The sequence below is a fragment of the Ricinus communis genome, chromosome 9 (genome assembly GCF_019578655.1).
Source record: "Ricinus communis isolate WT05 ecotype wild-type chromosome 9, ASM1957865v1, whole genome shotgun sequence".
NCBI classification, from domain to species: domain Eukaryota; kingdom Viridiplantae; phylum Streptophyta; class Magnoliopsida; order Malpighiales; family Euphorbiaceae; genus Ricinus; species Ricinus communis.
Genome location: NC_063264.1, coordinates 11,872,634 through 12,004,628, shown reverse-complemented (window position 1 = coordinate 12,004,628; position 131,995 = coordinate 11,872,634). Strand labels below are relative to the sequence as shown.

Sequence of the window (131,995 nt, the reverse complement as noted above, 5' to 3'; positions counted from 1 at the left end):
ATTGTTGAAATAAAATTATTGTGAGTTTATTCTTGCTTGGTTATTTGGAAGAACTTCAAAATTATCAAGAACTTGTCCTTGTGGCATTCAAACAAAGACTTATCACTCACCTTCTACCTTTGTTAAGTGTGGCGTCAACCGTTATTCTTATATCAAGGTTCGAGATACAAGTTATCTTTGGGTCAATGTCATCAAAGATAATATTTAGCTTTCTTGGGATTCTAATTTTGATTCCGGATGTTGGGTCTTTTCAAAAGTTGCCAAGGTTCATATTAGTTGAATGAAATCATGTGGAAGTAGTAGTCACAAGCACTGATCCAATGCTTGGACAAAAGTGAAGAAAAAAAATTAGTTGATCGAGTACAAGCACTGTTGGGGTCTCCATATTCCTTGTTCCTTTAGGCACGAGGACTCTAGATGACACAAGGATTGGCGTAAGAAATCATGGGAACTGACCTGTGGCATTGAGGCGTGACTTGATAATCAAGCATGATGAGACGCAAATCCACACGCTTAAGGGAGATTTCATGTTGCTTCCGATTAATTCAAGTGGGAATGCACGTGTTTAATGTTTGGCATGCATATAATAAAGTAGTTTGGGTGGAGGTGTTATAAGGTATGCCCATATAAATTTTCCTTTGTTTTTGTTAAGCTAGCTTGTAAGATTTTGGACTAAGAGAGAATAAAGAACTTGATTATTACACTTAGGCATATCGAAGAGAATAGCGAACTTGTAATTTCTTTCCTTATCGGATCCATAATCCTATATATATTCTCATTTTGTTCGATTCTTTTATGCGTCTTTTTCGGAGGAAAGAGGAAACGACATGAATCAATGCACAATGAAATATCTCGATTCAGGATTTGTAGCATTAGGGTCTCCATCATTTCTTATTCCTCAAGGCACGAGGACTGCTGATGACATAAGGATTGGCATAAGGAATCATGGGAATGCAATTCAAAAGCTTAACTAGGGCATTAAGGCATAACTTGATGATCAAGCAAGAGGAGACGTAAATCCACACACAAGTTTGACATTTGGGACACATATAATGAAGTAATTTTTGCTAAAAGGTTATGAGGTAGGCCTGATATGCATAGTTTTACACATATTTGCTTGCATATTATTCTGCATTTTCTTAGCATTTATTGTGTTTTTATTCCAAGATCACTCGTGTTTTGTGTCCTTTCGTATTCGAGGAGATTTTAGATTAATTTTAGGAAAAACTGGATGGATTTAAAAGCGTTTGACTTGAGGTTGAGTTTTGGGAAGTCAACACAGCCTGTGCTGGAGCCCGTGCAAAAAATTCTAGGCTGTGTAGCTTAAGCACTTTGAAGCAGCACATTTTCCAAGGGTACCACGCCCTAGAACACTATCGTTTAGCTAACACAAGAACACTACCGCAGTTGGTAACACAAGTGCCAACACGGCCTTGCTCATCAGCCGCCATTCATTCTCATTTAGGCCAACACTACCTTGAAGGACACAGCCGGAACACACCCAGATTTGCATAATGTATAAATGAGCCAAAAGAGGAGAGGGAGTTCGATTTGGAGTTTGATGATTCTAACTCTTCATCTTCCTTCCTTGATTGATGATTCTGGGATTTCGGATTGAAGATTAAAGAGGAGTATTGGAGCTAATCAAGAGGCAATTTTGGAGATCAACTGCAGTATAGATCAAGGCTTTGAACTGTTCATCCATTTCTAGAAAAAGGGTGTCTATGTTTCTATTTCTTTACTCTTTCATTATAATTGAATTTCTATTTTTTTATACGTGAACATATGTAGCTAGATTGATTGAACCCATTGGGGTTCCTTACTATATTGGCTTAGTACTGAATTGTTAGGATTGTTTGAGTTCCTTTCTATATTCTTTTTGCAATTAATAATTAAATTCAATTTTCTTTACATTGAATGTGTTAATTACTGTTCATAGAATTCTTTTAGCAATTGAGAAATTCTATTTGAGTTTGGAAATTGAATTGCAAGATCAGGTTAATTTTCATTTAGAGATAAGGTTAATTAATTTACCGGATTAAGAATTAACAAAGCCTAATAGAGGCGGATTAAATCTTAAGGCTAACTTAATAATCAATCGTTAGGAAGAGATTCCAACTTTAGGTTCTTAGGTTTAGGAATTCGGTTGTCTCCAGAGGGAAACCGAATTCAGTTAAAAATCAGTCCATGGGTAGCATAATTAGACTCAACAATCTGTTATTTTTTGTTTGATTGCCAACTAGTCTAGGTCCCCTTTGGGTTTGCTTTCTTGTCTTGATTGTTCTATTTACTCATTCATTCTCGCATTCCATTTAGAACTTAGCTTTTAGTCATTAGTAAATCTAGAAACCATCTATCATTAATTCTAGACTAGATAACAAAGAACGAAGTAGTAACTCTAGGATTTCACTTTCTCGAGGGATACAATATTTTAATACTTGCCGTTGTGCTAGACTACATCGATAGGTTTACTGCCTTAATTGTAGTTGCATATGAAGTGCACTAAGGTCCACACAAATTTTCCCTTGTTTTCATTAGGCTGGCTCATAAAATTTGGAACTACGAATGTTATTGACCAGTCAACTTCTCTCTAATTCTTGATTTATCTTTCTTTATTTCTTTATTCATATTTAGCTTGTAGTTTCTTCTTCTTATGGAATGAGAGCCTTTGCACTATGAAAACGCATGCAACTAAATATTTGAGGCTATTAAGCATACTATTTTAGTCTTTTACAATTCAAAAAATCAAGGTATGGGTTCTATCAATAACTTTATAGACTAATGAAGACTTGCGCTAGCGAACCTATACTTATCGCCTATGTCCTTTCTTTCTTTTGTGTTCTTTATCAACCATTGTCTTTAAATCATTTTGATTCGATCCTTATGTATGCCATATGGAAGAGAATAAAGAACTAGTGATTTCTTTCATTATCAGATCTGAAATCCTAGCTATGTTTTCATTCTGTTTGTTTCTTTTTTTATCTCTTTCGAACATAAATTCCTACGGGTAAGGGAGTAATCATATTATTTTCAATTAATCCAAGCATAATATAAATAAGAATGCAAGTGCTTTGATGTTTGGGATGGATATAACAAAGTAATTTGGATTGGAGTGTTATTAGGTAGGCCAATGCGAATTTCTCTTCATTTTTGTTAAGCTGTCTCATAAAATTTTGGTCTACGAGAGTTGTTGACTAGTCAACTCCTCTCTCGTTCTTGATTTGGCTTCAGTTTATTCATCTCTCTTTATTTATTTATTTTTTTATATTTAGCTTCTAGTTTCTTCTTCTTATGGAATGAAGGCTTCCACACTATAAGAACTGCATGCAATCGAATACTTGATGCTACTGAGTATATTATTTCAATTTTCTACCTTGTGGGAAATCAAGTTATGGATTCTTTCAAGAACTTTGCAGACTTATCAAGACTTGCTCAAATCCTTTCTTTCTTTTGTGTTCTTTATCTACCTTTGTGTTTATAAACATTCTATTTTATCCTTACGCTTAGCCGTATCGAAGAGAATAAAAAACTTGTGATTTCTTTCCTTATCAAATCTGAAATCTTACCTATGTTCTCATTTTGTTTGTTTCATTTGTACCTCAATGTCTAGTATGATGGTTTGGTCTTATTTGGAATGAATAAATACGGTTGTTGAGTGAAAGCGGGTGGAAGCGGCAATTATAGACACTGATCTAATGCTTAGATGAATGCAAAGAAAGAAAATTAGTTAATCAATTATTGATATCATTCTCTAAATGATCGCAAACGAATCTTTTGGAGGAAAGAGGGAACAATGAGAATCGAGGCACGAGCAAATATTCTGATTTAGGATTTGCACCATTAGGATCTCCATTATTCCTTATTCCTTTAGCCATAACGACACATGATGACACAAGGATTGGCATAAGAAGTCATGGAAACTCAATTGATAAGCTTGATCGGTGGCATTAGGGCTTAGCTTTAAGTTCAAGCAAGATGAGACTTAAATCCAAGCACGCAAGGGAAAAATCATAATATTACCAATGAATGCAAGTGATATGCCATTTACGTAGCTACAATCTAAGGCAGTGAACCTATCGATACAGACTAGCACAAATGGTGAGTATCAAGGTCATATTCTCGGGAAAGGGTGAACCTAGACCTACTGTAGAGTATTAGGTTATCTAACCTAAAGAAATCAATGAAGTGTTGTTCTATGATTAATTAGAAACAAACAAGTAATTAAGTGTCAAATTATTTAAAAGGATTTAGGAAGACTCTCGAAGGAAAAGCAAACCCTAGGGGACCTAAGTTAATTGGATTTTTGTAGAGATAGAGATTAAATTGATTATCAATTGCAATTACCCGTCGACGAAGTCCTAACTGAATTCGGTCTCCCTCTCGAGATAACCGAATTCCTAAACCTAATAACCTAAAGTTGGAATCTCTTCCTAATGATCAATTACTTGATTAGCATTAAGGTCTAACTGTCCTCTATTAAGCTTTGTTAATTCTTAATCCGGCTAGTCAATTACCCTTATCTCTAAGTGATTATTAACCAGTCTTGCTATTCAATTTTCTGATTACTAAACGAATTTCTCAATTACATAAAGAAATTTAAATTCCACAATTCACAACATCTCATGAATAATGTAACTTCTCATTAATAATAATCAATAATTGACAATCAAAATCTCATAACATTAAGATCAATCCACAAACATAGGAACCCTAATTTGTTTCAACAATTTAGCTACTCATACTAATAAGCATCACAAAATAAGAATTAGAATCAGAAAAGTAAATTAAAGGCATGTAAATCCTTCTCTTTCAAGTTGGATGAGAAACCCCAATTTTCCAATTCAAAATATCAAACCCTAATTTGCCTCTTGAATGCTCTAAAATCTTGTCTTGATCTTCAAATCGATGTTGAAATAAGTGTAATCCTCCCTTCAATTGATGAAATTGATCTCCCAACGTCGACAATTGAGGTATAGAAACAAATGAATTGAGTGTGTATAATAGAAATCAAGTTAGAAAATCGAATCTCATTCACCAAATCGATTTTGCCTATATAGTCTCTTCAACATGGTCAAGCCTCAGGTCTCACAAGAAGTTGTATTGACCTCTTCAGGGTGTTGAGCCACCACGGGCTATGGTGGAGGCCGTGGTAGCTACGGAAATCGTGCCAAAATGGCACTTCTCGGATCAGCTTCTTGACAATTCAGCATGGCCGGAGTCCAGGCCGTGCTCAACCCTCGGAATGCTAGTCCTTGCTCAATTTGATGGATTCTGGTCCGTAATTACACGTATTTTCCTCGATTACTGACAATGTCCTTCGATAATAACCTGAAACGGGAAATGAACCAAAAGACAGGTGATTCTAGCATAAAATGAGATAATTATGCACAAGAATGTAAACAATTAGGCATGTAAATATGTGTAATATGATGCCTATCAGCAAGCGTAATATAATTAGGAATGCGAGCTTTTTGATCCTTGGGATGCATATAATTATGTAATTTAGTTTGGAGTGTTATTAGGTAGGCCATATGAATTTCCCATTGCTTTCGTTAAGCTAGTTCATAAAATTTGGGATCTCCATCGTTCCTTGTTCCTCAAGGCACAAGGACTCCTAACAACACAAGGATTACTGTAAAGACTGGCTAACCACTCTCGTAGTCCCAAATTTTAAGAGCCAGCTTAACTAAAACAAGGAAAGTGGGTCTACCTAATAACACTATGATCTAAATTAGTTCATAATATGCATCCTAAATATCAGAATGCTCGAATTCCCGCTTGTATTACGCTTGTATCACAATTTCTTTGCTCTCTTCTATACAGCTAAGCGTAAGGATCAAATCGAATTGATTTAAACACAAGGGTAGACAAAGAAAACAAGAGAAACAAAGGGCGTAAGGGATAAGTCTATGCTCACCAGCACGAGTGTTGATAATTCCATAAAGTTCTTGAAAGAACCCATAATTTGATTTTCCGCGAGGTAGAAGACTGAAATAATATGGTCATTAGCCTCAAGTATTCTGTAGCATGCAGTTTTTATAGTGCGAAAGTCCTTATTCCATAAGAAGAAGAAACTACAATCTAAATCTAAATAAATATATAAAGATATAAAGAAAAGTCAAATCAAGAACCGGAGAGGAGTTGACTGGTCAACGACTCTTGTAGTCCTAGATTTTATGAGTCAGCTTAATGAAAATAAGGAAAAATTTGGATGGGCCTCCCTAATAAGTCGCCAACCCAAATTACTTTATTATATGTGTCCCAAACATCAAAACGCACATATTCCCACTTGGATTAATCGAAAGCAACATAGTTTCTCCCTTACGCTCGTGGATTTGGGTCTTATCATGCTTGATCATCAAATCACCACCCAATGCCACAAGTTAAGCTTGTCAATTGCGTTCCCATGATTCCTTACCCCAATCCGTGTGTCATCAGATGTCCTAATGCCTAGAAGAACAAGGAGTGATGGAGATCCCAATGGTGCAAATCCTGAGTTAAAATATTTAGTCGTGCTCGATTGATGAGAACCCATGTAGCACAAGGAATTCTACTCCAACAAGAAATCCTAAGGATGCAAATCCTACTTCCTCAAAGAATCCTATTTCAACAAGGAGTCGTAATTCCACTAGGAATCCTAGTCCAATAAGGAGTTCTGATGCTATTAAGAGTTCAAGCGACGAAACAAATCTTATTTCCACTAGGAATCCTAATTCAACTAGGAGTCCTAGTCAGATTCAAAATCCAAGTAAGATTAGGCTTAATCAAAACAATGGGCCTCAAGATACTCTTATCAACTTAATCCAACATATAGAGGCATAAACAAGTCAAGATAAGCCTAAAATAAACAAGTCAAGCTATTTGGAGTCCAATACTCAAGAATGGGTTGTATATCACATGTTACTTAAATCCAATTGTCATGTTTAGGTATGCCCACACGATTCTTTCCTTGTTTTTGTTATTCTAGCTCAGAAAATTTAGGATTGCGAGAGTTGTTGACCAGTCAATTCCTTTTTGTCTAGTATGATGGTTTGATTTTACTTAGGGAGCATAAACACCACTATTAAGAAAAAGAGCATGGAAGCAGCAATTGTAGGCACTGATCCAATGCTTGGATGAATGCGAAGAAAGAAAATTAGTTGATCCGATGTTGATTTCATTCTCCAAATTATCATAGACGAATATTCTAGAGGAAAGAGGGAACGACGAGAATCAAAACACACCCTAATATTCCGATGACACAAGGATTGGCATAAGGAATCATGGAAAAGCAATTGACAAGCTTGACCAATAACATTGGGGCTGACTTGATAATCTAACTAGATGATACGCAAGTCCACATGCGTAAAGTAGAAATCATGTTGCTTTTGATTAATCCAAGCGAGAATGTGCATGTTACAATGTTTGGGATGCATATAGTGATGTAATTTGGGCCGAAGTGTTATTAGATATGCCCATCAAATTATTCCTTGATATCGTTAAGCTGGATCATAAAATTTGGGTCTATGAGAGTTATTGATCAATCAACTCCTCTTTGGTTCTTGATTTGACTAGAGTTTATTCATCACTCTTTATTTGTTCATTAATATTTAGCTTCTAATTTCTTCTTCTTATGGAATAAGGGCTTACGACTATAAAAACCGCATGCAACTGAATACTTGAGGCTAGTGAGCCTATTATTTTAATTTTCTACCTTTTAGAAAATCAAGTTAAGGTTTCTTTCAAGAACTGTTGCAGAATTATTAAGACTCGTGTTAGTGAACATAAACTTAACTCTCATGTCCTTCCTTTCTTTTTTGTTCTTCATATACCCTTTTGTTTAAAACAATTCAATTTGATCCTCTCGATTAGCCGTATAAAAGAGAATAAAGCACTTATGATTTCTTTCCTTATCGGGATCGAATCCTACATATGTTCTCATTTTGTTCGTTTCTTTTGTGCCACTCTTTCTAATCTATGTCTAGTTTGATGGTTTAGTTTTATTTGGTAAGCATACACAAGTGTTGAACTAAGTTTGTAAAATACCAAGCCTTCACTTGATAAATTCACCAAAGTTCATAGAGAAAAAAAGAAGAGAATTAACTCAAAAATAAGCAATATTTAACAACTCCTTTTACATAGCTTATATAGGCCTTAAAAAACTTAGTTCTATAATAATAAAACTAGGAATAAAACTCCTAAACTAAAAGGATAACTTAAAAATAAGACTCCTAACTATTAAAAGACTTCTTTAAACAAACAAAAACTGCTAAAATTCGTCCAACCCAAGCCCATATAATAAACATGACAATTAGGCTTAAATAACATGTGATATGTGGACCATTCTTGAGTATTGGACTCCAAATAGCTTGACTTGTTTATTTTAGACTTATCTTGACTTGTTCATGCTTCCATATGTTAAATTAAGTTGATAAGAGTATCTTGAGGCCCATTGTTTTGTTTAAGCCCAATCTCACTTGGACTTTGAATCTGACTAGGATTCCTAGTTGGATTAGAATTCCTAGTGGAAATAAGATTCCTTTTGTCGACTGAACTCCTAATTTCTAAGCTTTTTTCTTCCCGATACAGTGGCACTCCTTTCATCTTTGGATCACTTTAAAGGATCTAATTATGAAAAAAGTAGTGCCTAGCTACTTTGTCGAGTGGCTTCATGAATGACTGGGGATTGGCAATAGAGGAAAGAACTAATTGCAACTACTTCTTTATCAGGACTTCTTCCTGGATTAGGATTCCTAGTGGAATTAGTATTTCTTATTAAAACAGGATTCCTTGAGCAAGTAGGATTTCCATCATTAGGATTCCTTATTGAAGTAGGATTCCTTGTACTACATGGGTTCTTATCAATAAGCACCAATCTAATGCTTGTACAAACGTCAAAAAAGACAATTACTTGATCGAGTATTAGTATTACTCTTCTAATGATCATGGATGAATCTTTTATAGCAAAGAAGGAACAACAACAGTTGAGGCACACACAAATATTCTGATTCAAGATTTGCACCATTAGGATCTCCATCATTTCTTATTACTCTGGGACCAATAACTGTTGATGATACAAGGATTGGCATAATGAATCATCGGAACGCAATTGACAAGCTTGACCGGTAGCATTAGGGATTAGCTTCATGATCAAGTAGGGTGAGATGTAAATCCACACTCGTGCACTCCAAAAGAAGATGATCAATCTGCTTGAATATTTTTTAAGCCTGCATTCTACACAAGAACACAAAGACAAAAGCAAAACAACTTTTAGGTTTAACAACCAATTATCATTCAAATTCAACTTAATTCTATACATTAAAATTTGTACTAGCCTTATATAGGTCTTAACTAATAAGGATTTATATCCCATCTAGGATAAAGGTAACCTTCCCAAGTAAAAGAGATAACTAAAACAAAGTCCTAATTAGGTTAAAGTACTTATCACTCATACACTCATATCCTTCCTTTCTTTTGTGTTCTTTGTCTACCCTTGTGATTAAATCAATTGAATTTGATCCTTAAGCTTAGTCACATGGAATAGAACAAAGAACTTGTGATTTCTTTCCTTAACGAATTGATCAATATGAATATCGAGAGTGGATGGTTGACTGCCCCCCCTTATCTTGGAGTGGTCTTTCTTTCTTCTCAAGTAGTGTAGCTGAGCTAACCTTTTCGGAACTGGTTAGGAATGTCATATCATAATTACTCCCTTGAGAGTAAGATATATTCGATATGCAAGTGGTCTATGGAATCATATCAATTTCTAAAGAGATTCTGGAAAGCCAAGACATGCACGACCTCATAAAAGAATAAGAGTTGTTGAGAGGTTCCATATTGCCGAGCCAGCAAAAGCAAACCTGAGAGTTTGGTGGCACGAGATCAAAATCCTATATATGTTCTTGTTTTATTCATATCTTATGTGCCTCTTTTTCTAACCTCTGTCTAGTATGATGGTTTGGTTTTATTTGGGGAGCATAAATACGAGTGTTGAGTGAAAGCGCGTGGTAGCAACAATCATATGCACTGATCCAATGCTTAGCCAAATGCAAAGAAAGAAGATTAGTTGATCATGTATTGATATCATTCTTTGAATGATCGCAAATGAATCTTCTAGAGGCAAGAGGGAACAATAAGAATCGAGGCATGCCTAATATTCCAATTCAGGATTTGCACCATTGGAATCTCTATCATTCCTTGTTCCTCTAGGCATGAGGACATTTGATGACACAAGGATTGGCGTAAGGAATCATGGGAACTCAATTGACAAGCTTCACCGGTGGCATTGGGGCTTAGCTTGATGATCAAGCAGGAAGAGACATAAATCCACTCGCATAAGGGAGAAATCATGTTATTTTTTTATTAATTCAAGCGTAATACAAGCGGCAATGCGAGCATTTTGATGTTTGGGATGCAATAATGAAGTAATTTGGGTTGGAGTATTATTAGATAGGCCCACACAAATTTCCCTTTGTTTTTGTTAAGTTGGCTCATAGAATTTGGGACTATAAGAATTGTTGACCAGTCAACTACTCTCTTGTACTATAAAACTCGCATGCAACTAAATACTTTAGGGTAGTGAGCATATTATTTGAGTTTTCTACCTTGCAGAAAATCAAGATATAGGTTCTTTCAGTAACTTTGCTGACTTATCAAGACTCATTCTAGCAAAAATAAACTTATCGCTAACGTCCTTCCTTTCTTTTATATTCTTTGTCGACCCTTGCATTTAAGTCAATTGGATTTGATCATTTCGCGCTTAGCCTTGTGGAAGAGAATAAAGAACTTGTGGTTTCTTTCCTTATCAGATCTGAAATCCCACTTATGTTCTCATTTTGTTCGCTTCTGTTTTTCCACTCTATCTAATCTTTGTCTAGTTTGATGGTTTGGTTTTATTTGGTGAGCATAAATGCGAGTGTTAATTGAGAGCGCATGGAAGTGGCAATCATAGGCATCGATATAGTGCTTGGACAAATGTGAAGGAAGAAACTAGTTTATCGAGTATTGATAGCATTCTCAAAATGAGTGAGGAAAAATCTTTTGGAGGAAAGAGTTAACGCAGAGGATCGAGGCACGCCCCAATATTCCAAATTAGGATTTGCACCATTGGAATCTCCATCGATCCATGTTCCTCTAGGTACGAGGACTCCTGGTGACAGAAGGTGATATGACCCTAGACAATCTATTGAATAGAACTAATATCAATCCATTTTAAAGATCTATCAAGAACAAGATAAAAGATACGCAACTAAGAATTCACAACAATCTATTGAAGAAACCCTTAGCTGTCAATGAACAATCACCAAAGTTGCAATGTCCAAAATAATTAGTATTTGCAAGAACTTAGAAAGAGAACACTCTCAAGCATCAAATTGTAATCAAAGTTAAAGTTTTACAAGATTATAACCTTTAAGTATTTATAATGAATACTTAGAGTTTAAACAAATTAATGAATGTTGTGTCAAATGCAAGGGGCGGCCCAGACTTAAAATTAATCTATTAAACATAACTAGAGGCCCAAACTAAACAAGTAATGGAAAAGGCCCAAAGAAATAGAGTTTTAAGGTAATAAAGCACTCAAGGGATAAAATACATAAGAAGTTAAATAACGAGTAATTTTGGTGCAAAGGGAAATTAATAAGGAGTCAAGCTTCTTGAAGCCTATTCTCATTAACTTGATTCATCAAGACACAATCTAGCTCATTGGGCTTGTTTGAGGCTTGTTCTTCCATAATGTGAGTTGTCACCAAGGCTTGAGAAAATAAGGTCATTGCATCCTTAATCTTCTTAGCTCCTACTCTTGTGATTGGACCACTCCCCACATATAGAGGATCTTGCTCAGATGGGTTTGTAGGAGCACTATGATTTCCATCGTTCCTTCCTTTCACAAGTGAATTTGTCCTCAAACTAGCACCTTTAAAATTAAAAGAAGATAAAATTAGAAACATTAAAGGTTTCACTAACATTATACTTTCTTCGAAGGTCAAGTTTGTAAGCATTATTGCTAATCTTAGCAACCACTTGGAAGGGTCCATCTCCTCTTGCTTGCAACTTAAATGCCTTTGAAGAGGAAACCTATCATAAAATTTAAGACTACGAGAGTGGTTAACCAGTCCTCACAGTAATCCTTGTGTCATTAGGAGTACTCATGCCTTGAGGAACAAGAATGATAGAGATCCCAAATTTTATGAACCAATAGAACAAAAACAAAGGGAAATTCATGTGGGCCTACCTAATGACACTCCAAATCAAATTACTTAATTATATGTATCCAAAGATAAAAAAATCTCGCAATCCTTATTATATTACGCTTGGATTCATTGATAATATTATGATTTCTCCCTTACGCAAGTGGATTTACATCTTGTCCTACTTGATATAAAAGTTAAGCTGCAATTGCCACTAGTCAAGTTTATCAATTGTATTTCCATGATTCCTTATGCCAATCCCTATTTCATCATGTGTCGTCTTGCTTAAAGGAATAAGGAACGATGAAGATCCTAATGGTGCAAATCCTAATTCAGAATATTTGTTCGTGACTCGATTCTCATCGTTCTCTCTTTTCTCCAAAAGATTCATCTATGATCATTCGGAGAATGATATCAACACTCAATCAACTAATTTTCTTTCTTCATATTTCGCTAAACATTGGATTGGTGCCTATAATTGCCACTTCCACGCGCTTTCACTCAACACTTATGTTTAAGCTCCCCATATAAAACCAAACCAACATATTAAATAGAGATTAGAAAGAGAGACATAAAAGAAATAAACAAAATGAGAATATGGGTAGGATTTCAAATCCAATAAGGAAAACAATCATAAGCCTAATATATTTGGTTGCATGCGGTTTCCATAGTGCGAAAGCCTTATTCCATAAGAAGAAGTAGAAGCTAAATATGAGTAAATAAATAAAGAAAGATGAATAAACTAGAATCAAATTAAGAACTAAAGAGGAGTTGACTGGTCAACAATTATCACAGTCCCAAATTTTATGAGCCAGCTTAATGAAAACAAGAGAAATTTGCATTGGGCTACCTAATAAGACTCCCATCCAAAGTACTTCATTATATGCATCCCAAACATCAAAATGCTCGCATTCCTACTTGTATTACGCTTGGATTTATTGAAAACAATGTGATTTCTCCCTCAAGCGCGTGGATTTACGTCTCGCCTGCTTGATTATCAACCGAAGCCCTAATGCCACCAGTCAAACTCGTTAGTTGCATTCCCATGATTCCTTATGCCAATCCTTGTGTCATTAAGAGTCCTCGTCCTAAGAGAGATAAGGAATGATGAAGATCCTAATAGTGCAAATCCTGAATCAGGATATTTGAGCGTGCCTCAATTCTCAGCATTCCTCTTTTCTCTAAAAGATTCGTCTGTGATCAGTACTGGATCAACTAAATTTCTTTTATCACATTGGTCCAAGCATTGGATCAGTGCTTATGATTTTCGCTTCCATGCCCTTTAACTCAACATTCTTGTTTATGCTTGCCAAATAAAACTACACCATCATACAAGACATAAAATAAAAAGAGAGGAATAAATGAAACGAACAAATGAGAACATAGTTTGGATTTCATATTCGATAAGGAAAGAAATCTCAAGTTCTTTATTCTCTTCCATGCCTAAGTGTAAGGATCAAATAGAATTGATATAAACACAAGGGTAGACAAAGAACACAAAGAAAGGAAGGACATGAGCAATAAGTCTAGGTTCGCAAGTATGGGTCTTCATAAGTCTGCAAAGTTCTTAAAAGAACCTGTAAAGATAGATGAATAAACTGAAGTCAAATCAAGAACTAGAGAGGAATTGACTGGTCAATATCATTTTTGTAGAGAATTAAGTTACATGTTCTTCAAGAACTTTGCAGACTTATGAAGACATGCACTAGCGAACCTAGACGTATTGCTCATGTTATTCCTTTCTTCTTTTTCTTTGTCGACATTTATGTTTAAATCAATTCTATTTGATCCTTACGTTTAGCCATGGAAGAGAATAAAGAACTTGTGATTTCTTTCCTTATCAGATCTGAAATCCTACGTATGTTCGCCTTTTTTCTTCTCTTTTGTTCGTCTCTTTCTAATCTATGTCTTGTATGATAGTTTGGTTTTATTTGATGAGCATAAATAGCAATTTTGAGTTAAAGCATGTTGAAGCGATAATCATAGGCACTGATCCACTGCTTGAAAAAATGCGAAGGAAGAAAATCAATTGATCAAGTATTGATATCATTCTTAAAATGATCGCGGACGAATCTTTTGCAGGAAAGAGAGAACACCGAGATTCAAGGCACGCCTAAATATTCTAATTTAGGATTTGCACCATTGGAATCTCCATCATTCCTTGTTTCTCTAGACATGAGGACTCCTTATGACATAAAGATTCATAAGAATGCAATTAACAAGCTTGATTGGTGGCATTAGGGCTTAGCTTGATGATCATGCAGGATGAGACATAAATTCATGTACGTAAGAAGAAATCATGTTGCTTTCAATAAATCTAAATGTAATATAAGCGAGAATATGAGGTTTTGATGTTTAGGACGCATATAATGAAGTAATTTCAGTGACATGTTGTTCATAGCTGGTGTGGTGAGTCCTTGAAGAGGCATTAGATGGCAGAAAGAACTCAAACCCTTTGAGATAAAGCTTACTCTCATCCAAAGTCTCATTAACATGTGTCATCTGCTCTCGCCTGGCTTGAAGAGTATCCTAGCAAACATTTAAAGAAAAAGTGGAATGCTAATATAAAATAGAGATAACTGATAAGATGTAGATTATTTTAAAAAATAGAATTAGCCTACATGAACAGATATGGACTTCTGATCAATGAAAGTATGACCATCTTTATTCTTAGTATATAGGTGAACAAATAACTTTGCAGTAGTAGGTAGTTGACCTAGTTATGTAGTCTAAAAGAACAGTACATATTATTTAAATACTACATTGATGTCGTAAAATATATAAGAATTTATAAAGTTACTTAAACTAACTTTAATAAAATTCTTACAGGTCGTCTCCTATACTCGTAATAGGTAGTAGTGCCTCCAATGTGAGTGGATGGCTTGGATCTATCACTAAACTGCGACATCCTATTCTTTGCATACAACTGTGAGATCTGTTTCAGTTTTGGCTTGTTCCAAAGATGCTACCATTTCTCCCATAATTCTGGCTCTAAAAGATCAGGCTTCTTCCCACCCTTCTTAATCTTGCAAATGATATCCCAATACCATGTTGAAGCTTTAATCTTCCTTGGGAGAAAGAGATATCAATGTAACTTTTCTCCCTTCCATCATAAAAATATACCTATCATGTCCCGGAATATTTTTTTTCCTACTTGTAGTATACGAACGATGTATTCGTTATGAATATGAAATTGAAATTAATATAGTGTGTAAAAAATAAAACATTACACTGTCTAAATATCAAATTAAACATAAATATATAAAAAAATTGATAGAAATAAAAGATATTTTTCAACTAAAACCACTAGCTTTGCTCTTACTAAACTTTTGGTGTTCAAAAATTCAAATTCCAATCGTAACTTTATCTTTTTAATCTTATACAATCTTATCATTTTTTTCTATTTATTATGACACTTCCAATACCTAATGCACCAAGTAGTGATTTGGCTCGATCTAACGCACAACCCTTATTTATTTTTACAATTCTTATAATTTATAAAAATAAATTATATATTAATAAAAATCTAGAAAAGAAAGAGTATTATTAATTTTGCCACCTCTATTTATCCTCCTGCAATCCATAATTCATCATCTATTTATCTAGAAAATATAAATAAATAAAATTTAAGACATCTTTAATTTGATTTGCCACCTCTAATATTAATAAATATTAATTGTGTGCACGATTGTTGCTATTATTTTGATTAAAAATATTATTAATTTATTAAATTTAAATATAAAATTTTACTTAGAAAATATTTATATACATAAAAGTTAACTAATACTATTAATTAAATAAATATAATAAAATAAGAAAATATAATTGATAATATATCATACAAAATTTATTAATTTATTAATTAATATATCAACTATATTTGTATGAACTAATATTAAAGCATAATTAATATATCTTAGGATTAAAAATCGTTTAATTATAAAAGTAATGCATTAGTTAACATACTATTTTTTAAATTAGAACCATTGTGTAAGTATAGTAGTTACATATTAGTTAATATATAAATATAATAATTCAAATAAAAAATAATGAATTAAAAATAAAAAATATCATATCAGCATAATGTCTATACATGTTAAAAATAATTTATATTACGGGATTTATATATATAGATTTTGCTTGATCAATTCAACTTGACCTTAGCATTGATATATCCCATCAAGAAAAAAAAAAGAAAAAAAGGAAACGAAGAAAGAATTTCTTTTTCTTTCAAAAGGAAGGAAAAAATTAGAACTTCGCAGGAAATGGATGCTTCATTATCTTCTGCATTTTGAACTCAAAACACTAATTACTATTCTAACAACTTTAGGATTTTTATTCAACTTTGGTAAATTTTTTTGTTAGAAAATAAAGGCTTTCATTAATGAGAATTAGAAGCTATATCCAAACTAAGAACAGTAGCAAGAAAAGCACACTCTTAAACATATTATCAAACAACTTATATGTATTTTTGAAATGCTCTTAGATCAAGATATTGTTTTTCCTTCTCCTATTTTTACAACGAATACAAATAAATCCAAGCACAAGCACTAGCACAATGGCATAAATAATAGAACTCCATCAATAGTACACCTAATTATAAGCTCTGTTAGAAAATAAGATTTTAAAAGAGTAACAACAATAGTAGCAGCAAGAGCAACCGTGGAAGAATCCATAAGATTCGCTCTTTTATGTCCATTGATGCTTGTCCGTAGTCAAAAATACTCAAAAAGAATTTCATTATTGTCATTTTTTCTTAGCCATGTTTTTAAACAACAAAATCTTTAATGTGTAACCAGTGGTTGAGAAGATTAAAATAATTTCATATATTACTTACATCTAAACTTTCTGTAAATCTTGCTAACTTTAATGATCTTCTCTCTTTTTGAATCAACAACAAATGACTAATTGATCTTTCTCCATCTTTATTATAACTACCTTATTTTGCATCGTTATTTCTCATCCAAACATCTCTTGACAGCATTATAAGAAACATAGCAACATCTTTTTCAGGAAAAGTATCAAATATAGAACTTACCGATTCTGGGTCCCCCGATACCAGTGGCGGAAACTCAAACTCAACAACCGATGAACTTGAATTCTTAAACTTAAGTTTCTTGACGTCAAGCTTAGCTTTTGATTATCAAGAAAATTTAATTTTTGAGTTATTTTTACTCGTCTATGAGTTGAGTTTCTTGACTCACTTTTACTTTATCTATCTTGAATAATAACAAAATCATCATTAACAACGAAAGAAAACTCTGCTGAAATCTTAGTTTTTAGGGACTATATTTTTTATTTTTAATTTTAATTTCAAAATAACTAGCTAAAATTATTAAAAAGTTAAACAGTTATGATTTAATTGATAAGTAGACCAAATAGTTGAAAAAGAGATAAAATTCCACATCATTAGTAGATTGTGGTGAAAAACACTTCCAACAGTTTATAGGTTTCAAAAATAGAGAAAATATTACCAGTTGATAAGGTAGAAAGTTTTTTAATCTAAAGGCTAGGATTAAAAGTTTTCTAGTAGCTGAAATTCTCTAGATGCATAGAACACCTAAGTACACTAAAGAATGACTCTACTTTTATTTAAGAATATTGATGAACTTTATATACACAGACAATGAACATTGATGAATAACATATCAAATAAAATGAACGTGAATATTATATATACAGACAATGAACATTGATAAATAATACATCAAACAAAATGAACATGAATATTAACCATAATGAATATTAAGTTCACCGATAATGAATATTTTAATATAAAGAATAATTATTATAGAATATTACATCTAATGGATATTATACATATAGATAATGAATATTTTAGTACATACAAATGAACAAAAAAATATTAATATGAACATGGTCTGATAAATTTTTTTTGACATGTGTTAATATATTCTGATACATATAATTTTTAATTTTAATACATGTACTTATTATTGACACGTAGAATTCAAGTTTATGCATAATTTTTGATATAATATTAATTTCTATAAATTTATTTTATTATAATTTTAAAAGATTTTAGAAATAATGAAGAATTATATACTTTAGAAGTAGAATGCATTATACATCTTAGAAAGAAAATACACCACACGTGTGTTATGGACTCCGGTCAATATAGACTCATGGACCGGGGTCCATGTTATAACAATTAGGATTTGTATGTAAATTATAAGATGTACCCCTGTCCATGTAGTTTTATGAACTTAGGGTCCATCCAGCATCATTTTACTTCTACAAAAATCTGTGTTTTAAGTCTTACACGTGCGTTAGACATTGACGCGCGTCAGATGCTGATGTAATTTATAAAAAAAATTTATATTCATTATTTGTTAATTTAATTTTGTTGAAAATGTTAAATGTTCATTATTTGCTAACTTAATTTTGTTGAAAAAATATGTATACCACAATATAAATATTTGTAGTATAACTTTAGTCTGACGTATTTTTGTTTACCAATTGTGTAAGGACAATTTATATTATGTATATATTATATAGATTCATTTAAATGAATTAATGGGTATAATTTTCATCAATGACAAATATCCATTGAAAAAGTAATAAATATTATGCCTATAGATGATGAATGTTTATATAAATTATAAAATATTTTCAATATACATTATGAAAATAATAAAAAATTTCATAAATAGTCAATATTTTTATTTGAAAATATTTATGAATATTATATATACAGATAATGAACATTGCAGTACTAGATAATGAACATTAATATTAACACTGATGGATAATATATTAAACAAAATGAATACGAACATTAACCGTAATGAATATTAAGTTCATAGATAATGAATATTTAAATAGAAAGAGAATCAATTATTATAAAATATTACATCTAATAGATATTATACATATAGAAAATGAACATTTTAGTGTATGTAAATGAACCAAAAAAATTAGAATTTATCTAGTTTAATAAAAATATTTTGACATGTGTTACTATATTCTAATACATATGATTTTTAATTGACACATGTACTTATTATTGACATGTAGAATTTAATTTTATATATAATTTTATATTTTTCTATTAATCTATTTATAATTTTTATATTTTTATATTGATAAAATCTTAAAATATAAAAAAAAACTAACAAAGACATTAAAATATTTAATTTATTATTATTTTAAAATATTTTAGTTAATTATAAAATATTAAAAGATATATTTAATTTTATATATAAATTTAATTTATATTATTATTTATAATTAAAATAATTACGACTACACAAAGAAATGTAAACGACTAGCTTTCATAAATATATAAAAAGATATATTTAAAGTATTATTTTTAATATAATATTAATTTTGCATTCATTTTATTACAATTAAAAAAATAAAAATCTAATGTCTTAAAAATAAATACCATGTCAAAATAAAAATATTTCAAATAATGACCGTAAAATAATTATAACAGTCATTTAACACATAAATAAATGACTAATTCTTATAAATATATAAAAATTTCAGTCAATATATAATTTTTAATGTAATATTAATTTTTATAAATATTAATTTTATTATAATTTAAAAAGAATAAAACGGTATAATATTAATAAAAATATAAAGAAGCGAAGACTTTTGCAATTTGAAAAGAAGAAAAAAGCTATTATACTCTCTCCTTATCCACGCACACACACGTGCTGCTTCTAAACTTCGGTCCATATAGAATCATGGATCGGGTTTCATGTTATAAGCATTGTAGAAGAAAAGATTCACCTAAGACTAGTGTTATCACTAATATTGTATTACTTTCTCACTCACTTGTAACTCACATTTTTGGCATAGCTTTTCACAATAAAATTTATGATTCTTTTTTTTAGCTATTTCAAATTATAAAAATAATTTTAAGAAAAATTTAAAATTACTAATTTTTTTTTAAAAAACAAATTCTGAAAGATAAATTTTAAAAACTAGAAAAACTAGAAGCAATTTGAAAATTTTATGCCAATTGGACTGCATTCAATCAATCTCCCTTCTGAATTTTCGTTATTAAGATATTAGTTTTATACAATTACATTTTCTTCTTTTTGATGTCCGATCTAATTTCTGCACCAAGGCCTTTTATTTTTCCTTCTATTTATTTATTTATATTTTTAAAAATATAAGAGTATACTGAAGTTACAAAATAAGAACACTTCAAATGAAAAGGTATAGAGAAAATGAAGCCAGGTCAAAAGAAAAGAGTAAATTTTCTTCCATTTCCATTTCTGAAAAATTAATGTACAAAATCAGAGAAATAGAGGACCTAGTTATGTAATAGAAAAATTACAAGAAAACTGAATTTGGATCTTTCAGTCTAACTCTTTTTGGATAGAAATCAGTCCAATTCACTTTACTTACTTAATTAGTCACATGTTATAATAAAATAAAAATCCGCTACAATTTAAGTAGCCTACTATAGTAAGTTAAAGTTTACCTGATGTTTACCTTTAATAGCATGTCAATTTCTAGGTGGACACTACACCTAGGTGTACTGTAGAAAAATTCATAAGAATATTGATTATTTTTGAAAGCTTTTATTGTTTTTGTGATGCATATTAGAAAAAACTTATGTTTGATATAAACATTCATCATTTATAGGTATAATATTTGTAATACCCGAAATTTATCTTTTTAGTAATAATAATAATAATAATAATAATAATAATAATAACTAATAAGGATTGTGATGATGATAATAATAAAACTAGAAGTTTTAAAATTTATTGAATGTGATTAGAGTAAAGAATTTTATTTTTTAAATTGGATAAATTATGGCAGATTATTGATGAGATTCTATTCTAAAAAGGACTTTAAATATTAAATAAAAATTTAAGAAATTATTAACCCATATTTAATATGTTTAATTAAATAAGAACTTGCAAAGTGAATTATATAAAATGTGATTTACTTCTTGTAAGTATCACCCTTGTTATTTAGTATGTATAAGTATAACTAAATTTGCCTAATTGGAGGCTATAAAAATAATTATTTTATTAGGGAAAAGGTAAATTTTAATTAGCAAGATGGTATTGAATTTAATTGAAAGTAGTAAATAAAATAATTAATAAATTGATTGAGGGTTTAAGAAGAACTTTCAAGGATTAATAATCTTTAACTAAAGAATGTATGGACTAAATGGCGATAAGAAAAGAAAACGAAAGAAAAAAAGGAAAGGAGAAAGAGGAGACGAGGAAGAGAAAGAGGGAAATTTGAGATGCCTTTGATGGCAAATGGTGGAGGACCTCGCCTGAGGTGCGTTGAAGCTGGATGTCGAAGCAACTGAGTTGACGAGCATGGCAGCAGCACTGACGGCAGTGAACGACGGTGTCAAGTAGCAAAAAAAATGGAAGAATTGGTAGCAGCTTCTTTGATGCTGTCTATGGCTTTTCCGGTGACAGCAACAGCTGCATCTAGTGGCAATCAAGTCGCCTGAGAGTGGGCTTCCATTTGGGGGTAGCCGCAGTAGTAATGGTAGCCGAAGGAGTGAGATCCAACGAAGGAAGGTTTGTATAGGCAGTTGGGATGTTGGACTTTTCTGGCCATCTCTGGCGAGTTATGGCTGATCGGAGTTTATGTCACAAGCTTTTCCAATAGCACTAATTTTACAGTGATCGGATTCCGTTAGGAAATTAATGGTTAAAACTGTTTGGAATGTATCGAAATGATCGAGGACTAGATCGGAGAATCAGATGCTAGCATCATTTTCTACGCCCTGTCTCGAGTCCAAAGGCGCGCTTAGATCGTCGATCAGACTCCGGCGACTGAAGGCGAGTTGACCGATTTAACAATTGTCTCGATAATCTATAGTTTCAGCCTGCTCCACCCGAGGCTTAGGAGCAGAGCAAAGGGGTTAACAGAACTGTGAGTTAAATTCATATATCTAGTATAGTTGTGTCATTCCAAAATTTTATATTACAATTTCAATTAATTGATTTATAGATTTAAATTATTTATTTATTTATTATTCATCTAAATAACCATTTTATAGAATCAATAATCTATTTACTATTTTTATATCATTTCCCACATTATTAATATTATGATTGCATATTGACTCGGGATGAGATGGCAGTAGAACATGCTACCTGATGGATTGCATCAGGACCACGTGCATACCGGTATAGATTTGAGAAAGGTAGTAAAAGAATATTTTTGAGACTTGTCCTAGTTGAGTTCAACTCTCTAGGCTGTGAAGTTTGGATTGCCAGATTAAATGTCCCTGATCGAGCGTTTGTGACAGCCTGACCTAGAGAAGTGATCCGGCGACGGTGGGAAGTGGATGCTGGGGCAAAGATAAGATGCCTGGACAATGAGCAACTTCTGGTAGGATTCTAGGATGGTAGCACTCTAAGGAATTAGAGTACATGAATGAATCGAATTGCATATTAAAATGGGGTAGAAATGATTAATAACATATATATAAAGTGTTGGAACTAATCACATGAGGCGCCTTTTGGTTGTTTGGTTATGGAGTTGTAGGAACTCCAAAATTAAATATGCTTGGTTTAAAGAAATTCCAAGATGGGTGACCTCCTAGGAAGTTCTCAAACCCACCAAAGGGATAAAACCCTGAGGCTAGTGGGGGGCTAAAGCAAACAATATCTAATATGATATGGTTCTAGGTCGTTATAAATGGTACCAGAGCAGGATCCCTCTAGTAGATGTGTGATTCGAGGACGAACCAGGCCGAAGCTGGTGGACATGTGACAGCCTGACCTGGAGAAGCTGTCCGACAAGGCGGGAAGTGGACGCCGGGGCAAAGATAAGATGCCTGGACAAGGAGCGGCTTCTGGCAAGCTTCTAGGATGACAGCACTCTAGGGTACGAGGGTACATGAATGAATCGAATAGCATGTCGAAATGGGGCGGAATAGTTGATAACATATATGTAAAGAGTTGGAACTAATCATATGATGCGCTTTTTGGTTGTTTGGCTGTGGAGTTGTAGGAACTCCAAAGTTAAACGTGCTTGGTTCAGAGAAATTCCAGGTGGGAAGTTATTGAACCCGCCAAAGGGACAAAACCGTGAAGCCAATAGGGGGCCAAAGCGGACAATATCTCATGTAATATGGTTCCGGATCATTACAGTGTTTATCTCTAGGTGCCGACTTTCCAATGGCACTAGGCAGTTGGGATGTTGGACTTTTCCGGCCATCTCCGGCGAGTTATGGCTGATTGGAGTTCATGGATGAACTCCCCTTGTCATAAGCTTTTCAATGGCACTAATATTGCAACGATCGGACTCCATTGGGAAATCGACTGCTGAAAGTGTGTGTGATGTATCGGAATGATCAAAGACTAGATCAGAGAATTAGATGCTAGAATCATTATCTGCGCGTTGTCTTGAGTTTGTAGGCACGCACGGATCGTCGATCGGACTTTGGTGGCTGAAGACGAGTCGATCGATTTATCAAGCGTCTTGATAATCCATCGTTTTGACCCACTCCACCCGAGGCTTAGGAGCAGAGCAAGGGGGTCATCAGAACTGTGAGTTAAAGTCATATATTTGGTATACTTGTGTCATGCCAAAATTTTATATAGCAATTTTGATTAATTGATTTATAGATTTAAATTATTTATTTATTATTCATTTAAATAACTGTTTTATGAAATTATTTATCTATTTACTATTTATATGTCATTTTCCACATCATTAATATTATGATTGCATATTGACTCGAGATGAGATGGTGATAGAACATGCTACCTGATGGATTGCATCAAAACTGCGTGCGCACCGGTATAGATCTGAGAAAAGTAGTAAAAGAATGTTTTTGAGACTTGCCCTGGTCGAGTTTAACTCTCTAGGCTATGAAGTTTGGATTGCCGAATTAAAGGTCCCTGGTCGAGCGTTGCTCTATGGCCGCCGGCTTTATTGGGAATCAAGTGACCAGACTGGATTCAAAGACCCTGGTCATGCTCCGCTCTCTCGGCGCTAGTCCTATTAGAGTGAGAGAACCGAAAGACTGTTAGTGTTAGGGTTAGGATTTTGCTGAGGTACTCATCCCACAACGTCTAAATTGTATTTTACTGAATCATGGAATGATACGCGTTTTAATATGATATAATATTTTATTCTGATTAAATAAATATTTTATTGAGATGGTTGTATGTAGGTTTTTTGGATTATATGATTTTAACTCACTCTCGAGACTGACAGTCTCAAATTTAATTATTTTTCTAGTGTTTGTTAGTTTTCCCGCAGTTGTTCTCCCTTGGCAGCCTGACTTCCTTCATCTTCGAGTTTAATGTAACTAATTTTATTTGTATGTTTGATTTTTTTAGAATTCTATATTCTCCACAGTAGTGGTTTCAAAAGTTAATATTTTATTTTGGCATGTTAAACCAGGTATTGCCTAATTTGTGCTGACATACTAAATTAAATATGTAGTATTTGGATGGTTGAAAGTTGGTTATGCAAATTTTTTTATAATGGATAGAAATTGAATTATACTTTGATTAAGTTAGTGAATTCTTAGGCTTGCTACGGGTTTTAGTGGCCTTACGCCAACCTATTCCCTAGCGCCGGTCACGGGCCCACAGATTAGGTCGTGACAATATTCATTAGTTTGTCAATAGATATTCATCATTAATGAAAATCATACCACTAATTCATTCAAATGAACATAAGTAATATAGACATAACATAAATCGTCCTTACAAAGATGGTAAACAAAAAAGATATCAAGCTAAAATTATACTATAGATATTTGTATTTATATTTAACAAGAAAAAATTTACTTATTATGTCTCACATGGACACATAAGCGACTCTAGAAAGAAGAGTCACTAGAAGGAGCTGCAGAAGCATAAGTAGATGGCCCTACTGACTGTCTTTTCATCAAAAGAGGTAGATGTAATGATGGAGAAGGCGAAAATGAAAGCAAAGGCAAAGGCAAAGGCGAAGGCGAAAGTGAAGGAAAAGGCAACGGGGATAGCGATGGATATGGTGATGGTGCTAGAGGTGGCGCCATCGAATGTGAAATCAAAGGAGTTTGTGGCCGTGGAGCACAACCTGATGTCGATCTACACCTGTAAATGTCTCATTTTCTACTCGACATGTCTACAAAAAAATATACCAAATAATAAAAGCATAAAAAATAAATAGAGAATGTTAAATGTGGCACATAGGTAAATAATAAATATCAAAATACCTGTTTACAAAGTACAATACTGAAAACAAATACAATTATATTAATTACTATCGCTAGTATCCACATTTTCTTCACTTTCATCTTCATCTAGAACTTCAAATTTTGACTCAAGTACTGATGTGTGCTACTTGTGTTAGCTACAATCTAAGGCAGTGAACCTATCGATGCAGTCTAGCACTAATGGCGAGTATCAAGGTCGTATTCCTCGGGAAAGTGAAAGCCCAGAGTTACTCCTTTGTTCTTTGTTATATTAACCTAAAATGAGTGATGAATAATTTCTAAACTAACTAATAGCTACAAGCTAAATTCTAAGAGAGATGCAGAGTAATTGATAACTAAAATAACCAAGATAAGAAGGCAAACCTAAAGGGGATCTAAACTAGTTGGCAATCAAACAAAAGATAAAGGATTGGTAAGTCTAATTATGCTACCTGTGGATGAATTCTTAACCGAATTCGGTTTCTCTCTCGAGATAACCGAATTCCTAAACCGAATAGCCTAAATTTGGAATCTCTTCCTAACAATTGATTCTTAAATTAGCATTAAGCTTTAATCCGCCTCTATTAAGCTTTGTTAATTCTTAATCCGGCTAGTTAATTATCCTTATCTCTAAGCGATTATTAACCAGTTCTTGCTATTCAAGATTCCAATTGCCAAATGGACTTTTCAATCACACAAAGCAATCTAAACACACAATTCACAACATCTCATGAATAATGCATTATCTTATTAATACTAAAAGCAAGAAGAATACAAAACTAACCCAAATAATCCAACAATATAATACTAAGCCAACATAGTAAAGAAATCTCAATGGATTTAATCAACCTCGCTAATCATGTTCATTATCAAAATCCACAAGAATACAATTACAACAAAGAGTAAAGTTAGAGAAACCCGATTACACCCTTGGATGAGAGTAAACAGCCCCAATTCCTCTTGCTCGAATTGAATTGATTCTTGTTCCTCTTGCTCGATTTGAAAACCAATCAACGAACCTCGGCCAATCTTCAATCTCTGAAGGGAATCCGATTGAAACCTTGATCCAAGTCTCCTTTTCCCTTGGTTCCAACTCATAAAACCTTTAGAGAGAGAAATATTAGGGTTTTGGGACGTTCTTCCCCCGCTCTCCTTTCTTTCTTTCCTTTCTTCTTTTTTTTAATTAATTCCCTCTATTGCCGCCAACACGGCCGTGTTTCTGCCCGTGTTCCTAACACGGGCTGGTGTTTATGGCCGTGTTACTCTCTATGGCCGTGCTCCCTAAGAACTTCTTTTTCTTTGATGTTTGCTGCACTAAACACGACTGTGTTGGTGCCCATGTTGGGAACACGGCCAGTGTTGAAATCAACACGGCCGTGTTCAGCTTCCTCATGCACATACTTAGCTTGTTCCACCAGCTTTGACGTCTAATTATGCTCCAATTCTTCCCTTTTATCATTCTTTGACTTCTTTTGGACCTAATGCACACAAACAGACGCATAGGGTGAGTGTTGGGACCAATTCACATCCAAATGTCCATAAAATCAATCTTAAAAACCCTATTTAGATGTGTGTTTTTACGCACATCAAGTACCATATCATCTGAATCTCAGCTTCGTCATCATCTAAATCAACAGATTCACCATGTAAAATGTGTATTGGAATAACTTGCTCTTGAATAGGTAGTTGGAGATTAGCAGGCTTGTCTTCTTGGAATATCATGATAGTGACAACTTGTTCCTCAACAGCTTCAGGTACATTCATAGTGGGCCTCGCTTTAACTTTGGAAACCGCCCACTACTCGCACTTATCTTTTCTCAAACTAGAATAAGGTACATAATATACCTGTGCAGCTTGCATTGCAAGAATGGATGATTCATACTTGTTGAGCTTGCGCCTATGGTTCACATCCACTAGGTTTATTAACCCTCATCTCAACATTTTTTTATTGGTTCAAACCATTCACACTTGAATAGAACAATGGCTTAATTGGTAGGCTTGTGTTTTCCAATCATAGAACCTCTGTTAAGCGTCTATAGTAGTCACTCTAAATCTTGTTATAATTAGTGCCCTGTATACATACTTCACTTTTCATTGTGGACATCATCGAACCATGTAATTCAACATGAAATTTATAGCCATTAATTAAATAAATAGGAAATGATCCTATGGTATATAGAGGGCCTTTAGCAAAATCCTTGATGAACTCATTATCAATGTTATGACGCGCCTAATAATGAAAGCAACGTAAAGGCATCAGGAATTTAATACTTCATTTGCACAATTAATTATTTTCATAAACAATAATTCACCTACATAATTCTCAAACCATCCCACAAAGTTTAGTGACTCTCCTAAGTCCTAAATCACCTAGCTCTTGCAAGATTTGATCACTTGTCCTTATAGGTGGTGCCGGTGATATCTCCTTTTTGTTTTTTAGGAACCAATTTTTATTCCATCTGAAAGGAAGATCAAGGGAGGAGAAACTTACGATGATTGTCAAACCAAGATGTCTTTCAACCATTGCTCAAATTGAATGCTTGTAAATGTCCTATACAATAAGGATAAGCACGTTTCCCAGCCATGCTGCAGCACGACAACATTGAGTATGCAGGAAAATTAATGATGGTCCACAAAAGAGCTGCTCTCATTTAAAAATTATGCTTTCTAGACACATCATATGTTTGGACATCCACATCCCAAAGATACTTCAATTCATCAATTAAATCTTAAAGAAAAACATCTAAAATGTGTATATTTATGAACTTGAGAAAACAACAGCATAATAGTGCTAATAATTTAGTATGAGAAAATGACCCTGTAAAAGTGGTATATTTATCAATATAAGAAAATAACCCTAGTAAAAAATGTGTATATTTATGAATCTGAGAAAACAATCCCGTAAAAGTAGTGTAATTGCGAGTTTAAGAAAACAACCTCGTACAACGGGTAAATTTTTTAATATGAGAAGACAGCCTCGTAGGATAGGTAAATTCTTTAATATATGAAAACAACCCTATAATACGTGGATATTTATGAATCTGAGGAAATAACTTCGTAATTGTGGTATATTTGTGAGTATAAGAAAACAACCATTTAAATAGGTTAATTTTATAATATGAGAAAACAACCCCATGAAAGGGGTATATTTGTCGATATAAGAAAATAACTCTGTAAAATGCGTATATTTATGAATTTGACAAAACAAGCCCACAATGATAATGGACTATTCTTAGGATGTTAGGACCTAGGTTTTTCATGACATTCAAGTTTAGTTTATTCTTTCGTAATTAATGACTTAATTCACACACTAGTACTTGATTGTCCCTCTCTATCTTTTGTTCTTGAAATCAATTTCACTATATTCAATATATCAATTTGGCCGGGTTAAATCGGCATTACTTGAGTTCCTTGCAAATTTACAACCTTTGATTGTGAACTTTGATTATGTCAATCTCGTATTAAATTTATATGATGATTCAATTGATAAGTCTGGGAACCAATTGTAAATTTTAGCCACTTCGTGAGTTTTTGAACCAAAATTGAGCATCCATTGCACATTATGCTCATGACCTTTCTTGTTTGAGTGTGCGCTGTACTTACTTTCATTTCTAGAACTTGCTCTGTTATGCTTGTTGAGGTTACATGAATTTTTGAATACCATTAGATGATTTGGGCAACTTAGGATTTCACCACATCTGGCCAAAAGCATACCCTCTGTTTCCATTAGTCAGCCAGTTTGAGCCTTAATCTTTTCTTCATAATTTACACCTAATCATTATGCATACACCGTTCTATACACATGTCTTTCCTTTCACCTTGTATACTGAGTAATTATGTCTTATGTTTCTTCATTTATGGAATTATAGTGCCTAACGTTGTTCTTAATTCACTTAGTCTTTTTAGTTATTCTTTGATGCTCCCTTCAATCCAAATTGGATAACTATTCTTATTATTTATGTCCCTAACCACAGCAACCCTATATAAGCTGCTGTAATATATATACATAGTATATATCAAAAAAAAAGAAAGAAAAGAATTTATGACTTACTTCATAGCTCTTAGCTCTTCTGAATTTAATTCTTGTGAGCATCCTTTACTTCAAATAAGGCTTAGTGAGTATTTTTGTTGTTTTAGCACTCAGTTCCTGAAACATTCATTTCAAATAAGTGCATGATTTTTTAGTATACTTTACACTTCTATCCAAATATTCTTACCTTTACCTTAGCCACATTTCAACCCTTGAAAAGACCATTTGATTTTGGTATTCAATTATTCGCAGTAGCGAAGATGAGATTTATGAGCAAGCTTATGGTAAACAAGTTTAGTGCAGCTGCATTGAGGGAATTTTCTTATTTACCTGTAAACACTGTGAGTGATTTGAGAGATTCCTGTGAGGCAATGGTTCTTAGTCTTTAATGCTAAATTGTTATATAAGTTGTGCTTTGAGATGGTATTATTATAGTTCTTCCTTAAATTTGTATAACTTGTTAGTTACTTGAGTTTCATTCCTTATATGTTGAATAAGGTTGAGTTGTGAACTTTAGCATGGATTTTGAGGAGTGATTGTTGCTTGTGCATGTATTGAGTTATTGATTGCTTGAGGACAAGCAAAAGCTTAAGTGTGGGGTGATTTGATATGCATCATTTTATACATATTTACATGCCCAATTGTTTACATTTTTATGCATAGTTATCTCGTTTTATGCCAGAATCACTTGTCTTTTAGTTCTTTTAACGTTTTAGGTCATTATCGAGGGACATTATCAATAATCGAGGGAAATACGCACAATTACGGACTAGAATCCATCAAATTGAGCAAGGACTAGCATTCCAAGGTTGAGCACGGCCTAGACTCTAGCCGTGCTGAACCATTAAATAGTTGCTCTTCAAGAGTGCCATTTTGGCACGGTTTTTGAAGCTGCAATGGCCTCCACCACGGCCCGTGGTGGCTCAGTACCGGCTACGGCACGGCTTGGAAGAAGTCATGAGTTGCGGAATATGGAGGTCCAGCACGGCCTGGACTCCGCCTGTGCTAATCATCACGGGCTTGACCACGGCCATGCTGAAAGATTTATATAGGCAAAAATGATTTACTAAACTAGGGTTTGATTTTCTAACTTGATTTCACATATACAAGCTTAAACCATCTTATTCCAGACTTCAATACTCAACCTTAGAAGATCATTTCATCTATTGAAGGAAGTATTACAATTGTTTAAACATCAAATTGAAGATCAAGACAAGATTTGGGAGCATTCAAGAGCCAAATTAGGGTTTACCATTCTGAATTGGGAATTTAGGATTTTTCATCCAACTTGAAGAAGAAGGATGTACATGCCTTCAATTTACTTTTATGAATCTATTCTTTACTTTGTGTTGCTTAGCATGGGTTTTGAAGGGTGATTATTGCTTGTATATGTATTGAGTTATTGATTGCTTGAGGTCAAGCAAAAGCTTAAGTGTGGGGTGATTGGTTATGCATCATTTTATACATATTTATATGCCTAATTACTTACATTTTTGTGCATACTTATCTTATTTTATGCCAAAATCACCAGTGTTTTGGTTCCTTTCATGTTTTAGGTAATTATCGATAGACATTATTGATGTAGATGATTCTATGCATGTTTATTAACTGTTTATCAGTTGTTTATTCACGTATTTGAGTCATATTTATTCCTGTTTGATCGCACTGTGGTATGTTTATGAACTTTTCAGGTTTTCGGACTCCTCGATAGAGATTGATTGATTTACGGGCAGAAACCAAGCTATTTGGATGATTTACGCGTATTAGATGCTTATCGGAGTCGATTCCTTGCTAGCGCGTAGTTTTGAGGCTTTTGCACGACCTCCTCTGGACAATTTCAGAAATCTTGCATTTCATGGAGGTTGGTGCCCGTTGCACGGCCCATGGCATGGGTCGTGCATATATGCATGGACCGTGGCAAGGGCCCTTGCACAGCAAAGGCAGTTCTGTCTATAAATAGGCGCATGCAAAACGAGACGGGGTTCCGCTTCTGATTTCTGGACTTCTCTATGCGCGCAACCCTCACTTCTGCACCTTTGTTCTTGACATTTTGGGAGACCAACGTCAGTTCAAAAGATTGATTTGGAGGATTCAATCAAAGATTGAAGTTTGTAGACGATTGACCGAGACATCCGAGATCCATACTTGAGGCTGGTTTCAGAATTGGCACTTGTGACATTCCCACTCCAATTCGATAGAAGAGCGGTTATATGTTTCATTCTCTTTTCTGTTATTTATTTCCTTTTGTATTTGTTTCTTTCATTATGAGTAGCTAGGATTGCCGAACCCATTGGGCTTCATCTTTGTTGATGGTTTGTGTTTAAATATTGGATTTCTTTTATCTGCCATTTTTGTAATCTTCTTACTGTTTAGTAATAAAATTTGATTCAATTAATTTGAGACGTTAAATTAATTGTCTTTTGGGTTGTTTCTTGACATTGAGAAATGCTTTTTACAACTGGAAATTAAATAGTAAGAACTGGTACTTAACACTTAGAGATAAGGTTAATTCACTCGCCGGATTAAGAATTAACAACTCTTAATAGTTCTAAATCATGCTTAATGCTAATCTGTAATAATCTGATAGGAAGAGATTCCATTAGGTTAGTGCAGATTTAGGAACTCAGTGAGCTCGAGAGAGGAGCGGAGTTTGATTCAGGATTTAGGCACGGGTAGTAAGATTAGCAGATTATAAAATCAACCTTAGAATTCCATCACTTAGGTTCCTTTTAGGTTTGCTTCTTTGTTACGGTTGTTTTTCGATTGTCAGTTGTTGTTATTCCTTTATTTGCATTCATAAGCATTAGTTAATTAATTTAGACTTCTCACACCTTATTTCAGATTAAATAACATAACGAACAGTAGTAACTTTAGGTTTACCCGATCTCTAGGGATACGACCTTGATACTCACTAGTGCTAGACCGCATCGATAGGTTCACTGCCTTAAGTGTAAGTTGCATAAGTATCCTATCAAGTTTTTGGCGCCGTTGCCGGGGAACAGTAACGGTAAACTAGAGCAAATTATTTCTATGTTAATTTAGTCATTATTTGTTTAGTCATTTATTCTTTATTATTTTTTTTGGTTTCTTTTATTTATTTTATTATTTTTGATTGATTGGTGGTTGTTTGATTGTCGGTTTCAGGTAGTATATGACCCGGAGCTCTAACCCTGATCCCATAGCACCTTATCCAACCCGGAGCGCTCTCTCAGATTATTGAGATGACGTTTGCAGCTAGTTGAGGAGGAGGACGGAGTTACAGTTCAGGTTCAAGGAACTGACGTGATGGAGAACCTCAACCCCCAGGCCGATGAGGATCAGAGGACGATGTATGAATTTGCTCGACCATCTTTGGATGGGAATAAAACAAGTATAGTCAGACCTGCTGTAGCGACCAACAATTTTGAAATAAAAGCCAATGTGTTCCAGATGATCCAGCAGAGCGAGCAGTTTGGAGGATTGCCCAGCGAGGATCCCAATGCACATATCTCTAATTTTTTGGAGATTCATGACACATTCAAGATAAATGGAACAATTGATGATGCCATTCGGCTGAGATTGTTTCCATTTTCCTTGAGGGACAGAGCTAAGAGATGGTTGCAATCCCTTCCATAATAATCGATTACTACCTGGAGGGCGTTGGCTGAAAAAATTTTATATAAGTATTTTCCTCCTGCTAAAACTGCTAAACTTAGAAATAGCATATCTTCTTTTGTGCAGATTGATGATGAAAGCATGTACGATGCATGGGAGAGGTTTAAAGATCTTTTGAGATGCTACCCACATCACAGTTGCGGTGTGGATGCAGTTCGGACCTTCTACAATGGGTTGAACCTTGCAACGAGGCGATGGTGGATGCCGCAATGTGGGGCGCTAAACGAAGACGCCCGAGCGTGCTCGAGAACTGATAGAGGAAATGGCCATGAACAACTATCAGTGGCAATTCTCTAGGAGCCGACCAGGAAGACAGGGAGTGGTCAACCAAGTGGACTCTACAGCAGCCTTGGTAGCTCAAGTGGAGCTTCTAGCCAAGAAGATTGACTAACTCCAGATGCCGGTTCATGCAGTGAATGTTGGCTGTGAGATTTGTAGTGGCCCGCATTACAGTGCGAACTGTACTACGGGAGGTATGTTTGCTTCATCCTCTACTACTTTTCCATCTAATTATGCTATGTCTTCTGATGTTGAGCAGGTTGACTATATAGGGAATGCCCCAAGGTAGCAGAACGATCCTTACAGCAAAACATACAACCCTGGGTGGCGCAATCATCCCAACTTCAGTTGGAGGAACAATAATCCTCAGGGTCCACCTGGTTTTCAGAGACTTCATCAACAGCCGCAGCAACAGTCAGCTGGGCCTGCACAAGCTCCTCCTTTACCAGAAAAGAAGTCAAATTTAGAGGAGCTTATGATGAAGTTTGTGACGTCTACAGAGATGAGATTCTAGCAAACTGATAGTGCACTTAGGAACCAGCAGGCCTCGATTCAAAACTTGGAGACCTAGATTGGCCAAATCTCTAAGATGTTGTTTGAGAGGCAACAAGGAGCGCTCCCGAGCACCACTGAGTCTAACCCGAGGGAGCACGTGAACGCCATCACTTTGCATTCAGGTAAGTTAGTTTCAGCTCCTTCTAAGCCTGTTTTTATGACGCCACTATTGATGTGCAGGTTGAGGCGAGCAGCAAGGATAGGGAACCTGAGGGACAAAAGGTGAAATCAATTCCAGTAAGGGAATATCAACCTAAGATTCCTTATCTTGCTAGAGCTAAACAAGCAAAGGCAAAAGAGCAGTTTAGTAAGTTTTTAGATATTTTTAGACAACTGCATATTAACTTGCCTTTTATTGATGTATTGGAGCAGATGTCAAAGTATGCTAAGTTCTTAAAGGACATACTTAGTAGAAAAAGGAAGTTGGAGGAGGTCGCCTATGTTCAGCTTAACGAGGAGTGCTCAACGATGTTTCAGAGCAAGTTGCCAGAGAAACGTCATGATCTAGGGAGTTTCACTATTCCCTGCACTTTAGGTAATTTGTGTGTTGATGATGCATTAGCTGATTTGGGGGCTAGCATAAATGTCATGCCCACTAGTTTGTTTAATAAACTAGGTTTGGGGGAGGCAAAATCCACTAGGATGTGCATTCAATTAGTTGACCGTTTTGTTAAGCTCCCTAGGGGAATTATGGAAAATGTGCTAGTTAGGGTAGATAAGTTCATATTTCCTGTGGACTTTGTGGTTTTGGATATGGACAATGAGCATGGTGTACCATTAATTTTGGGGAGACCTTTCTTTGCCACAGCTAGAGCTAAAATAGATGTATTTGAGGGGAAGTTAGAACTTCATGTAGGGGATGACTGTGTCACTTTTAGTTTACCCTCATTTGATAGTTCTTCCACTGACCATGTTCATGCCATTTGTAGTATTGATGGAATTGATCTTGCATGTAATACACAACCACAAGATGTACAAATGGATGATGCTATACATGTTCCTTCCCCTATTAGTATGTGTTATTCATCTGAAAAAAAGAACTTGTATCAATATGAGACTTTGTGCTATGATAGACCTGAGAAGGGTACTTGCAAGTTTGTTTTTGACAGGTCACTTAGCCGAAATTCGGAGTGGATGAATGGACATCCCAAATCGGTCCAGAGAGTGCCTCCTTAGTCATCTACCGCACACATCGGACCTTCTCATTGCGCTTATATGCCTCGAGCCCCAACTTACATTGAGCCTACCTTCTTAATTTGCCCGCGATGTAGGAATGCTGATGCAGAGTCTAGCTAGACGACTCGAATAAAAAGAAGCGCCTTCGGGAGGCATTCCCGAATCTATTTTTGCTTTCTGAATTTTTGGACATTTTTTTTTAATTTTATGTAGTTATTTGTAGTTAGATATTTCAGTCTGTTTTTAGTGAGTTTGATTTTGAGGAGATGCTATCTTATTGAACTTTTTACTAGATGTTGCTTAGGATGTGTTTATTCTTGAGTTTTGCAGGAGTTAGCCTACTTGATGCTCGTATGTAATTTTGAGGACTAACGTATTTTGAAGTGTTAAAGTACACATCAAGGGCAGTATCTAGTAGACTTTCTAGTTTTTATCTCTTTTTGTCGTCTTGTTTTTCTCTTAGTTTTCCAATTTCTTTTATGGACTCCCATAATTAGCTTCATTTTACGTATTTTATTTCTTTTATTTTGGAGTGCCTACCTTGTTCATACTGAGGATAGTGTTTTTCACAAGTGTGGGGTAGGTACCGTAGATTTGTGCAGGTACCAATTTTATCTTTGCTGTTTTTATCTTGTTTTAATTTCCCTTATTGATTGAGTCCATTCATTATTACTGTCCTTATCTTGAGTTTTATTTTAATCGAGTAGTTAATGATTTTATTTCTTTTGAATGGACCCTTATTGCTTGTATCGAATCTTTGTGGGAAGAAGGCAATGAACGAATCTCTTAGTTTCAATCAAGCCAGGTAAAACTGGTGTTTTTCCTTAATCCTTTCATTTCATTTTATCTTGGATATAGAACACTGTTAATTTTGATGCTTATTAGATTATTTAATTGTTTAAACTCTAGTTTGAGAATTCATGGAATTTTATCCCATTCAATGGTGAGGCTTTATGCTCCATTCTTTTTTGATTAGTGAGCATTGTGCAGAATTTTTGTTTCTAGAACTTGCTTTGTGATGACTTTTAAGATTACATGAATTGTTGATAGTCATGAGATGATTTGGGCACTTAGGTATTACACAATTTGGCCAAAAGCCTAACCCGGTTTTTTTTTTCCCTTAGTGAACCCATTTTGAGCCTTAGCCGTTTTCTTTCATTATAAATTAAATCTGACACTCATTTTACCACTTCTATTCATTCCACCATTCTTTCTACCATTATTGCTGGAAATAATGTACGTTTATGCTGCATTTTATTTTGGATCAATTTGCATATATTCATTAAGTTACTTGATTTTTCATAGATGCTCTCTTTAATCCAAATGATACATAGCATTTTACTACTTTCATTGAGCATTATATTACTTCATCCTGTGTTTTGTTGTTACGGGAGAGAAAAAAAAATTTTAAGAATAAGGGTTTAGTTCGAGCATCATCTTATTATTAGAACAACTTAGTGTTTAAATTTGGTACAGTGTTTGATCCTTGGCCATATTCTTGCATTACCTGCATAATTTTCCAGCAACTTTCAGCTTACTTTCCATAATTCTTCGTACCCTACCATTAACCCTATTACAACCTGGCTCAAGACCCTTTGATCATGTTTATTGACTATTTCACAGTAGTAGAGATCGGATCTATAAGCAAGCCTATGGTAAGCACTTTGTTCTGTACTTTTGCGCTGAGAGCTTGGCAATATTCTTCTTCCCTGTATACACTTGTGTGTTTTGAGTGACATCTTGTAAGGCATGGTTCTCAAACTCTCAGTTTAGATAGTTTATCATTTTAATTTTAGCAGCTTTATTAACTTTGTCCTTTGTCTCAAGGATTTAGTGATTTAGGGGTTTTAGGGAAATTCGTCACGGAGTTTCGAGACTTGTTTTGAGTTAACCTTCTCCAATGTATTTGATTGAGTCATTTGGTTTCTATTTTGAGGAGAGAGTTGTTGAATGCTTGAGGACAAGCAAACTCTCAAGTGTGGGGTAGCTTGATGTAGATGATTTTATGCATGTTTATTGACTGTTTATCAGTCGTTTATTCGCGTATTTGAGTCATATTTATTCCTGTTTGATCGCACTGTGGTATGTTTATGAATTTTTCAGGTTTTCGGACTCCTCGATAGAGATTGATTGATTTACGGGTAGAAACCAAGCTATTTGGATGACTTCCGCGTATTAGATGCTTATCGGAGTCGATTCCTTGTTAGCGCGCAGTTTTGAGGCTTTTGCACGACCTCCTCTGGACAATTTCAGAAATTTTGCATTTCATAGAGGTTGGTGCCCGTTGCACGGCCCGTAACGGGCCGTGCATATATGCACGTACCATGGCACGAGCCATGGCACGACGAAGGCAGTTCTGTCTATAAATAGGCGTATGCAAAATGAGACGGGGTTCCGTTTCTGATTTCTGGACTTCTCTATGCGCGCGACCCTCACTTCTGCACCTCTGTTCTTGACATTTTGGGAGACCAACATCAGTTCAAAGGATTGATTTGGAGGATTCAAGCAAAGATTGAAGTTTCTAGACGATTGACCGAGACATCCGAGATCCATAGTTGAGGCTAGTTTCAGAATTGGCACTTGCGACATTCCCACTCCGATTCGATAGAAGAGCGGTTATATGTTTCATTTTCTTTTCTGTTATTTATTTCCTTTTGGATTTGTTTCTTTCATTGTGAGTAGCTAGGATTGCCGAACCTATTGGGGTTCATCTTTGTTGATGGTTTGTGTTTAAATATTGGATTTTTTTTATCTGCCATTTTTGTAATCTTCTTACTGTTTAGTAATAAACTTTGATTCAATTAATTTGAGACGTTAAATTAATTGTCTTTTGGGTTGTTTCTTGACATTCAGAAATGCTTTTCACAACTGGAAATTAAATAGTAAGAACTGGTAATTAACACTTAGAGATAAGGTTAATTCACTCGCCAGATTAAGAATTAACAACTCTTAATAGTTCTAAATCACGCTTAGCCTATCAATTATCAATAGTCGAGGGAAATACGCGCAATTACAAACCAGAATCCATCAAAATTGAGCAAGGACTAGCATTCCAAGGTTGAGCATGGCCTCGACTCTTATCGTGCTGAACCATCAACACTTCACCCTCAAGAGTGCCATTTTGGCATAGTTTTCGAGGCCACTATGGCCTATGGTGGCTCAGCACTGGTGAGGGTACAGCCAGGAAGAAGCCTTAATTTGTAGGACGCGGAGGTCCAGCACGGCCTAGACTCCGCCCATGCTTATCAGTACGGGCTTGATCACGGCCGTGCTGAGAGATTTATATAGGCAAATGCGATTTATTGAGGAAGGGTTCGATTTTCTAACTTGATTTCACACATACATGCCTCAGCCATCTTTTCCAGATTTCAATATTCGACTTTAGCAGACTATTTCATCTATTGAAGGAAGGATTACATTGGTTTTAACATCAAATTGAAGATCAAGAGTGGATTTGGAGGCATTCAAGAGACAATTTAAGGTTCATCATTCAGAATCAGGAATTTAGGGTTTTTCATCCAACTTGAAGAAGAAGGGTATACATGCTTTCAAATTACTTTTTTGAATTTTTTCTTTACTTTGTGTTGCTTATTAATATGAGTAGCTAGAATTGTTAAACCCATTGGGGTTCCTATGTTGTTGGATTGCTTTTGATGTTTATGAGACTTTGATTATCAATGCTTGTTTCTTCTTGCTTTCATTATTAATGAGAAATCACATTATTCATGAGACATTGTGAGTTGTTGTATTTAGATTGCTTTATGTAATTAAGAAGTTCATTTAGTAATTAGAAATTTGAATAGCAAGAACTTGTTAATGATCACTTAGAGATAAGGGTAATTGACTAGCCCAATTGGGAATTAACAAAAGCTTAATAGAGGCAGATTAAAACTTAATGACAATTTAATAATCGATCGTTAGGAAGAGGTTCCAACTTTAGGTTCTTATGTTTAGGAATTCGATTATCTCGAGAGGGAAACTAAATTCAGTTAAGAATTCATCCACGAGTAATCGCAATTGGTAATCAATATAATCTCTACCTTCACTAAAATCCAACTAACTTAGGTCCCCTTAGGTTTGCCTTTTCTTTTGATTATTTCACAAAATCCTTTTAGTCTGTCTGACACTTAGTTAATCACTTGCTTACATTTAATCATAGAATAGCAACTTCATTGATTTTGTTAGGGTTAGATATCATAGACGCTGTAGTAGGTCTAGGATCACCCTTTCCCGAGAATATGACCTTGATACTCACCGTTAGTGCTAGTCTGCACCGATAGGTTCACTGCCTTAGATTGTAGCTACACAAATTACCCTATCAGTGGTTGAGCTAGTAAGTGTGATTAAAGGCGAGAGTAAGGTTAGCCAGCATTTCTCGTCTGAGGAGTCATATAAATACTCATAGTAAGTTGTATATAAATCTTCATCCTTGTTTCATACCATGGTGGTTATGTACATGTAAGAGGCTATGTTATAAAGTTTTGGTTTAAAAGCAAACTTTGTATATTAACTTATTTAATAATGTTTAATAAAGACATTTCTAGTTATAGTCGTTGTAATGAAACATCATATAAAAAAATTTATCTATTTTTCATTATTATGATTTCAAATACATTATTACATATACATATATAAGTATGTTATAATTCAACTAAACTAAAAAGATTTTAGAAAGCATTTGGTTTTAAATATACATGTCGAGCTACGTGAGATGAGGTGTGACTTTTACGTAATCCCAAATACCACCACTCAAGCTTGTCAATTGTGCTTCTATGATTCCTTATGTCAATCCTTGTGTAATCAGGAGTCCTTGTCCTCAGAGGAGCAAGGAATGATGGAGATCCCAATGGTGCATCTCATGAATAAGAATATCAAAGCATGCCTCGATTCTCGTTGTTTCCTCTTTCTTATAAAAGATTCGCCTACGATAATTCGGAAAATGATATGAATACTTGATCAACTAATATTCTTTTTTTGCATCTGTCCATGCATTCGATCGGTGCCTATGATTGTCGCTTTTATGTGCTTTAACTCAACATTCATGTTTATGCTCGCCATGTAAAACTAAACCATCATATTATATAGAAATTAGAAAGAGTGACACAAAAGAAATAAACAAAATGAGAACATAGGTAGCCTTTCGAATCCGATATGGAAAGAAATCACAAATTCTATATTCTCTTGGAAGGATCCATCTCCTCTTACTTACAACTTAGAACGCCTTTAAAGAGGAAACCTCTGCTTATGCATATGCAACCACACCCTAACACTAGGTTCAAACACAACTTGTTTTCGACCTTTGTTGTGATAACGCACGACTTGCTCATTTCTCTTCTCTATTTGTTGCCTTACCTTGTCATGAAGTTGTCTAACATATTCGGCCTTCTTAGAACAAGCCAAGTTAGCACGCTCTTGTAATGGGAAAGGTAATAAATCCAAAGGAGTTAGTGGATTAAAACCATAGCAACTTCAAAAGGGCTACAATAAATAGATGAATGCACACTCCTAATATATGCAAACTCTATATGAGGTAAGCAATCTTCCCAAGATTTGATATTCTTTTTATAATAGCACGCAATAATTGTCCTAAGACCCTATTCACCACTTTGGTTTGACCATCCATTTGAGGGTGAAAAGTAGTAGAAAATAACAGTTTAGTACCTAACTTAGTCCACAACGTCTTCTAAGAATAGGACAAAAGTTTTGCATCCCTATCCCTAACAATAGCCTTAGGCATGCCATGCAAACATAGTACTTCTCTAAGGAATAAATCAGTAATATCTGATGCATCATCGGCTTTATGACATGCAATAAAGTGTGCCATTTTACAAAATCTATCAACTACTACATAAATACTATCATTGCCATGCCTAGACCTTGACAATACTAAGATAAAATCCATAAAAACATCAATCCAAGGTGAAATAGAAATAGGCAATGACATATATAATCCATGGGGCTTGCTTTTAGACTTAGCACGTAAACAAACAACGCAGTTGGCACAATATTTCACAACATCAACATGCCCTTTTTACCAATAAAAGTGCTCATGCAATATATCTAAAGTCTTAGCAACACCAAAATGCCCTATCAATCCTCCCTCATACGATTCTTTTAAAAATAATCTACGTATAGAACAATTAGGCACATATAAGCGATTATCCTTAAACAAGTAGCCATCATGCCCATAGTATTTATCAAAAGCTCCATGCTCGCATGCATCATATACATTTTCAAAATTCGGATCATCAAGATAATGTTCTTTAAGCAATTCAAATCCAATCAATTTAGAATGAAGTGTGTTGCTCAATGCATATCTCCTAGAGAGTGCATCATCCACCACATTATCCTTTCCCTTCTTATATTTGATCACATAAGGAAAGGTCTCTATAAATGAACTTCAAGTTGCATGCCTTTTGTTCAATTTATATTAACCCTTCAAATGCTTTAAGCTCTCATCATCTGTATGAATTACGAACTCCTTGGGCAACAAACAATGTTGCCATGTCTCCAACGCCTGCACCAATGCAAACATCTCCTTATCATAGATGGGATAGTATAAGCTTGCACCACTAAGCTTTTCATTAAAATAGGCAATTGGCCTACCTTTTCACATCAATACAACTCCAATTCCAACATTATAAGCATCACATTCAATCTCAAAAGTAGAATCAAAATTAGGTAAAGCAAGTAAAGGAGCATTAATCAATTTATCTTTCAAAACCTGAAATGCCCTATCTTATGCCTCTCCCCATTTAAAACCTACATGCTTCTTAATAACCTCAGTTAAAGGGGTGGCAAGGGTAGAAAAATCCCTAACAAATTCCCTACAAAAGCTAGCTAGGCCATGAATAGATCTCACCTCACTCATGCTCTTAGGTGTCGGCAAAAAGCCAATAGCCTTTACCTTTTCTTTATCTACCTAAATCCTATTAGCACTAACAACATATCTAAGAAAAACTACCTTAGGACTACAAAAGCCACACTTGCCAAGATTAGCATAAAGCTTTTCTCTTTGCAAGACATCAAATAAAGTCCTAAAATGCTCTAAATGCTCATGCATGGAATTGCTATAGACTAATATGTCATCAAAATACAAAATAATAAACTTGCCGATAAAAGGATGCAAAATGGTTCATAAGTCTCATAAAGGTACTAGGGGCATTAGTTGGCATAAAAGGCATCACTAGCAACTCATACAAACCATACTTAGTGTTAAAGGCAGTTGATATGGACCAACCACCATCGCATGGATTTCATGAAGATGGACTTGATGAAGATGAGCAAGAGCATGGAGGAGTTCGGCCAAAGTTTGAAGCCCAAGATCAAAGTCAAGCTATTGAGGCTAGATGCAATACAATTGCCTCAAGGCCTAATAACTAGATCAAGATCCAATAAGTATCAACAAGCCTTAATTCAACACATGCAAGGCCTTGTGAATTCCACCTAAGAGGAATTACAAGGAGTTCAAGGCTTTAGTTTAAGTGAAGGCCCAAATCAACTTAATGTATTATAAGTGCAAGTGTTTAATGGGCTTACTTAATCTTTTATTTGGGCTCAAAAAGACTAAAGCTGCTGAATTGGAGTATATGAAGACTTTGGATCTAACTTAGCTTATGTTTTAAGGCCTATTTTAGGGTTGCTTTACTTAAGTTGGGTGGCTGCACATGTTATTTACCCTAGTTAGGCCTTTGTTTAAGTTATCTCTTTTAGTTAGGATGGTTATCTTTATCCTATACGAGATGTAAATCCTTATTAGTGAAGATTTAGGGTTTTCTAAGGCCTATATAAGGCTAGTATGAAATCTGGGAATTAAGTTAAAAGTTGAATGATAATTGGTATTTTACCTTAATGCTTGTTTGTGTTGTCTTTGTGTTCTTATGTAGAATGCATGCTTAAGAAACATTCAAGTAGATTGATCCTCTTCTTGTGGAGTATTTCGAAATTGGGATTTAGGAAAAGGTTTTCTAAATTCTAATTCTTGATTATCTGTCTAAGTAATCTGTTTTCTAACCTTTCTTAGGGGTTCAACTGAATTGGCTCTTAGGGTTTTCATATTAATGTGTTGGGGGTTCGCAATTCAAAAGGGGTCTTAGGCTTTTTCATGGAGGTTCCATATCATTTGGTATGAGAGCTCTGGCTCTAGATCAAGTTTTATCCTTTCATATTTTCATTAGTCAATTCTGATTTCTTATGTTTCTTTGTTCTTTTTTTTTTTTAATTTGGTTCATGTTATTAGTTCTTTGTTTAAGTCAATTGTTAGAGTTCTAAAATTAAAAAAATAATATCATTTTGTTATTTTAATTATGTCCTTTTTGTTATTCATCCATTAAGGTTAGTTTTTGTCCATTACATCTTGTTCTTACATTTTCTTTATTGTGTTCTGGCTTAATCGTGTTCATTAAGTCTAGTTCTATGTTCTACTTGTTGTGTCATTTTAATTTTGATTTGTTTTGATTGTTAAACATGTGAGTCATGTGTGAGAGATGTACTATCAAAAAGATTGCCATGAGCAACAAAGGGACAACTTGTTTTACATAAGATTTCATGTACAAGGCAAGGCGTGTAATGTGATTATTGATAGTGGGAGTTGTACTAATGTTGTAAGTACTCTCTTGATTAAAAGATTGGGGCTCCCTACCATACCACACCCACATCCATATAAGCTTTAGTGGGTTAATGATTATGGTGAGGTTAAGGTGATGATAATGATGACAAGGCGGCCTTAGATGATGACACACAAGAAGAAATAGGGAATGATATGAACCAAAATAGCACAATGAATCCTACTCCAACAAGGAGTCTTGATGATGCAAATCCTACTAGCTCAAGGATTTCTAATACAATAAGGAGTCCTGACTCAACTACGAATCCTAATCCTGCAAGGAGTCCTGATGATATTAGGAGTTCAAGCAATGAAAAGAATCCTAATTCAACTAGGAGTCCTAGTTCAATTCAAATTGCAAGTCAATGAGCTTATCCAAGACATTTGGACTAAGGATACATCAAGGCTTGAAGAATTGGATTTAAGTTAAAGGCTTATTAATCTAATTTAGTTTATTGCGCTTGAATGAATTTAATTGGGCTTAAAATGACCAAAGAAGCTGAATTGGAGCATATAAAGACTTTGGGCCTAACCTGGATTATGTTATGAGGCCCATCTATATGACTTACGTAAATTATGATTTTATGGCTAAGTCTAAATTGCAACCCCATGTGTTAAATACTCCTTTGCCTATTCTTGATGTTCCTTGGACAAATTTATCTATGGATTTTGTACTTGGATTGCCTAGACTAGGAAGGGCCGAGATAGTATATTTGTGATTGTGGATCGATTTAGTAAAATGGCTCATTTTATACTATGCCATAAAATCGATGATGATACTTATATTGCTAAATTATTTCTTAGGAAAGTTGTGCGATTGCATGGAGGTTCCATAACATTTGGTATCAGAGCCAAAGCTCTGATACCAAATGTTAAAGAGCCTCCAAGAATAGAACCCACGAACTCTAATCCTTATGAACTCGTGAATCAAAAACTTGAACACTCAAAGAACAACTTGAAATCAAACCCTAGGATCATCCAATCAGATGGTAAGATGATCAAGAATTAGAACCTAAGGAAAACTAAGGCCCTTTGACCTCAGTTCCAAGTATGCCATAGGGATAGATAAACTCCTTAATAAGTAAGATTTGGATTCAAAAGAATACAAAGACAAAGCAGACAAGCTTTAAGGTAAAAATACCAATTATCATTCAACTTCAACTTAACTTTACTTTAAAATTCGTACTAGCCTTATATAAGCCTTAGAAAATTCTAAATCTTAACTAATAAGGATTTAGATCTCATATAGGATAAAGATAACCTTCCTAACTAAAAGAGATAACTTAAAAAAAGTCATAATTAGGTTAAAATACATGTGTAGCAGCCCATAATAAGCCATAAAATCCTAATTTACATAAGTCATATAGACGGGCCTCATAACATAAGCCAAGTTAGGCCTAAAGTCTTCATATGCTCCAATTCCGCTTCTTTAGTCTTTACAAGCCCAATTAGATTCATTCAAGCCCAATAAACTAAAATTAGTGAACCTTGAACTTAAATTTAATTATGTGTCCTTAGTCCAAATGTCTTAGATAAACTCACTGACTTATAATTTGAATCGGACTAGGCGTCCTAGTTGAATTAGGATTTCTTTTGTTGCTTGAACTCCTAATATTATCAAGACTCCTTGCTGTATTAGGATTCCTAATTGAGTCAGGACTCCTTATTGGATTAGGATTCCTTGAGCTAGTAGGATTTGCATCATCAGGACTCCTTGTCGGAGTAGGATTTATTGTGCTTGTTTGGTTTATATCAAAGCTAAATATGAATAAATAAATAATTAAATAAAGATTAATAAACTAAAGTCAAAATAAGAACCAGGGAGGAGTTGATTGGGAACAACTCTTGTAGTCCTAAATTTTATGAGCAAGCTTAATAAAAATAAGGATAAATTCGGGTGGGCCTACCTAAAAACACTCATACCCGAATTACTTATGCATTTTCAAATGCCCTCAAATTTCAGCTTGTATTACACTTGGATTAATCGAAAACAACCTGATTTCTCCCTTATGCACGTGGATTTACGTCTTTCCTACTTGATCATCAAGCTAAGCTCTAATGGCACCGGTCAAGCTTATTAATTGTGTTCCCATGATTCCTTATGCCCAACCTTGCATCATTAGGAGTCCTCTTGCTTAGAGGAAGAAGGAAGGATGGAGATCCCCTGAGTCAGAATATTTGGGCATGCCTCGATTCTCGGCATTCCTTCTTTCATCTAAAAGATTCCTTCGTGATCATTCAGAAAATGATAACAATACACGATCAACTAATTTTCTTTCTTCGTACTCGTTGCAGCATTAGATTGGTGCCTGTGATTATTGCTTCCGCGCGCATTCATAGCACTCGTGTTTATGCTCCCCATATAAGACCAAACCAATATACTAGATAGAGAATAGAAAGAGAGACACAAAAGAAGAAGAAAAAATGAGAATATAGGTAGGACTTCAAATTCGAATAAGGGCAAGAAATCACATGTTCTTTGTTCTATTCCATACAGTTGAGTGTAAGGATCAAATCGAATTGATTTAAACACAAGCATAGACAAAGAACACAAGAGAAAGGAAGGACGTGAGGCATAAGTCTATACTCACTAGCATGAGTGTTGAACCCATAATTTGATTTTCTACAAGGTAGAAAACTGAAATAATATGCACACTAGCTTCAAGTATTCGGTTGTGTGCGATTTTTATAGTGCGAAAGCTCTCATTCCATAAAAGAAGAGACTCGAAGCTAAATATGAATAAATAAATAAAGAAAGATTAATAAACTAAAGTCAAATTAATAACCAGAGAGGAGTTGACTAGGCAAAAACTCTTGTAGTCTAAAATTTTATGAGCTACCTTAATAAAAATAAGAGTAAATTCGAGTGGGCCTACCTAAAAACACTCATACCCAAATTACTTCATTATATGCATTTCAAACATCAAAGCGCTCGAATTCCGGCTTGTATTACGTTTGGATTAATCGAAAATAATATGATTTGTCCCATATACGATTGGTTTTACATCTGTCATACTTTATCATCAAGCTAAACCCTAATGCCCATGATTTCTTATGCCCAAACTTGCATCATTAGGAGTCTTCATGCCTAGAGGAACAAGGAAGGATGGAGATCCTAATACTGCAAATCCTGAATCAAAATATTTGGGTGTGCTGCGATTCTCGGCATTCCATCTTTCCTCTAAAAGATTCATCAATGATCATTTAGAGAATGATTGATACGGACCAAACTAGCACAATAAATCCTACTCCAACAAGGAGTCTTGATGATGCAAATCCTACTAGCTCAAGGAACCCTAATCAAATAAAGAGTCCTGGCTCAACTAGGAATCCTAATCCTATAAGGAGTCATAATGATATTAGGAGTTCAAGCAACAAAAGGAATCCTAATTCAACAAGGAATCCTAATTTAACTAGGAGTCTTAGTTCGATTCAAATTGCAAGTCAATGAGCTTATCCAAGACATTTGGGCTAAGGACACATCAAGGCTTGAAGAATTGGATTTAAGTTCTAGGCTTACTAATCTAATTTATATATTAGGCTTGAATGAGTCAAATTGGGCTTAAAAAGACCAAGAAAGCTGAATTGGAGCATATAAAGACTTTGGGCCTAACTTAGCTTATGTTTTGAGGCCTATTGATGTGACCTATGTAAACTAGGGTTTTATGGCTTATTTTGGGTGGCCACACATGTATTTTAACCTAATTAGGACTTTGTTTAAGTTATCTCTTTTATTTAGGAAGGTTATCTTTATCTTATATCAGATGTAAATTCTTATTAGTCAAGATTTAAGGTTTCTAAGGCCTATATAAGGCTAGTACGAATTTTGATGTAATGGATTAAAAAGTTGAAGTTGAAGTAGAAGTTAAAAATTGAATGATAATTGGTTATTAAACCTTAAAGCTGTTTGCTTTGTCTTTGTGTTCTTCTGTAGAATGTGTAACGCCTGCATTTTCTCATCATCCATGTTATGTGCATTTACATTTAATCATTGGGCATATGATGGTATATCAATGATATTTTTATTTTATGAGAACATATATATATTAATTATAAGTAGAGAATAAGAAGCATGATATTAGATTATTAATTTAGATAAGTTGATTAAGTACTTGGGTTATGTGTATTAAGCCTTAAGACTTAATTGAACCAATAGTTGAAGGTTGGGTAAATAGATTGGACTTAAAAGATACAATTAAAAGTTAGTACCTATATATGGTTAGTAAGAATTAACTTAGGGTGATAAAAATAGTTTAGTAGGTGGTGGCATTAAGAGAGGAATATTGGAAATTGGAACCATGAGTAAGCTCATTTTACCTCTTCATTTCTCTAAAATTCGTACATGGCCAAAAACACAAAATTTGGAATAAGAGAGAGGAGTGGAATACCTAGAAAAACTTAAGATTAAGATAGGATTTTGCCAACTATTGAAGGAGCCATGCTAAAGCTAAAGGATTTAAGCATATTAGCAACCCAAAAGCTGAAATTGGTAAATTGTTACTTGAGTGTTATTAATTTGTCATTAGGGTTCTTGATTACAAATTGGAAAAACTTCATTTGATGGTCTCATTGATTAATTAAAGGTCTGATTATCATGAATTAGTAGAGTATTGAATGATTGCATAAAGATTAAGCTTGATTTAAGTTTAAGTATGTTAAGATAGAAAACTGTCAAAATTCCAGCAACCTTGATGTTCTGTATTTTAGGCATAACATGGGTTATATAAGTCCAAATTAAGCTTAATTGGTGTCTATGGAAAGTTTAAAGAGTCCTCTATAACTTTGTAGTTTTGTGATTTTGCTATTTTTGCCGTTTTGGTTGCTTAAATTGAGCAAACAGATTGCTGCTCGGGTACAACTAGCTGTATGACCCTTGCTCAGTAATTTGAAAATAATTAAATCTATAGAAGTCGGAATTGAGTAATTCTTCTGGAGATGAAACTAGACACATAGACGGATATGTCTATTTAATATGAGATTTTTTTATTAAGCCAATTTTGCCCAGCAATAAATATACCTTGGTACTAAATTCTGTCTAGAAAATAGAAATGTTGGAGATTAGTTTTATGAAATTTATTGATGTTAATTTGAGTTAAATTGGTATTTAACTAGATGGGAAATGTTTATAGGATATTAAAACAGTAATTGAGAGTCTTAGAGGAAGAGTTAGACCTATGAATTAGAGAGGGGATGATCTTGTAATGCATTAGAACTCGCATTTACATGAATATTTGTAATATGCATGAAATGTGAATTGATGAATGTGTTGACAGTGCACTCAAAGGCCCTGGAAAGGAAGTTGTGGAGAAAGGAGGTTCTTATATGCTAAAGGAATAAGTATATTTTGAGTAAGTAAATAGTTAATATTTGCTATGTTCATATATTTAATCAAATGTTCCGCAAATGGTTGCGTTTGCTTAATATTGTTTATGTTTGAATGACTGAGATGGAAATGATTGGTGTTGAGTGGAACAATTATTATTGTTGAAATATGATATAAGTGAAATGATTGAATTGTGATGTTAAGTGCATATGTGCATGTGAATGGTGGATTCCCCTGTGAAAAAAATATATATATATATAAAGCCTTGGGAGGCTAAAGCCTAGAGAGGCTATAAAAGTGTATAATGTGAGATGAGGCGGAGCAGCTTACGTGTGTGATATGTGAGGATGAGGCGGAGCAGCACATTAAAGGGGATCCACAAGCTGTGAGAACTAACCATAATTGTTGAATTGTATTTCTTCTATGATGGTTGTACTGAATTGAGTAGAATGGTATGAATTTATACCTAAACTATGAATCATGGTAAGTTATGTGATTGGGTGGAAATTCTATTAAGTGTATGTGATATAGATTATGTTGATTATTTATTTACTGAGCTGGAGGCTCACCCCTCTCCAAAATTTTTCTTTTCAGGTTTGTAAATAGTAGTGCATCCGTTGGTTGTATCCAAGTCTAGCTTTTAGCGATTCACATCACGTTGGGCCAGTTTTGTGAAGTCTCCTCCCGATGCATTTTTGTATGCGCTATGTGATATATATGGAAGTATGCCTTATAAGGCATAAGAAGATGTTTGTAATACTTGTTAAATGATGTTTAAGTATAATCATATGTTTATATGTTAATAACCTTGTGTCTGGATTCCTAACAACCTACATATTGACCTATCTACCTGTAGTATATATTCTACGACGCTTGTATGTTTTCTGGCTAATGTCTATTGGTTAGCATGTAATGGGGGTGTTACAGGGTACTATCAGATTTGCATGAAAACTAAAGATTAGTGGACACCAGCTTTCAAGAAATATGGTCTATATGGGCGGTTAGTTATTCCATTTAGGTTAACAAATGCACCTAGTACATTCATGAGATTAATGAACCATGTATTGCGTGAATTTCTCGGTGAATTTGTAGTTGTATATTTTGATGACATCTTGATTTATTCTAAGAATCTTGATAATCATGTTTTTCATGTTAGATGGGTCTTATAAGTTCTTAGGAAGGAGAGGTTGTCTGCCAATCTTAAAGAATGTAGTTTTTGTTTAGATCGAGTCATTTTTCTTGGCTTTGTAGTACTTTCGCATGATTTAGAGGTTGCTAAAGAAAATGTTAAAGCTATCAAAGAATGACTGACACCTCAGCACATTAGCCAAGTTATATGTTTCCATGGTTTGGCTAGCTTTTATAGGCGGTTCATTAGGGACTTTAGTAGCTTAGACGCACCATTAAATGAGATAGTGAAAAAGAACGTTGGGTTTCATTAGGGTGATGCACAAGAACATGCATTTAATTTACTTAAAGATAAATTGTGTAATGCACCTTTATTGGTTTTACCTAACTTTGACAAGACCTTTGAGATTGAATATGATGCTAGTGGCAGTGGAGTTGGGGCTATTTGATGCAAGAGGGAAGGCCCATATGTTACTTTAGTGAGAAATTGAATAGGGCAGCATTAGGATACCCAACATTTGATAAGGAGCTATATGCATTGGTTCGTGCATTGCCAACTTGGCAACATTATTTATTGCTCAACGAGTTTGTAATACACATAGATCATGAATCTTTGAAGTATTTCAAAGGACGAGACAAGCTGAATCGAAGGCATGCAAAGTGGATGGAATTCATTGAGACCTTTCTATACGTGATCAAGTATAAGAAATGTAAGGAAAATATGGTTGTTGATGCTTTATCTCGAAGTTATGCACTTCTTAATACTCTTGATTCTAAGTTATTGGGATTTGAGTATATAAAAGAATTCTATGTTGATCATTTAGATTTCGGTAAAAGTGTATGATGTGTGTAATAATGGAGCTACCTTTGATGAGTTCTATGTGTTTGAAAGGTTTTTGTTTAAGAAAAACTCGTTGTGTGGGCTAAATTGCTCTTTGCGTATGTTATTGATTAAGGAGGCTCATGGTGGTGGATTAATGGGTCACTTTGAGATAAGTAAGACCTACGATATTATTTTGGAGCATTTCTTTTGGCTTGGCATGAAACAAGATGTACAAAGGGTTTGTAATAAATGTGTTGTTTGCATGCAGGCTAAATCCAAATTGAAATCCCATGGGTTATATGCACCTTTACCTGTTCTTGATATGCCTTGGAGTGATTTATGTATGGATTTTGTACTTGGTTTGCCTAGAATTAGGAAGGGTAGAGATAGCATATTTGTTATTGTGGATAGATTTAGTAAGATGGCTCATTTCATTCCTTGTCATAAAAAAATGATGCATGTCATATTGCTGAATTATTTTTTAAGGAAGTTGTATGTTTGCATGGTGTACCTAAGACCATTGTTACTGATAGGCATGTGAAATTTTTTAGTCCTTTTTAGCATGCGTTATGGGCTAAATTGGGCAATAACTTACTGTTTTCTACTACATGCCATCCATAAACAGATGGTCAAATTGAGGTAGTCAATAGAACCTTGGTGCAATTGCTTTATGCTTTAATTTCTAGGAATTTTAAGTCTTGGGAAGATTTATTCCATATGTGGAATTTCCTTATAATAGGGTTGTTCATAGCACTACATATACTTCACCATTTGAGATAGTGTATCGCTTTAATCTCTTATCTCCAATTGATTTAATTCATTTGCCTATTAATAAGCTTGTTAGTATTGAAGGTGTTTCCAAGGAAGATTTAGTGAAGAAGATGCACAAACAAGTGAAAGATAGGATTGAAAAGCAAAACGAAAGGATAGACGAAAGGGTAAGCAAAGGAAGAAAGAAAGTTGTGTTCAAGTCTAGTGATTAGATTCAGCTATATTTTTGAAAGGAAAGGTTTCCAAACCAAAGAAAGTCGAAATTGAGTCCAAGGGGTGCTAGTCTGTTTCAAGTTCTTGAGAAGATCAATTAAAATGCATACAAGATAGACTTATAAGTGGTACTTTTAATATTGTTGATCTAACTCCTCTTTTATGTAGATGATGAGCTTGAGTCATGGAAGAATCATTCAAAAGAAGGAGGGAATGCTATAGATGGGCTAGCACAACAAAAGCTTGAAGATGATGGGCTTGATGAGGAGCACGCAAGGAAAGTTAAGGATGCTAAAGATGGGCTAAGCTTACCATAAGGCCCAATAACTAGGTCTAGAGTCAAGAAGTTGCAACAAGCCTTAAATGATTATATACAAGATTGGGCTAGCAAGGAGAGTTCATTTAAAGGCTCAAGATCTATAACTATTAAGGAGCATCAAGATTGGGCTTTATTCAATTCTATTAAAGGCATAAGCCCATGAAGAACCAATTAAGGCTGAAATATGCTTGTCGACCTTGGTTTAGTTTTATTAACTTTATTTAGAGCAGAATAGTCTATTTAACTTGAACCAAGCCGTATGTTACATTAAGTTTTGATTATTAATGATATTTCATTATTCTAGCAAACTTTGCTTGAATTCTTGTATTCTTTTTTAATGCATTTAACAATTATCAAAGATTTGGTCTATCTTTGTGGCGTGCTAGGATTAGGGTTTAAAGGATTTAATTTTCTTTAGGTTCTAATTCTATTTATCAACTTTATAATCTAATCTAGAGTGATCCTACGATTTAATTCAATTTGTTAATGGGTTTCTAGGTTAGTGATATACGAGTTCATAACTATTAGAGTTTGTATATTCTATTCCTAAAGGTTCTTAACAATTCGCTAATGCAGGTCTTCATAAGTCCACAAAGTTCTTGAAAGAACCCATAAATTGATTGCCCATAAGGAGAAAACTAAAATAATATACTCACTAGCCTTAAATATTTGGATGCATGTAGTTTTATAGAGTGAAAGCCCTCTTTCCATAACAAGAAGAAACTAGAAGCTAAATTATAAATAAATAAATAAAGATGAATAAACTAAAGTCAAATCAAGAACGAGAGAGGAGTTGATTGGTCAACAACTCTCATGGTCCCAAATTTTATGAGCCAGCTTAATAAAAATAAGGAAACATTCGCGTGGGCATACCTAATAACACTCCAACCCAAATTACTTCATTATATGCATCCCACATATCAAAATGCTCACATTCTCACTTGTATTACACTTAGATTTATTGAAAACAACATGATTTCTCCTTTATATGCATGGATTTACGTCTCGTCCTACTTGATCATCAAGCTAAGCCCTAATACCACCAGTCAAGCTTGTCAATTGCATTACTATGATTCGTTATGCGAATTCTTGTGTCATCAGGAGTCCTCATGCATAGAGAAATAAGGAATGATGGAGATCCCAATGGTGCAAATCCTGAATTAGAATATTTGGGTGTTCCTCAATTCCTTGTGTTCCCTATTTCCTTCAAAAGATTTTTCTGCGATCATTTGAAGAATAATATCAATACTCGATCAATTAATTTTCTTTCTTCACATATGTCCAAGCCTTGGATCGGTGCCTATGATTATTACTTCCATGCAACAATCCTGTTTATGCTTGCCAAATAAAACTAAACCATCATATTCGATAGAAATTATAAAGAGACATAAAAAGACAAAAATAATGAGAATATAGGGTAGGATTTTGGATCCAATAAGGAAAAAAATTTATGAATTATTTGTTCTCTTCCATACGGCTAAGTGTAAGGATCAAGTTGAATTAATTTAAACACAAGGGTAGACAAAAAACAGAAAAGAAAGGAAGGACATTGATTTCTCGCAAAGTTCTTAAAAGAACACAACTTGATTTCTGAAATAATATTCTCATTAGCCTCAAGTAATCGATTCCATGGGGTTTTCTTGTTAATGTGTTGGGGGTCTGCAATTCAAAAAGGGTTCTCAAGCTTATTCATGGGGGACCACTCCTCTTTCTCAAGCTCTATATAGAATGGCTCCATGTAAGTTGAAAGAGTTGAAGGTACAATTGTAAGAATTACTTGATAAAGTCTACATTAGGCCTAGAGTATCGCCTTGGGGAGCATCAGTTATTTTTGTTAAAAAGAAAGACGGCACTATGAGATTGTGTATTGATTATAGACAATTGAATAAGGTGACAGTTTGCAACAAATATCCATTACCACAGATTAACGATTTATTTGATCAACTATAGGGAGCTCAAGGTATTTTCTGAGATTGATTTAAGATTCGAGTATCACCAATTGAAGATTAAGGAAGCAGATGTTCCTAAAATAACATTTAGAACTTGATACGGCCATTATGAATTTTTAGTGATGCCGTTTGGGTTAACTAATGCTCTCGCTGCATTCATGGACTTGATGAATGGGTTATTCAAGCCTTATTTAGGCAGTTTTATAATTGTGTTTATAGATGACATTCTGGTGTACTCACAAACAGAGGAGCAACATGCAATGCACTTGAGGATTGTATTACAAACATTGAGAGATAGGCAATTATATGCCATGTTGAGCAAGTGTGAGATTTGGCTAGAGAAAGTGGTATTTTTAGGGCATATCATTTCATCCAAGGGCGTATATGTTGATCCGAAGAAAATTGAAGCGATCGTTAGTTGGAAACAACCTACTAATGTGCATGAGATACGTAGTTTTTTAGGATTAGCAGGCTATTATAGGAGGTTTATGCAAAACTTCTCTAACGTGACAAATTTATTGAGGAAGAATGTGAAGTTGTCTGGAATAAGTGCCAAGGATATTTTAATGAAGTGAAGGCATGCTTAACTTTAGCACCAGTGTTGAGACTACCAATGATAAGGCAGGAATATGTTGTGTACAGTGATACGTCCAAAAATGGTTTCGGTTGCGTATTGATGCAATAAGGTAAGGTGATATCATATTCCTATCAGCAATTAAGACTACATGAGTTGAATTATCCTACACATGACCTTGAGTTAGCAGTAGTTATTTTTGCTTTGAAGATTTGGAGGCATTATTTGTATGGCGAGAAGTGCTAGATTTTCACAAACCACAAGAGTTTGAAATACCTATTAAGCCAAAATGAGTTGAATATGAGGCAAAGGAGATGGGTTGAGTTATTAAAGGATTACGATTGCACCATTATGTTTCTAAATTCACTTAGTCTTTTTAGTCATTCTTTGATGCTCCCTTCAATCCAAATCGGATAACTATTCTTATTGTTTATGTCACTAATCATGTGGCCCCTATATAAGCTGCTGTAATATATATACATAGTATATATCAAAAAAAAATCCGACTTACTTCATTAGCTCTTAGCTTTTCTAAATTTAATTCTTGTGAGCATCCTTTACTTCAAATAAGGCTTAGTGAGTATTTTTGTTATTTTGGCACTCAGTTCTTGATTTTGGTATTCATTTATTCACTGTAGCGAAGATGAGATTGATGAGCAAGCTTATAGTAAACAGGTTGTATGAAGCTGCGTTGAGGGAATTTTCTTGTTTACGTTTAAACATTGTCAGTGATTTGAGAGATTCCTGTGAGGCAATGGTTCTTAGTCTTTAATGCTGAATTGCTATATAAGTGTGCTTCAAGATGGTATTATTATAGTTTTTTCCTTAAAGGTGTATAACTTGTTAGTTACTTGAGTTTCATTCTTTTTATGTTGAATAAGGTTGAGTTGTGAACTTTAGCATGGATTTTAAGGGGTGATTGTTGCTTGTGCATCTATTGAGTTTTTTATTGCTTGAGGATAAGCAAAAGCTTAAGTGTGGGGTGATTTTATATGCATCATTTTATACATATTTACATGCCCAATTGTTTACATTTTTGTGCATAGTTATCTTGTTTTATGCCAAAATCACCTGTGTTTTAGTTCCTTTCACATTTCAGGTCAGTATCGAGGGACATTATCAGTAATCGAGGGAAATATGCATAATTACGGACCAGAATCCATCAAATTGAGTAAGGACTAGTATCCGAAGGTTGAGCACGGCTAGACTCCAGCCGTGTTAAACCATCAAATAGTTGCCCTTCAAGAGTGCCATTTTAGCACGGTTTCCGAAGCCACCATAGCCTCCAACATGGCCCGTGGTGGCTCAGCACCGGCTAGGGCATGGCCAGGAAGAAGTCGCGAGTTGTGGAACGTAGAGGTCCAGCACAGCCTGGACTTCACCCGTGCTGATCAGCACGGGCTTGACCACGGCCATCCTGAAAGATTTATATAGGCAAAAATGGTTTGCTGAATTAGGGTTCCATTTTCTGACTTGATTTCACATATACAAGCTTAAGCCATCTTCTTCCAAACTTCAATACTCGACCTTAGAAGATCATTTCATCTATTGAAGGAAGGATTACAATTGTTTTAATAACAAATTGCAGATCAAGACAAGATTTGGGAGCATTCAAGAGGCAAATTAGGTTTTATCATTCTGAATTGGGAATTTAGGGTTTTTATCCAATTTGAAGAAGAAGGGTGTACATGCCTTCAATTTACTTTTATGAATCTATTCTTTACTCTGTGTTGCTCATTAGTATGAGTAACTAAATTTATCAAACCTACTATGGTTCCTATGTTGTTGGATTGATTTTAATGGTTATGAGATTTTGATTATCAATGCTTGTCTCTTCTTGCTTTCATTATTAATGGGAAATCACTTTATTCATGAGATGTTGTGAGTTGTGGTATTCAGATGGCTTTATGTAATTGAGAAATTCATTTACTGATTAGATATTTGAATAGCAATAACTGGTTAATGATCACTTAGAGATAAGGGTAATTGACTAGCCCGATTAAGAATTAACAAAGCTTAATAGAGGTGGGTTAAAGCTTAATGCTAATCGAATAATCGATCGTTAGGAAGAGATTCCAACTTTAGGTTATTAGGCTTAGGAATTCGGTTATCTGGAGAGGGAGACCGAATTTAGTTAAGAATTCGTCCACGGGTAATTGCAATTGGTAATCAATATAATCTCTATCTTCACTAAAATCCAACTAGCTTAGGTCCCCTACGGTTTGCTTTTTCCTTCGATTGTTTTCCTAAATCCTTTCAGATTATTTGACACTTATTTAATCATTTGTTCATATTTAATCATAGCATAATAACTTCATCGATTTTATTAAGGTTAGATAACATAAGATGCTGCAGTAGGTCTAGGATCACCTTTTCCCGAGAATACGACCTTGATACTCACCATTTGTGCTAGTCTGTATCACTGCCTTAGATGTTAGCCACACAAATAGCCTATCAGCCAAGTCGTACAAAACTATTATTGGGGACCCGAAGAAGACTTTTATCTATTTCGAACCTTATATGACCAGGATTGCTTAGAGGATGGAGCTACTAGACATAGCTCTTATAGATGATTTGACACTTTTTAGCGAGATGACCCCTGCTGGCCTCTCTACTATGTAGCATATAACAATGGTCACCCGGAGGACAGAACTTCTTGGGCCAGAGTACAGACTTATTCATTCAATAGCCCGAGCAACTCGGGAGAAGTAGGAGGAGCACCCTAGACCTGCAGATATTCCTAGTCTTTCCCAACCTTCATCCTCATCAGCTCCTCAGTCATCTAGTGTGCAGATTGATGAGCTGACAGCGAGATTTGATTGGATCACCAACATGCAGCACAGGAAGTTAGAGCATAGCTCCAGCACTTTGACGCTCTACAGAGGTAGATTCTGGATTTGCTACAAAGGCAGTTGGCCCAAGGGGACAGGATAGTAGCTCAAGATGGATGATTTTGACTTCGGTGACTTCGGCGAGTATTTTCCATCCCCAACAGTCGATGATGCATCTCCTCCAGTACACCCACCACCACCACCAGCCGAGGCACCACCACCTCCATGACTGCCACCAGGGTAGCAGGATGAGTGGGGCAGTATCTCTTCTTATTTATCTCTTCTCTTTTTTATACTTATTATGTTACTTTCCAATTCCTTTACACACCATGGACACTGTGTCCTTCAAGTGTGGCCTAGGTAAGCCGTTCTTTTGGCTTTTCTTTTTTATGTTTTCTGATTTTTGTTTATTGTATTATTGATGATGTATCCATTTAGGATACTTAGGATGTTTATTAGCTTTCTGTTTATCTTCGAAAGATTAGTAGTTATGATTATGAGCATGTGATTTCCCTCCTTGTTGTTTGTTGCTTTTGAAATATTATTGAGCAATTTTTAAGTTTTTCATAATGACTAGGCTAAATCAGTGTTATTTGACCATTGTTTAAGTTAGTTATTTTGAATTTAATTAGTTGTTATATTTTGTATATGAATTGATTAAATGAGGATTTGATTAATGGTATTTGGACAGCTTATGCAAATCTACACACTTAAATTATGAGTTTCTGAATCTAATTGAGCGTACGTCATAAATGCTCCATTCTTCTTGTTTGATTGTGCATTGTTGATGTGCATAGTTTTACACATATTTGCTTGCATATCATTGTGTATTTTCTTAGCAATTATTGTGCTTCTATTCCAAGATCACCGTGCTTTGTGTTCTTTTGCATTTCAGGAGAATTTATAGGACCATCATCAGTGTTGGAGATATTATAGATCAATACATGCGAAAATGGATGCGAATTCATCAAAATTGGACAAGGGCTCTCATGTCAAACATTGAGCATGGCCTAGGTCAAGGTCGTGCTGATCAGCACGGCCTGGACTCTAGCCGTGACCAACCATTAGCCTTTGATCCTCAAATATGGCATTTTGGGCATGGTTTCTGAGGCTATCACGGCCTCCAGCACGACCCGTGGTGGCTCAGCATTGGCGGGGGCACGGCCAGGAAGAAAACCTAACTTGCAAGATCCGAAGGTTCAGTATGGCCTGGACTCTGGCCGTGCTGGGACTAACTTGGGAGACCCGAAGGTTCAGCATGTCCTGTACTCCGGCTGTGCTATGACCACGGCCGTGTTAGGAAAAGTATATAAGGAAAGTGATTTCTTGAGCCAGAAAAAAGAAGGAGGAGGAGAGTTTTGGCGGCTGGTTCCGCCTTTACGGAGTACTGAGTTTGGGAGAGAGTTGCAGAGAGCGAGAACCCTAGAATTGTAAGGTTCCGAGTGCAAAACAGTAGTAGAGCAAGTCGAGAGGCAATTGGGGAGATCAATTGTAATGCACATTCAGATTTGAAGCTATTCATCCAATTTGAGAGAAAAGGGTGTACATGTTTCATTTTCATTATTCTTTCATTGTAATTGATTTCCTAGTTGTTTTACACATGAACATGTGTAGCTAGATCGATTAAATCCATTGGGATTTCTTTACTATGTTGGCTTAGTATTAAATTATTGGATTGATTGAGTTTAGTTTTATATCCTTCTTGCTTTCAGTTTTAATAAGATAATGCATTATTCATGAGACATTATGAATTGTGGTGTTTAGATTGCTTTATGTGATTGAGAAGTCCATTTGGCAATTGGAATTTTAAATAGCAAGAACTGGTTAATAATCACTTAGAGATAAGGATAATTAACTAGCCGGATTAAGAATTAACAAAGCTTAATAGAGGCGGATTAAAGCTTAATGCTAATTTAAGAATCAATCGTTAAGAAGAGATTCCAACTTTAGGTTCTTGAGTTTAGGAATTCGGTTATCTCGAGAGGGAAACCGAATTCAATTAAGGATTCATCCACAGGTAGCATAATTGTACTCATCAATCTGTTATCTTTTATTGCCAACTAGTCTAGTTTCCCTTTAGGTTTGCTTTCTTGTCTTGGTTGTTTCATTTATCCATTCATTCCTACATCTCAGTTAGAACTCAGCTTGTAGTTATTAATAAATTTAGGAATTATTCATCATTTATTTCAGGCTAATATATCAGAGAACAAAGTAGTAACTCTAGGCTTTCACTTTCCCAAGGGATACGACCTTGATACTCGCCATTAGTGCTAGACTGCATCGATAGGTTCACTGCCTTAGATTGTAGCTGCATAAATAGCTTATCAATTGTATTCTTCTTATTTCTAGAACTTGCTCGGTAATGCTTGTTAAGGTCCCATGAACAATTAAATGTTATGAAATGATATGAGCACTCAGAATTCACTTAGGATTCAAAGGTTACGGGTTCTTTTAAGAACTTTGGAGACTTATCAAGACTCAATCTAGTGAACATAGACTTATTACTTACATCCTTCCTTTTCTGGTGTTCTTTATCGACCCTTGTATTTAAGTCAATTCAATTTGATCCTTTCGCTTAGGCGTATGGATGAGGACAAAGAACTTGTGATTTCTATTCTTATCAAATTTGAAATTCTACCTATATTCTTATTTTGTTTATTTCTTTTTTGCCACTCTTTCTAACCTTTGTCTAGCTTGATGGTTTGGTTTTATTTTCTGAGCATAAATATGAGTGTTGATTGAAAGCGCATGGAAGTGACAATCATAGGCATAGATGCAAATGCTTGGACATATGTGAAAAAAGAAAATTAGTTGATCAAGTATTGATATCATTCTCAAAATAAGTGCGGAAGAATCTTTTAGAGGAAAGAGGGAACGATGAGAATTGAGGTACGATGCGATATTCCAATTCAGGATTTGCACCATTGGGATCTCGATCATTCCATGTTCCTCCAAGCCGGAATGTGTGTGTTTTGATAGTTAGGACGCATATAATTATGTAATATGGGTCAGAGTGTTATTAAGTATGCCCACCTAAAATTTTTCATGGTCTTTTTATTCTGGCTCATTAAATTTGGGACTATAAGAGTTGTTGACCAGTCAACTCCTCTTTATCTAATATGATGGTTAGTTTTATTTGGAGAATACAAAAACCACTATTGAGAGAAAGCATGTGGAAGCAGTAATCATAGGCACAGATCCAATGCTTAGATGAATGCAAAGAAAGAAAATTAATAAATCGAGTATTAATATTATTCTCTAAACTATCGTAGAAGAAATTCTGGTGGAAATAGGGAAGGATGAGAATCGAGGCACACCCTAATATTCTGTTTCAAGATTTGCACCATTGGGATCTCCATCATTCTATGTTCCTCTAGGCACGAGGACTCCTCATGACACATGGATTGGCATAAGGAATCATGGGAATACAATTAACGAGCTTGACCGGTGGCATTGGGGCGTGACTTGATTATCTAGCAGGATGAGATGCAAATACACATGCGTATGGTAGAAGTCGTTTTGCTTTCGATTAATCCAAGCGGGAATCACATCTTATGATTTTTAGGACGCATATAGTGATGTAATTTGGGCGAGAGTGTTATTAGGTATGCCTACGTGAATTATTCCTTATTTTCGTTAAGCTGGCTCATAAAATTTAGAGCTACGAGAGTTGTTGACCAATCAACTCCTCTTTGGTTATTGATTTGAGTTTAGTTTATTCATCTCTCTTTATTTATTTATTTATTCATATTTAGCTTCTATTTTCTTCTTCTTATCGAATGAGGGCTTGCGCACTATAAAAACGCATGTAGCCGAAGAGGCTAGTGGCCATATTATTTTATTTTTCTACCTTGTGAAAGATCAAGTTATGGTTTCCTTCAAGAATTTTATGGAATTATCAAGAGTCGTGATAGCGCACATAGAATTATTGCTCATGTCCTTTCTTTCTTTTCTGTTCTTTGTACACCCTTGTACTTTAATCAATTTGATTTAATCCTTCGCTTAGCCGTATGGAAGAGAATAAAGAACTTATGATTTCTTTCCTTCTTGGAACTGAAATTCTACCTATATTCTCATTTTATTTAATTCTTTTGCATCATTCTTTTTAATCTCTCTATAGTTTGATGGTTTCATTTTATTTTCCAAGCATAAGCACGAGTGTTGATTGAAAGCGCCTCAAAGCAGCAATCATAGGCACCGATCCAGTGCTTGGACAAATACAAAGAAAGAAAATTAGTTGATAAAGTATTAATATCATTCTTAGAATGATTGAGGATGAGTCTTTTGGAGGAAAGAGGGAGCGACGAGAATCGAGGCACAGCCTAATATGCTGATTTAGGACTGCACCATTTGGATCTCCATCATTCCATGTTCCTCTAGCCACGAGGACTCCTGATAACACAAGGATTGGCGTAAGGAGTTATTGAAATGCAATTGACAAGATTAACTTATGGCATTAGGGTGTGACTTATTAACCTAGTAGGACGAGATGCAAATCCACTCACGTAAAGGAGAAATCATGTTGCTTTTGATTAATCTAACCATGAACAGGTGGACTATATGGGGAGTCAACCTAGACAGCAAAACAACTCGTATAGTAACACTTATAATCCAGGATGGAGAAATCATCTGAATTTTGGATGGAGAAACAACAATAACCAGGAGCCACCAGGGTTTCAGTGACTACATCAGCAACCACAACAATCTATTCTCCCACCTTAGTCTTCTCAGACTCAAGAGAAAAAGCCTAACTTAAAGGAGCTGATGATAAAGTTTGTGTTTACTTCAAAGACTAGATTCCAGCAGACGAATGCAGCTCTTAGAAATCAACAAGCCTCTATTTGGAACTTGAAGAATCAAATAGGCTAGATTTCTAAGATGTTGGCTAAGAGGTAGCCGTGGACTTTGCCTAGCAATATAGAGTCCAACCCGGGAGAGCACGTGAAGGCTATCACTTTGCAATCAAGTACGCAACTATCTATTTCTATTTCTATTCCTGATGATGATGATGATGTTGTGCAGGTAGATTCAGATAGGAAAGATGGAGATAGCAAGATGATGGAGCCAAAGAAGGTAAAGGGTAACAAGAAGAGTCCTTTGAGGGAATACTAGCCCCCAATCCCATATCCTGCCAGGTTGAAACATGAGAATGTTGATCAGTAGTTCGGTAAGTTTCTTGACTTGTTTAAATAACTACGAATTAACTTACCTTTTGTTGAAGCTATTTTGCAGATGCCTAGGTATGCGAAGTTCTTAAAGGAGATTCTTAGCAACAAGAGGAAGTGAGAGAACTTGGCGATCGTGACCCTAAATAAGGAGTGTTCGGCTATACTTGAGAATAAATTGCCAGAGAAGAAGCATAATCCAGGGATTTTTACTGTCCCTTGTATGATTGGTGATTTGACAATTAGTAATGCTTTAGCTGATTTAGGAGCTAGCATTAATTTTATGTCGTATAGTTTGTTTACCAAGTTAAGGTTGGGTGAGGCTAAACCCACTAGGATGAGCATACAGTTAGCTTATAGGACTATTGAGCATCCTAGGGGTATTGTAGGGTATGTACTTGTTAAGATTGACAAATTTATATTTCCTGTTGACTTTGTGATCATGGCTATTATAGATGTTTATGATGGACAGCTTGAACTTAGGGTATGGGATGAAATTGTCACTTTTGATTTGAATAGTTCTATGAGAATCCTTAGATCATGATGATACTGTGTTTTCTGTTGATGTACTTAATGATGTTATTAATACACAGTTGCAGGAGATATTACTTGTTGATCCTTTACAAGTTGCCTTGCAAGCAGAGGATGAGCATGAGCTATCCAATGAGAGTGTGTTGGAGCAGCTTGCATTTTTGTTAGCTAATGTACCAAGCAAGAATATTAATAAGTTTATTGAGATTGACAAGGTAGGTGTGCAGAAATTGAGGCTATCACTTGAGGAGCCATTAGTCCTTGATTTGAAAGAGCTCTCAAAGCATCTCAACTATGCATATTTAGATAAGGACAACAGGTTGCCTATCATTCTAGTAGCGGACTTGACACCCAAGGATAGGGAGATGACTTTGGCCACTCTTAAGAAGTAAATTCTGGGTTTCAGCACGACTTTGGCAGTTCAGCACGCCCCGTGAGCAAAACCGTGCTTATCAATATGGGCGTGTTGTGGGCAACCAAACCGTGTTAAGAGAAAAATCAGACTTCAGCATGTTTTCTAAGAGTGATAAGAGCTGTGATCACATTTGTGTCACATAACACACCCGTGTTGAGGGCACCCATACCGTGTTGAGAAAGACAAGAATTCAACATAATTTCCAAGGCTTACATTTACTGATCAGCATGGCCTAAAACCAAACCGTGTCAGTCAACACAGCCTGGAACACAGATGTGTTGACGTCAACGCCTTTATAAGCCGCAACATATCATAAGTTCAAAACATTTAGCTCTTTTCTCTCTTCACGCGTATAGTCTGATATGCTCTCCCACTTTTCCTTCAATTTTCAAGTGTTTTTCGACAAATAAAGTAAGTTTCTTCCTTAACTTGTTCAATACTCTATTTTGGTATGTGATTCTACTATTTTCTTTAATTTCTTCAGTTATTTTTGTAATTCTTGGTATTGTTTCTTATTTTCATCAATCTCCTTGTTAATTTTTCTATTTCGTTAAATTTGTCACTTTTGTTGAATTTTATTCACTATTTAATTGAATTTCTTGCTTTTCTTTTAATTTTGATTTGCTATAATTGCTTTATTCTGCTTTATTCATTACTATTACTTATATTTTTAATTTCTTCTTTTCTCCCTTTGAATTACCCTATTGCTGTTGTTTTATATGTTTGAACTTACTAGATTATGACCTGGTTTGGTGAATTAGTCATTATGCTGCTGAATTGGAAATTGACTAATGCAAGTGTGTTGAGAATGCATAATGCAAATTTTATGCTGGTGTGAAATTATGCTTTATCATTTTTGCCTTTTTGCTATGCTGAAATATGTTGAGGTTGCGTAATGTAGATGTACTTGTGATGTTAAATTACTATTAAACTACTGTTGTTATTGTAATGGTTGTCTGTTTGTTGCTGCAATTACTGTTTTGGCAAGAGTTTTGATTAATTTTCATGTAGGTACTATGGCTGGTCAGCAGGAGAGACCCCAGAATAGGGGTGTCTCCCAGAGAAGGAGTTCAGACGAGCCCTTTGACCCTAGAGCTCCAGCTCCGCCAGAAACCTCTAGACTTGTGGGACCACCTCGGCTTGTATAGCCTGCCCCCCCCGCACCTCGAGCACCTACCCCACCTACCCCTAGAGCTCCACCTTCACCTCCAGCTCACGAACGACATATAATTTTACAATTTCAGAGCCCCACTCATGAGGCTCTTACTAGCAGCTGCGGTACAGACAGTTAGGCTTTGGATAGATGTATAGATTGGCAGACATTCGAGACACTTTTTTTAGCATTATGGAGCCCACTTACAGAGAGCTCACACTTGAGTTTGCCTCCACTTTCTTCCTTCAAATGCAAATCAAGGATTGGTCCGAGCTAGAAGCCATTTCGTTTCGATTAGGAGGATGGATTTACATGATGAGTATTCCCCAGTTTGGTATTGCACTTGGCCTCTATGACAAGGTGACCATAGATTCAGATGATTTCAGAGGTTCATTATACAACCCATGAGTTTCTTTTAATATGACTTGGAAGACCATCTCAGAGGTGGATGAGCCTTACTACTCGAGCAAGTCCAAGGTGTCCAGCCTCTCTGATATCCATCGATATCTTCACTTCCTACTAGCATATACAATAACAGGTCGAGGGGACAGTTCTGGAGTGGTCAGCCAGCCTGATGTATTCTATTTATGGGCCCTGCATTAGAGGAGGAGGGAGGACATAGTTTATGTGTTAGCCGAGCATTGCAAAACTGTTATTGGGGACCCGAAGAGGACTTTTATCTATTTCGAACCTTGTGTGACTAGGATTGCTAGGAGGATGGAGCTACCGGACATAGCTCTTATAGATGAGTTTACACTTGTTAGTGAGATGACCCCTGCTGGCCTCTCTACCATGCAGCATATGAGGATGGTCACCGGAGGACAAGACCCCTAGGGCTAGACTACAGGCTTATTCATTCAATAGCCCGGGCAACTCTGGAGATGTAGGGGGAGCACCCTAGATCTGCAGATATTCCTGGTCTCTCCCAACCTTTATCCTCATCAGCTCCTCGGCCATCTAGTGTGCACATTGATGAGCTGACTGTGAGATTTGATCGGATCACCGACATGCAGTGACAACACACAGATAGGCTTGACAGGTTCGAGCTGGAAGTTAGAGCGCAGCTCCAACGATTTGATACTATGCAGAGGTAGATTCTGGATTTGATATAGAGGTAGTTGGCCCTGGGGGACAGGATAGAGGCAGCCTTGGAGCAGCACAGGATGGATGATTTTGACTTCGCTGACTTCGTCGAGTATTTTCCACCCCCAACAACTGATGATGCATCTTTTCCAGTACACCCACCACCACCACCAGCCGAGGCACCACCACCTCTGCCACTGCCACCAGGCCAGCAGGATGAGTAGGGCAGTATCTCTTCTTATTTATATCTTTTCTTTTTTATACTTATTATGTTGCGTCCCACTTCCTTTACACACCATGGACACTGTGTCCTTCAAGTGTGGCATGGGTAAGCCATTGTTTTGGCTTTTCTTTTATTTCTTTTTTATGTTTTCCGATTGTTGTTTATTGTATTATTGATGATGTATCTATTTAGGATACTTAGGATGTTTTTTAGCTTTCTGTTTATCTTCGAAAGATTAATAGTTATGATTATGATCATGTGATTTTCCTCCTTGTTGTTTGTTGCTTTTGAAATATTATTTAGCAATTTTTAAGTTTATCATAATGACTAAGCTAAACAAGTGTTATTTGACCATTGTTTAAGTTAGTTAATTTGAATTTAATTAGTTGTTGTATTTTGTATATGAATTGATGAAATGAGGATTTGATTGATGGTATTTTGACAGCTTATGCAAATTTACACACTTAAAGTATACCCACCTAAAATTTTTCATGGTCTTTTTATTTTGGCTCGTTAAATTGTGGACTACAAGAGTTGTTGACCAATCAACTCCTCTTTATCTAATATAATGGTTTAGTTATATTTGGAGAGTACAAACACCACTATTGAGAGAAGGCATGTGGAAGCAGTAATTATAGGCACAGATCCAATGCTTGGATGAATGTAAACAAAGAAAATTAATTAATTGAGTATTAATATTATTCTCAGAATGATCGCAGAAGAAATTCTAGTGGAAAGAGGGAACGATGACAATCGAGGCACACCCTAATATTATGTTTCAAGATTTGCACTATTAGGATCTCTATCATTCTATGTTCCTTTAGGCACGAGGACACCTCATGACACATGGATTGGCATAAGGAATCATGGGAATACAATTAACGAGCTTGGCCAGTGACATTGGGGCGTGACTTGATTATCTAGCAAGACGAGACGCAAATACACATGCGTAAGGTAGAAGTCGTTTTGCTTTCGATTAATCCAAGCGGGAATCGCATCTTATGATGTTTAGGATGCATATAATGATGGAATCGCATCTTATGATGTTCACATCCTTTCTTTGTTTTGTGTCCTTTGTACACCCTTGTACTTTAATCAATTTGATTTAATCCTTCGCTTAGCCCTATGGAAGAGAATAAAGAACTTGTGATTTCTTTCCTTCTTAGAACTGAAATCCTACCTATATTCTCATTTTATTTAATTCTTGTATCATTCTTTCTAATCTCTCTATAGTTTGATGGTTTCATTTTATTTTCCAAGCATAAACACGAGTGTTGATTGGAAGCGCCTCAAAGCAGCAATCATAGGCACAGCCTCAAAGAAAGAAAATTAGTTGATCAAGTATTAATATCATTCTTAGAATGATCGTGAATGAATCTTTTGGAGGAAAGAGGGAACGACGAGAATCGAGGCACAACCTAATATGCTGATTTAGGACTGCACCATTGGGATCTTTATCATTACGTGTTCCTCTAGCCACGAGGACTCCTGATAACACAAGGATTGGCGTAAGGAGTTATTGAAATGCAATTGACAAGATTAACTTGTGGCATTTTGGTGTGACTTGATGACCTAGTAGGATGAGATGCAAATCCACTCGTGTAAAGGAGAAATCATGTTGCTTTTGATTAATTTAAGCGGCTGAGTAATCCTAACTCAAATTAATCAAAACTCTTATAATACTTACCAAATAAATCTTTAAAGCCTTTATAGATAAAGACTATGGCCAACAAAGTGCTTAAACCTTGAAATTCCTCTTGGAAAAAGATTAGACCATGTTGTTTAATGGAGAAATTCTCTTAATTCCTCTCTTTTCTTTTCTTATATTAAGTGTGTGCATCTGTGAATATAATTGAAGTGAAACGGTTTTTGCCTATTATAGACATGAATATCTAGAAGTATACAAAATATGAGCCTTAAATACCTCATATGTAATTCCCAATATTTCAAAGTTGGCCCCAAAATCTGCCTTATCATGGTTATTGAGATAGGAATGTAAGATTGAGTTTGAAAGCATAATTTGCATATCATTTGGGGGCTGCATGATGGGAGAGCATAAAGGCTTATTATTTTATTGAATTCTAAGTGAAGTTTATGAATTAGGTGTTGAAAAAGACAAGAAAAGTGCAAGTGCAAGGTAGATATTATGTGGAGTTGGTTGGGTATAACTAAAGGTCACTTTCGATGAGTAGATATCAAGCCCTTGCGAAGTTGATTTCTTTGATTTGAAAGCTGAATATTGAACTTGGAGAAAAGGAAAACTAAAGTTGTTATTTTAAACTTATTAAATTTCAAATTGGTACTTATTTCAAAATATATTATATTGGTTTTACAAATTTGAAGTATAATTAACAAAACTAGGTTGTTTATGTTGGATTTTACATATGATGATTTTGCAATTCAACAATAAGAATATTTTATCTTTTTGTTCGCCTAATTAATTAATATATAATATTAATTAAAGGTCTTGATTTTTCCTTGATGAGCACAAACATTGATAGCCTTAATTTTGTTGATTATACATTGCTTATATTTCACAATTACGGGGCAGTCTTTTATAGTTTCATTTTAATATTAAAAAGAGCATTCGTCGAATGCCTTTGAGCAAGTGAAAGTATACTTTATTTTCAAGAAATGTATCCTCACATTGATGTGTTTGGAATGTGCTGAGATTGATAAATGCACATGTGATTTATTTATGGTTGTTAATGCGCATTAGACAATGGGGCACTTGATTGCAGGCCGGTGAAGGGAGAACGATCGGACTGTGCTAATATAGAGGAAGGGTTAGTCATCAGGTATGCCTAGAGTGAGATTTCGAATAATGGTTGATTGGTAATAATTGTTATGAGAATGGTTAAAATCTATGAGACTTTTTATACCATTTAAAGTATATGATATTGATAATTAGTATTGTTATTTTGTCTAAGCGTTAGAATAGTTTTTGTAGTGGTGTATTCTTTCTTGACAAAGATTAATTGCCTTAAGAATTTGATTCACAATGTTATATATTTCGTATAATTATGTCATTTTCTTCTCCTTACAGTTATCTAAATTTTTTTCTACTTGTATATCTATTCACTAAGTATTTTTATATTAATTATACTCTTTTCACAAATTTTATTCAGGAAGTAAAGCTTGATAGTGGGTGCTTGAGCTAGTAAGTGTATTTAAAGGCAAGAATAAGGTTGGCCAGTATTTCTCGTATGAGGAGTCATATACATACTCATTGTAACTTGTACATAAATGTTCATCCTTATTTCATACCATGGTGGTTATGTACATGTAGAAAGTTATATTATAAAGTTAATATTTAAAGGCAAACTTTGTATACTAACTTATTTAATAATATTTAATAAAGGCATTTCTAGTTATAGTCGTTCTAATAAAACATTATATTAAAGAAAAAATTATCTATTTTTCATATATATATATATATGTAAGTATGTTATAATTCAACTAAACTAAATATATCTTGGTAATTATTTGGTTTTAAATATCCATCTCGCCCTACGTGAGAAGAGATGTGATAATTTTAGTATCAAAGCTTATTACACGATTCGTTAAATTATGTTTCTTGTGGAACTTGTATTTCTTGCTGTTGTCATGAAACGTTTGTTTTATTTTCATTTTTTTAATAGTATGCCACTAAGAAGGAATCGTACTAAGGCTCCACTACAAGAGAGAGCTGGCCAACTAGGTAATGATCGGGCAGAGTCTAGGGGTAGTACTAATCCTGAATTAGAGTCAGAAGCTACGACCCCCATCATTGAACAACCCCCACCTCTTGCACCCTCTATTGTATTTTTTTTGCAGCTTGATCCGAGGGTTCTTACAAAGACTATAATTGCTACTTTAGCAGCACAAGAACAAAGAAGAAAGCCTGGGGATATCATTGAGCATGAAAAGAAGTGTGGGGCATTTGATTTTCATGGTTCTATTGATTCTAGAGAGGCGGACAGGTGGTTGAAAGCAACAGAGAAAGCATTCAACACACTTGATCTGAAAAAAGCACAAAAGGTCAGTAATGTATATGGTTTACTACATGACACCTCAAATTCTTAGTTTGCTCGAGTAAAGATTCTACATAGGGATCAGTTGAATTGGCAAATGTTCAAGACAGAACTTTGTAGAGAATATTTAATAGATGCATTTAAGGTAAAGAGACAAAATGAGTTCATTACCTTAAAACAAGGGAATATGATGGTATAAGAGTATATTGATAAATTTGAAGATCTATACAAGTATGCTTCTAACATAGAGTAAATCAAAGAGAAAGAGAGTAAATCAAAGATTCCAGTCTGGACAGTGAAACGAAAAGGATTTAGTAAGGGACCCGATACATCACAGTAGAGGTCAGAGACAGTAAGGTTCAGAGGTAGTAGAGGACCTTTGTCATGGCTAGGTATTTATAGACCATAACCTCAAGTTAGTCAGAGTTTAGTGAGACAACCAATGGTTAGTGCAACTAGTGCAATTAGGAGGTCTATACCTTATGCTAATTATGGCCGAATTCACGAGGTAGGAGATTGTAAGAAGAGATCCATTCAGTGTTTTGACTGTGGTGGATGGGGACACATTAGAAGGGATTATCCTAACATTGTACAATTTGGTATTAATGTTGGTAGGGAAGCTGGTTAGCAAAGGAGGTAGGGCTCTTGGCATTAGTAGAGCCTCAAGTAGAGGTTCTAGAGCTAGTGCTAGTAGAGAGAGTGGTGCATCCAGATTGACACATCTTATTCAACACACACAAATAAAGAGGCCTTTGGTACAACCTAGAGTAGTTGCAATGACACAACATGAGGTAGCATCATCCCTTGATGTAATTTCTGGTAAGTTAACAATCTTTGGTAAGAATGCATAAGTTCATATTGATCTGGGTGCAACTCATTCATTCATTGCTTTATCATTTATGTCATATATACTAAAGGAAAAGAGGGTGCTGGAACAAGGTTTTGATATGGACCAACCACTATCACATGGTTTTTATGAAGATGGACTTGATGAAGATAACCAAGAGCATGGAGGAGTTCGACCAAAGCTTCAAGCCTAGATCAAAGTCAAGATATTAAGGGCAAAGATCTAATACAATTGCCTCCAGGCCAAATAACTATATCAAGATCCAAGAAGTATCAACAAGCTTCAATTTAACACATGTAAAGCCTTGTGAATTTGGCCTAAGAGGATTTAGAAGGAGTTCAAGGCTTTAGTTTAAGTGAATGCCCAACTGGGCCAAAAATATTACAGGTCCAAGTGTTCAATAGGCTCACTTATCTTTTATTTAGGCTCAAAAAGACCAAAACTGTTGATTTAGAGCATATAAAGACTTCAGGTCTAACTTAGCTTATATTTTAAGGCCCAAATGCATGACTGAAGTAAATTAGGATTTTTTTACTTAAGTTTGGCGACTACAAATGTTATTTACCCTAGTTAGAACTTTGTTTTACTTATCTCTTTTTATTAAGAAGGTTATCTTTATCTTAGATGAGATGTAAATCCTTATAAGTTAAGATTTAGGATTTTCTAAGGCCTATGAAAGGCTAGTACGAATTTGATGTGGGAATTAAGTTCAAAAGTTGAATGATAATTAGTATTTTTACCTTAAAGCTTGTTTGTTTTGTCTTTCTGTTCTTGTGTAGAATGCATGCTTAAGAAACATTCAAGTAGATTGATCATTTGCTTGTGGAGTGTTTCGAAATTAGGTTTTAGGAATAAGTTTTCTAAATTCTAATTCTTGATCATCTTTCTAAGTAATCTATTTTCTAATCTTTCTTAGGGGTTGAACCGAATTGGTTCTTGGGGTTTTTATGTTAATATGTTGGGGGTCCGCAATTCAAAAGGGGTTCTCAAGCTTATTCATGGGGGACCACTCCTCTTTGTCAAGCTCCATATAGAATGGCTCCAGCTGAGTTGGAAGAGCTGAAGGTACAATTGCAAAAATTACTTGATAAAGGCTACGTTAGGCCTAGAGTATCACTTAGGGAGCATTGGTTTTGTTTGTTAAAAAAAAAGGACGGCAATATGAGATTGTATATTGATTATAGACAATTAAATAAGGTGAAAGTTTGTAACAAATATCCATTACCATAGATTGACAATTTATTTGATCAACTAATAGGAGCTTAGGTATTTTCTAAGATTGATTTAAGATCCGAGTATCACCAATTGAAGATTAAGGAAGCAAATTTTCCTAAAACAACATTTAGAACTCGATACACCCATTATGAATTTTTAGTGATGCCATTAGGGTTAACTAATGCTCCAACTGCATTCATGGACTTAATGAATGGGGTATTCAAGCCTTATTTAGACATTGTAAATGTGTTTATAGATGACATTCTGGTGTATTCATGAACAGAGGAGTAACATGCAAAGCACTTGACGATTGTATTACAAATATTAGAGATAGGCAATTGTATGCCAAGTTAAGCAAGTGTGAGTTTTGGCTGGAGAAAGTAATATTTTTAGGGCATATCATTTCATCCAAGGGAGTATATGTTGATCCGAAGAAAATTAAAGCGATCGTTAGTTGGAAACAACCTACCAATGTGCATGAGGTATGTAGTCTTTTAGGATTAGCAGGCTATTATAGGAGGTTTGTGCAAAACTTCTCTATCATTGCTTCACATTTGACAAATTTATTGAGGAAGAATGTGAAGTTTGTCTAGAATAAATGCCAAGTCAGTTTTAATGAACTGAATGCATGCTTTACTTCAACACCATTGTTAACGTTATCAATGACAAGGCATGAATATGCTGTGTACAATTATGCATCCAAAAATGGTTTGGGTTGTGTATTAATGCAACAAGGTAAGGTTATAGCATATGCCTCTCAGCAATTAAGACCACATGAGTTGAATTATCCTACACATGACCTTGAGTTAGCAGTAGTTGTATTTGCTTTTAAAATTTGGAGGCATTATTTGTAATGGCGAGAAATGCTAGCTTTCATAGACTACAAGAGTTTGAAATACCTATTAAGCTAAAAGGAGTTGAATTTGAGGCAAAGGAGATGGGTTAAGTTATTAAAGGATTACGATTGCACCATTAAGTATCACCAAGGGAAAGCTAATGTAGTAGCAGATACACTTTGTAGGAAGTCCTCAAGTAACTTATCTTATATTCGTACTGTGAGAATTCTATTGTTAATTGAGTTGAGGGCAATATATATAGAGTTAGCTCAAGGCGAGAATTGAGCATTGCTAGCCACTTTGAAACTTCGGCTAGTGCTAATCGATAGAATCAAAGAGGCAAAGGGTCAAGATGAGCGAATTGATGAAAATCAAGTAACAAGTTCAACAAGGTAACCTGGTAGACTTTATAATCTCAGAGAATGGTATTCTGCGTTATAAGGTAGATTGTGTGTACCCAATGTTAAAGTTCTTAAAAGGGAGATAATGGAGGAAGCGCACAATTCAGCATATGCCATGCATCCGAGGAGCACTATAATGTACCACACCTTGAAGGATAATTATTGGTGGCCAGGGATGAAGAAGAATATTGTAGAGTTTTTTAATAAATGTTTGGTGTGCCAACAATTTAAGGCAGAACACCAGCATTCGGTAGGAACATTGCAACCTCTTCCTATTCCTAAATGGAAGTGGGAGCATATTACTATAGATTTTGTGATAGATTGCCTAGGACCTAATAGGGACATGATGCTGTGTGGGTGATTATGGATAGATTGACTAAGTCAGCTCACTTTTTGCTTGTAAAGGTGAATTACTCACCTAAAATGAGTGATGAATAATTTCTAAACTAACTAATAACTACAATCTAAGTTCTAAGGGAGATGCAGGAGTAATTGATAACTAAAATAACCAAGACAAGAAAGCAAAACCCAAAGGGAACCTAAACTAGTTGGCAATCAAACAAAAGATAAAGGATTGGTGAGTCTAATTATGCTACCCGTGGACGAATTCTTAACCGAATTCGGTTTCTCTCTCGAGATAACCGAATTCTTAAATCTAATAACCTAAAGTTCGAATCTCTTCCTAACGATTGATTCTTAAATTAGCATTAAGCTTTAATCCACCTCTGTTAAGCTTTGTTAATTCTTAATCCGGCTAGTTAATTATCCTTATCTCTAAGCGATTATTAACCAGTTCTTGCTATTCAAAATTCCAATTGCCAAATGGACTTCTCAATCACACAAAGCAATCTAAACACACAATTCACAATGTCTCATGAATAATGCATTATCTTATTAATACTGAAAGCAAGAAGAATACAAAACTAATCCAAACAATCCAACAATATAATACTAAGCCAACATAGTAAAGAAATCCTAATGGATTTAATCAATCTAGCTAATCATGTTCATTATCAAAATACACAAGAATTCAATTACAACAATGAGTAAAGGTAAAGAAAACCCGATTACACCCTTGGATGAGAGTAAACAGCCCCAAATCCTTTTGCTCGAATTGAATCGATTCTTGTTCCTCTTGCTCGATTTGAAAACCAATCAACGAACCTCGCCCAATCTTCAATCTTTGAAGGGAATCCACTTGAAACCTTGATCCAAGTCTCATTTTCCCTTGGTTTCAGCTCATAAAACCCTTAGGGAGAGAAAAATTAGAGTTTGGGACGTTCTCCTCTGCTCTCTTTTCTTTCTTTCCTCTCTACTTTCTTTTAATTAATTCCCCCTGTCACCGCCAACACGGCTATGTTGGTGGCCGTGTTCCCAACACGGTGTGGTGTTCCTGGCCGTGTTACTCTCTATGGCCGTGCTCCCTAAGAACTTATTTTTCTTTTATGTTTGATGACACCCAACACGGCCGTGTTTGTGCCCGTGTTGGGAACACAGCTAGTGTTGAAACCAATATGGCCAGGTTCAGCTTCCTCATGCTCGTACTTAGCTTATTTTGGCAGCTTCGGCATCCAATTATGCTCAAATTCTTCCCTTTATCATCCTTTGACTTCTTTTGGACCTAATGCACACAAACAGACGCATAGGGTGAGTGTTGGGACCAATTCACATCCAAATGTCCATAAAATCAATTTTAAAAACCCTATTTGGATGTGTGTATTTTACGCATATCAAATAACCCCACACTTAGCTCATTGCTTATCCTCAAGCGATCAAAAGTAAAATAAGGAATATAAACCACTAAGGAACAATACTTAAACTGACAGACAAGCTGGAAAGTTCCTGCCTTAACAAGCGTAAGTCAAACAAAAAGAGACAAAGCAATCAATTCAAGTATCACAACCAAGATGCCAATAATTCGCAAAATATTGTTTCAACAAAATTATTCAGAACCAACTCCTCACCAGATTCACTCTAAATCACTCAAAGTGTTTAAAGGGTAGTGTTTAATCGCTCAATGCATCAACTACTGCCTTACTTACTATATGCTTGCTCTTAAATCCTACTCCTACCACTTATGGAGAGTCAACAACTATGTCAAGAGGTCTTTATAAGGGTTGTAATGGGGATTAGGTAGGGGTAGGTAAATTTGGTCAGAGTTGGACCTATGGTGTTCTGCAATGAAATACATGACCTGCACACAAGTCACAATGATCACAAGGGCTAAACAGTGGATAATAGTCTAAGGTGGGAAACAGGAATCAAGTCAAAATGTATACTCCGAAAAGCAATTAAACAATGAGCTCACTTACTTCCTTTCTTTTCATCACCCTTCCTTCGATTCTTCTTTTTTTTTCTTTTTTTTTTTCTCTTTTAACATTCACATAATAGAGTGAATTTCTTTTGGATTGAAGAAAGCTGCTACAAGATTCCAAAGCTATTCCCAAGACAAATTCCTAATAAAAACAACTCATGTGCAAAATCATAACCCAAAGCAGAATAAAACTAAATGGTAATGGAATATGATAAAAAAATGGTGAAAGAAGGGGTTATCTACAGAATCAATAAACGAATGAAGGCTATTTGGCTAGAATGAAAAACCTAAGTGCCTCTATCATACCAAAGTGTTAAACTCTCCTTGTGGCCCTCACGAGCATTACCGAGCAAGTTTTAAAGATAAAGAAAGTAATTGGCACTCTCAACAAGAAATAAATACAAGCATATAAAGTGTATGCTTACAATTTTGGCTCAATTTCTCACAAGTGTGCTTTTGAGTAGGTTTTAAACAAAAATCATCAAAACATAATTAAATAAACCAAAGCAACTTAGTGCAAAACTCAAACTAATTATCTTACATTCTTCCGCAAGACTCAACACTATCGGTTTTACCCGATCACATGGACATAAACAGGATTTCCAAAAGCAAGTCAACAGTAAAAGCATCGAAACAAAGTGAAAAATTTTCAAAATTTTACAAAAAAAATTGCATAAAGAATAAACAAATAACTGAGATGGGATAAATGAAATGCAATATATACACTAGAAAAGGATCTGAATTTCATATATAAAATAATAAAAACATGAAAACAAGTGTATATAAATATCACCACCCCACACTTGAAGGACACACTGTCCCCGGTGTACAAAATATAAGAAATGAAAAGGAAAAGAACTAATACCGCCTGACTATAGCTCCGGAGTGAAAAGAGGTGCATCGCCAGTATACTGCATACCGGCCGGTCTGTGGTGGAGGAGTGGCCGCTCTCGGAGGATCGGAAGTAGTGTCACATGCGAGAGCCGGTGGATCAGCAGGAGCGGCCAATAAGAGGCTCGTCAGTCAGCTGTGTTGAAGGGTGCTCAGTCGGAGAGGGCCACCGGATCATCCGCTAGAGGGATGTCAAATGGCTCGCCTCTGGAACCCGGCTCGTGGACAGGCAGTGCAAAATCATAGCAAAAATATCATCAAACATGTCATTGGCCATAGAGGCCTCTAACCTACCTCCCTGCTCAATTAGGGCCTGAAGCATAGCCCTCTGCCTCTGAAATTGAGCCATCATCTGGCTCTGAAACTCAACCTGACGCTGTAAAAGGTCTTGCTGAAAAGCCTCTTGTCGAATGAAATGCTGCTGCTGCTCCTCTGCCAACCTCTGCACTATAAGCTGCAGCTCTCTAAACTCAACTGGAGAGACTCCTAAAACAGCTGATGAAGAACCAGAAGGAGCTGAAGTAGATGGTCTGGAGGAAGACTTCGGAATATCAGAAAAAGGTAGGACATCCTGTGTACCATGGGCTCGTGGGGCAGGTTGCTCCTCTTTGAGTGCTGCCAAGAGAGCATTCCTCAGTCTATACTCTAGTCCTAGCGGACCCTACCTACGAGTCACCATCCCCATACTAACCAATTGGGGAAGTCCCAACGTCTCCATCACCACCAGCTCTGTCAGATGTGGTATCGCCTCCTCCAAAACTCCTAAGCTCCTAGCCAGTAGAGTAATGTAAGTCCCAAAACAGAAAAATACCTTCTTTGAGTTGCAGAAGGCACTAATCTGTCTGGCCAACAGGTATCCCATGTCGACGGACTGGTGCTGGTGCATGCTGTAAAGTATAAATAGGTCCAGCTGGGTAACTACACCACCGCTATCTCCCCTGCCAGTGATGGTCCTAGCCAGCAATGCATGCAAGTACCACAGTCCCTCAGGCAAGTTAGACGCCTTGGACTGGCTGGCACCAGGCGTGTTTATACAGCAACTATAAACCTCCTCAGCTGCATCCTCGTCAGACCACAAGCCCAAGTGTACCCCAAACTGTTGCACACTCATCGTGAAACTCTGCTCTGCTAGTCTGAAACTGATCGCATCCAGTTGTTGGAAGTCCCGCAACTGGCTCTGCAGAAAGAAAGTGCTGGCAAACTCCACAGTAAACTCCCTATATGTTGGTTCAACTATCTCAAAGAAATGTTGAAATGGGGGCGTCTCAAGATATCGGCGGACTGTAGCTGCAAGTCCGACGATCTCCAGTGCTGGCCAGTCTATCCTACGCCCCTTTCCCAAATCTTTGTGCCTCATTGATTGATATCTCTGCTCAAATGTGGGCTGGCCTTGGAAAAGTAGGAATCGATGGCGCTGCGGTGGTCTAATTTGGCCTAAACTAGTCGGCGCAGCGCCTGACGATCGAGAGGAAGAGGAACTATTGGTCCGCCTCCTCTTGTAAACTCTTGATCCTCGTCTGATGGACATGGTACCTGAAAAAGAAATTTTTAGTACTAAGGATCAACGAAATTCTAGCAGCATAACGGCATAAAATGGACAAATCGAACGATTTAACTTGATAAAATTAAACCGCTCAATGTCCAGCAAAGAAAATTCAATCCACAATACTACCAACCAATTCTAACCAATTAAATTTTCAATTTATCCACATGGAGTTTAACTTCGCCATCACAAGGCAAACCAACATGCTAATATAAAACAGATACAACAGAGTCGACTATATATGACAGAGCCTATTGTTTAGGGGCCAACAATAATAATAAAGAGAAAAATAAAGAATTAATCACAATCATGAATAATGGTAGAAAAGAAAAACAAAAAATATGAGCAAGTTAAGTATATAAACTAAATTAAAGAAAACAAAAGAAAATTAAGCATAAACATGAATGTAAATGCATGCACCAAATAATAAAATAAGTAAATAAACTAAAAAGAAAAATTGAAACACAAATTCGAACACAAAGAAAACATAAATTTGAACTAATATTAAAATAAAATAACATAAAATGAAGTTGGAGGGTACTTGCTTGATAAACGCAATATCCAAAGCCTTCGAGATGAGAAATAAAAAGTGAGAGAGTAAGAGAGGAGAGAATTGCTAAAACTAAAAGGAGAGCAAAATTTTTGGCCATTTCGAAATGAAGTGATATATATAGGCAGTGTACGGAACACGCCCGTGTTCACCAACCGGGACCGTGTTCACGTACACGGTCTGGATATTGAGCCGTGTTAAGCGAATTAAAACATGCTGACTTACCAACTTCTGAGAACACGCCCGTGTTTATGGAACACGGGGACGTGTTAGGGACACGGTCGGGCATAAATGCCCATCTGGCCTACTGTGAACGTGTTCATCTTAATTTGATTTTCTTCAATTAGAAAACGGTCCGTGTTAATGAACACGGTCTTGAACACGCCCGTGTTAATCTCCAGAAATTACAAAAGTTGCGATTCCCAACACTTTCTTACTCTTTCTCACTTGCAAAACCAATAAGTCCTCAACTCATACACTCAACATAAATAAAATTTACCAAAAACAAACTGTAAAATCTAATCAAACTAAGTTCACAATAAAGGGTAAATTATTAAAATTGAAAAATAGAATTTGGGGTGCCTCCCAAAAGCGCTTCTTTTTTATGTGATGAGGCTTCTTAGCTGGACTCATTGTGAAAAGCAAACGGTGGGGATTGATGACCATCCATCCTTCTTCCAAGCAAATGTCTTCAAGTATCCGCTTAGAGGGATAATCGTCAGTTTCCTCTTCCCAACTATCAAGCAAGCTACCAGTATGATGGGCAAAACTCGCTCCTCGTATAATTGAACGTAGTCATGATGCTCTAGGGGCTCTTCCAATTTGAAAACTGGAGTTTCAATAATTGGAAGGATCGATGGTTGGGCAATTTCTTCAGGAGTGTAGATGGTTTTCTTCAGTCCTTGGCTTGGTTCACTTGCTAGAAGAAACTCGAGTTCCTCCAAGACTTCTTCATTGGATAACTCATGCTCATCTTCCGTTATCGAAGGGACTTTTGGAAAATCCACCAAAAATTCCTCTAACTGCAACTCAGCTTCATCGACTGTACGTTCTTGTTGGTAGTCTTTCAGAGGGATCATGTTTGCCTCTTCCTTTTCTGGTTCTATCTCCATGTTCAAAGAGTCGTCCTGCACAGAAGCATCATCGTTAAACATAATAGCTAAACCATAAAAATTCTCACCTGAACGCAAAGTGACGGCGCTCAAGTGTTCCTCGGATTCAGTAGCGTTTGATGGAGTTCCCAATTGCTCTTCTGCTAGTAACTTGAAGATTAAGCCTACTTCATGCTCTATGTTCTTAATCGAGGCTTGTTGATCTTCAAGTATCCTCTCTGTTTGTTGGAATCTATCTTCAAGACTTGCAATAAACCTCATTATCAGCTCCTCTGACACTAACTCTTCACCTTGAGTTAATGGTGCAAGATTAGGCTGCTGAAATTCTGGTGGTTCTTGGCCATCTAAGCTCCATCCAAAGGGTGAATGAGTGCTCAACTCTTGATTGTAGGTGCTTCCATACGAGTCATTTGGCTAACTTACCATATAATTCACCTATTCATAGTTATAAGAACAACGAGCAACATCACTATATAATGGAAAATCATTACTCAAATGTAAACCACAACAAATTGAGATGAAAGATAGGAGTGGAGATTTGATCGGTAGCTCTGCAAAACGATTCCACTCGAGCTTCTAAAGATGCATGGGTATCCCAATTTTTAGCACTCTCTTGGTTCCTAATCCCATTTTCCAATGCTTCATACAAAGAGTTTGAGTTTAGCATTGAACCTCCTTATCATTCACTATCTAAATCATAAACTTAAACTAAATAAATATGTACAAATAAAATAAAATAAATAAACAAATAAAAATAAAAATCATAAAATAATAAGAAAAAAATGGCTAAATTAACAAATAGTAAATTTCACTCTAGTTTTTAAACAATTCCCCGGCAACGGTGCCAAAAACTTGATGTGTGCTACTTGTGTTAGCTACAATCTAAGGCAGTGTACCTATCGATGCAGTCTAGCACTAATGGCGTGTATCAAGTTCGTATTCCTCGGGAAAGTGAAAGCCTAGAGTTACTCCTTTGTTCTTTGTTATATTAACCTAAAATGAGTGATGAATAATTTCTAAACTAACTAATAACTACAATTTAAGTTCTAAGGGAGATGCAGGAGTAATTGATAACTAAAATAACCAAGATAAGAAAGCAAACCCAAAGGGAACCTAAACTAGTTGGCAATCAAACAAAAGATAAAGGATTGGTGAGTCTAATTATGCTACCCGTGGATGAATTCTTAACCGAATTCGATTTCTCTCTCTCGATAACCGAATCCCTAAATCTAATAACCTAAAGTTGGAATCTCTTCCTAACGATTGATTCTTAAATTAGCATTAAGCTTTAATCCGCCTCTATTAAGCTTTGTTAATTCTTAATCCGGCTAGTTAATTATCCTTATCTCTAAGTGATTATTAACCAGTTCTTGCTATTCAAAATTCCAATTGCCAAATGGACTTCTCAATCACACAAAGCAATCTAAACACACAATTCACAACGTCTCATGAATAATGCATTATCTTATTAATACTGAAAGCAAGAAGAATACAAAACTAATCCAAACAATCCAACAATATAATACTAAGCTAACATAGTAAAGAAATCCCATTGGATTTAATTAATCTAGCTAATCATGTTCATTATCAAAATACATAGGAATTCAATTACAACAATGAGTAAAGGTAGAGAAAACCCGATTACACCCTTGGATGAGAGTAAACAGCCCCAAATCCTTTTACTCGAATTGAATCGATTCTTGTTCCTCTTGCTCGATTTGAAAACCAATCAATGAACCTCACCCAATCTTCAATCTCTGAAAGCAATCCGCTTGAAACCTTGATCCAAGTCTCCTTTTCCCTTGGTTTCAGCTAAGAAAACCCTTAGGGAGAGAAAAATTAAGATTTGGGACGTTCTCCCCTGCTCTCTTTTCTTTCTTTCCTCTCTTCTTTCTTTTAATTAATTCCCCCTGTCACCGCCAACACGGCTATGTTGGTGGCCATGTTCCCAACACGGTGTGGTGTTCCTGGCCGTGTTACTCTCTGTGGCTGTGCTCCCTAAGAACTTATTTTTCTTTTATGTTTGATGACACCCAACACGGCCGTGTTTCTGCCCGTGTTGGGAACACGGCCATGTTCAGCTTCCTCATGCTCATACTTAGCTTGTTTCGGCAGCTTCGGTGTCCAATTATGCTCAAATTCTTCCCTTTATCATCCTTTGACTTCTTTTGGACCTAATGCACACAAACAGACGCATAGGGTGAGTGTTGGGACCAATTCACATCCAAATGTCCATAAGATCAATCTTAAAAACCCTATTTAGATGTTTGTATTTTACGCACATCAATTACTCATTGGATAAACTTGTTAAAACCTAGATTTGGAAAGTAGTTAGACTGCATGGTGTTCCTTTTTCTATTGTATCAGATAGGGATCTAAGGTTTACATCTAGGTTTTGGCAGAGTTTGCAGCATTCTTTGGAAACTAAGTTGAGATTTAGTACAGCCTTTCATTCTCAGACAAATGGTCAGTCAGAAAGAATAATTCAAATACTAGAAGATATGCTTCGAACTTGTGTGATGGAATTTTAAGGTAGTTGGGATAGATATGTGCCACTAATCGAGTTTGCCTATAACAACAACTTTCATTCGAGCTTAAGGTTGGCACCTTATGACGCATTATATGGTAGAAAGTGCAAGACTCCAATTTGTAGGGATAAGTTAGGGAAAGGAAGTTAATTGGTCTAGAAATTGTACATATGACAATTGAGAAGATTCAGTTAATCCGAGATCGACTAAAGGAAGCTTAAGATAGACAAAAGAGTTATGCAAACTTAGAAAGGGTACTGATTGAATATATTATGGGTGACAAGGTTTTCCTTAAGATTTCACCATGGAAAGGAGTACTATGGTTTGGTAGAAGAGGGAAATTGAGCCCTAGGTACATTGGTCCATCTGAGGTGATTGAAAGGATTGGTCCAGTAGCTTATAGATTCACTTTGCATCCAAAATTATCTCAAATTCATGATGTTTTCTATGTTTCTATGTTAAGAAGGTATAGGAGTGATCCTAGTCATATTTTATAAGCTCAACCTTTAGAACTAAAGGATAATTTATCTTACGAGGAAAGACCGGTTGCCATTTTAGCTAAAGAAGTTAAAGAGTTAAGAAATAAGATTATTTCTTTAGTGAAAGTATTATGGAAACATCATGGAAATTAGGAAGCAAAACTCGTGCTCTAAGTATGTATTCATCCTTTTAGCATTGCACACATCAAAGCTTAAAGAGTTTGATTCAAAGTCAAGGCTCATTAATCTAATTCAGTTTATTGGGATTAAATGAATTTAAGATGGGCTTAATGAGTATAAAGGAGCACATAAAGGATTTTAGGCCTAATTAGCTCCACCAAAGATGGCCCATGCGTGTGACTTAAAGAAACTAGGAATTCTTACTCCTAATGGGCGGCTACATAGTATTTTAGGAGTATTAGGACTTTATTTTAGTCGAAAATCTGAAATTTTGTGCGCCTAGAAAATACCAGGGTTTGAAAGCCAGTACTGCAAACGGTGTCAAATTTTGAATCCGGAAGCGCCTACGTAAAGCTTGAGTTGTGGAGAGTCCGAAAATGTAACCGCTTTAGTCAAAAACTCGCAGGAAGCCACCAAATCATGGTCTGAAAATCTCGACTTCAGTGAGGCTGCACACTACTGCCGACGGGGATGATGCGAATGAGAAGCTCGGCTCGAGGGTTTTTTACAGTGCGGATCTCGTTGCTGGCATTGGGCGAGCGAAGGGACGGTGACAGGAGGTTGTTTTGGCTACGATAGCTCCTCTTTCCCACACTTGATATTGGCAGAAAGGAGGGAGGAAGGAGAAGGCGACGTCAGCGAGGGAGGAGGAGAAAAAAGAGGGAGTGCCGGCAGGGTGGAGGTGGTCGCAGGCGTGGTCAAGAAGGGAGGTGACTTGGGGGGGGGGGAGAAAGGAGGAAGAAGAAGAAGAAGAAGATGGAAAGAAAGAAGAAAGGAAAAATAATTTCCCTATCTTTATTTTTATTTTTAATTATTATTTTATTTATTTTTTAGGTTATTACAAGGACTTCTAGTTCAAGTAGGATTCCTAGTGGGAGTAGAATTCCTATTTGGAGTAGGATTTCTTATCCTTATAGGATTCGCATCAAGAACTTTTACTTAACTAATCTAATCTGATATGATTTTCTTTACAAGCTTAAGAAACTCTAACATCTAACCAAATAGGATACTAAGAGCTAAACAAAGCCTTGATAAACTTGGACTTTAAGAACATTAAACAAATTCCATTTAGCCTTCATAAACTTGAAATTTAAGAACATTACACAAAGCCTATTCTTTGTGAATTTCATTTGGGCCGAATTCTATTGGACTTCCATTGTTAGCCCACTCTTGCATATAACCATTTAAGGACTTTCAAAGCTTCTTAGCCTTTGACATTGTAATTGGAGCTTGTGGCAAACTTAATAGATCATTCCTCGTTTCTTTCTTGTCGCCCTTGTCATCAAGCCCAACCAAATCAACATCTTTAAGCCTTGGCCGATCTATATCATTCCTTCCTTCTTTAGGATGATTCGTCCTCGAATCAAGCTCATCACCTATATCAAAAGACTAAAATTAACAACATTAAATATGCCACTCACATTATACTTACCTTGTAAATCAATTTTGTAAGCATTGCTATTGATCCTCTCAAGAACTTGAAACGGTTCATCACCCTTGGACTTAGCTTTGCCTTTCTTTTATTTGGGAACCTTTCCTTGTGAAATTCCACCCAAAAACAATCACCAAGTTGGAATACCATTGGCCTTCTTCCGTTGTTAACCCTTTCGGCTACTCTAGAATTTTACTTTTCAATCCTCTCTTTAACTTGTTCATGTGGTCTTTTAACCAAATTTGCCTTAAAAGAACCATCAACACTAACAAGCTAGTTAAGAGGCAAAGGAATTATATCAATAGGAGTTAATGGGTTAAAACTATAAACAATTTCAAATGGAGAACAATGTGCAGTGCTATGAACAACCCTATTGTATGAAAACTCCATAAATGCAATAGATCCTCCCAAGATTTAAGATTCCTATAAATTAAAGAACGAAGCAGCTGAACCAGAGTTCTATTAACAACTTCAATTTGTCATCTCTTTATGGATGGAAAATAATTTAGTGTCTAATTTACCCTATAACATATGCCATAAATGACTTAAGAATTTAACATCCCTATCACTTATAATGGTTCTTGGAACTCCATGCAATCACAAACTTTCTTAATAAACAATTCAACAATGTAAGTAGCATCATCGGTTTTATGGCATGGTATAAAGTGAGCCATCTTACTAAATCGATCCACAACAACAAATATACTATCTTGGCCCTTCATAGTCCTAGTCAATCGAAGTATAAAATGCATAGACAAATCTATCCAAGGAACATCAGGAATAGGCAAAGGAGTATATAACTCGTGGGGTTGTAATTTAGACATAGCCATTAAACGCACAATGCATTAGCCTTACACTTTATTCACATCATGTTTCATGCAAGGCCAAAAGAAATGTTCAATTAGTATGTCATAAGTCTTATGCACCCCAAAATGACCCATTAAACCGCCGCATGTGCCTCCTTAACAAGTATCTCACACAAAGAACAATTAGAAACGCATAGGCAATTCTTTTTGAAAAGATATCCATCAAACATATAGAAATCATTAAAAGCAGCCCCATTAGCACAAGTATTAAATACATTACCAAAGTCACTATTATTCAAATATAACTCCTTAATAAACTCAAAACTTAACAACTTAGAATTAAAAGTATTAAGGAAAGCATACCTTTGGGATCATCCATTAGCAACCACATTCTCCTTACATTTCTTATACTTGATCATATATGGGAATGTCTTAATGAACTCCATCCACTTTGCATGTCTTCGGTTCAACTTGTCTTGCCTCTTGAGATGCTTCAAACTCTCATGATCTGTATGTATGACAAACTCCTTAGGCCAAAGGTAGTGTTGCCATGTTTGCAAAACATGAACTAAAGCATAAAGTTCTTTATCATATGTTAGGTATCGAATTGCTGCCCATTTAACTTTTCACTAAAATACCAAATGGACCTTTGTTCTTGCATTAAAATAGCCCAAACATCAATGCCACTATCATCATATGCAATCTTAAAGGTTTTTTCAAAGTTAGGTAAAATCAGCAAAGGAGCATTATATAATCCATCTTTAAGCAAATTAAAAGCATTTTCTTGTGCATCACCCCAATTAAACTGAACATTCTTCTTGACAATCTCATTTAATGGTGCAGCAATGCTACTAAAGTTCCTAATGAACTTTCTATAAAAACTAGCAAGACCATAGAAACTCCTATCTTGGCTAATGTTGGTAGGTGTCGGCCATTCCTTAATTATTTTCACATTTTCCTCCTCAACATCTAGACCTTTAGAACTAACAACAAAACCTAAAAATATGACTCTATCCATGCAAAAACTACACTTCTTTAGATTACCAAATAATTTTTCTTTTCTAAGAACTTCTAAGACCGTATGCACATATATAACATGATCATCAAAAGTCTTAGAATAGATTAGAATATCATCAAAATATACAACTACAAATTTACCAAGAAATTCACGTAATATATCAACCTCATGAAAGTACTAAGTGCAGTAGTAAGTCCAAATGGCATTACAAGCCTCTCATAAAGACCATACTTGGTCTTAAATGTTGTTTTCCACTCATCTCCAATTTTAGGCAAATTTGATATGTCCTAAATGCAAATCAATCTTAGTAAAGTAACATGCACCATGAAACTCATCAAGCATATCATCTAACCTAGGGATATGATGATGATACTTTACTGTTATTTTATTAATTGCACGATAGTCCATACACATTCTCCAAGTGCCATTCTTCTTTGGAACCAAAATGACCAGGAAAGCACAAGGACTTAAGCTCTCTCCCATATACCCTTTAGACATCAATTCATCCACTTCCCTTTGAAGCTCCTTTGTCTCCTCAGGATTACTTCTATAGACTGGTCTATTTGGTATACAGCCTTGAAGTGAAGTCTAATTGATGCTCAATTCCTCTTTGAGGTGGTAAACTACTTGGCATCTCCTTGGGAAAGACATCAACAAATTCCTACAAAAGGTTAGCAAATGTACTCGATAAGGAAAGACCAATTTCAGTAGTGTTCAAGTAAACATCCTTACAAGTAACTACAAACAACAACTTACTTGAGTGAAATACATGTCTTACCTCACTTTCTCTAGCCAAAAAGCTCCCTTTTTTTATTTCTCTCTCTATGGCGAACCTCACTATCTTTTGTATCTTTAACACTTCTTGATTTTTCTCCCTTAATTTTGCTACTTTCAGCCTCACTCCTTTCCATCTCCATTTTACATTGGTCATCATACACTTCTTTTGGAGAAAGAGGTATAAATGTGACTCTTCTCCCATCTTTTATAAAAGAGTATCTATTAAGGAACCCATCATGGACAACCCTTCTATCAAATTGCCATGGCCTACCAAGTAAGATATGGCCAGCATGCATTGGTATTATATCACATGACACTTTATTTGAATGCCTCCCAATAGTAAAAGTCATAATAACCTGCTTATTCACTTTTATCTCACTATAGTTGTTTAGCCATATTAACTTATAAGATTTTGGATGTGGAATGAGATTCAATCCCAATTTCTCTACCATCAAAGTGCTAGCAACGTTTGTAAAACAACCAATTATCATTCAAATTCAACTTAATTCAATACCTCAAAATTTGTACTAACCTTATATAGGCCTTAGAAAACCCTAAATCTTAACTAATAAGGATTTACATCCCATCTAGGATAATGATAACATTCCCAACTAAAAGAGATAACTAAAACAAAGTCCTAATTAGGTTAAAACACTTATCACTCACATCCTTCCTTTATTTTATGTTTTTTGTCTACCCTTGTGTTTAAATCAATTTGATTTGATCCTTAAGCTTAGCTGTATGGAAGAGAATAAAAAACTTACTATTTCTTTCCTTATCGGATCCAAAATCTTACATATGTTCTTATTTTGTTCTTATCTTTTGTGCCTCTCTTTCTAACCTTTGTCTAGTATGATGGTTTGGTTTTATTTGGGGAGTATAAACACTTATGTTGAGTGAAAGGCGCATGGAAGCAGCAATCATAGGCACCGATCCAATGCTTGGACAAATGCAAAGAAAGAAGATTAATTGATCGTTTATTGATATCATTCTCTGAATGATCACAAACGAATCTTCTTGAGGAAAATCGAGGGACGCCCAATATTCCAATTCTGGATTTGCACTATTGGAATCTCCATCATTCCTTATTCCTCTAGGCAAGATGACTTTTGATGACATAAGGATTGGCGTAAGGAATCATGAGAACTCAATTGACAAGCTTGACTAGTGATGTTGGGGGTTAGATTGATGATCAAGCAGGACGAGACATAAATCCACGCCATAAGAGAGAAATCATGTTTTTTTTTATTAATCCAAGCGTAATACAAGCGATAATGCAAGCATTCTGATATTTAGGATGCATATAATGAAGTAATTTGGATCGAGGTATTATTAGGAAGGCCCACACGAATTTCCCGTTGTTTTTGTTAAGCTAGCTCATTGAATTTATGACTATAAGAGTTGTTGACCAGTCAACTACTCTATAGTACTACAAAACTCGCATGTGACCGAATACTTGAGGGTAGTGAGCATATTATTTGAGTTTTCTACCTTGTAGAAAATCAAGATATGGGTTCTTTTGAGAACTTTGCAGACTTATCATTTACGTACTTCCTTTCTTTTGTGTTCTTTGTCAACTCTTGCATTTTAAGTCAATTTGATTTGATACTTTCGCTTAGCGAAAAGAATAAAGAACTTGTAGTTTCTTTCCTTATCAGATCTGAAATCCCACTCTTGTTCTCATTTTGTTCATTTCTTTGGTTCCACTCTATTTAATCTCTATATGGTTTGATGGTTTGATTTTATTTGGTGAGCATAAATATGAGTGTTAATTGAAAGTGCATGGAAGCGGCAATTATAGGCACTAATACAATGCTTGGACAAATGCGAAGAAAGCAAATTAGTTTATCGAGTATTGATATTATTCTCAGAATGAGCGCGAAAAAATGTTTTGGAGGAAAGAGTTAACGCCGAGGGTCAAGGGACGCCCCAATATTCCAATTCAGGATTTGCACCATTGGGATCTCTATCATTCCATGTTCCTCTAGGCACGAGGACTCCTAGTGACACAAAGTGATATGACCATGGACAATCTATTGAATAGAACCAATATTATTCCCTTTTGAGGATCTATCAAGAACAAGATAAAGGATACACAACTAAGAACTCACAACAATCTATTGAAGAAACCCTTAGCTATCAATGGACAATTAACAAAGTTGCAATGTTTAGAACAATAAGTATTTGCAAGAACTTGGAAAGAGAACACTCTCAAGCATCATATCATAATCAAAGTTAAAGTCTTATAAGATGATAACCATTAAGTATTTATAGTGAATCCTTAGGGTTTAAACAAACTAATGAATGTTTTCTCAAATGCAAAGGGTGACCCACACTTGGAAATAATCTAATAAACATAACTAGAGGCCCAAACTAAACAAGTAATGAAAAAAGCCCCAAAAAATTGAGTTTTAAAGTAATAAAACACTCAAGGGCCAAAATACATAAGAAGTTAAATAAGGAGTCAAGTTTCTTGAAGCCCATTCTCATTAACTTGATTCATCAAGACACAGTATAGCTCATTGGGCTTGTTTGAGGCTTGTTCTTCCACAATATGAGTTGTCACAAAGCCTTGAGCAAATAAGGCCATTCCATCCTTAATCTTCTTGGCTTTTGCTCTTGTGATTGGACCATTCCCCATATATAGAGGATCTTGCTCAGATGGGTTTGTAGGAGCACTAAGATTTCTATTATTCCTTCCTTCCTCAAGTGAATTCATCCTCGAATTAGCACCTTCAAAATTAAAAGGAGATAAATTAGAAACATTAAAATTGCATTAACATTATACTCATTTGGATGGTCAAGTTTGTAACCATTATTGCTAATCCTAGCAACCACTTGCAAGGGTCCATCTTCTCTTGCTTGCAACCTAGAACGTCTTTGAAGAGGAAACCTGTCCTTGTGCATATACAACCACACCATATTACCAGGTTCAAACACAACTTGTTTTTTACCTTTTTTGTGATGATGCGCGGCTTGCTCGTTTCTGTTCTCAATTTGCTGCATTACCTGTCATGAACTTGTCTAATATATTTGGCCTTCTTGGAACCATCCAAGTTAGCACGCTCTTGTAATGGCAAAGGTAATAAATCCAAAGGAGTTGGTGGATTAAAACCATAAACAACTTCAAAAGGGCTACAATGAGTAGATGAATGCACACTCCTATTATATGCAAATTCTACATGAGGTAAGCAATCTTCCCAAGATTTGATATTCTTTTTTATAATAGCACGCAATAATTGTCCTAAGGCCCTATTAACCACTTCAGTTTGACATACGTTTAAGGGTGACAACTAGTAGAAAATAACAGTTTAGTACCTAATTTAGTCCACAACGTCTTCTAAAAGTAGAACAAAATTTTTGCATCCCTATCACTAATAATAGTCTTAGGCATGCTATGCAAACATACTACTTCTCTAAGGAATAAATCAGCAATATATGATTCATCATCAGCTTTATGACAATGCAATAAAGTGTGCCAGTTTACTAAATCTATCAACCACCACATAAATACTATCATTGCCACGCCTAGACCTTGGCAATCCTAAGATAAAATCTATAGAAACATCAAGCCAAGGTGAAATAGAAATGGGCAATGGCATATACAATATATGGGGCTTGCTTTTAGACTTAGCACATAAACAAACAACACAGTTGGCACAATATTTCCCAATATCAACATGCATTTTCAGCCAATTAAAGTGCTCATGCAATATATCTAAAGTCTTAGCAACACCAAAATGCCCCATCAATCCTCCCTCATGCGATTCTTTTAAAAATAATCTACACAGAGAATAATTAGACACACATAATCGATTATCCTTCAACAAGTAGCCATCATGTCGGTAGTATTTATCAAAAGCTCCATGCTCGCATGCATCATATACACTTCCAAAATCAGGATCATCAAAATAATGTTCTTTAAGCAATTCAAATCCAATTAATTTAGAATGAAGTGTGTTAATCAAGGCATACCTCCTAGAGAGTGCATCAGCCACCATAATATCCTTACTCGGTTGGATATTAAGGAGTCAAAAACCCATTAATGTGAAGAGTTTTTTTGAATATCATACAAGGAAAAGTCTCTATAAATGAACTCCAAGTTGCATGCCTTTTGTTCAATTTATTTTGACCCTGCAAATGCTTTAAGCTCTCATGATTAGTATGAATTACGAACTCTTTAGGCAATAAATAATGTTGCCATGTCTCCAACGCCCATACCAATGGAAACTTCTTCTTATTATAGGTAGGATAGTATAAGCTTGCACCACTAAGCTCTTCACTAAAATAGGCAATTGTTGTACCTTCTTGCATCAATACATCTCGAATTCTAACACTAGATGCATCACATTCAATCTCAAAAGTAGAATCAAAATTAGGCAAGTAAAGGAGCATTAATCAATTTATCTTTCAAAACCTGAAATCCTTTGTCCTGTGCCTCTCCCCATTTAAAACCTACATGCTTCTTAATAACCTCAATTAAAGGGGCAGCAAGGGCAGAAAAATCCCTAACAAATTGCCTATAGAAGCTAGCTAGGCCATGAAAAGATCTCACCTCACTCAGACTCTTAGGTGTGGTGCAAAAAGCATTAGCCTCTAGCTTTTCTTTATCTACCTCTATCCCAGCACTAACAGCAAATCCAAAAAAACTACCTTAGAAGTGCAAAAGTTACACTTGCCAAGATTAGCATAAAGCTTTTCTCTTTGCAAGACATTAAATAAGTGGAATTGTTGTAGACTAATATGTCATCAAAATACGCGACAATAAACATACCGATAAAAGAATGCAAAACATGGTTTATAAGTCTCATAAAGATACTAGGGGCATTAGTTAGCATAAAAGGCATCACTAGCCACTCATACAAACCATACTTAGTCTTAAAGGCAGTTTTCAATCTATCCCCTAATTTCATGTGTATTTGATGATATACAGAATTATTAATTTTAAAGAAGATTTTAGCACCATGTAATTCTTCCAACATATCATCTAATGTAGGAATTGGATGATGACACTTTACCGTAATCTTGTTCACGGCACGGCAGTTGACATATATCCTCCAAGATCCATCTTTCTTGGGCACAAAAAGAATAGGTATAACACATGGGCTCATACTTTCTCTAATCAAACCTTTGGAAAGTAACTCTTCCACTTACTATTGTAATTCCTTGGTTTCTTCCGAGTTGCTTGGATATGCAGGGCAATTAGGTATTTATGCACAAGGTATGAAATTGATATGATGCTCAATTCCTCTAATGAGTAGTAATCCATATGGAATCTCCTCTAGAAACACATCATCAAAATCCATTAAAAGAGTCTTAATGCTTTGAGGCAGATCCTCAAGCTTAGAGTTATAAAAAGATAACATGACACCTTTAAAAACAAGCATAAGCATGCTTTGCTTAGCCAAGTAGGGTTTTCGTACATCACCCTTTTTGACATAGAAATTGCCTTTTAACTCACTTTGTTCACTAGACTCTCCTTTTTCTTGCGCCTTACTTTTTATCACTGTGTAAACACTCAAACTCTTTTTGCACCTCTCATTATTTTTCTTACAACACTCCTTTTGCTCGTGCACCTCTTCATTTTCATGTGCACTCTCACACCTCTATAATTGAATTTGGTCTTTATAGACCTGTTTAGGAGTTAAAGGTACAAGATTAATACGTTTGTTCTAAAAAGTAAGAGTATGGCAATTAGTAAAACCATCATGAATAACCTTTCTATCCAACTGCCAAGGACGTTATAACAAGATATGACTAGCTATATAGGAATCACATCACGGAAAAGTTGATCTTTATAACGTCCTACAGAGAAAGAAATTAATGATTTTCTACTGAACCTAATATCACCACAATTATTCAACCAATGCAATCTATAGGACTTAGGATGTTTAGTTGTTTCCAAACAAAGTTTATCAACAAAACTAGCATTAATAACATTAGTACAACTTCCACCATCTATAATCATACTATACAATTTATTTGTAATTGTACATCTACTATGGAATATATTCTCATGCTATACTTCTTCCACTTTGGCTTGTATACTCAAAGCACACATAGTCACATAAGTAAAGAGTTTATTATTAAGAGCATATTCGACATCCTCTTATTCTTGTGTGTCATCATCTAAGATCGTCTTATCATTACTATCATCACCTTCACTTATCACATCATCGTTGTCCATTATTATCATAATTCTTTGATTAGCACATTCGGTTTGCTTGTATCCATATCCTTTCCACTTAAATCATTATATCTTCGATCTTGAACCACTTGCTTTCCCTTTACCTTTATCATCCATGGACTTGTCTTTTTCTCTTTGTAGATTCATTCACAAACTTACTTCCTTATACATGTTTTTGAAGTTTGTGGTACAATTCCATATAGTAGTGTGAAGAAACAAACCATCTATGCATGATTCTCTTCATCTCTCCGTATGTTGAGATTTGATCCTCATCGTTGCACCTTCGAGCTGTTAACTAATTAATCCCACCACACACTAGCATAATCAGTAAACTCAACAGAAGCAAGTTTTACCTTTTTGTCTTATATGGAGTTATGGCATTCAAACACGCGTTCGACCTTTTTCTCCCATTCCAAATAGACTTATGGATCTCCCTTTCCTTGAAAAGTTTTGGTTTGAGAGGCCATCATCCTTGTCATCATTATCATTCCAATTTCGCCTCCTAGGTAGAGGTGGAGGTGGTGTTCGGTTTGGTTTCAAGTCTTAACTCATCCAAGTTTTCCCTTGTTTCTAAATTAGTTCTCCCTTGTTTAGGAAAAGATTTTCGGCCAAATCAAGGAGATATTTTTTCCTATCCTTTGATTAGGAAACTTGCTGAATTTTTCCTCTTTTGTGATAAGTCTCCCAAAATGTATTCCTTTGATTAGAAACTTCCAATATGTTGGCTCCTTCACCTCCAAGCTTGAATTTTCGAACTTAAATGGAGTTCTACTAAAAATGAACATGTTTTCTTTTATTTCTTTTGCACGAATTTTTTACTCATTTTTAGCTAATTTGCAGAAATAAAAGAACTAACTAAACAACTACAATCTTGATCTTGAGCCTAAGCTATGATACCAAAACTTATATGACCCTAGACAATCTATTGAATAGAACCAATATCAATCCATTTTGAGGATCTATCAAGAACAAGATAAAGAATATGCAACTAAGAACTTATAACAATCTATTGAAAGAACCCTTAGCTATCAATGAACAATCAACAAAGTTGCAATGTTCAAAACAATAAGTCCTCGCAAGAACTTAGAAAGAGAACACTCTCAAGCATCAAATTATAACCAAAGTTAAATTCTTACAAGATGATAACCCTTAAGCAATTATAGTGAATATTTATGGTTTAGACAAACTAATGAGTTTTGTGCCAAATGCAAGGGGCGACCCACACTTAGAATTAATCTAATAAACATAACTAGAGGCCCAAAACTAAACAAGTAATGAAAAAGTCCCAAAGAAATAGAGTTTTGAAGTAATAAAACACTCAAGGGCCAAAATAAATGAGAAGTTAAATAAGGAGTAGTTTCGATCCAAGGAGAAATTAATAAGGAGTCAACCTTCTTGAAGCACATTCTCATTAACTTGAATCATCAAGACAAAATCTGGCTCATTGGGCTTATTTAAGGCTTGTTCTTCCATAATATGAGTTATCATTGAAGCTTAAGCAAACAAGGCAACTGCAACCTTAATCTTCTGCACTCTTACTCTTTTGATTGGACCACTTCCCATATATAGAGGATCTTGCTCGCATGGGTTTGTAGGAGCACTAGGATTTCCATCATAAGAATTGGCATAAGGAATCATGGGAATGCAATTGACAAGCTTGACCAGTAGCATTAGAGTGTGACTTGATGATCTGGCAGGATAAGATACAAATCCACACGTGTTGGGGAGAAATCATGCTATCGATTAATTCAAGCAGGAATGCACGCGTTTTGATGTTTGGATGCATATAATTATGTAATTTTGGCAAGGGTGTTATTAGGTATGCCCATACGAATTTTCTCTTATTTTCGTTATTCTGCCTCATAAAATTTGGGATAATGCTTGACTAGTAAACTTCTCTTTGTCTAGTATGATGGTTTCATTTTATTTGAGGAGCATAAACACTACTATTGAGAGAAAGTGCATGAAAGCGGCAATTATAGACACCGATCTAATGCTTAGACGAATGCGAAGAAAGGAAATTAGTTGATCGCGTATTGATATCATTCTCGGAATGGTCGTAGATGAATCTTTTGGAGGAAAGGGGGAACGATAAGAATCGAGGCACGAACAAATATTCTGATTCAGGATTTGCACCATTGGGATCTCTATCATTCCTTATTCCCCTAGGCACAACAACACATAATGACGCAACGATTAGCTTAAGAAATGATGGTTTCATTTTATTTGAGGAGCATAAACACTACTATTGAGAGAAAGTGCATGAAAGCGGCAATTATAGACACCGATCTAATGCTTAGACGAATGCGAAGAAAGGAAATTAGTTGATCGCGTATTGATATCATTCTCGGAATGGTCGTAGATGAATCTTTTGGAGGAAAGGGGGAACGATAAGAATCGAGGCACGAACAAATATTCTGATTCAGGATTTGCACCATTGGGATCTCTATCATTCCTTATTCCCCTAGGCACAACAACACATAATGACGCAACGATTAGCTTAAGAAATTATGGAAATGCAATTAATAAGGTTGATTAGTGGCATTGGGGTTAGATTTAAGATCAAGCAAGATGAGACATAAATCCATGCATGTAAGCTAGAAATCATAATGTTATCAATGAATCCAACTGTAATACAATTAGGAATGTGACCTTTTGATCTTTGGGAGGCACATCATTAAGTAAGGAGTGTTATTAGGTAGGCCCGCATGAATTTCCCCTTGTTTTCGTTAAGTTGGTTCATAAATTTTGGGATCTCCATCATCCTTTGTTGCTCAAGGCACTAGGACTCCTTATGACACAAGGACGGCCAAAAGGACTAGTTAACAACTTTTATAGTCCAAAATTTAATGATCAAGTAGGACGAGACATAAATCCACGGGCGTAAGGGAGAAGTCATGTTGTTTTCAATAAATCCAAGCGTAATACAAATGGGAATGCGAGAGTTTTGTTGTTTGGGATGCATATAATGAAGTCATTTGGGTCGGAATGTTGTTAGGTAGGCCCATGTGCACTTCCACTTTTTTTGTTAAGCTAGCTCATAAGATTTAGGATTACGAAAGTTGTTAACCTGTCAACTCCTCTCTCATTATTGATTTGACTTCAGTTTATTCATCTTTATGTATTTATTTATTCATATTTAGCTTATAGTTTTTTCTTCTTATGGAATAAGGACTTTAGAACTATAAAAATGCATGAAACCAAATACTTGAGGCTAATGAGCATATTATTTCAGTCTTCTATCTTACAGGAAATCAAGTTATGGATTCTTTCAAGAACTTTATGGACTTATTAATGCTCGGGCTAGCATGGATAGACTTACTACTCATGTCCTTCCTTTCTTTTGTGTTCTATATCTTACCATGTGTTAAAATCAATTCAATTTGAAACTTATTCTTAGCCGTGTCAAAGAGAAGAAAGAACATGTTATTTATTTCCTTATCAGATCTAAAATCAAAACTATCTCCTCATTTTGTTCGCTCCTCTTTTGCCTTTTTTTTCTAATCTTTGTCTAGTATGATGGTTTGATTTTGTTTGGGGAGCATAAATACAAGTGTTGAGTGAAAACACGTGGAAGCTTCAATCATAAGCACCGATCAAAATGCATGTACAAATGCGAAGAAAGAACATTAGTTGATCAAGTATTCATATCATTCTCTGAATGATTGCAGACGAGTCTTATAGGGGAAAGAGAGAATGACGAGAATCGAGGCATGCCCATGTATTCTTATTCATGATTTGCACCATTGGGATCTCCCTAATTCCTTGCTCCACTGAGGATGAGGACTCCTGATAACACAAGGATTGGCGTAAGGGATCATGGGAGTGCAATTGACAAGGTTAATCGGTGGCATTGGGTATTTGCTTGATGGTCAAGTAGGATGAGATGTAAATCCATGCACGTAAAGGAGAAATAATGTTGTTTTCAAATTGATTTAAACACAAGCATAGGCAAAGAACATAAGTAAAAGGAAGGACGTGAGAGATTAGTCTATGCTCGCTAGTCCGAGTGTTGATAAGTCCATAAATTTCTTGAAAGAACACATAACTTGATTTCTTACAAGGTAGAAAACTAAAATATTATCCTCATTAGCCTCAAGTATTCGGTTGCATGCGGTTTTTATAGTGCGAAAGCCCCCATTCTATAAGAAGAAGATACTAGAAGCTAAATATGAATAATTAATTAAATAAATATTAATAAGCTAAAGTCAAATCAATAAACTAGAAGCTAAATATTAATAAACTCTCATAGTCTTAAATTCTAAGCTCCAATGCCACTGGTCAAGCTTGTTAATTGCATCCCATGATTCCATATGCCCAACCTTGCATCATCATGAGTCCTTGTGCCTAGAGGAACAAGGAAGGATGGAGATCCTAATGGTGCAAATCCTGAGTCAAAATATTTGGGCATGCTCGATTCTCGGTGTTCCTTCTTTCATCTAAAAGATTCCTTCGCGACCATTCGGAGAATGATATCAATACACGATCAACTAATTTTCTTTCTTTGCATTCGTTGAAGTATTGGATTGGTGCCTATGATTGCTGCTTCCATGCGCATTCACACAATGCTTGTGTTTATGCTCCCTATATAAAACCAAACCAACATACTAGATAGAGATTAGAAAGAGAGACACAAAAGAAACAAACAAAACCAGAATATAGGTAGGATTTCATATCCAATAAGGAAAAAAATCACAAGTTCTTTATTCTCTTCCATACGGCTAAGCTAAGGTTCAAATAGAATTGATCTAAACACAAGCATAGACAAAGAACACAAGCGCAAGGAAGGACGTGAGAGATAAGTCTATGCTCACTAACACAAATGTTGATAAGTCCATAAATTTCTTGAAAGAATACATAACTTGATTTCCTACAAGGTAGAGAACTAAAATAATATGCTCATTAATCTCAAGTATTTAGTTGTGTGCAGTTTTTATAGTCCGAAAGGCCTCATTCCATAAGAAGAAGAGACTATAAGCTAAATATGAATAAATAAATAAATAAAGATTAATAAACTATAGTCCAATCAAGAACTAGAGAGGAGTTGACTGGGCAATAATTCTCGCAGTCCTAAATTTTATAAGCTAGCTTAACAAAAATAAGGATAAATTCGGGTGAGCCTACCTAAAAACACTTCGACCCAAATTACTTCATTATATCCATTTCAAACATCAAAGTGGTCGAATTTCATCTTCTATTACACTTGGATTAATTGAAAACAATATGATTTCTCTCTTATGTGCTTGGATTTATGTCTCTCCTGCTTGATCATCAAGCTAAGCCCTAATGCCACTGGTCAAGTTTGTTAATTGCATTCCCATGATTCCTTATGCCCAACCTTGTGTCATCAGGATTCGTCATGCCTAGTGGAAGAAGGAAGGATGGAGATCCTAATGGTATAAATCCTGAGTCAAAATACTTGGATGTGCCTCGATTCTCAGTGTTTTCTCCTTCCTCTAAAAGATTCCTTCTCGATCATTCAGAGAATGATACTAATGATCCTTGAATTTGTATCCAAATCATCAAGCCTTGATGTGTTCTTAGCCTAAATATCTTGAATAAGCCCATTGAGAGCTTCTTTTATCTTCTTAGCCTTGGGCCTTGTAATTGGGTCTACAGAGATATGAAATGGATCTTGAATCCTAGTTGGATTAGGATTCTGAATGTCACTTAAATTCTTGATGTCATTTAGACTCCTAAAATCATTAGAGACTCCTTGTTAGAGTAGAACTCCTAGTTACAGTAGGACTCCTTGTCAGAATAGGATTCTTTAAGCTAGTAGGATTTGTATCATTAGGATTCCTTGTTGGAGTAGGATCTCTTATGCTAGATCGGTTCTTATCAATGATGGAGATCCCAATTTTCCAAATCTTGAATTGGAATATTGGGGCGTGCGTCAATTCCAAATCTATGTTTGCTAGTGTGCGTCTTCATAAGTCCATAAAGTTCTTGCAAGAATGTATAACTTGATTTCCAACAAGCTAGAAAACTAAAATAATCTGCTCACTACCCTCAATTATTCAGTTGCATGTAGTTTTTATAGTTCGAAAACCTAATTCCATATGAAGAAGAAATAAGAAGCTAAATACAGAGAGGAATCGACTGGTCAACAGCTCTCAATGTCCTAAATTTTATGAGCCAGTTTAAAAAAAGTAGGAGAAATTTGCAAGGGCCTACCTAATAACAACCTGAGCCAAATTACTTCTTTATATGCATCTCAAACATCAAAATGCTCGCATTCCCACTAGTATTATACTTGGAGTAATCGAAACCCATATGATTTGTCACTATCGCACATGAATTTACATCTTGTCTTACTTGATCATTATGCTAAGCCCCAATGCTACCGGTCACTTGTTAATTGCATTCCCATGATTCCTTACGCTAATCCCCACATCATGAGGAGTCCTTGTGCCAAGAGGTATAAGGAACAAGCCTCAATTCTCATTGTTCCCTTTTTCCTCCAAAAGTTTCATTTGCAGTCATTCGAAGAATGATATCAATACTCGATCAACTAATTTTCTTTCTCTGCATTAGTCCAAGTATTGAATCAGTGCCTTTGATTACCTCTTCCAAGGGCTTTCTCTCAATAGTCGTGTTTATGCTACCCAAATAAAACCAAGCTATCATACAAGAGAAAGAGGAGTTGAATGGTCAAAAACTTTTATAGTCCCAAATTCTATGAGCTAGATTAACAAAAACAGAGGAGAATTTGTATGGGCATACCTAATAATACTCTGGTCCAAATTAAATAATTATATGCATCCCAGAAATCAAAATGCATGCATTCCTGCTTGGATTAATCGAAAGCAACATGATTTTTTCCTTACGTGTGTGGATTTGCGTCTCGTCTTGCTAGATCATCAAGTCACGCTATAATGCCATCGATCAAGCTTGTCAATTGTATTTATGCTCACCAAATAAAACCAAACCATCAAACTAAATAGAGATTAGATAGAGTGAAACAAAATGAGAATATAGGTGGGATTTCAGATTTGATAAGGAAAGAAATCACAAGTTCTTTAATTTTTTCCATATGGTTAAGCGAAAGGATCAAATTGAATTAACTTAAACACAAAGGTCGATAAAGAACACAAAAGAAAGGAAGGACATAAGATATAAGTATGTGTTCGCTAGAATGAGTCTTGATAAGTCCACAAACTTCTTGAAAGAACCCATATCTTGATTTTCTACAAGGTAGAGAACTCAAATAATATGTTTAGTACCCTCAAGTATTCAGTTGCATGCGATTTTTGCACTACGAGAGAGTAGTTGACTGGTCAACAACTCTTGTAGCCCTAAATTTTATGAGCCTCCTTAACACAAACAAGGGAAAATCCATTTTGGGCCTACCTAATAATATTCTGATATAAATTTCTTTATTATATGTGGCCCAAATATAAAAATGCTCGCATTGCTACTTGTATTATGCTTGGATTTCATGATTTCTCCCTTACGAGCATGGATTTACGTCTCGTCCTACTTGATCATCAAGATAAGCACAATGCCATCAGTCAAGCTTGTCAATCCATGATTCTTTACAACAATCTTTGTGTCATCAGAAGTCATCATGCCTAGAGGAACAAGGAATGATGGAGATTCTAATGGTGCAAATTCTGCATCAGAATATTTAGCGTGCCTCGATTCTAATTGTTCCCTCTTTCCTCTAAAAGATTTGTTCGCAATCAGTACAAGAATGATATCAATACATGATCAACTAATTTTCTTTTTCTTCACATTTGTCCAAGTATTGGATCGGTGCCTATGATTGCCGCTTCCACGTGCTTTCACTCGACACTCGTTTTTATGCTCCCCATATAAAACCAAACCAACGTACTAGATAGAGATTAGAAAGAGAGACACAAAAGAATGAGAATATTGGTAGGATTTTGGATTTGATAAGGAAAGAAATCACATGTCCTTTGGTCTCTTCCATACGGCTAAGTGTAAGGATAAAATAAAATTGATTTAAACACAAGCATAGACAAAGAACACAAGAGAAAGGAAGGAGGTGAGGGATAAGTCTATGCTCGCTAGTGTGAGTGTTGATAAGTCCACAAATTTCTTAAAAGAACCCATAACTTGATATCCTACAAGGTAGAAAACTGAAATAATATGCTCATTAGCCTTAAGTATTCAGTTGCATGTGGGTTTTATAGTGCGAAAGCCTTTATTCCGTGAGAAGAAAAGACTAGAAGCTAAATATGAATAAATAAATAAATAAAGATTAATAAACTAAAGTCAAATCAAGAACTAGAGAGTAGTTGACTGGTCAACAACTCTTATAGTCCCAAATTTTATGAGTGGGCTTAACAAAAACAAGGAAAAATTCATGTGGACCTACCTAATAATACTCCAACTCAAATTACTTTGTTATATGCATCCCAAACATTAAAATGCTTGCATTTCCACTTGTATTACACTTGGATGAATAAAAAACAAGATGATTTATCCTTTATGTGGGTGGATTTACGTCTAGTCTTGCTTAATCATCAGAAGTCATTGCGCCTAGAAGAACAAGAAATGATGGAGATCACAATGGTGCCAATCCTGAATTAGAATATTTGAGCGAGACTCGATTCTTAGCATTTCCCATTTTTTTCAAAAGATTCGCTTGAGAACATTCAAAGAATGATATCAATACTCGATCAACTAATTTTCTTTCTTCGCATTTGTCTAAGCCTTAAATCAATGCCTATGATTACCGCTTCCACGTGCTTTCACTCAACACTCGCGTTTACGCTCCCCAAATAAAATCACAAGTTTTTTATTTTTTTTCATTTGGGTAAGCTTAATTATCAAATGGAATAGATAATTTTGGGGCCGGAGTATTATTTGGTATGACCATGCAAATTTTCCCTTATTTTTATTATGGAAGCATGGGAGGGCAATTGACAAGCTTGACCGGTGGCATTGAGGTGTGATAAGCAGCACGAGATGCGAATATACTCACTTAAAGGAGAAATCATGCTACTTTCAATTAATACAAGTAGGAATGCATGCGTTTTGATGTTTAGGAGGCATATAATAAAGAGAATTGGGTCAGAGTGTTATTAGGTACGCCCAGTCGAATTTCCCTTTATTTTCGTTAAGAAATTATGGGAACATAATTGACAAGCTTCAATGGTGGCATTGGAGCACGACTTGATGATCAAGCAGAACGAATCACAAATATAAGCGCGTAATGGAGAAATCATGTTCCTTTCGATTAATCAAAATGGGAATGCGCACATTTTCATGTTTGGGACGCATATAATGATGTAATTTGGCCAAAGTGTTATTAGGTAGGCTCATAGGAATTTCCCCTGTTTCATTAAGTTAGCTCATAAAATTTGAGACTACGAGAGTTGTTGGCCAGTAAACTCCTCTCCAGTTCTTGATTTGACTTTAGTTTTTTCATTTTTCTTTATTTATTTATTCATATTTAGTTTTTAGTTTCTTCTTCCTACGGAGTAAGGGCTTTTGCACTATAAAAAGCGCATGCATCTGAATATTTGAGGCTAGTGGGTATATTATTTTAGTTTTCTACCTTGCGAAAAAATAAGTTATGGGTTTTTGCAAGACCTTTGTGGAGTTATGAGGACTTGCACCAGCGAACGTAGTCTTATTGCTCACGTCCTTCATGTCTTTTATGTTCTTTTTATACCCTTGAGTTTAAATCAACTCGATTTGATCCTTACACTTAGCTATGGAAGAGAATAAAGAACTTGCAATTTCTTTTTTTATCGGATACAAAACCCTACCTATGTTCTTATTTCATTCCTTAGAGGAACAAGGAAGGATGGAGATTCCAATGGTGCAAACCCTGAACTAGAATATTTGGCAGTGCCCCGATTCTCATCATTCCCTCTTTCCAATAAAAGATTTATCTATGATCATTCCGAGAATGATATCAATACATGATCAACTAATTTTCTTTCTCTGCATTTTTTGAAGTATTGGATCAGTGCCTCTGATTGCCGCTTTCCACATGCTTTTACTCAACACTCATATTTATGGTCCCCAAGTAAAACCAAACCATCATATTAGCTAGAGATTAAGAAGAGAGACATAAAAGAAACAAATAAAATGAGAATATAGATAAGATTTCAAATCCGGTGAGGAAAGAAATCACAAGTTCTTTATTGTCTTCCGTATAGCTAAGCGTAAGCATCAAATCGAGTTGATTTAAACACAAGGGCAAACAAAGAACACAAGACAAAGGAAGCACGTAAATGATAAGTCTATGCTCACTAGTGCGAGTATTGATAAGTCCACAAAGTTCTTGAAAGAACCAATAACTTGATTTCCCGCAAGGTAGAAAACTGAAATAATATGCTAATTGGCTAAAACCTTAATTCTATATGAAGACGAAACTAGAAGTTACATATGAATATATAAATAAAGAAAGATGAATAAACTAAAGTCAAATCAATAACCGAAAAGGAAATATGTGAGGCCCTACCTAATAACACTCCAACACAAAATACTTCTTTATATGCGTCCCAACATCAAAATGCTCGTATTACCACTAGTATTACACTTGGATTAGTCGAAACCCACATGGTTTCTCATTAACATGCTTGGATTTACATCTCGTCTTGCTTGATCATCAAGCTAAGCTGCAATAGCATCGTTTAAACTTGTCAATTGTGTTCCTATGATTCCTCATCAGAGTCCACATAACTAGAGGAACAAGGAATGATGGAGATCCCAATGGTGCAAATCTTGAATCGGAATATTTAGGCGTGCCTCGATTCTCGGTGTTTCCTCTTTCCTCTAAAAGATTCATCTGCGATTATTTGAAAAATGATATGAATACTCGATTAACTAATTTTCCTTCTTCGCATTTTTCCAACCATTGGATTAGTGCCTATGATTGTCATTTTCATGCACTTTCACTCAACACTCCTATATATGCTCGCCAAATAAAACCAAACCTTCATACAAGACATAGATTAGAAAGAGACGTACAAAAGAAACAAACAAATGAGAACAAAGGTAGTATTTTGGATTCGATATGGAATAAGATCGCAAGTTCTTTATTCTCTTCCATGGTTAAGCATAAGGATTGAATTGATTTAAACACTAGGGTAGAAAAAGAGCATAAAAGAATGGAAGGACGTGATTAATAAGTCTAGGTTTGCTAGTATGGGTCTTCATAAGTTTGCAATGTTCTTTGAAAGAACTTGCAACGTAATTCTCTGCAATTTAGAAAACTAAAATAATATGCTCACTAGCCTATACTATTCGGTTGCATGCAGTTTTTATAGTGTGAAACCCTCATTCCATAAGAAGAAGAAAGTAGAAACTAAATATGAGTAAATAAATAAAGAAAGATGAATAAACTAAATTCAAATCAAGAATCAGAGAGGAGTTGACAGGTCAACAACTCTTATAGTCCCAAATTTTATGAGGCAATTTAACTAAAACAAGGAGAAATTTGCGTTGGGCAACTTAATGACGCCCTAACCCAAATACTTCATTATATGGATCCAAAACATCAGAACGCTTGCATCCTGCTTGTATTACCCTTGGATTTATTAAAAACAACATGATTTCTCCCTTATGCATATGGATTTACGTCTCGTCATGCTTGATTATCAAGCTAATCCCTAATGCCAACAGTAAAGCTTTCTAATTAAATTCCCATGATTCCTATGCCAATCCTTGTGTCATCAAGAGTCCTCATGCCTAAAGGAATAAGGAATGATGGAGATCCCAATGGTGCAAATCCTAAATCAGAATATCTAGGTGTGCCTCGATTCTCGGCATTCCTCTTTCCTCCAAAAGATTCATCCACGATTTTTTGAAAAATGATATCAATATCGCATTTGTCCAAGCATTGGTTGGTGCTTATAATTGTCGCTTCCATGCGCTTTTAACTCAACACTCCTCTTTATGCTCGCCAAATAAAACCAAACCATCATACAATACATAGATTAAAAAGAGAGGAGTAAAAGAAAAGAACAAATGAGAACATAGGATTTCGGTGCAAATGTTTATATAGGATGACACATAAATCCACGCACGTACAGGAGAAATCATGTTGTTTTCAATAATACATTTAGGACTGCAAGCGTTTTGATGTTTGGGATTCATATAATGAAGTAATTTGGGTCAAAGTGTTATTAATTAGCCCCACATTTATTTTCTCTTATTTCCGTTAAGTTGACTCATTAAATTTAGGCTACTAAACTTGTTGACCAGTCAACTCCTCTCTGGTTCATGATTTAACTTTAGCATATTCATCTTTCTTTATTTATTTACTCATATTTAGCTTTTAGTTTCTTCTTCTTATGGAATGAGGGCTTTTGCACTATAAAACTGCATGTAACCAAATATTTGGGGCTAGTGAGCATATTATTTCAATTTTCTACCTTGCAAAAAATTAAGTTACGAGTTCTTTTAAGAACTTTGCGGACTTATGAAGACCTGCACTAGCAAACCTAAACTTATTGCTCATGTACTACCTTTCTTTTGTGTTCTTTATCTACCCTTCTGTTTAAATTAATTTGATTTGGTCCTTATGCTTGGCCATGGAAGAGAATAAAGAACTTGTAATTTCATTCCTTGTCGGATCTGAAATCCTACCTAGGTTCTCATTTATTCTTTTCTTTTGTTCATTCTTTCTAATCTACATCTTGTATAATGGTTTTGTTTTATTTGGCGAGCATAAATAAGAGTGCTGACTTAAAGCGCGTGGAAGCGACAATCAAAGGCACCGATCCAATGCTTAGACATATATGAAGAAAGATAATAAATTGATTGAGTATTAATATAATTCTTAGAATGAACGCGAATGAATCTTTTGGAGGAAAGAGGGAATGCCGAGAATCGAGGCACACCCAAATATTGTGATTCAGAATTTGCATATTAGAATCTCCATCATTCCTTGTTCCTCTAGGCATGAGGACTCCTAATGACATAAGGATTAGCATAAGGATCTCCATCGTTCCTTGTTCCTAACTATGTTCTCATTTTGTTCATTTCTTTTCTACATATTGTTCTAATCTTGTCTAATATGATGGTTTGGTTTTATTCAATGAGCATGAACACGATTGTTGAGTGAAAGCGCATGGAAGCGACAATCATAAGCACTGATCTAATTCCTGCACAAATGCATAGAAAGAAATGAATTAGTCGTGTATTAGTATCATTCTCTTGATGATCGCAGACGAATCTTTTAAAGGAAAGAAGGAACAATGAGAATCAAGACACACCCAATTATTCTGATTCAAGATTTGCACCATTAGGATCTCCATCATTCCTTATTATGTAGGCCAAATAACTCCTAATGTTACAAGGATTGGCGTAAGGAATCATCGAAATGCAATTGACAAGATTCACTGGTGGCATTGGAGCTTAGCTTGATGATCAAGCAGGACGAGACATAAATCCACACATGTACACTCCACAAGAAGATGATCAATCTACTTGAATGTTACTAAAGCATGCATTCTACACAAAAACACAAAGACAAAAGCAAAATAGCTTTTAGGTTTAACAACCAATTATCATTCAAATTCAACTTAATTCTACACATCAAAATTCATACTAGCTTTATATAGGCCCTAGAAAACCCTAAATCTTAACTAATAAGGATTTACATCCCATCTAGAATAAAGATAACCTTCTTAATTCATGAGAACCTCCAACCACAAGAACACATGAACCCTTTTTGCATATTATGAACCTGTATATTACTTGAGTGCAAACCCAACAACAAATTGGAAATTTAGCCCTAGGATTCCTCTAAATCAGAATTGAGATGATCAAGAATTAAAACCTAAAGAAAACTAAGTTCTTTAAACCCTAAGTCTAAACACACCACAAGGATATATCAATTCCTTGATAAGTGAAAGGTGCATTCAATATGAATACAAAGAACAAGCAGAATTCGTTCTGCTTATGAAAATTCTTAATAATTCATTCATTCCCTCTTAATATGCGGCCAACACCTTCTTAAAGAAGTTTTTAGGGTTTACAAATAAAGGAAAAGCCAAAATTACCCTTCCTAGCCAAATGGATAAGGTCCATTCAAAAAAGAAATCCAAATCCTAATTTGATAAGCCTTTAAAAGCCCGAACATAAGTGGCTTATTATTCAAATAAGAAATCCCTAAATAATAGCCTTATTTTAAACAAGTCCAAAACTAACTAGGATATGCAGCCAACCTATTAAAGAAATATTTGGGCATCCATAATATTAAACAAAGCCCAATCACATGGATCATTGTCTAGCCGCATACTCTTTGGCTTAAGCAACAAGTTTTCTTGTAATGGGCCTAATTTTGATGAATTAACATTGGGCCACTCTTGAACGTAAGTGATCAAGGCTCCTTGAAGCTTCTTAGCTCTACTCCTTGTAATTGGACCTGAAGGTAAGCCCAATTGATCTTTAACAGCTCCTTGATTATTCATGCCCTCTCCATCAATCTCCTCTCCCATATCATTCCGTCCTTCTTTTGGAAGATTCGTCCTCAAATCAAGCTCATTCCCTACATCAAAAGGACGCAAATTAGAAACATTAAAAGTGCCACTTACATTGTACTCACCTCGCCAATCAATCTTGTAAGTGTTGTCATTTATCCTTTCAAGGACTTGAAAAGGACCATCTCCCTGAGGGTTCAACTTTGATTTCCGTTGATTAGAAAACCTCTCCTTATGAAAGTGCACCCAAGCCCAATCTCCTAGTTGAAAAACCATATGTTTCCTTCTCTTATTCATTCTCTCGACCACTTTACCATTTTGCTTCTCAATTCATTCTTTAACTTGCTTGTGCAACTTCTGAATAAAATCTGCTTTAGTTGTATCTTCAACACTAACAAGCTTGTTAAGAGGTAAAGGAATTAAATCAAGAGGAGTCAGTGGATTAAAACCATATACAATTTCAAAAGCTGAAGTGTGTGTAGTGCTATGAACAACCCTATTATATGCAAACTCAACAAATGGTAATAACTCCTCCCATTATTTCAAATTCCTAGAAATTAAAGCACGAAGAAGCTGAATTAAAGTGCTATTAACAACCTGAGTCTGACCATCGATCTATGGATGACAAGTAGTAGAAAACAACAAGTTAGTCCCTAATTTAGCCCACAACATACGACAAAAATGACTTAGAAACTTCACATCCCTATCATTAACTATAGTCTTGGGTAATCCATGCAATCGCACAACTTCCGTAAAGAACAAGTCTACAATATGTGTAGCATCATCAGTCTTATGACATGGTATAAAATGTGCCATCTTACTAAACTTACCCACCACAATAAAAACACTATCCCTACCTTTCCTAGTTCTAGTCAATCCAAGAATAAAATCCATAGAGATATCTACCCAAGGCATATTAGGAACAAGTAAAGGTGTATACAATCCATGTGGTTGTAATTTAGACTTTGCATTTAATCATGCAAGGCATTTCTCACATACTTTCATCATATCATGCTTTATACATGGCCAAAAAAAAATGTTCACGCAAAATTTCATAGGTCTTATTCACACCAAAATGCCCCATCAAACCGCCCCTATATGGCTCTCTCATTAATATCATGCGCAAAGAACATCTAGGAACACTCAAGCGGTGTCTTTTGAAAAGAAATCCCTCAAAGACATAAAAATCTGCATTGGCAACCCTTTTAGCATAAGAAGTAAATATATCACTAAAATCCTTATCTTAATCATACAACTCCTTAATAAACTCAAAAGCAAAAGCGTACCTTCGTGATAGTGCATCGGCTACCACATTTTCCTTAATCTTCTTGTACTTAACCACGTATGGAAAAGTTTCTATGAACTCCACCCATTTAGCATGCCTATGGTTCAACTTATCTTGCCCCTTGAGATACTTCAAACTTATTATCATAGGTTGGGTAATTTAAGGCTGCCCCATTTAGTTTTTCACTAAAATAACAAATCGGCCTTTGCTCTTGCATTAAAATAGCCACCATTCCTACTTCACTAGCATCACATTCAATCTCAAAAGTTTTATCAAAATCGGGCAAAGATAACAAAGGTGCATGACACACTTATGTAATGAAAATGCATGTTCTTGTGCATCACCCTAATGAAAAGGAACATTTTTCTTAACAAGTTCATCCAATGCTACAACAATGGTACTAAAACCCCTAATGAATCTTCTATAAAAACTAGCTAGACCATGAAACTCCTAACCTGATTGATGTTTATAGGTGTCGGCCAATCCTTAATGGCTTTTAGTTTCTCTTCATAAACCTCTAAACCTCTAGAACTAACAACACATCCAAAGAAAACAACACTCTCTAGACAAACAACATATCTAGCAAGATTAGCAAACAACTTTTCTAACCTAAGAACCTCTAAAACTCTATGCACATGCACAATATGCTCAGTTAATGACTTATAATAAATTAAGATATCATCAAAATACACAACTATAGATTTACTAAGAAACTCACATAAGACATGATTCATCAATCTCATAGATGTGTTAGGTGCATCTGTTAACCCAAGAGCCATGACTAACCACTCATACAATCCATGTTTAGTCTTAAATGTTATTTTCCATTCATCACCTTCTTTCATCCTAATTTGATGATAAACAGAACGCAAGTCAATCTTAGTAAAGAAACAAGCACCATGCAACTCATCAAGCATATCATCTAAACTAGGAATAGGATGACGATACTTTACCGTTATTTTATTGATTGCACGGTAGTTTACATACATTCGCCGAGTTCCATCCTTCTTGGGCATAAGAATTACCGGAACCACACACGAACTTAAACTTTCCTACACATACCCTTTTGTCATCAATTCCTCCACTTGCCTTTGAAGCTCCTTTGTCTCGTCGGGATTACTTCTATTAGTTGTAGTAGCCCTAGGAATGAAATCAATGTTTTGTCCCCCTATTTGGCTGCAATCCATTAAGCATCTCTTCGGGAAAGACATCATTAAACTCTTGCAAAAGATCCAAAAATTCTCTCGATAAGGAAAGATCAAGATTGTTAGTATTCAAATAGACATCTTTATAAGTAACAATAAAACACATCACATTTGAATACAATGCATGTCAAATATCACTATCCTTCACCAAGAAACCCTTTTTCTTTTTCTTACTCTCACTTGGCCGAATACTACCCTCACTCTTAGTAATGGGTGTGTGTTATTTTGTTCTTATTTTGAGCCTCTACTCTCTCTCTCTCTAATTTACATTGATCCTCATGCACATCCTTAGGAGAAAGTGGTGTAAGAGTAATCTTTCTACCATCCTTAATCAGAGAATATTGGTTTAAAAAGTCATCATGCATCCCATTTCTATCAAATTCCCAAGGCTTTACTAACAAGATTTGTCTGGCATGCATAAGAACTATATCACAAAGTACCTCATTTGAATATTTGCTAATGCAAAATGGTACTATGACTTGCTTATTAACCTTTATTTCAACACAATTATTTAACCACATAAGTTTGCACAGTTTAGGATGTGGAATAATCAAGGAGGTGTTAAAGATCCATTGGGCTTACCTTTAGGTCCAATTACAAGGAGTAGAGTTAAGAAGCTTCAAAGAGCATTGATCACTTATGTTCATGAGTAGGCCAATATTAATTAATCACAATTAGGCCCATTACAAGAAAACTTGTTGCCTAAGCCAATGAGTATATGGCTAGACAATGATCCATGTGATTAGGTTTTGTTTAATGTTATAGAAGTCCAAATCTTTTTTAATAGGTTGGCAGCATATCCTAGTTAGTTTTGGACTTGTTTAAAATAAGGCTATTATTTATGGATTTCTTATTTGAACAATAAGCCACTTACGTTTGGGCTTTTAAAGCCTTACTAGATTAGGATTTAGATTTCTTTTCTTAATGGACCTTGTTCATTCGATTAGAAATGGTAATTTTGGCTTTTCCTTTATTTGTAAACCCTAAACACTTCTTTAAGAAGGTGTTGACCGCATATCAAGAGGGATTGAATGAGGTATTGAGAATTTTCATAAGCAGAACGAATTTGCTTGTTCTTTGTATTCATATTGAATGCACCTTTCACTTATTAAGGAATTGATCTATCCTAGGGCTGAATTTCCAATTTGTTGTTGGGTTTGCACTCAAGTAATACACGGGTTCATAATAAGCAAAAAGGGTTGTTGTCTTCTTGTGGTTGGAGGTTCTCATCATTTGGTATCAGAGCAAGGCTCTTTAAATAAGGTTACTGATATGCATTATTTTACACATGTTTATATGCTCAATTACTTCCATTTTTTTGTATAGTTATCTTGTTTTATGCCAGAATCACCTGTGTTTTGGTTCCTTTCATGTTTCAGGTGATCATATATGGACATCATTAGTACTTGAGGGAGATACATGCGAAAACGGACCAGAATCCATCAAAATTGAGCAAAGGCTAGCATTTCAAGGTTCAGTACGGCCAGGACTCTGGCTGTGCAAAACCGTTGACATTTGACCCTCAAAAGTGACCTTTTAGTATGGTTTTCGAGGCCACCATGGCCTCCATCATGGCTTGTGGTGGCTCAGCACCGACGAGGGTATGGTCAGGGAGAAGAGGCTGATTTTTTCGGGACTCGGAGGTCTAGCACAGGCTTGAGCACGGCCATGCTTACCAGCACAGGCGTGAGCATGGCCGTGCTGACCAACACAGGCTTGGGCACAATCGTGCTGACCAGCACAGGCTTGGGCATAGCTATGCTAAAACATTTATATAGGCAAAATTGAGTTTGTTTGGAGGTGGTTCGATTTTCTAACTTGATTTCATATATACATGCATAAACCGTCTTTTCCTAGACTTCAATACTCGACTTTAGAAGACTATTTCATCTATTGAAGGAAGGATTACATTGGTTTTAACATCCAATTGAAGATCAAGAGGAGATTTGGAGGCATTCAAGAGGCAATTTAGGGTTCATCAATCAGATTTGGGGATTTTGAGCTGTTCGTCCAATTCGAAGGAAAAGGGTGTATCTATTTCATTTTCTTTATTCTTTCATTGTTATTGAATTCCTAATTATTTTAGACATGAACATATGTAGCTAGATCGATTAAACCTATTGGGATTTCCTTACTATGTTGGCTTAGTACTAAACTGTTAGATTGTTTGAGTTCTTTTTTGTATTCTTCTTGCTTTCAGTATTAATAAGATATCACATTATTTATGAGACGTTGTGAATTTTGTTCCTCAGATTGCATTATGTAATTGTGAAATTCATTAAGTAATTGGATTTTTGAATAGCAAGAACTGGTTAATGATCACTTAGAGATAAGGGTAATTGGCTAGCCGGATTAAGAATTAACAAAGCTTAATAGAGGTGGATTAAAGCTTAATGCTAACTTAATAATCGATCGTTAGGAAGAGATTCCAACTTTAGGTTCTTAGGTTTAGGAATTCAGTTATCTCAAGGGGGAGACCGAATTCAGTTAAGAATTTATCCACGTGTAGTATAATTGGATTCATCAATCTGTTATCTTTGTTTGATTGCCAACTAGTTTAGGTTCCTTTTGGGTTTGCATTTCTTGTCTTGATTGTTTCTTTCATTTATTCATTCTCGCATCTCATTTAGAACTCAGTTTCTATTTATTAGCAAATTTAGAATTCATCCATCATATATTTTAGGTTAGATAACAAAGAACAAAGTAGTAACTCTAGGTTTTCACTTTCTCGAGAATATGACCTTGATACTCGCCGTTAGTGCTTGACTACATCGATAGGTTCACTGCCTTAGATTTTAGCTACACAAATAGCCTATCAAGTTTTTGGCGCCGTTGCTAGGGAGTGATTGAAAACTAGAGTGAAATTCCCTATTTGTTACTTTAGCCATTTTTATTTTTTGTACATATTTATTTAGTTTAAGTTTATGATTCAGGTATTGAATGATAAGGAGGTTCAATGTTGAATTCAAACTCTTTGTATGTTGCATTGGAGAATTGGATCAGGAAAAAAGAGAGTACTCAAATTTGGGATACCCTTGCAGCCCTAGAAGCTCGAGTGGAATCATTTTACAGGGTGAATTATATGGGAAGCTGGCTAAATAACTCGTATTAAAGCACTTATAATTAAGAATGGAGCACTCATTCACCCTTTGGATGGAGCTTAGATGGTCAAGAACCACCAGGATTTCAGCAACTACATCAGCAGCCTAGTCTTACACCTTTAACTCAAGATGAAGAGTTAGTTTTAGAGGAGCTGATGATGAGGTTCTTTACAATTCTTGAGGATAGATTCCAATAAGTACAGAGCGTACTTGAAAGTCAATAAGCCTCGATTGAGAACATAGAGCATCAAGTATGCTTGATCTTTAAGTTACTAGCTGCAGAACAAGTGGGAACTCCATCAAACACTACTGAATCTGAGGACGACTCCTTGAACATGGAGATAGAACCATAAAAGGAAGAAGCAAACACGATTCCTTTGAAAGAATTCCAATAGGTATGTACAGTTGATGATGTTGAGTTGCAGTTATAGGAATTTTTAGTGGATTTTCCACAAGTCCCTTCGATGATGGAAGATGAGCATGAGTTATCCAATGAAGAAGTCTTGGAGCAGCTTGAGTTTCTTCTAAAAAGTGAACCTAGCCAAGGACTGAAGAAAACCATTGATGTTCTTGAAGAAATTGCCCAACCGTTGATCCTTCCAATTGGTGAAACTTCAGCTTTCAAATTGGAAGAGCCCCTAGAGCATCATGACTACGTGCAACTATATGAGGAGCAAGTTTTACTTATCATATTGGCAGCTTGCTTCACAGTCGAGAGGAGGAAATTGACAATTATCCCTCTAAGCGAATACTTAAAGCCATTTTCTTGGAAGAAGGATGGATGGTCGTCGATCAAACCCATTTGCTTTTCACCATGAGTCCAGCTAAGAAGACTCATCACATAAAAAAAGAAGTGCTTTTGGAGGCACCCCAAAATTTTATTTTATTTTATTAGTTTTGAAACATTTTATTAGTTTTAGTTTTCATATTATATTTAATTTTTATTTTCAATTTCTATTATTTATTTATTTTTCATTTTCAGCTCTTGCCGAGGACCCACTGAATTTCCACTCCATCAGCCTCGGCGGATAATCAGGGCAGCCCCCTAGATCTTCTTTTTATTTTTTGCGTGCATTTACTTTATTTATCATACATGTCATCTACCTAGATACTATTGATTTTGCTTTCTTCATTTGTACATCCCATGCGGGGTACTGATGTGCGTAAAATACACACATCTAAATGGGGTTTTTAATATTGATTTTATGGACATTTGGATGTGAATTGGTCCCAACACTCACCCTATGCGTCTATTTGTGTGCATTACGTCCAAAAGAAGTCAAATGATGATAAAGGGAAGAATTAGAGCATAATTGGACGTCAAAGCTACCGAAACAAGCTAAGTACGAGCATGAGGAAGCTGAACAGGGCCGTGTTGGTTTCTCATATTCACAAATATACCAAAATTAATTCATTTAAAGGGTTGTTTTCTCATACTCACAAATATACCAAAATTACGGGCTTATTTTCTTATATCAACAGATATACCCCTTTTACGGGGTTGTTTTCTCATATTAAATTATTTGCAGTATTATGGGGTTGTTTACTGAAATTCAAATTATACACGTTTTACGAGGTTATTTTCTTATATCGACAAATATTACCCCTTTCGCGTGGTTGTTTTCTCTTACTATAAAATTAACCAATTTAAGGGGTTGTTTTCTCATACTCGCAAATATACCAAAATTACATGGATATTTTCTCCGATTGACAGATATCCCCGTATTATGGGGTTGTTTTCTTATATTACGATATTTACCCGTTCTACGAGGCTGTTTTCTTAGACTCGCAATTACAAATATGCACATTTTACATGGTTATTTTCTTATATTGACAAATATATCCCTTTTACGATGTCGTTTTCTCATATTAAATTATTAGCACTATTATGGGGTTGTTTACTCAAATTCATATTATACACGTTTTACGGAGTTATTTTCTTATATCGACAAATATACCCCTTTTGCGGGTTTGTTTTCTCTTATTATAAAATTAACCCATTTAAGGGTTTGTTTTCTCATACTAAAAATATACCAAAATTACAGAGTTATTTTCTCCGATTGATAGATATCCCCGTATTATGGGGTTGTTTTCTTATATTAAGAAATTTACCCATTCTACGAGGCTGTTTTCTCATACTTGCAACTACACTACTTTTACGGGGTTATTTGTCAAATTATAAATATGCACGTTTTATGAGGTTATTTTTTTATATTGATAAATATACCACTTTTATGGGGTAATTTTATCATATTAAATTATTAGCACTATTATGGGGTTGTTTTCGGAAATTCATAAATATACACCTTTTACGGGGTTATTTTTTTATATCGATAAATATACCCCTTTTACGGGTTATTTTCTCATATTATAAAATTAATCTATTTTCTCCGATTGATAAATATCCCCATATTACGGGGTTGTTTTTGTAATACCTGAAATTTTCCATTAATAATGATAATATTAATAATAATAATTAATAAATGAGTTTTTATTTTTATTTGGTTTAATTGGAATGATTTAAATGGAATTCTGAATTTTAATGCTAGACAAATAAGGGAGTTATTTTTTATATCCAATTAGTTTGATTTTTAAGAAATTAGTTAAGTAAATTCTTTGAAAAATTGATTATATTTTCGGTCATTCAATTTTTTTCCAATATGAATATATAAATTAATTTCTATATTGAAAGTTATGAAATAATTAGTGAAGGATATGTTATAAAAGAATTATTTGGGAAAAGGATATTTTAATTAGCTAATGGTGTTAAATTTTAATTGAAAAATATTTAGCAATTGATTAATAAAATTAATTGTGTTAGGATTAAATTAGAAATTTATTTTGGAATAAGGATTAAAAATATAATTTTATTAATATGGGGTTTTAATGAAAATTTGTATGTTTGGTATTTTTATAATTAAATATATCGACAAGGACTTTTTGGTAATTTTACATCTAAAAGTAAGGGTAAATGAGTGATTATATATTTTTAATAATTCTAATTTGGCCCAAATTAAATAGTTAGGGGCTTAATTGAAAAGCTAAAAAAAAGTTTAAGGGTTAATCGAAAATTTTGCAGGACAAAATTGTTATTAATTAAAAAGTTGAGGGACTAAATGGTAAGAAAGTAAAGTTCAGGGACCAAAAGTCGATATGGAAGGAAAAGGAAAGAAAAGATAGAAGAAGAAGAAGAAGGAGAAGGAGAGGAGGAAGAAGAAAGAAGAAGGGGGCTGCGTCGCCATGGCCGGTGGTGGCGAGCTTGAAGGTCTTAATGGCAGGTTGGAGATGCTGGCGAGGCGATGGCGTGCGGCTTTCTTGCGTCGTTCGGCGTTCGGCGTCAATGGCGGCGTTCTTGGGCTCAAATTGATCAGCAACTCTGAGGCTTTCTTTTTCGACCATCGCCACCCCTTGATGTTGCCAGAATTGCAAGATCTGGCGAGGTGAAAAGAGTAGGAGCAGCCGCAGTTTTTGGCTTTCCGGTGAGGTCCGGCAAGGGTTGGCCGATCGGAGACCATATCCAGACTCTTCTTAACTAAAACTTTCCAATGGCACCGGTTTTGTGGCAATCGGACTTCGTTCAAAAATTGACAGTCGAGATTGTCCGTAAATTCTCCAGATGATCGGGAGTTGGATCGGAAGATCAAAAGCTATGTTTCGAGTCCGTTGGTGCGTTCGGATCGTCAATCTGACTCTGGCGGCTGGACGCGAGTCGACCGAGCGATCAAGCGTCTCGGTAATTCTCTGGCCCATTGATTTTAGAATTTATCAGTAAAATTTATGTGTTTATTGAAATGTGTTGAGCCTTAGAAATATTGTTAGTTAAAATAAATTGTCGGACTGTCTGCCAATAGTCGTGATTGTGTTGTGTTGCGGAGTCGGGAAAATTAATACAATTATGGTGACCCGATTCCTGTTAATTAATCGCTGTACATTTGAAGTGTTTTTTGGCAGGTCCTGGACCCGTTATACGGAGGGTAAATGTTTGTAATTTAGGGGAGGTTCTGCCGGATTTTTGGAATAATTCTTTCGAGTCGAGATTCTTAGACAGTCAATCCTACGAGTCTAGACCTAGGATTAATTGTCAAATATTTTAATGTTATTGATTAAGTTATTTTTTGTGATTAGATAATCCATCAGTTCGGCTCGCTCCACCCGAGGCATTAGAGCAGAGCTAGGAGGTCGTTGAAGCTGTGAGTTAAAGTCATATGTCTGTTTACATGTGTCATGCTGAGATTTTACGAAATAATTTTGATTACATGATTTACTATTTTAATCATTTATTTAATTGCTATTTATATAAGTTTCATTTCCTGCATTATGATTTTATTGATTGTGAGTTGACTCGGGATGGGACGGCAGTAGAACATGCCACCTAATGGGTTGCATCAGGACCACGTGCGCACCAATATTAATCCGAGATTGATAACAAAAGGGTAAAAGGGGAAATTAAAAAAAAAAGATAACTTTAGGACTTGCCCTGGTCGAGCTTTGCTCTGTGGGCTGAGTAGAGTGTGTTTGCCGGAGTAAAGGTCCCTGGTCGAGCATTGCTCTCTAGGCGCTGGCTTATTTGGAAACTTAAATGACCGGACTGGATTTAAGGACCCTGGTTTAGCTTCACTCTCTGGGCGCCAGTCTTATTGGAGTAGGAGAGCCGAAAGGCTAATAGTGTTAGTAATAATTAAGTGACTGAACTAGATTTAAGGACCCTGGTAGAGCTTCGCTCTCTGGGCGCCAGTTCTGTTAGAATGAGAGAGTCGAGATGTTAGTGTTGGGATTAGGATTCTGCTAAGGTACTATGTCCTGTGGTATAAAATAGAAATTTATTTTATTTTATTTTGCAGAAGCATAGTATGACATGTATTTTTATTTTAAGTTAAGCAAATATTTTATTGAAGTGTTTATATTCATTTTTTGGGATATATGATTTTAACTCACTCTCGAGACTGACAGTTTCAATTTCACTATTTTTCAGGTGATTGTTAGTCTTTTCACAGTTCTTATATAGCAGTCCGACTCCTTCATCATCGAGTTGATGTATTTGATTTTGGTATGTTTGACTTGTAAAAAATTTTAGATTCTCTGCAATAGAAATTTTAGACTTATCAGTTGTAATTTTATGTAAATTAGGATCTTGCCTAATCATGCTGGCAGACCGAACTAAATATGTAGAATTTGAAGGTTAAGTTTAATTATGGAAGAAGTGCTTAGAATTGAGTTTGGATTTTAATTTGACTAAGTTAGTGAATTGTCTGGTTTACTACGGGATTTGGTGGCCTTAAGCCTACCCATTCCCTAGTGCCGGTCACGGGCCAACAGATCGGGTCGTGACAGTTTTCTCATATTAAGAAATTTACCCATTCTACGAGGCTATTTTCTGAGACTCGCAATTACACTGCTTTTACGGGCTGTTTTCTCAGATTTCTTAAATATACACGTTTTACAAGGTTATTTTCTTATATTAATAAATATACCACTTTTACGGGATAGTTTTCTCATATTAAATTATTAGCACTATTATTGGGTTGTTTTCTCAAATTCATAAATAAACACGTTTTACGGAGTTATTTTCTTACATCGACAAATATACGCCTTTTACGGGGTTGTTTTCTCATATTCTAAAATTAACCCATTTAAGGGGTTGTTTTCTCAAACTCACAAAAACAACAAAATTACAAAGTTATTTTCTCTGATTGATAAATATCCCCGCATTACGAGGGTGTTTTCTCATATTAAGAAAACAACCCTGTAATACGGAGATATTTGTCAAATTCATAAATATACACGTTCTACGGGGTTATTTTCTTATATCAACAAATATACGCCTTTTACAAAGTTGTTTTCTCATATTATACAATTAACCCATTTAAGGGGTTGTTTTCTCCAACTCACAAAAACACCAAAATTACGGTTTAATTTTCTCTGATTTATAAATATCCCCGTATTAAAGGGTTGTTTTCTAATATTTATAAATATTCCTGTATTACAGGGTTGTTTTCTCATATTACAAAATGTATCCCTTCTACGAGGCTATTTTCTTAGACTCGCAATTACACTGCTTTTATGGGGTTGTTTTCTTAGATTAATAAATATGCACATTTTACGAGGTTATTTTCTTATATTGATAAATATACCCCTTTTACGGGGTCGTTTTCTCATATTAAATTATTAGCACTATTATGGGGTTGTTCTCTCATATTAAGAAATTTACTCGTTTTATGAGGCTGTTTTCTGAGACTCGCAATTACACTACTTTTATGGGGTTGTTTTCTCAGATTCTTAAATGTATACGTTTTACAGGGTTATTTTCTTATATTGATAAATATACTACTTTTACGGGATCATTCTTTTCATATTAAATTATTAGTACTATTATTAGGTTGTTTTCTCAGATTCTTAAATATACACATTTAACAGAGTTATTTTCTTATATCGACAAATATACCCCTTTTACGGGGTTGTTTTCTCATATTATAAAATTAATCCCTTTAAGGGGTTGTTTTCTGATACTCACAAATATACCCAAATTACGGTCTCCGATTGATAAATATCACCGTATTACGGGATTGTTTCCTAATATTTATAAATATACACCCCTTATGGGATTGTTTTCTCATATTAAAAAAATTACCCCTTCTACGAGGTTGTTTTCTCAGACTCGCAATTACACTACTTTTATAAGTTTGTTTTGTCAGATTCAAAAATATCCATGTTTTATGGGGTTAATTTCTTATATTGACAAATATACCCTTTTTACGGGGTCGTTTTCTCATATTAAATTATTAGCACTATTATGGGGTTGTTTTCTCATATTAGAAAATTTACCCCTTCTACGAGACTGTTTTCTTAGAGTCGCAATTACACTACTTTTACGGGATTATTTTCTCATATTCATAAATATACACGTTTTACTAGGTTATTCTTTTATATTGACAAATCTACCACTTTTATGGGGTCATTTTCTCATATTAAATTATTAGCACTATTATGAGGTTGTTTTGTCAAATTCATAAATACACACGTTTTACCGGTTAATTTTTATATCGACAAATATACCCTTTTTACGGGGTTATTTCTGATATTATAAAATTAATCCATTTAAGAGGTTGTTTTCTTATACTCACAAATATACATAAATTACAAGATTATTTTCTCCAATTGATAAATATCCCCGTATTACGGGGTTATTTTCTCATATTAGAAAATTTAACCATTCTATGAGCATATTTTCTCAAATTAGCAATTACACTACTTTTACGGGGTTGTTTTCTGAGATTCATAAATATACACATTCCATTGGATTAATTTTTTATATTGATAAATATACCACTTTTACGGGGTCGTTTTCTCATGTTAAATTATTAGTAATATTATGGGGTCCTTTTGTCAAATTCATTTATATACACGTTTTACGGGGTTATTTTCTTATATCGACAAATATACCTCTTTTTAAGGGGTTGTTTTCTCATATTATAACATTAACCTAATTAAGGGGTCGTTTTCTCAAATTCACAAAAATACCAAAATTACAGGATTATTTTCTCCGATTGATAAATATTCCTGTATTACGGGGTTGTCTTCTCGTATTAAGAAATTTACCCGTTCTACGAGGCTGTGTCTTGAGACTTGCAATTACACTACTTTTACAGGGTTGTTTTCTAAGATTCTTAAATATACACGTTCTACTAGGTTATTTTCTTATATTGATAAATATACCACTTTTACGGCGTTGTTTTGTCATATTAAATTATTAGCACTATTATTAGGTTGTTGTGTCAAATTCATAAATATACACATTTTACGGGGTTATTTTCTTATATCGACAAATATATGCCTTTTACTGGGTTGTTTTCTCATATTCTAAAATTAACCCATTTAAGGGGGTTGTTTTCTCATACTCACAAATATACCAAAATTACAGGGTTATTTTCTCCAATTGATAAATACACCAAAATTATGGGGTTATTTCCTAATATTTATAAATATACCCCTCTTACATGGTTGTTTTGTCATATTTAGAAATTTACCCCTTCTACGAGGCTGTTTTCTCATACTCGGAATTACACTACTTTTACGGGGTTGTTTTCTCAGATTCTTAAATATACACATTTTACGGGTTATTTTCTTATATCGACAACTATACCCCTTTTACGGGGTTGTATTCTGATATTATAAAATTAACTCATTTAAGGGGTTGTTTTCTCACACTCACAAATATACCAAAATTACAGGATTATTTTCTACGATTAATAAATATCCCCGTATTACGGGGTTGCTTTCTCATATTAAATTATTAGCACTATTATGGGGTTGTTTTGTCAAATTCATAAAAAATACATGTTTTATGGGATTGTTTTCTAATATTTATAAATATTCCCCTTTTACAGGGTTGTTTTCTCATATTAAAAAATTTACCCCTTCTACGAGGTTGTTTTCTCGGATTCGCAATTACACTGCTTTTACAGGGTTTTTTGCTCAAATTCATAAATATACACATTTTACCGGGTTATTTCTTTATATTGATAAATATACCACTTTTACGAGGTGGTTTTCTCATATTAAAATATTAGCACTATTATGTGGTTGTTTTCTGAAATTCATAAATATACACCTTTTTCGGGATTATTTTCTTAGATCGACAAACATACCCCTTTTACGTGGTTGTTTTCTCATATTATAAAATTAATCCATTTAAGGGGTTGTTTTCTCATATTAAAAAATATACCAAAATTAGAGGGTTATATTCTCCAATTGATAAATATCTCCGTATTACGGGGTTGTTTTCTCATACTAAGAAATTTACAGATTACTGAGGTATTTTCTGAGACTCACAATTACACTACTTTTACGGGGTTGTTTTCTCAGATTCTTAAATATATACGTTTTACATGGTTATTTTCTTATATTGATAAATATACTACTTTTACGGGATCATTTTTTCATATTAAATTATTAGCACTATTATTATGTTGTTTTCTCAGATTCTTAAATATACACGTTTAACAGAGTTATTTTCTTATATCGACAAGTATACCCCTTTTACGGGGTTGTTTTCTCATATTCTGAAATTAATCCCTTTAAGGGGTTGTTTTCTGATACTCACAAACATACCCAAATTATGGGGTTATTTTCTCCGATTGATAAATATCACCGTATTACCGGATTATTTCCTAATATTTATAAATATACACCCCTTACTGGATTGTTTTATCATATTAAAAAATTTACCCCTTCTACGAGACTCTTTTCTCAAACTCGCAATTACGCTACTTTTATAAGGTTGTTTTGTCAGATTAAAAAATATGCACGTTTTACGGGGTTAATTTTTTATTTTGATAAATATACCCCTTTTACGGGGTCGTTTTCTCATATTAAATTATTAGCACTATTATAGGGTTGTTTTCTCATATTAAAAAATTTACCCCTTCTATGAGACTTTTTTTTAGAGTCGCAATTACAATACTTTTACAGGATTATTTTCTCAAATTCATAAATATACACGTTTTACTAGGTTATTTTTTTATATTGACAAATATACCCCTTTTACGGGGTCGTTTTCTCATATTAAATTATTGGCACTATTATGGGGTTGTTTTATCATATTAAAAAATTTACCCCTTCTACGAGACTGTTTTCTTAGAGTCGCAATTACACTATTTTTACAGGATTATTTTCTCAGATTCATAAATATATACGTTTTACTGAGTTATTTTTTTATATTGACAAATCTACCACTTTTATGGGGTCATTTTCTCATATTAAATTGTTAGCACTATTATGGGGTTGTTTTGTTAAATTCATAAATACACACTTTTTACCAGTTAATTTTTATATCGACAAATATACCCCTTTTACGGGGTTATTTTCTCATATTATAAAATTTCTCTATTTAAGAGATTGTCTTCTTATACTCACAAATATACATAAATCACGGGATTATATTCTCCGATTGATAAATATCCCCGTATTACGGTATTTTCTTATTTTAAAAAATTTAACCATTCTACGAGCATGCTTTCTCAAACTAGCAATTACACTACTTTTACGAGGTTGTTTTCTCAGATTCATAAATATACATGCATTACAGGGTTATCTTCTTATATTGATAAATATACCACTTTTATGGGGTCATTTTCTCATATTAAATTATTAGCACTATTACGAGATTGTTTTATCGAATTCATAAATATAAACGTTTTACGGGGTTATTTTCTTATATTGACAAATATACCCTTTTTACGGGATCTTTTTCTCATATTCTAAAATTAATCCATTTAAGGGGTTGTTTTCTCATACTCACAAATATACCAAAATTACGGGGTTATTTACTCCGATTGATAAATATCCTCGTATTACGGGGTTATTTTCTAATATTTATAAATATACCCCTCTTACGGGGTTGTTTTCTCATATTAAAAAATTTACCCCTTTTACGAGGCTGTTTTCTCAGATTCGCATTTACACTACTTTTACGGGGTTGTTTTCTCAGATTCTTAAATATACACGTTTTACAGGGTTATTTTCTTATATTGATAAACATACCACTTTTACAGTGTCGTTTTCTCAGATTAAATTTTTAGCACTGTTATTATGTTATTTTGTCAAATTCATAAATATACACGTTTTATGGGGTTATTTTCTTATATCAACAAATATTCCCCTTTTACGGGGTTCTTTTCTCATATTATGAAATTAACCCATTTAAGGGATTGTTTTCTCCAACTCACAAAAACACTAAAATTATGGTTTAAATTTCTCCGATTTATAAATATCCCCGTATTACAGGGTTGTTTTCTAATATTTATAAATATCCCTGTATTACAGGGTTGTTCTTTCATATTAAAAAATGTACCCCTTCTACTAGGCTATTCTCTTAGACTCGCAATTACACTGCTTTTATGGGGTTGTTTTATAAGATTAATAAATATGCACGTTTTACGGGGTTATTTTCTTATTTTGATAAATATACCACTTTTACAAGGTCGTTTTCTCATATTAAATTATTAGCACTATTATGGGGCTGTTTTGTCAAATTCATAAAAATACACGTGTTATTTTCTTATATTGACAAATATAACAATTTTACGGGATTGTTTTTCCATATTCTAAAATTAACACATTTAAGGGGCTGTTTTCTCATACTTACAGATATACCAAAATTACGGTGTTGTTTTCTAATATTGATAAATATCCCCGTCTACGGGGTTGTTTTCTCATATTAAAAAATTTACCCCTTCTACGAGGGTATTTTTCCATACTCGCAATTAGACTACTTTTATGTGATTATTTTCTCAGATTCATAAATATACACGTTTTATGGAAATGTTTTCTTATATTGATAAAAATACCACTTTTACAGGGTCATTTTCTCATATTAAATTATTAGCACTATTATGGGATTGTTTTGTCAAATTCATAAATATACACGTTTAATAGAGTTATTTTCTTATATCGACAGATATACCTCTTTTATAGGGTTGTTTTCTCTTATTCTAAAATTAATCCATTTAAGGTGTTGTTTTCTGATACTCCCAAATATAGCCAAATTATGGGTTTATTTTCTCGGATTGATAAATATCACCGTATTACGGGTTGTCTTCTAATATTTATAAATATACACCTCTTACGGGATTGTTTTCTTATATTAAAAAATTTACCCCTTCTACGATGCTGTTTTCTCATACTCGCAATTACACTACTTTTACGGGGTTGTTTGGTCAAATTCAAAAATATACACGTTTTACGGGCTTATTTTCTTATATTAACAAATATACCCCTTTTACGGGGTCGTTTTCTCATATTAAATTATTAGCACTATTATGGGGTTGTTTTCTCAAATTCATAAATATACACGTTTTACGAGGTTATTTTCTTATATTAACAAATATACCCTTTTTACGGGGTTGTTTTCTCATATTATAAAATTAACCCATTTAACTGATTGTTTTCTCATACTCACAAATAAACCAATATTACTGGGTTATTTTCTCCAATTTATAAATATTCCCGTATTACGGGGTTGTTTTCTCATATGAAAAAATTTACCCATTCCACGAGAATATTTTTTCAGACTCGCAATTATACTAATTTTACAGTGTTGTGTTCTTAGATTCATAAATATGCACGTTTTACGAGATTATTTTCTTGTATTGATAAATATACCACTTTAAAGGGTCGTTTTCTCATATTAAATTATTAGCATTATTATGGGGTTGCTTTGTTAAATTCATAAATACACATGTTTTTACAGTGTTATTTTCTTATATGGACAAATATACCCCTTTTACTGGGTTGTTTTCTCATATTCTAAAATTAACCCATTTAAAAGGTTGTTGTCTCATACTCACAAATATACCAAAATTACGGGATTATTTTGTCCGATTGATAAATATCCTCGTATTACAGGGTCGTTTTCTCATATTCTAAAATTAATCTATTTAAGGGGTTGTTTTCTAATACTCACAAATATACCCAAATTACTGGGTTATTTTCTCCCATTGATAAATATCGTCGTATTACGGGGATATTTTCTAATATTTATAAATATACACATCTTACGGGATTGTTTTCTCATATTAAAAAATTTACCATTTTTACGAGGTTGTTTTCTCATACTCGCAATACACTACTTTTATGGGGTTGTTTTGTCAGATTCAAAAATATGCACGTTTTACAGGGTTATTTTCTTATATTAACAAATATACCCTTTTTACGTGGTCATTTTCTCATATTAAATTATTAGCACTATTATGGGGTTGTTTTCTCAAATTCATAAATATACACGTTTTACGGAATTATTTTCTTATATCGACAATTATACCCCTTTTACGGGGTTGTTTTCTCATACTCACAAATATACCAAAATTACGGGGTTATTACTTCCGATTGATAAATATCCCCGTATTACGGCTTTGTTTTCGCATATTAAAAAATTTGCCCTTCCTACGAGGCTATTTTCTCAGACTCGCAATTACACTACTTTTACGGGGTTGTTTTCTCAAATTCATAAATATACACATCTTACGGGGTTATTTTCTTATATCGATCAATATACCACTTTTACGACGTCGTTTTCTTATATTAAATTATTAGCACTATTATGGAGTTATTTTGACAAATCATAAGTATACACGCTTTACGAGATTATTCTCTTATATTGATAAAAATACCATTTTACGAGGTTGTTTTCTCATATTAAAAAATTTACCCTTTCTACGAGACTGTTTTGTTAGAGTCGCAATTGCACTACTTTTACGAGATTATTTTCTGAGATTCATAAATATACATATTTACTGGGTTATTTTTTTATATTGACAAATCTACCACTTTTACGGGGTCATTGTCTCATATGAAATTATTAGCACTATTATGGGATTGTTTTCTCAAATTCATAAATATACACGTTTTACGAGGTTATTTTCTTATATCGACAAATATACCCATTTTACAGGGTTGTTTTCTCATACTCACAAATAAACCAATATTACTGGGTTATTTTCTCCAATTTATAAATATACCGGGTTGTTTTCTCATATGAAAAAATTTACCCCTTCCACGAGAATATTTTCTCAGACTCTCAATTATACTACTTTTACAGTGTTGTTTTCTCAGATTCATAAATATGCACGTTTTACGGGATTATTTTCTTATATTGATGAATATACCATTTTTACGGGGTTGTTTTCTCATATTAAATTATTAGCACTATTATGGGATTGTTTTCTCACATTCATAAATATACAAGTTTTACGGGGTTATTCTCTTATATCGAAAATTATACCATTTTTACAGGGTTATTTTCTCATATTCTAAAATTAACCCATTTAAGGAGTCATTTTCTCATACCCACAATTATAGCAAAATTACGGGATTATTTTCTTGGATTGATAAATATCCCCGTATTACTAAGTTGTTTTCTCATATTAAAAAATTTATCCCTTCTACGAGGCTGTTTTCTCAAACTCGCAATTACATTACTTTTACGGTGTTATTTTCTCAGATTTATAAATATACATGATTTGCAGGGTTATTTTCTTATATTGTTAAATATACCACTTTTACGGGGTCGTTTTCTCATATTAAATTATTAGCACTATTATGGGGTTGTTTTCTCAAGTTCATAAATATACAAGTTTTACAAGGTTATTTTCTTATATCAACAAATATACCTCTTTTACGGGGTTGTTTTCTCATATTATAAAATTAACATATTTAAGAGGTTGTTTTCTCATACTCACAAATATACATAAATTATGGGATTATTTTCTCCGATTTATAAATATCCCATATTACGGGGTTGTTTTCTCATATTAAAAAATTTACCCCTTCTACGAGCCTGTTTTCTCAGACTAGCAATTGCACTACTTTTACGGGATTGTTTTCTCATATTCATAAATATACACGATTTACAAGGTTATTTTTTTATATTGATAAATGTACCACTTTTACGGGGTTGTTTTCTCATATTAAATTATTTGCACTATTATGGTATTGTTTTCTCAGATTCATAAATATAAACGTTTTATCGGGTTATTTTCTTATATCGACAAATATACCCCTTTTGCGTGGTTGTTTTCTCATATTATAAAATTAACCCATCTAAGGGATTGTTTTCTCATACTCACAAATATACCCCTTTTACGGGGTCGTTTTCTCATATTAAATTATTAGCGCTATTATGGGATTGTTTTCTCAAATTCATAAATATACACATTTTACGACGTTATTTTCTTATATCGACAAATATACCCCTTCTAAGGGGTTTTTTTTCTCATACTATAAAATTAACCCATTTAAAGGATTGTTTTCCCACACTGACAAATATACCAAAATTACGGGGTTATTTTCTCCGATTGATAAATATCTCTGTATTGCGTGGTTGTTTTCTCATATTGAAAAATTTATCCTTTCTACGTGGCTGTTTTCTCAGACTCGCAATTACATTACTTTTATGGGGTTGTTTTCTCAGATTCATAAATTTACACGTTTTACGGGGTTATTTTCTTATATTTTTAAATATACCACTTTTACAGAGTTATTTTCTTATATTGTTAAATATACCACTTTTACGGGGTTGTTTTCTCACATTAAATTATTAGCACTAAATGGGGTTGTTTTCTCAAATTCATAAATATATACGTTCTACGAGGTTATTCTCTTATATCGACAAATGTACCCCTTTTACGGGGTTGTTTTCTCATACTCACAAATATACCAAAATTCTGGAGTTATTTTCTCCGATTGATAAATATCCACGTATTACGGGGTTGTTTTCTCATATTAAAAAATTTATCCCTTCTTCGAGGCTGTTTTCTCAGACTTGCAATTACGCTACTGTTATGGGGTTGTTTTCTCATATTCGTAAATATACACGTTTTACAGAGTTATTATCTTATATTTATAAATATACTAATTTTACGGGGTCATTTTATCATATTAAATTATTAGCACTATTATGAGGTTGTTTACTCAAATTTATTAACATACACGTTTTACGGGGTTATTTTCTTATATTGATAAATATACCTCTTTTACGGGGTTGTTTATTCATATTATAAAATTAACCCATTTAAGGGGTTGTTATCTCATACTCACAAATATACAAAAATTACAGGGTTATTTTCTCCGATTGATAAATATCCCTGTATTACGGGATTGTTTTCTCATATTAAGAGATTTACCCGTTTTACGAGGCTGTTTTCATAGACTCTCAATTATTTTACTTTTACGGGGTTGTTTCCTCAGATTCATAAATATACACATTTTATGGAGTTATATTCTCATATTGATAAATATACCACTTTTATGGGGTCATTTTCTCATATTAAATTATTAGCATTAATATGGGGTTGTTTTGTCAAATTCATAAATATATACGTTTTACGGGGTTATTTTCTTATATCGATAAATATTTTCCTTTTACGTGGTTGTTTTCTCATATTCTAAAATTGTCACGAACCCATCCGTGGGCCCGTGACCGGCACTAGGGAATGGGTAGCCATAAGGCCACCGAATCCCATAGTAAGCATGACACTCACAACTCAAACCAATCTTATCTCAACTTTTACTATTATTAATGCCATAATTTACAGTAACATTAAATTTTACACAATTAAATCGGTCTGCCAGAAGATCTAGGCGAGACCTGAAACTCAGAAAATTTACAACTGATACATCTACTATTACTATTGCGGAGAATCTAAGATTTACCAATTTACATACCAAATCAAATACATCACCCGATGATGAAGGAGTCGGGTTACTGAATAAGAGTCGCGGGAAGACTAACAGTCACGCATCTGAAAAAAAATAAATTGAGACTCTCAGTCTCGAGAGTGAGTTAAAATCAAATAATCCAGAGACTATTGCAGTCTTCACAGAAAATATTAATCACTCGAATCAGTACATCAACCATGCACGTAAATACAACTCATATTATAATCATACCATAATAAATAAATAATATATATTTACTTTTACGGGATGAGTGGCTCAGTAGAACCCTAACCCCAAATTCTAGTAGCCTTTTGGCTCTCTTAATCCAATAAGACTGGCTCCCAGAGAGCAATGCTCGACCAGGGACCTTACCTCCAGTCTGGTAACTTAAGTATCCAAATAATCCGGCAACCCAGAGAGCAATGCTCGACCAGGGACCTTTACTCCCGCATCTCATTCCAATAGGACTGGCGCCCAGAGAGCGAAGCTCGACCAGGGTCCTTAACTCTAGTCCGGTCACTTAATATTCAAATAAGCCAGCGCCTAGAGAGCGAAGCTCGACCAGGGCAAAACTCATAATAATCTTATTACCGCAATTTACTTAAATCAGCCCAGAGAGCCATGCTCGACCAGGTCGAACTCATAAGAAAATCTTATTACCCGTCCATGATCATTACCGGTGCGCACGCTGTCCTGATGTAACCCATAAGGTGGCATGTTCTACGAAAGCCACATTTCCCAAACCGCAATCATCACAGATAATAAATATCATTGTCTAATGAAATCATCCAACACATATCGAAATAAAGATTAGAGATTTAGGGTAAAACAACGTGCAATTCGTGAGGGGAAAAATAATAATGTTTGTATTATTATAACGTTACTAATAATAATATTTATGTTATTTCAATAATTAGTAATCAAGTGAAATCATTTATTTTGTGATATTAATAATCATAATAAGCACAAATTCTAAAATAGCATATTAAAATCAGACTTAGCAATAGTGCAATGATTAAATGACTTTAACTCACAGAATTGGGCGACCTCCTAGCTCTGCTCCGGTGCCTCGGTTAGAGCAAGCCGAACAGACAGATCATCTAATCACGGAAAAACAATTTAGCAATTATGCTGAAACAATCGATCATTAATCCTAGGTCTAGACTCCTAGGACTGACTGTCTAAGAATCTCGACTCGTGTAAATTCTACCGAAAATTTGATAGAACCACCCCTACAACACGGACATTTATTCCCCGTAAAACGGGTCCAGGACCTGCCAGAAAAACACTTCAAATATCCAACAATTTAAACAACGGGAGTCGGGTCCCCAAACTTCACTATTTTCCCGACTCCACTACACAGCACAAAACACAAGGCAGGCAACTGACAAACAATTATTTTTTACTCACAAATATCATCAAATACTCAATATAATCCAATAGACACACAATTAAACCAAGAATTTCCAAAATTACAGGCTAGAGAAAATTACTGAGACGCTCGGTCTCTCGGTCGTTCGGTCGACTTGCTTCTAGCCGCTGGAGTCCGATTGACGATCCGAACTCACCATCGAACTCAAAACGACGCGCTGACGACGATCCCTGCTTCCAATTTTTTGATCTGACACCCGATCATCCGGAGAGATTTACGGATGATCTCGGCCGTTGATTTGCAAACGGAGCCCGATCGCCACGAAACCAGTGCCATTGTGAAGCTTGAGCTGAGAAGAGTCGGGATATGCCCTCTGATCGTCCATAGCTCGCCGGAGCTCGCCGAAAAACATGGCTGCCACCACTTCGCTGGAACTTCCTCCTCCGGCCACCAAAACTGACACCACTACCGCCAAAAGGAAGCTCTCTTCGAGGGGAGCCGATCGCCACCAAGATCGGCCAAAAAGGCCGCCGGAAACGGCCGGAACGACCTCCGGAAGCTGCTGCCTCTCCTTGCGCGATTCTGCCACCTGCCGACGCTGCTGGCTACCACCACCATCTCCATCGCTGCTACTGGTTGCACCACCGGCCACAGCCCGTGGCGTGAGCCACCCTCTTCTCCCCGATTTTTCCTCTCTCTCCCCGATCCTTCTTTTCTTTTCTTCTTCTCCATATTGACATTAGGCCCCTGAACTTTTCCTTATTACAATTTGGTCCTTCAACTTTCTTAATTACTTACAATTTTACCCTGCAGAATTTCTAATTAACCCCCAAACTTTTGTTTAGCCTTTCAATTAAGCCCCTAGCTAATTAATTTGGGCCAAATTAGAATTATTGAAAAATACACAATTATAAAAATACCCTTGCCGACACATTTATTTACAAAAATACCAAACATACAAATTTAACAATCCCGTAAGAGGGGTATATTTATAAATACTTGAAAACAACCCGGTAATATGGGGATATTTATCTATCGGAGAAAATAACCCCGTAATATTGGTATATTTCTCAGTATGAGAAAACAACCCCTTAAATGGGGTAATTTTAGAATATGAACAAATAACCTCGTAAAAGGGGTATATTTGTCGATAT

General features: G+C 35.0%; 1 protein-coding gene and 1 non-coding gene across 2 annotated transcripts; one reads left to right on the top strand and one right to left on the bottom strand.

Annotated features, from left to right (window-relative positions):
• The first annotated feature begins 25,010 nt into the window (after nt 1-25,010).
• On the top strand, nt 25,011-64,815 carry LOC125371181. Its single transcript, XM_048379713.1, has 6 exons — nt 25,011-25,142; nt 62,579-62,629; nt 62,789-62,796; nt 62,968-63,205; nt 63,315-63,640; nt 64,569-64,815. The coding sequence occupies exons 1-6, from the start codon at nt 25,011-25,013 to the stop codon at nt 64,813-64,815; spliced, it is 1,002 nt and encodes a 333-aa protein (XP_048235670.1).
• Nucleotides 33,044-33,150, bottom strand: LOC112534427. The gene has a single exon (XR_003078715.2). It is a non-coding gene; the product is annotated as a small nucleolar RNA R71 (small nucleolar RNA).
• Nucleotides 64,816-131,995: the final 67,180 nt, after the last annotated feature.

What these genes read in the sequence shown, in the direction of transcription:
- LOC125371181 (XM_048379713.1), top strand. Translation starts at nt 25,011, where the DNA reads ATGGCCCTACTGACTGTCTTTTCATCAAAAGAGGTAGATGTAATGATG. An exon ending in ATGGACAGCTTGAACTTAGG is followed by an intron (nt 63,206 to 63,314) that starts GTATGGGATGAA and finishes ATTAATACACAG; the next exon opens with TTGCAGGAGATATTACTTGT. An exon ending in ACTTTGGCCACTCTTAAGAA is followed by an intron (nt 63,641 to 64,568) that starts GTAAATTCTGGG and finishes TGCGTAATGTAG; the next exon opens with ATGTACTTGTGATGTTAAAT.